Below are 138,737 nucleotides of genomic sequence, written 5' to 3' on the forward strand. Positions count from 1 at the left end.
TTAAAATGTTTCTTTAAAAAATGTGAGACTGTTGTGAGGTACTTTGGCCTGTAGCTATTTAGTAGCATCATATAATACAATGTTTTACAGATAATCACTCAGATCAGCCGCCCATGACCTCTTAACTTAAGCTGGGCATAAACTACTGCGATCTCTCACAGCATTGTATACCAGCCGATCCCCGCAAGCCCAGGTGGCAGGGTCGTATACAGTGCCAGATTAAGCCTTCGGGGGCCCTTTAGACAAGGGGGCCCCTTGCACTTGCTATTGCTGCCCACAAACTGCATGGGAGAATATTACACTCTCAAAACACAGAATAAAGGCAGCATAAACTTGGTCATGTATATATCTGTAGGACTGCATCTAATTAAAAACCCTCCCATGACTAGGCTGCTGCTGCTGTCCTCCATGGGCCTGAGAAGCATGACCTGCATGTGTGGGTTAGAGGCAACGGGGTAAGAAGCGGGGAGGATGTTAACCTTTCTTTTTAGGAGCCGTGACCCGTCAGAAGCGCCCTCACCTTCTTAGCGCCTCCCGCCACTGCGGGGGCTGCTGGACTATAGTTACACCACTGAATGTACTGTACATCATGTAGCTATTTATAGAGTTACACTGGTCTAAAATTATCCTACTGATCACCTGATCCTACTGATCCATGTCATAATAGCATGCTATTATTGTTGTGGGACAATTATCCCCCCCCCCCCCCCGCCTTATTTTTTTTGCAGCATTGAAACTAAAATGTTCAAACGCTAATTTGCATAAGGAGGCATGGTTACACCTAAAGTGATTATGTCACATACCTCAAAAATTACATGGACAGCTCGGACGTATGTTCCTCATATGTTACATTAATGCACCTCAACTCTAGCATACAAGATGTGCAGCAATCATCGGGCCTAATTCGGTAGCAAATTGCGAAAATCGCTAATAGGCGAGCCCTAAAACTGTGGTGGCATTGCGAAAAATGGGACAGTAATCTAATTGGCAGCAGGGGGAGGCACTGTGTTTTGGTACCGGCGACTTGGTGTTTTGGTGCAGACCGGACAACATCGGTGTGTCCGGGCCATTTGCAGGGTGGGTCACGGGACCCAAAATATGGTGGTCTGGCAACTGGCTGCCCTTAGTATTAGAGTGCTTTACTGTATAGAAAAGCATTTGCATATTAGCGATTGCAAGTTTTTGCAATGATATATAAGAAGTATAGGAGTAATATAGTCCCTAAAAGCTAATTACATTTCCTTAATAAGCAATGATGCTAATTTATGTTACTCCAAAAAACGGTGCTGGTTGTGCACATGACAAATCAGCCACAATAGTATATTTATAAAATGCAATCACAATTGTGCCCAATGCCAAGTCACCACCCGATATCACCCCCTTAATTGCTAGTACTCTACTTAGATATAGACAGTTGGTTGGCGGGGAATTTGCCTATGAGAACGCTAGGCATTCCCATGGTAAATTTCCCGATGACGCAGGTGCGGGGGGCGGGCAGCTAATGTCACCTGCCCGCCCGCTTCCCGTCTGAGGCACCATAGAGGTGTCTCAGATCTGCGAGCGCTGAAGAAATCATTTGATGGTCCACCGACCATCGAATGATTTCTCCCCTGCACCCAAGGCTGCGAATATAATGATTATGTAACAAATCATCCATTCGCATGGCTTTGGAAATCGGGGGGTTTGGGGGGAGGTGGTGCCTGGAGTCTGGGGGACTCGCATTTGCAGAATTGCGAGTCAACCAGAATAAGGACCTATATGGGGGAAATTTAATAGGACGAGAGATTCAGAAAGTGAGAGATTTGTTAAGAAATCAGTGTGATTTTGCAGTGTAAATGATTGTCACTTTAAAAAAAACTGGAGATTTCTTAAATCTCTCACTTTCTGAATCTCTCATCCTATTAAATTTCACCCTATACATCTTATTTATAAAAAAATAAAATGATTAAAGAACATAAACACTAACAAGTAGAGGCCATGTTAGACTGTTTAACAACATATGTCTGTATTAGAAATTGTGTCTGGTGCACCCCCAGATAAAGCTGCCCTTTAGATTAATAAGTGGTCGGACTCAAATGTCTGAGAAAATTCGAGTTCTTTATTTCTTTTTAGCTTTGTTCCTTTTCTCCTCTTTCAGTTTCTTCTTGGATACAGTTGGTTTCTTAGACTTGGAGTATAGATGGTAGCCAATCAGCCCCAAGAGTGTGGGCACTAATGCGATGGCGAGCATGGGAAGCACATCATTCGCTAGGGTCTGCCACGTCGTGGGTTTAGACAATGAGATTATTTCAGTCTCAAATTGTAGCACAGCGTCACCTACAGGTGGGGAGACAGAAAGCAGGATGTGCATGAAGAATCTAACGGAACACAATTTATTACATAAGAAGTATAGGAGTAATATAGTCCCTGGCTGCTAATTATGTTACCATAATAAGCAAGTGATGTTCATTGTTCATTTAGGTAGAACTTACTGTCATTATTTACTGTATAAACAATGAGTTCTGATGCCATTATCTTAGTGTTTATTGGGAATATGTATGCCTGATAAGGAACTCTGCATTCCCATATGCTATTAGTGATATTAGAAGCCACCTCAGAATTAAGGCCCTTATTCTAGTTCACTCTTTCTGACAAAATCCTTCTTAGATGGACAAAACCATGTGCACTGCAGGTGGGGCAGATGTTACTTGTGCAGAGATAATTAGATTTGGGTGGGGTTTTACTTCAAAGTGAGATCTATATTGCAGTGTAAAAATAAAGCAGTCAGTATTTTCCCTGCACAGAAACAAAATGACTCACCCAAATCTAATTCTCTCTGCACATGTTACATCTGCCCCCCTGCAGTGCACATGGTTTTGTCCATCTAAGAAGGATTTTGTCAGAAAGAGTGAACTAGAATAAAGGCCTAAGTGACCTGTAGAAAAGCCCTTAGCTTACAGCCTTAATATGTTTTTTCCTAATATTCCTGTATGTGTATAGCTCAGGGTTACAGTATCAATGGTAGACAAGCTCTAGGTCGATAGTCACTATGACTAGGTCGACACCTTCAAATGGTCAACATACACAAGGTTGACATTGACAAAAGGTCGACACAAGCTTATGGTCCACATATACATGGTCGACGTGAATAAGGTCAACTTGAGTTTTCAAATTTTTGGTGGTACATTCCCAAAACAAATATTGGTAAATATTTAACTAGTGGAAAATGTTTGGCTACGTATTATATATTTATATATTATTATGTAATTACAAACACGTGAATGGCGGCACTCGTCAAAATAAAACATTCAGGACACGGCCTTTGACAGGTCAGACCTGTGACCTGTCAAAGGCCGTGCCCTGAACGTTTTATTTTGTCGAGTGCCACCATTCACGTGTTTGTATCCTGGCTCCTTCCATGGGGCGTCCGGAGGGTACCGCATCATGTACCTCCTTGGGGAGTGCTACTCCCTGATTGTTCCTGTTATTATATAATTATATATACCAAAACACAGAAAGCAACGGCACTCAGATAAATTCCCAAACCTGATACTACCCCGCAATCATTTTATACTAGAGTAACAGGTCTACTAACAGTTCATATCAGGCACAGTTATCCCCTTGTACCCTGATATGCTAATTTAGCATGTAGTATAAGGGAAATCACTGACAGCGTATGCACGTATGGGACCCATACATAAAGCACCTTATTTTCGTACTCTTATCTTATCTCTGTATAGCACTGTATAGCACTTTCAAAATAATGTACATGCTCCCTGTGACCAGTGGGCTATTACGCTTTCAATTTATGCACTTATTCACAGAGCCCAGGTCAGGATGCACAACATAGATTATTTTTACAGTAGGCGCCCCTGCAGTCGGGTTTCCATGACTACATGGGAGGCCAGACAGCTTGCTGCGGCGAGGGTCTGGACCGGAAGTGGGAGTGACAGCATCCGAGCCACATGCTGCAGATGTGGAGGGATGGACACTTTCTCTCCTGTCAATATTTAAGGTGTCCGATTACTCACTTTATATGGTTTATGCACCTTGAAAAAGGGGTCTGTGAACCCCGAAACGTTGGTTTTGTCCATGCGATTTGCGGGGCCCCTCCCACGATTCGCGCACTCCCCCGCCCCCGCTAACCCCCCTACCGCAATTCGCGGCACCCCCCCACGATTCGCGGCAGCCCGCCCCGGCGTCCCCCCCTTCCGCGATTCGATGCAACCCCCCGCGCCTATCCCCCCTGCACCCCCCGCAACCCTCCCGCAATTCCCGGTACCCCCCCTGATCCCCCCCTCCCGTGATTTGCGGCAAACCCCCCGGCCCCGCGACCCCCCCTCCCGTGGACACCCCCCATGCAAAACACTGACACGGCTATGGTCGACAATGAAAAAGGTTGACATGAGTTTTTGAAAATGTATTTTTCATTTTAAGATTGTTTTCATATTCATTCTCATGTGTCGACATGGTCACCAATGAAGTGCCACACAGTATATCAGCTACTGCCACTTCAGAATAGCGTTAGTCCATTGTAGCCTATGGGCTACACACCGCACTGCTGGCCAGAATGGCAGCTGTGCAATGGGGTCAGCTCTTAACCAAGCATGCGCAGACCTCCGGCGCCCAACTGAGCCGATGGCGACAGGCTCCTTTCGGATATTGCAATGTGATCCTGGGTGGTAAGATCCCGCCCAGATTGCATTGAATATGCGATCCATAATAAATGGGCCCCATTGGGAGGTAACACAGCTTCTACACCTACGTAAATGAGACTATTTGTCTTTTAGCAGATAATGCAAAAATAAATGTATTGTTCAAATATCTGATGCAAAACAACATCCTCTATAAAATACCAAATAGAAGTAATTACAAGGTAATAAATTACCTGGTATAGAAGGTGGAAATCCTCTTTTTCCATATGCTAGATGAGGTGGGATAATCACTTTGCGTTTCTCTCTGATGATAAAATAATCACAGGATTACCAAGGTGGCACATAAAAGTAACAGCTTGAGATGCGCAGTGTGTGGGGATAGGTCCTGCTGTGATATTGATATAAAATGAGCTCAGCTATAACCTCAGCACTAAAGAGAAAGGTTTCCCGCTGTAATACGGAGATTAGGAAGACACAGCAGATTGCTGGGACTTCAGATACATGTCCCTAGGTGCAGACAGTGGGTGGCTGTACAGTTTGTCTCACCACATGAATGTCTGATCAGTTTTCTCATGCAATTGTTATCTACAGAGAATAATGGCATTTTAGTTATGTACCATTACCAGCAAGCAGGTTATTTCTACAAAATCCACTAAACATAAATAATCATAATCATTTTAACTTAGTGAGTATATGAACATCATTAAATATATATTCCATGAAAAAATTAAACATGATGTTAAACCATACTTGCCTACTTTTTTTCTTTCCTCTCAGGGAGAAGCCAGAGGAGACCAGATAGTATGTGTCAGGGGAGTGAGACTAGGCTGATGTTTACCAAGCCCTGCCCCCTTGGCAGGTAAAAGCAGCGATTCGCAGGCTCGGGGAGGGGCTAAAATGATTAAATGTTTGCATCATTTTAGCCCTGCCCCCTCACTGCGGACCTGCAAATACCAGTATTTGGTTCAGCGGGGAAGGGGGGTACAGGGGCTGCTGGACTCTGTGGGAGAATTTCCCACCTTCCTGAGGGGCCAGGAGAGGGACAATTTTCGGGAGCCTCCCGGCCATTCCGGGAGGGTAGGCAAGTATGTGTTAAACCTAAAATACATCTTACTTTACACAACTATGCAGAGATATTACCATCAGCATGGAGACAATTAGATTTGTCAGCCACAGTTAGAAATGCATTAGCAGCCATTTATAATGCATACTTACCTACTTTTAAAGGCTAAAGGGCAAAATTTTCATATTTAGCCCCACCCTCTCACCCCAAAAAGCTGCAAATCGCGGTAATATAACACTGTCGCTGGGGAGATGTGGGAGTCCGGCGGTATCCGGGAGGGTTGCCTTTCCGGGGGGCCGGGAGGGGGACCTGATTTTCGGGAGGCTCTCGGCCATTCATTGCGGGTAGGCAACCCTGATATAATGTTATAAAATGCACTTGAGAAATGTTACTTTAAAGCTGATTCTCCATTGACACTTCTGCACTCTTTTCACTGCTTCATGAATAGACCCCAAACTGAGTTGTACGCATCTAAGCAACCACACCACCCGTATTCACGTTTGATTTCAAAGCCATCATCATTATTAGTGCACAGTATTTGTACCAGCCAGGACATGCAAACATTAAAGGTCCAATGCATTTTGACAAGGAACCTTTCTCATGTCATTTATCTCTACCCCTGGCATTGGATGCACAGTTTTTGATATCTTTGTACTTTTGACAGTTAGCATGCTGACTACTGTAGTTTGGGGTCTGCCATACCAAATTTGATGAACATCCCTTTAATGTGTATGGTAACAATCCTAGCATTCAAGTTGTGCACAATCCTCAGACCGAGCAGTTGATTCAGCAGTGCAAGGTTTTTAGGCTGGGTACACTGCTGACAGATATGTTGGTGCACTGTTGCACCGACTGAGCAGGGAACCAAGGTAAGTGTAGACACATACATAGGTCCCTGTCATGCAGTTGGGCAGGCATTTGAATTTGCCTGCTCATTTCTGAAGATGGCTCCTGCATCAATTGTACGTCAACCACCCTTATACACAGCACAATGCTTGGATATATCTGCAGATATATTGGCTATGCTGCAGGGCTGACATATGTCTGAAGGATGTTTACAGACATATCACTGGTACACACCTGCCATTGGCTGCCAAGGTACCCATATGGTCCGTTTTATTGAATGGCCGATATATCGGACAGTGTGCACCTGGCATTAGTTTGAACCTGTCACTTAGCAATAATGTTACTTTCTTGGCATGCAAGCAATAGATCATCTACATACGCAGCTACAATTAATAGATTTTGCTTCCATTTCTACTTAATGCGCTTGAAAGGTTTTTGTTTGCACTTGAAGTCAGTTAGTAGAAATACACTGTCAGGCTTGATGCATCAGCAATGGCCACACGCACAATGATTTCTATAGTAGACATACATTTCTCTCACAGAATGCATGTTGTGCTCTGCGGCTTCATGCAAATATCTTCATCCTAGTAGCATCACGTGTAAGCATGTAGCAGTCAGCGCATCTTGTACATCCTGTTTCTTTAGGTTGTTCACAGAAATTCCACTCGCCATGATTTCTAGAAGTTTCTGCACATTGTTGTACCCTAAGTGACCAAGAAGCCAATATATCAATGATTTACAATGCGATCTGGGCAGAATATTACCTCCCAGGATCGCTTTTTACAATGCTATCCTAACGGAGGGATGTATCATCCCTGACGCACAGGGACAGGGCTCTGAAAGGAGCCTGTCCCTGTCATGTGCTGATCCGGGCGCTGGGGGGGTCTGTGCATGTGCGGTTACTGCTGACCCCCCGACCAACCACGCTGCCCCAGCAGCAATGTGGTGTGTAGCACATAGGCTACAATGGGCTACCGCCATCTCAGAATGGTAGTAGCCCAGGGATGTGAGGCTGCCTTATGTTGATACATTGGTAGAATGGTTTGCAGTAGGCTTACCCGTGTTCAACCCTGCTTGGATTGCCAGGTCATTAGACACTGAGGCCCCATCCAATGATATTTGAGCAGGGAAAAAGGGTTATGTTATATTAGATCTACAGGGGGAAATTTACTAAAGGAAATTTGTAAAAAATAGGTGTATTTGTATCCAGAAATACACTTATTTTTGACATTTACTATCCCGAAAATACAGCAATTCGTATTCATAGCACATCAATACGACTACGAATTGCCGTATTTTCGGGATAGAAAATGTCAAAAATGAGTGTATTTCTGGATACAAATACACCTATTTTTTTTTTACAAATTTCCTTTAGTAAATTTCCCTCACAATGTCTAGGTCTACAGTCATATGTTTGACCACTAATGGTCAACAGTCCAAAGGTCGACAGGGTCCAAAGGTCGTCAGTGAAAAGGTCGTCAGTGAAAAGGTTGTCAGTGAAAAGGTCGTCATGGTCCAAATGTAGACATGAGTTTTTCATGTTTTTTGGTGTCTATGTCAACATTAATTGACATGGCCACTGTCTTAAGCGTACCACGTCCCCTCGCATGGCTCACCATGCTTCGGGCTCGGTGCCTCGCTGTGCTCAGCACACTATTATATTCTCCCTCCACGCCGTAGTGGACCACCTATCGGCACATGTTGGCTCAAAATTGTTAAAAAAAATACATGTCAACCTTTTTCATATTTCCATGTTGTCCTTTCGACCATGTCGACCTTTTGACCTTTGGTCTCTGTCGACCTTTGGTCTCTGTCGACCAATAGTGGTTGACCTTATGACTGTCAACCTAGAGTCAATCTATCATGAGTCCGGATACCGTGTAAAAGACTTGTTTACAACTGTAAATCCCCTGAAGATGCGTGTGTTTGGTGATGGAGCATGCAAAGTGCGAAAACATGCCAGATCCATCCCAAAAACAAAACTGCATCTGCCCCTACATGGGAAAGATGTGATTAGAACTGAAGATGTTTGAAATAACATTTTTATTATAGAGAAAAATATTTTTCCATTGCACTACATACTTACAACAGAAAGTAATCAGCCTAGTTTTGCAGAAAATAGAAAAGCTTGAACCCAAATGCACAGCAAAATTATATACATATCTTTCAACATTCTTTAGACATATAGGGGGTATTTAATGTTGTTGTTCGGCCGCCTAGTCAATGCTGCCATTTCCGACAGCATTGAAGGTGGAGTTCGACAAAATAGATCAGACTTTAACACAAGTCGGATCTGTTTTGTGGGAAATGGCCGCGGATTGTCTAGTTCACGGCCGTTTGTCGACAATCTGCAGCCGTTTTCGCTGACATGCCCACTATTTGACTCTCGACAGGTGGAACACTGAATTCCGCCTGTCCGGTTGCAGTTGGAATCCCACATTGAATATCCCCCATAGAAGGACAGCTGAAAGGCATGCAAATATAACATCTCCAGTTCGGTCATGGAATGGGAATGTTACAACATATATATTTGTAGAAGCTCTTTTATATTATACGACAACTTGTACTGTATTTGTACTTGCATTGCATGACTGCTTCTGCACAAGTTGAAGTAGCTGGTTCATAACAACCATTTGAAAGCCTTCCTATTAATAACATTAAACAATGAATATTTTTAGTTCCCTGTTTAGTTCCTTGGGGTTATTAACCCCTTCATGACAGAGCCAGTTTGTGCCTTCATGACAGAGCCCTTTTTTTAAAATCTGACATGTCTCACTTAAGTGGGGATAACTTTTTTTTGCTTTTACTTATCCCAGTGATTTTGAGATTGTTTTCTCGTGACACATTGTACTTCAAGTTAGTGATAAATTTTGGTCGATACAGTCTGTGTTTTTTTGTGAAAAATACCAAAATATCGTGAAAAAATGGAAAATTTAGCAATATGCAAAATGTCACATTTTCTGCTTGTGAGACAAATAATCATACCACTCAAAATAGTTAATAACTAACAAAGACCATATGTCTACTTTATGTTGCAATCATTATTTCAACCTCCTTTTCATTTTTTTGGACACTAGGAGGCTTCAAATATGACTAGCAAATTCTCAAATTTTCAAGAAAATTTCAAACACTGATTTTTTTAGGGACCAGTTCAGTTCTGATGTGACTTTGAGGGACTTGTATGTGAGACACCCCCATAAATGATGCCATTTCAAAAACTGCACCCCTCACAGTATTCAAAACAGCATTTTGGAAGTTTGTTAACCCTTTAGGTGTTTCACAGGAATTAAAACAAAGTGTAGGTGAAATTTCAAAATTTCTTTTTTTTTGCAGAGTTTCAATTTTAATACATTTTTCTAACGAATACAGTAGATTTTACTAGAGAAATGTGACTAAAAATTGATTCCCCCAATTCTTTTGTTTTAAAAAATATCCTATATGTGGCCCTAGTGTGCACGTTGACCAAACCACAGGCTTCATAATAGAAGGAGCACCTACTTGATTTTGGAGCCTCCTTTTTATGAGATTTTTTTTTAGGCACCATGTAGGTTTCTAGGCACCATAAGTGCTAAAAGTTAGGAACCTCCCCCACAAGTCACCCCATTTTGCAATCTACACCCCTCAGGGAATTCATCTAGGGGTATAGTGTACATTTCAAACCCCCAGGGGTTTCACCAATTTTGGTACAACTGGGCAGTGAAAATGGAAAATTACATTTTTTTACACAAACATGCAGTTCTGGCTCAAAATTTTTCATTTTCACAAGGAATGAAGGAGACAAAGCACCCCAAAATCTGTGCCCCAATTTCTCCCGAGTACGGCAATGTCTCACATGTGACCAAAAAATACCAGTTGGGTGCATGGCAGGACTCAGAAGGGAAGGAGTGATTTTTGGATTTGGCAGCACAGATTTTGGTGGAATGAATGGTGGGTGCCATGTTGCATTAGCAAGACTCCCAAAGCACCAATACAGTGGAACCCCCCCACAAGTCACCCCATTTTGCAAAGTACACCCCTCAGGGAATTCATCTAGGGGTATAGTGTACATTTCAAACCCCCAGGGGTTTCACCAATTTTGGTACAACTGGGCTGTGAAAATGAAAAATTACATTTTTTTACACAAAAATGTACTTCTGGCTCAAAATTTTTCATTTTCACAAGGAATGAAGGAGACAAAGCAACCCAAAATCTGTGCCCCCATTTCTCCAGAGTACGGCAATGCCTCACATGTGACCAAAAAATACCAGTTGGGTGCATGGCAGGACTCAGAAGGGAAGGAGTGATTTTTGGATTTTGCAGCACAGATTTTGGTGGAATGAATGGTGGGTGCTATGTTGCACCAATACAGTGGAACCCCCCCCACAAGTCACCCCATTTTGCAAAGTACACCCCTCAGGGAATTCATCTAGGGGTATAGTGTACATTTCAAACCCCCAGGGGTTTCACCAATTTTGATACAACTGGGCAGTGAAAATGAAAAATTACATTTTTTTACAAAAAAATGCAGTTCTGGCTCAAAATTTTTCATTTTCACAAGGAATGAAGGAGACAAAGCACCCCAAAATCTGTGCCCCAATTTCTCCCGAGTACGGCAATGCCTCACATGTGACCAAAAAATACCAGTTGGGCGCATGGCAGGACTCAGAAGGGAAGGAGTGATTTTTGGATTTGGCAGCACAGATTTTGGTGGAATGAATGGTGGGTGCCATGTTGCATTAGCAAGACTCCCAAAGCACCAATACAGTGGAACCCCCCCACAAGTCACCCCATTTTGCAAAGTACACCCCTCAGGGAATTCATCTAGGGGTATAGTGTACATTTCAAACCCCCAGGGCTTTCACCAATTTTGATACAACTGGGCAGTGAATATTAAAAATTACATTTTTTTACACAAAAATGCAGTTCTGGCTCAAAATTTTTCATTTTCACAAGGAATGAAGGAGACAAAGCACCCCAAAATCTGTGCCCCAATTTCTCCCGAGTACGGCAATGCCTCACATGTGACCAAAAAATACCAGTTGGGCGCATGGCAGGACTCAGAAGGGAAGGAGTGATTTTTGGATTTGGCAGCACAGATTTTGGTGGAATGAATGGTGGGTGCCATGTTGCATTAGCAAGACTCCCAAAGCACCAATACAGTGGAACCCCCCCACAAGTCACCCCATTTTGCAAAGTACACCCCTCAGGGAATTCATCTAGGGGTATAGTGTACATTTCAAACCCCCAGGGGTTTCACCAATTTTGATACAACTGGGCAGTGAAAATGAAAAATTACATTTTTTTACACAAAAATGCAGTTCTGGCTCAAAATTTTTCATTTTCACAAGGAATGAAGGAGACAAAGCACCCCAAAATCTGTGCCCCAATTTCTCCCGAGTACGGCAATGCCTCACATGTGACCAAAAAATACCAGTTGGGTGCATGGCAGGACTCAGAAGGGAAGGAGTGATTTTTGGATTTTGCAGCACAGATTTTGGTGGAATGAATGGTGGGTGCCATGTTGCATTAGCAAGACTCCCAAAGCACCAATACAGTGGAACCCCCCCACAAGTCACCCCATTTTGCAAAGTACACCCCTCAGGGAATTCATCTAGGGGTATAGTGTACATTTCAAACCCCCAGGGGTTTCACCAATTTTGGTACAACTGGGCTGTGAAAATGAAAAATTACATTTTTTTACACAAAAATGTACTTCTGGCTCAAAATTTTTCATTTTCACAAGGAATGAAGGAGACAAAGCACCCCAAAATCTGTGCCCCCATTTCTCCAGAGTACGGCAATGCCTCACATGTGACCAAAAAATACCAGTTGGGTGCATGGCAGGACTTAGAAGGGAAGGAGTGATTTTTGGATTTTGGAGCACAGATTTTGGTGGAATGAATGGTGGGTGCTATGTTGCATTACCAATACAGTGGAACCCCCCCACAAGTGACCCCATTTTGCAAACTACACCCCTCAGGGAATTCATCTAGGGGTATAGTGTACATTTCAAACCCCCAGGGGTTTCACCAATTTTGGTACAACTGGGCTGTGAAAATGAAAAATTACATTTTTTTACACAAAAATGTACTTCTGGCTCAAAATTTTTCATTTTCACAAGGAATGAAGGAGACAAAGCACCCCAAAATCTGTGCCCCCATTTCTCCAGAGTACGGCAATGCCTCACATGTGACCAAAAAATACCAGTTGGGTGCATGGCAGGACTCAGAAGGGAAGGAGTGATTTTTGGATTTTGGAGCACAGATTTTGGTGGAATGAATGGTGGGTGCTATGTTGCATTACCAATACAGTGGAACCCCCCCACAAGTGACCCCATTTTGCAAACTACACCCCTCAGGGAATTCATCTAGGGGTATAGTGTACATTTCAAACCCCCAGGGGTTTCACCAATTTTGGTACAAATGGGCTGTGAAAATGAAAAATTACATTTTTTTACACAAAAATGTACTTCTGGCTCAAAATTTTTCATTTTCACAAGGAATGAAGGAGACAAAGCACCCCAAAATCTGTGCCCCCATTTCTCCAGAGTACGGCAATGCCTCACATGTGACCAAAAAATACCAGTTGGGTGCATGGCAGGACTCAGAAGGGAAGGAGTGATTTTTGGATTTTGCAGCTCAGATTCTGGTGGAATGAATGGTGGGTGCTATGTGGCATTAGCAAGACCCCCGAAGCACGGTGAAATGATGAACCTAATAATCCATAGATGTGTGGTATATTTTGAAACACTCCTTTATACATAGGCCGGGTTTGTCGGGGCAAGTTTCACAGTGGAAAATAGTTTCCTTTCTTATTCCCTTTTTATAGCAAACTTTGCACCTTTTTTGTGTCCTGCCCTTTCTTGCAGTGGAGGGAATTTCGTTGGGAAAATGCTGCCCTGGTACAATACGGGGGCCAGTACTAGAAGTACTGGGGCCCTCTGCCTGCTGGTTCCCAAATATTAGGCCCTTTATGACTTCCTCTTGAAAGTGCATAAATGTCCCCCTCTGGCCGGTAGAACGGAATAGCACGTAAGCGTTATACAGTGCCATCTGGATGATATACACGGCCAGCTTCTTGTACCAGATATTTGTTTTCCGCAGGGCACTGTACGGCTTCAGTACCTGATCTGAAAGATCCACTCCGCCCATGTACTTATTGTAATCTAGGATACAATTTGGTTTTGAGGTGTGGGTACTGGTACCTCGTACAGGGATGGAGGTGGTACTGTCTCCATGAATTGTTGTCAGTATAAGGACATCCCTCTTGTCCTTATATTTGACCAACAACATATTTTCGGTGCATATTCCCCTGCTTTCACCCCTTCTTAGTACTTGGGCAATGTGCGTTTTGGGGAGGCCTCTTTGGTTCTTGCGCACAGTACCGCAAGCTGCTGTACCTCTTGAACCAAGGGCCTTAAACAGGGGGATGCTGGTGTAAAAGTTATCCACATAGAGGTGATAACCCTTATCCAGGAAGGGGTGCATTAAATCCCAGACAATTTTTCTACTAACACCTACGAGGGAGGGGGGGCATTCTGGCGGTTCAATTCTTGAATCCTTCCCTTCATATACCCTAAACTTGTGGGTGTACCCTGTGGTGCTTTCACACAGCTTATACATTTTTATGCCATACCTTGCCCTCTTACTGGGAAGGTACTGGCGGAATTTAACCCTTCCTTTAAAATGTATAAGGGACTCGTCGATACTAATACATTTATCAGGGATGTATAGCTCTGCAAAATTGGCACTGAAATGATCAATGACCGGCCTGACTTTGAATAGCCTGTCAAAGGTGGGATCATCTCTGGGTGGGCACTGTGCATTATCGGTGTAATGTATAAATTTATGGATTGCCTCAAAACGAGTCCGAGTCATGGCCATACGGTAAAATGGGGTGCTGTACAGAACATCTGTACTCCAATATTGCCTAATTTGTGGCTTTTTTACTATGCCCATATGAAACACCAGACCCCAAAACGTCATCATCTCTACTGCATCTACAGGGGTCCACCTAGCAAATGATGACGTGGGGTTTTGAGCAATAAACTGCTGGGCATATAAATTACTTTGGTCCACCATTAAATTTATAAAATCATCAGAGAAAAATTATTTGAAAAAGTCAATTTCTCTGAGACCTGTGGAATCAAATTGGATTCCTGGCATGGCCAAAAACTCAGGAACCTGGGGCTCAAAATTGTCTGGTGGTGGGGTCCATACGAGATCAATTATTGGGGGGGGGGGTCTCAGCTGCTCTACGGGGGCGTCTTTGAGGGGGTCCCTCATCACCAGAGGAGGAAGAGGAGCTTAAGACGAATCCTTCAAATTCCCCGCTTGCCTCACTGGCTGTGTCAGAGTCAGAGGCAAGCATGGCATATGCCTCCTCCACTGAATACATTCTTCTGGATGACTGGGATGACATTTGGGATGACATTTGGGATGACATTTTTATTTTTGTGTTACTGGTAGTGAAATGTTTCAACACGTGTATAGTGTAGGGGGGGGTACAAACTTTATTTCAACCCGGGGGGTATGTAGTATGTAGTGTGTATGTAGTGCAGAAAAAAAAAATACTTTATACAAAAAAAAAATTGAAGGGGTTAAAAAAAATAAAAAATTGAAGGGGTTAAAAAAAAAAAAAAAAAAAAGGTCCTGCGCCAAAAATTGAGCACAGATGTTGGTCAGTAACGTCCGTCACTGAACAGCGCTCAAAGGCAACAGTAATTTGATAAAAAAATAAATAAAAAATAGATCAACCCTGTGCCGAAAAAGCTGATCAGTGATGTACGTCACTGATCAGCGCACAGTGGCCACAGGACACCCACAAAATCACAGTGTGTGTAAAAAAAAAATTAAAAAAAGACCCCACAGCACCCACAAAAAAAAAAAAGGTGATCAGTGATGCGACACTGATTACCAGTGAGGGGCAGCAGGTGCACAACCTTTGGTGCAACTGACAGTGCAACTGGCAGCAACTGACAGGTATATATAAAAAAAAAAAACCTCTGCACCCCCAAAAAGTTGCTGATCACCTCAGATATAGTGATCAGCACAAAAGGCGGGGGCAGCAGACACAAAATTTAGCACTCTCTATCACTCTCTGTCACTATCTCTCTCTATCTCTCTATCTCTCACTATCTATCACTCTATGACACTGCAGCAGCAGCACTGACAGTAATATATATGAAAAATAACCCCTGCACCCCCAAAAAGTTGCTGGGGGTGCACAAAAGGGGGGCAGCAGACACAAAATATAGCAGTCTCTATCACTCTCTGTCACTATCTCTCTCTATCTTTCTATCTCTCTATCTCTCACTATCTATCACTCTATGACACTGCAGCAGCAGCATTGACAGGTATATATATATATAAAAAAAAACCTGCGCCCCCAAAAAGTTGCTGATCAGTTAATTTATACTGATCAGCACAAAAGGGGGGGCAGCAGTCAGTTATATAAAAAATATATAGCACAATCTGTCACTATCTCTCTATCTCTCTCTATCTCTCTCTATCTCTCTATCTATAACTCTATTACACTGCAGCAGCACAAAATATAGCACTCTCTGTCACTAGGCCTCTTTATCTCTCTCTCTATCTCTCTCTCTCTAACTCGATGACACTGCAGCAGCACAACACAGCACAACACAGCACAGGATGTCACAAGATGAAGCAAGATCCCAAGCAGTGATCAGGTAAGTATTGAGCAAGGTTCTGGTCAGTATATGGGGGCAGCTGGGCACGGTGACCGCACTGCACGCTATTCCAGACCGGAATGGCGTCTGCAGTGCAGTCACCGTTAGTTTAAACCCCCCTCCATGGCTGTGATTGGTCCGTCGGTCCGACGAACCAATCACGGCATTTGGGGGCGGGCGGGGTGAGGTGGGGTGACACCAGTGTCACCCTTACACCCCGCGGTGATTGGTGCTGTACTTTACAGCACCAATCACCTCCGATCCCGTGTCACCGGCGAACGTTATTCGCCGGTGACACAGAAAACGCTGTGAATGGCTGTTCACACTGAACAGACAATCACAGCGATCGCCGACGGGGGGGCGGCATCGCAGCCCCCCCTGGGCATGCAGGGACATGTCTGCTGTCAGGGACAGCAGACATCGTCCCTCTGTCACTGCGTCTCTAGACGCAGTGACAGTTTGAAGTCATGACGTATATATACGTCATGTGTCGGGAAGTACTTCCCGGCCATGACGTATATATACGTCAAATGTCGTGAAGGGGTTAATAACAAAACACGCCACACTAGGAATTCCAGGACCATTTCCACGACTTCACTTAGTTAATATTTACAGTGAGTACTGTGACTATAAAGCCATCACAGTGACACACTGCATAAAAAAGAAAACTTCAAGGGCAAAAAAAAAATACACACATTTGGGTCCTTATGGCAACCCATCTGTATATTATTTTATGACTAGTTATTTATATAGCGCTACATATGCTACAGAGAAAAATCAGTCCCCAGTGGAGCTTACAATCTATACTTACACATGTGCTGTACACATTCACACTAGGGTTAATTTCGTATGGAGACAATTAAATAACCGGTATATTTTTGGATTGCAGGAGGATACCAGACTACCCACAGGAAACCCACGCAAGTGTTAAGAGTAAAAAAAAAAACTCTGCACAGTTGGAGCCTTAGTGGGAATCAAACCCATGACCTCATTGCTTGAGGCAGTAATGCTACCATTACACCATCCATGCTGCCCATGTTACACATACCATTTTTTTAAATTAGAGAAGAGAAATGAGGAAGGGCAAGTATGGTGCAGGTATAGTAAGGGTACGTTAACATAACTGCCCACAGGGGGAAGCTTGGTAATACAGCGCGACAGCGTGGAGTCCGGCGCCGCTGTCACCGCCGAGGATAGGTGAGTTCGCCGGGAGAGGGGGGCGCATGTACGCCCTGCTGCCTGTGCCCAGCCGCTGCATATACCATATAGCATGGTATGCGGGCGGGCGAGGGGGGGGGGGTCCCGTGAGGGGAGATCAGTGCCTCCCCAGGCAATGACCTCACCGCACGTCACTGGTCCAGGGGTGCTATTAAGTGTGCTGTATTAGTCCAGGGGTGATGCTAAGTGTGCCGTATCAGTCCAGGGGTGATGCTAAGTGTGCCGTATCAGTCTAGTGTTTGTGCCGCCCACTTGTGTCGCTTATCATAGTTATCTAGCTACTTCGGTGCAACCATTTGGCCTAAATACAATATTGTGAGGTATGAGGTGTTCAGAATAGAGTGGAAATAAATGAAAAATAATGTTATTGAGATTAATAAAAGCATAGGAGCAAAAAATAAATAAAAAAATTCTGTGATTTTAGCAGTTTTTTATGCTTTAAAAAAAAAAAAAATCAGAACCCAAAACCCAAAAATATATATATAAAATGAACCTTTTTTCCATGTGTCACCATGGTTATGCATGTTTGATGTTATGTATGATTGTTCCAAGTTTAATAATAAACCAGAAAAGTTTAACCCCTTACTCAATGTTATAGGTAGCCATACGCAGTGGTGTAACTAAAATGATGCCCCCCCACAGTTAAAACCCCCCTGCCTGTCTTGCCGCAGACAGTTTTCTGCTGTATGGGGGCGGACATTTTGTGATGGCCGTTTAGATTAGAAGCAGAAGCCGGGAGGAGACAGGGAAGGCTGCAGTATCGCACGCAGGGGGGTTTCTGAGTACCCAGAAACCCCCCCAGGAGTCTAAGGATGATAGACTGAAAGCTGAGGGTCCCCTCTTTCCATGGGTACAAGAATTTTAAAAACCGGCCCTTGGGAACCGGAGATATCTGACTTCATAGCAGTGGTCCCCATCCAAGCCTGTTAATTGCTCATCTTAGTGAGATATTTCAGGTTCTGTCTGACCTAGAGTTTTTCTGAGGATATATTCCAAAAGCTGGGACTCTCCTTCTTTGATGGACACTAGTAGCTTGTCTCTACTCTTCCCAGAACCAGAGATATCAGCCTTCCAGCAGCTGGTTACTGCTTCAGCTCCACACACCTGGTATATAGTTTTATATACTCATTGGCAGATTGCTCTGCCTCCTGAACTCTGACCCCTAGTCCCCAATAACATTTGGAAGGTGGGATTCTCTAGTTTTTAATTCCATTAAAATCTAAGAAATCTATTTCCGGGAACTGGAGATATCTGCAGTCAAGCAAGCTGTCCTCCCACCAGAAAATTATAAATAATAAGCCCACTCCACTATACACCCCTCCTCTGCATAGTAAACATCCCCTACCACCCTGGAAGTTATGTATCAGGGCCCCTTCATTTAGCCCAATGCCCCCTTCTCCCAGTCCATCTCCCACCATCTGTGCAGTAAAGGGGTAATTAGTGGAAATTACTGATCCAGGAGCTACATGCTGAGCGGTTGATATAATACCTCCTACCACCCGTGGGACATCAAAGATTCCCCCACCCCTACCGCTGGCGGATCGGTAGGGGCCCCAATACATTGCTATGCCCAGGGGTCTACACTGCTGTTGACACACAAATTTATATATATATATATATATATATATATATATATATATATATATAAAAATATAAATGTATATATATATATATATATATATAATTCCAAATCAACCGGCACTCGTAGTGATCTCCTTGGCAATAGGCCCCGGTGCCCGAGTAATAATAGCAATACAAGAGTCCAAAAGAACAGCATTCAGGAGGCAGTGGTTAACAAGAGATAAAGTCTGTATTAAAAAACTGTTTTTTTAATACAGACTTTATCTCTTGTTAACCACTGCCTCCTGAGTGCTGTTCTTTTGGACTCATATATATATATATATATATATATATATATATATATATATATATATATATATATATATATATTTTATTATCATTTATATACATTTGGTCTATCTATAATACTTTAACTGACTCGGCATATACTGGGTCACCTAAGTGTCCATCTCCATGCTTTGCTCCGCCCCTCTGGAAACCCCCTTCTGAAAATCCTGCGTTTGCCCCTGCGCGGGGCCGCAGACAAATCTTTTGTGGGTCTCTGACCACAGGTGAGCTCCTGGAAGTCGGCAGTGGCAGCGGCATTACATAGCTCCGCAGACCCCAGCGCCGACACCTATACTGTCATCGTGGGGTCTGCGGGGCTATTGTTACGCCACTGGCCATACATCTCTCATGATATAGCACCTTCAGGACTGCCAACTACCATTCACCCAGTGTAGGTGAAGATTTATGAATCCAGTGTTTAAGTAGGAGGTGTTTGGCCACCACCACCAAAACAGTGAGGAGTGGTTTCCAAGGAGTTAAATATTCACCTAAACCCCAACCTGAAAAATATGCAAATAGCAGAGGTGCGGCTTTCCTGGTGAACCCAAGGTGAAAGTTGGAATTAAGAGGAGTAAGGATTTTGTTCCAATATCTATTCAGCATACCACAATACCATAGATTATGAGATAGGGGATCAGTAGTTTGGCCACACTTAACACAATTCCCTGTGTCTGAGGGTACAAAAGGGGTGACTTAATTTAAATTCTGATAATTCTGGAGTCTCAAGCTGCCACTTCCTGGCAATGCTGTCCCAATTAGGGGGAGAATCATCGACCAAATGGCAATAAAGTTATTTAATTTTAAATTTGATGGATTTACAGAGGAAGAGTAGGGAAGTTAAGGTGTCAGGTGGTATTGGGCAATGAAGAAAGAGGACTATCCAAAGATTGGAAAGGGCTCCTACCTCTTTCAGGGAGGGGAGGCTGCCTTTGGCCGCAGGAACCCCCCTCCCTTCCCCGGTGCCTGTCCTATGATGACAGGCGCCGGGACTGGCGCATGCACAGTACAAACATATGTACTGCGCATATGGCCAACTTCTATGGGCTGGTTTGGCAGCAGCCCATAAAAGTAATCATGGTCCCGGCACCTGTACAATATAAGTTACAGGCACCAGGACCAGCGTGTGCGCAGTACCAGCATATGTACTGCGCATGCGCATTTGCCATTCTTAGACAAAAGAAGAAATGTTTGAGCGCTGGTTGGCTATTTAGCAATGCAGCAGCTCCCAATGAAGGGGGATTACCAAAACCCCTTCCAAATATGTGGAATAGAAAAAAGAAAAATAGGGGCTGCGCTTTGCAAAATAGTACAAAATTTAATAAAACATGTTTTAATAAATTTTGTACTATTTTGCAAAGCGCAGCCCCTATTTTTCTTTTTTCATTTGCCATTCTTGCCTGGCAGCCCGCAGCAAGGCGTCCCGGTCGGACTTCCAATAGGAAGTCACTGCCAGTCACAGTGAAGCCAGTGCAGTCTCACAGACTGCATCTGGCTTCACTATAGTGGTGGATTTTACCTGGGGGGGCTGCAGGCATAGGTAAAAACCACCACTGGATATAATGACGGGCCTGCAAATACATGTAAAACAGAGTGCGGAAGCGGAGAGTGGTAAATGTTAACCCCTTCACGACATTTGACATATATATACGTCATGGTCGGGAAGTACTTCCCGACACATGACGTATATATACGTCATGACTTCTAACTGTCACTGCGTCTAGAGACGCAGTGACAGTTAGGTGATGTCTGCTGTCCCTGACAGCAGACATCCCCCCTCGCCGCCCAGGGGGGGCAGGGGTGCCCCCCCCGGTCGGCGATCGCTGTGATTGGCTGTTCAAATCTGAACAGCCATTCACAGCGTTTCCTGTGTTACCGGCGGCTAAGCCGCTCGGTAACACAGGGATTCACTGGTGATCGGTGCTGTCAAGTACAGCACCGATCACCACCGATGTGCAGCCCCCCCTCGAACCCGCCGGGCACTCACCCGGCAGCAGCAGCGGCTCCCCCGGAGCGTCTGGAGCGCACGCAGCGCTGCCCTCCTCCCCCCTCCCCCCCGCAGCAGCAGCAGCAGCATCGAGCTGCATAAAAAGTAAAAAAATAAACATATGCACTGAAAAATATATTTATATATATATATATATATATACACACACATATATATATATATATATATGTGTGTGTATATATATATATATATATATATATATACACACATATATATATATATATATATATATGTGTGTGTGTGTGTGTGTGTATATACCGCACCGATTACCACCGATCGCCAGCCCCCCCCCCCCCCTCCCACCCGGCAGCCCCCCTCCCTCCCACCCGGCTGCCGCAGCGCCAGCACCCCTCCCACCCCCCCGCCAGCCGCAGCGCCAGCCCCCCTCCCAAAGCTGGTGACTAAAATGGGGTCACTTGTGGGGGGGTTCCACTGTATTGGTGCTTCGGGGGTCTTGCTAATGCGACATAGCACCCACCATTCATTCCACCACCAAAAATCACTCCTTCCCTTCTGAGTCCTGCCATGCACCCAACTGGTATTTTTTGGTCACACGTGAGGCATTGCCGTACTCGGGAGAAATTGGGGCACAGATTTTGGGGTGCTTTGTCTCCTTCATTCCTTGTGAAAATAAAAATTTTTGAGCCAGAACTGCATTTTTCTGTAAAAAATTACATTTTTTTACACAAAAATGCAGATCTGGCTCAAAATTTTTCATTTTCACAAGGAATGAAGGAGACAAAGCACCCCAAAATCTGTGCCCCAATTTCTCCCGAGTACGGCAATGCCTCACGTGTGACCAAAAAATACCAGTTGGGTGCATGGCAGGACTCAGAAGGGAAGGAGTGATTTTTGGATTTTGCAGCACAGATTCTGGTTGAATGACCCCCGAAACACCCATACAGTGGAACCCCCCCACAAGTGACCCCATTTTGCAAACTACACCCTTCAGGGAATTCATCAAGGGGTATAGTGTACATTTCAAACCCCCCGGGGTTTCACCAATTTTGATACAACTGAGCTGTGAAAATGAAAAATTAATTTTTTTCATTTTCACTGCCCAGTTGTACCACAGTTGGTGAAACCCCTGGGGGTTTGAAATGTACACTATACCCCTAGATGAATTCCCTGAAGGGTGTAGTTTGCAAAATGGGGTCACTTGTGGGGGGGTACCTAACTTTTAGCATCTTATGGTGCCTAGAAACCTACATGGTGCCTAAAAAATAATCTCATAAAAAGGAGGCTCCAAAATCAAGTAGGTGCTCCTTCTATTATGAAGCCTGTGGTTTGGTCACCGTGCACACTAGGGCCACATATAGGATATTTATGAAAACCAAAGAATTGGGGGAATCAATTTTTAGTCACATTTCTCTAGTAAAATCTACTGTGTTCCTTAGAAAAATGTATTAAAATTGCAAATCTGCAAAAAAAATGAAATTTGGAAATTTCACCTACACTTTCTTTTAATTCCTGTGAAACACCTAAAGGGTTAACAAACTTCCAAAATGCTGTTTTGAATACTGTGAGGGGTGCAGTTTTTGAAATGGCATCATTTATGGGGGTGTCTCACATACAAGTCACTCAAAGTCACATCATAACTGACCTGGTCCCTAAAAAAATCAGAGTTTGAAATTTTCTTGAAAATTTGAGAATTTGCTATTCATATTTGAAGCCTCCTAGTGTCCAAAAAAATGAAAATGAGGTTGAAATAATGATGGCAACATAAAGTAGACATATGGTCTATGTTAGTTATTCACTATTTTGAGTGGTAAGATTATTTGTCTCACAAGCAGAAAATTTAACATTTTGCAAATCGCAAAATTTTCCATTTTTTTACGACATTTTGGTATTTTTCACAAAAAAACACAGACTGTATCGACGAAAATTTACCACTAACTTGAAGTACAATGTGTCACGAGAAAACAATCTCAAAATCACTGGGATAAGTAAAAGCAAAAAAAAGTTATCCCCACTTAAGTGATACATGCCAGATTTGAAAAAAAGGGCTCTGTCAGGAAGGCAAAAACTGGCTCTGTCATGAAGGGGTTAATATATGGTCTCCAGGGTTGAATATATTTTTAATAGAAATGATACCCTTTTGATACCAATTTTAACATTTTGAGTTTACTAGGGAGGGAAAGATGGGTTTCCACATAAGGGTATATGTGAGGAGGAACACAGATTTCTTTGTAATGATTTATTAATAAACACCCATGGATTGTATGTATCCCCGAAAAGAATGTTGGAGATAAGAATCAGAATCAGCTTTATTGGCCAGGTATACTTACAAGGGTATAGAATTTGGGAGCGAGGGAAGTTGTGACTTGGGTGTGTAAAATAAAGTTGCTGGAGCATATGGGTGAAAAAGAGCATTTTCCAAGTTCCTATTTGAGGGGCAGATTTATTAAGCTTGGTGAAGTGATAAGGTGTCTGATTTTTATCATTGGCCAATCAGCTCCTAACTGTGAAGTTACAAGCTTGGTTTGAATAATGACAGGTAGGAGCTGATTGGCCAGACCCAGTCATAAAAATCAGACACTTTATCACATCACAGAGCTTAATAAATCTACCCCTGAGTAACATACAGCTAACTTAGCAAGAGCTCTAATATTAGGCATACTGAGACCTCCTTTAAACTTTGGCAACAAGGTGTGAACTTGGGCACTGGGTATTTTAAATGATTGCCTTATAAAAAAAAAAAAGTAGTATCAAGGGAACCCTGTGTGGGACAGACATGTTTTGTTTAGTTTCGGTTACAAAACAGCCATATGAATTTGTTTTTCGTCACCTGTGTGACCAGAACCTGCATTAAAACAGAAGTTATAGGGTTGAAGTACAAGACAGCTAAATAGAAACTGGTGTTACTGTTACTCACCCAACACACATTCCCAGAAGACTCTTCTCTAGACCTGTGAATATAGAGGAGATATCTCATTAGGACAACTGTAGTGTTTCTGTTACTGTACACAGTACAGATATCCATGTGTCTGTCAAAACAGGGATGTATTAAAAGGAAGAGAATATCGGAATACCACCTTTATAAGGCAGATGTTTTTCTATTATTAGCGTCCACACATGCTCATATCTCTTCTTCTGGAACAAATGATCAGTGACCAGACCTACGGCTATGTACATTTCCAAATTGCACAGAATCAGCTGTTTGGTCATAAGATATAACAACTGAAGGACCAAGGACAGCCACGCTCATTCTGTATGATGAAGTATTTATTGGACAAAACATTATTTGCAACAGTTGGTGGTGAGCTTGGAAATTTGGTCACATTTGTCCAAACGGAACAACCTAATGTCTATGTGTTTTAGATTCTATATCAAGGACACAGAATAATATAGCAAAAACAGAAACCACCGGCATGTACGTAGCTGCTTCTAAAACGTATACATATCCAAATAGGGGTATGCGTCATAGGGTCGACAGTCAATATGTCGACCACTATTGGTTGACATTCAAAAGGTCGACCCATGGAAAAGTTGACATGCATTAGCTCAACATGAAAAATTTAGCATGAAAAAGGACGACATGAAGGTTTCATGGTTTTGTTGGGTGTCTGTGTCGACATAAGTCTACATGGACACTGTATAAAAGTGTACTGAGTTCCCTCACGTGGCTCGCCACTATTATATACTCACTCTATGTCCACATGGATAGTTAAGAAAGAAAAACATGAAAAACGAATGTCGCCATTTTTCATGTTGACCTACTGCTTGTGTTGACCTTTTGACCATGTCGACCTAATACATGTTGAACTTTTTCATGTGTCGACCGTTTGACTGTCGGTCAATAGCCGTCGACCAATGGACTGCATCCCTCCAAATAGTAATCATTACAGTACAGTATGTGTGGCTTTCAGTTCTGTGGGGGATTTGTGTCAATTTGTACTTCTACTACACGCAGCTCCTAGAATTGCATGGCTAAGGGCCTAATTCAGACCTAATCGCTGGTCAAATTTGTTCTCAATATGGGAAAACCATGTGCACTGCAGGTGGGGCAGATGTAATTTGCAGCTAGATTTTCGTGAGTTATATTGTTTCTGTGCAGGGTAAATGCTGGCTGCTTTATTTTTACACTGCAATTTAGATTTCAGTTTCAACACAACCCACCCAAATCTAACTCTCTCTATACATGTTACATCTGCCCCACCTGCACTGCAACCTGGTTTTGCCCATTTGGAGAACAAATTTGCCCTGCGATCAGGAATTAGGCCCAAAATCTCAAGGTCAAAACGATCATAGATGCAGCATGCCACTTTTTTGGCATTGGGCAGTTAATAAGGCCCACAAATGATTAGTTACCTCTGATATATCAGGGTTGCTGACCTTCCTGGAATTACCGGGACTCGTGGGGGTGGAGCTATGTGGGACCCGATGGGGGTGGAGCTATGTGGATTCAGGGGTGGTGGGGGCAATGGGCCTCAGGCTGCTGATGCTGTGATAGAGCTCAGGGTGAGGGAGCTTGTCAGTGTGATAGAAGCAGGCCTCTGGGCGAGGGAGCACATCAGTATGATAGACACAGGGTGAGGGAGCGCTTCAGTGTGATAAACACAGGCCGCAGGGTGAGGGAGAGCTTCAGTGTGATAGACGCAGGCTACGGGGTCAGGGAGCGTGTCAGTGAAATAGAATGCAGACCTTGGGTTAGGGAGAGTGTGTCAGTGTGATAGATGCAGGCTGTGGGGTGTCGGAAAGCATCAGTGTGATAGAGCAGCCAGGCTTCAGGAGGAAGGGGGTGGGGTCATCAGGCAGGTTGCCAAGGAGGGTGGAGCAAGGGTGGGACTATTTCAATACATTAACATGTGGGCGTGGCCATTGCTAGTGCATCATCGTGGCCACCCCCCCCCCCACACACACACACACAGTGTAATGCCGGTATTACAGTCATTACACAGTGGGGGCAGGGCCACAATGGACCCCCCTCCAAGGGGGGACTGCAGGAGGCTGCCGCCATTCCGGGGGACTTATCAACCTTTCTGGGGGACCAGGAGGTGGACATGATTTTCGTGAGCCTCCCGGCCAATCGGAGGGATGTCAAGTATGGTGTGATAGTAGTGCATCCACCAGGGCGAATTGTACCTACCTATACCTGGTAAAAAAAAGTGCCTAAGGGGTTCTATCTGGTAAAATGTGAATAAGTGCTCTACCTGGTGCAATGTGTACAAGTGGCACTGTGTGGTGTAATGTGAATAACGGCTACTACTGTGTGATGTAATGTTAATTGGTACTATTATGTAACCACGGCCCTTCCCCATTAAGCCATGCTCCTTATTTTAGGAACCGCATATTGACTTTGTTTTAAGTTTGAGGTGGGCGCAAATTCCCTTTCTGGTACAGGGCACCAAAATATCTAATTACAGCGCTGAAAATGCCAGATGCATTTATCACTGTTGCTGGCTTTCTCCACATTAAGCATTACTAGCTGACAGCTACATATTAATGTGACTAGCCTCAGTAGTTGGGGGTACTTATGGGCAGTTATTGATAAATAAAGGATACTGGAGTGGCAGAAAGTGATGCTATGCTGGAGAATGCAGCAAATGATTAGCGATGTATCAGTACTGGACACTCCTGGAAAGCTCTCGTGTAGTGTTTTTCCCCTGCAGGTGGCAGCTGAAGGACACTTTTATCAATGCAAAATGCTTGAATTTTATACATCGTCAGAACTGAAGGAAACCCCACTGGTCTGTCTATAGTTTAAAAAAGTACCATGCTACTACATTTAGGAACTCACATCTATGCATACAATCTAAATCAGCCTGACCACAATTCTAAAGTTCCAGCAGCTACTAGGTGTCATTTATATGATGAGGTGTCAGTTATACAGTACAATGGAGGTTATCAATGAAACAGGGCAAGGGGATGAAATCACAAATTTAAAAGACAGTAAGGTATGTGGCAGGACTGGTTGGTATGCTATAAGAGCCTCCGGAGTGTGTATAGGAGTAAATCCACAGAAATATAGGAATAACATATAAACCCTCATAAGAATCAAAACTAATAGGGCCTATGTACACACATGCCGATATTAAGGAATTTTCTAAGAGACTTTGCTTAGTTTGGCAAAGTCGCTTAGAAAATGCCCCTACATCAGTGTCACTGTCACTGTCGCTAGAGAGATTGACGAGCAGTGTCCAGCAATATCGGCATGCCGATATTGACATGGTTTTGCCAATTTTCCAAACAAACTTGTACTGCGATCAGATCTGAATAAAGGCCAATGTGTGTAGGGCCCATATGAATCATGCTTAGCAAAGAGGTCCCCAGTGTTCCTGCCGGAAAGGTTCTAGGTCAAGAAAATGTGAAAAATGCCTTTTTACTGCACAAATACAGAGAGCTCTTTAACTGGATGTGACCCTTGTACCCTGTACACTCCTTTGGTAAGAGAGAAATGAAAAAATGATACTAATAATACAATTACCCAGTCATCTATGTTCATTTTAAAAGTGAAAAATGACACATTTGCAATCCATATCTTTTCTGTTATAGCCTCATATTAGAGAGCAGAGCTACAAAATATGATTTCACACTTGAGACCGGCAAGGACTCTATAATCAAAATACATGTTTTTTTTCTTCCAGAGCGCTGCTTCAAAATATCATTCCTGACACTTTAATAAAGGGCTTTCTAGTGCTGCAGCTCTGCCACAATGTTCAGAGGAAGGTAGAGAGCATCAAGTCTGAAATACAAAGTGTTTCATCTTCTCTTGCTGCAGACACTGTGGTAATGAATGAGAACTGTTCTCAGCATCTAGTACACTGTAACAGAGCCATTAACTGTCTTATCTAGATTTCATTTATCAATTCATAATAACTTTGAGTAGACAGAAGATTGAATACGGCAGCTGTACACACACACAGTGATATCAAGCGAATTAGCTGAATGTCACTGCTAGTGCGGCCCCATACCAGTGAGCACATTGTCTGACAATGAACCATTTGAAATTGTATATAGGACTCTGTATGCTTGACTAAAAGTAGTACAGCAGAGAGATACCTTAAATAGGGCCCAATTCAGATCTTTTTAATGTGTTTGAGTGCGAATGGATTTTTGCGGGCGCACATTGGTTTGCACCTGTGTAAATATGTCCAAATTCCATCATAACAAGCTCACCATCGATAGATTTTTACACTGGGCAGAAGTCATCACAGGTGCCGCGTAGCCCAGAACTTACTTGGCGCTGCGATGGAAAACAGCATATCCTGGCTGGAACTGACACCACAAAGACTCCCTTAACAGGAGTTCCACACCTAGCATTTTCCTAGGCACGCCTGCATTTTCTTTGTCACTCCCAGTGTGTTTTTGTGATGTGCCTGTGTTTTTGTTACCACTAAACGGCTGGTTCCCACCCCCATAAGCCTACTTCCTTTCAATCACTGTGTTAACGGCCAGCGATCAGAAAAAGTTTGGTACTTCCATACACCACCCGCCTGTGCCCACACCACCCTCCTGTGTCCACGCCACCCTCCTGCTTGCCGTACACACACAGCTGCGATTCAGTTTGCAGGGGAATTGCATATATATGTTAATGATTCAGATGCCTTGTGAGTGCATAGAGGCACCCACTCTGGCGTCTCACATCTACTGATTATGTAGACAAGCAGGGACATTGAGAACACAATGGTCGCACCATTTAACCTCAGACCAACTATATACCGTCTATGATACAGCGTCTGCCTAACACACCTCGGCCTCTCCAGCTGTGTACCAATTTGCAGTGACTGACTATGGCATGCCTAGAAAACGGTCCTGGCGCGGCTGAAATTTTTCTATTCCCTTCTTATTACTTCCCCCAAATGCAGACTACATGTAACTTTGTGAAAGATCCTGTGTGTAAACAGTCGCTAATCCATTGCCACGCATGCACATTACAGTTATACATGCGCAGTAGCATCGCAAAGGGCAGCTCTTATTGGGAGAGCCATCCTTTGCATTGCTTATCGCATATGTTAGTACATATGCGATGAGCATCGGCACAGTGGGTATATCCCGCCCTCTGCCATCTACAGTCCTTCTCGTTCATCAGTTCTCTCACAGGCCCTTATTCTGATCGGTGCGGCTGGATCCGAATATGCGGCCAGGACCGTGCGTGCGAAACCCCGCCTTCCATACGGATCGCCAACTCCGTCCGTACGCGGTAAGAAGCTGGCCGAACGGACCGCACGTGTATTTTTCACGGAATACGCCTCCTCCATCTAAGGGAACCTCCCCCATCATTCGATGGTCGCAGACCATCGAATGCAGGACCGAGTGTTCCACCAGCTCCCGCAACCTCAGACCACACGGACATTTTTCTGTGCAAAAGCAGGGATCTGGGCAGGCAGCTGACATCCGGCAATGTCATATGTCCGCCCCCTACACGTGCGTCACGGGCGCATTACCATACGTACGCCCAGCGGGGCGTATGCATATGGTAATGAGCCCAAATAGCCCTTCACGCCCCTCTCCACCCCCTGGTCGGAGTGTTCACATTTCATGCGGAATTTGGCCGTACGCCCCGCTCGCACATGCGCAGAGACGCCTCTGGACATGCGCAGACACAAAACATCGGCGGCACGAACGCACGCGGATATTACCGCACCAACCAGAATAAGGGCCACTGTTATTTTAACCCTTTGAGTGCCAACCTTGCTGTGTGAGATCCTCAAAATATCCGATAAAAATGCCACCGTTGCTCACTGTTCTTTTTTTGGGTGCAATATTTAACTAAACTTCAATATTTGTATTTATTTATACTATAAGAACAGTCTCTGTGTGCGACGCTGGCATTTTTATCAGATATTTTGAGGCTCTCTCTCACAGCAACGTTGCCATTAAAAGGGTTACATTTGAATGGTAGAAATACTTTCTGTAGCTCTAACTGGATTAAAAAAAAACTGATTTATCTCAGTGCTGTTAGCACTATACTTACAATTTAGCCTTTAATCGTGGGGTCTATGTACTAAGCCTTGGGGAGAGAGATAAAGTGGATGGAGATAATGTACCACCCATTTTTTTCAAACACAACATAGAAGATAAGCGCGCACTGCATTGATCTATGGATAATTGAATCGATTGAATAATCAATTTAAAAAACATGAAAAATCAGCACAAATACATATACATGAATAAAAAGCAATAATAAAAAAAGCATGAAAAACCATTAGACCACACCGATAATTATTTTTTTGATAAAATGAATCAATTGGCGCCCAATATACTTTTGGTATTAGGGAGAGATTAGGCTATAGATTGGATCTTTTACACAACGATAGTGAAGTTTTCATCTGGAGGATTTTCCCATTGTTTAAGCATGTTTGAGAAAAGATCTCGATTTGGGGAGTGAAGAGGTAAGATGCTGTGTTGAAGATAAAGCAGGATATACAGTGCAGGTGCTGGAGAGATCACCTGCATACTATCTATTATGTATGGAAAATACTTGATAACCGCACTGTGGCTACAGGTATTTGTAATAACTAGAGACAGGATTATATGCAACAAAAAAAGCTTGAAATATGCATGCAAATATGCATGAAAAATACTTAAAATATGCATGGAAAGTGTTAAAATATGCTACATTGAATAATAAAAAAAAGTAATTTTTAACATATTTATTTCAAAATCAGCATACATTTAGTTGCAAATAAACCTCAAAATAGGCCCATTAGGCCCACAGCATCTGCAGCTGTCTAGTGCTATATACAGGACTTTTTTTTCTTCCTGGCTGCTGCAGCATCCAAAGCTCTTCTTGCATCAACTACACGGACCCTCATCTCCAAGCGCAGATGGATCAAATGTCAGCATAGCTGTGAGGGCGGCGCAGTGGAAGGCTTCCTCCCTGCGCCACATACTCACTGTGACACGGCATTTCCTCTGCGCCGCGTGATGTCACAACCCTTCCGCCCACCTCCTCTGCTGCAGAAGTCTGCCTCTTGGTGTAAAGTCCCAGGCCAGGGGCAGGCAAAGGTTCAGGAGCTTCGTAATGGCATCTGCTCTGACTGACTTTTATCAAAATGGATTGGCAGCCTAGAGCAGTGTCAGACATAGCGTACATCCAAGGTTCCCCACTCTGCGCACATATTGCCCCAGGCTGCACACTCTATCACTACCTGGCCAGCAGCTACAGGGCAAAGCAGTGCTGTGACTCGCGGGTGGGAAGAGGGCAGGGCCTAAAATATGCACCATCAATAGATTTTAGATAAAATATGCAATAACCAGTGAGAATGGGCAAAATATGCAAATGCATATGCAAATATGCAAATGCATATAATCCTGTCTCTAGTAATAACATTTTTTGGGAGGTTTCTGACCCAGTATTAATGTAAATTGCTATGAGGGAAACACTGAAAATCACATCTTACCTGGAATCACTTGCTTTTTCCCAATGACTACCGCAAGTGGATCTCGTGATAAGGAGCTGTCAATCACGTGGCCATCGTCAAGTCTTCCCTAGAGACACAAAGTCATATATTTTGACCACATAAAATGTATGATTAAGGTTTAGTGCATAGAATCCTTTATGTTGCACTGCGCTACAGAATTTGTGAGCACCATATAGAGGAGACTAATCACAGGCTGAACATTTATGGAATTCATCATCATAATATCATATTTATAGAAAATGTCATCTAAACCATTCAATATAGTACATATCATCCCCATTTAGATGTTATTCCCTTATTTTAAAAGATGGCAAAACAAGTAAATCATTTCATATAAAACCTCCTCCCACACAAGTATCAGGACGGTGCACCGATTCCCAGAACCATACAGCATAGAAAATAATCTCTGCTACTCTGCGCTGGGAAGTACAATTTTGGGATTAGTTTCTTTCCACATAGGGGCTCATTTAGATTTGGAAATACACCATTTTTTAAAAACTGTATATACATATGTTATGGGCTCCCTCCCATATACACCATAGGTGTGCCCAGAAACCAGAATGCAAAAACATTCACCCCCTTTTGGGTCATGGACTATACACAATCCCATTGTGGCACCTCCTCTGCAGATGCCTACAGTGTGCACAATAAGAATGAATACACACATGTCCCTAGTTACATTTTTGTATATCGTTGACTTGCCTTTCTTTATGTCTGAAGCCAAGTTCTCAAAGGGTGTGTTCATGTAACTGACAAAATAAATGGAAGTAACTCATATATGCCTTTTAGCAGGAGTGTCTCTTGGTTCCGGGGTGCTAGCGCATGTAATGGTCATGATGATCGGCGGTGTTATTAATTTTATCCTGATTGGCTGATTGCATATTGCAGCTTAGTTCAAAGCATTTGATGAAGTATGGGTCACTTGGTCAACCAAATTAAGGTTGACTTACATTGTGTTGACCACTGAAGGTGGACAGGCCCTAGGTTGGCAAATGAAAAAGGTCGACATGCCTAATGTCGACAGGGTCAACACAAGCATTAGGTCGACATTGGGAAGGTCGACATGGGTTTTTGCCGGTTTTCACCCCAAATGTCAACATTGCCGACACGGACACCATATCAGTGCGCTGCACTCACCATGCTTCCGGCAGGGTGCCTCGCTAAGCTTGGCACACTATTCTATTCTCCATCCACGCCCTAGTGGATGGTAGGGTATGAAATACCGCCTGTCGGCACTTGACTGTTGACTGTCACGCTTCCTAATGTCGACCTTATGCTTGTGTCGTCATATTGACCCTGTCGACCTTTTACGCGTGTCGACCTGAGGCCTGTCGACCTTCAGTGCTTGACCCAATGACCCAATGTATGTCGACTTTAATAGTTTTGACCTAAAGACCGTATACCATTTGATGGATGTAAAGTGAGAGACTCCAATCTTGCAAGTTCGATGGAAATGCATCTCATGTGCATTACTGAATGTAATTCTCATATTACCCTCACCCTGTTGTAGCACCTAAATAAAATAAAAACAAAATAAGTGTACTAAACAGAGGCATTTATGTGACACGCCGCCGGTGGGGGGGTAGATGATTACCTTGAGTCGCTGGATCCTCTGGTTCCACACCGATTCTTCACCGTGTCGGCCGTCGAGAACACACCTCCCTAAGGACTCAAGCAAGGCGCCCAGTGGGTGCAACTTCTTACGTTTTATTTAGCGGCAAAATAAAGATAGACAATTGACACACATTCAAATGACAGTAAGGGGACTTAACCGTTCACTTCTGTAATAACAATCTATACCCGCCTAGCGGATTATCACCCGAGCCGGGTCATTAAACTTCAAGTATAAATACAACATGAATTTCCAGTATCACTGGAGAGTGGGAAGACTACTCCCACCGACCGCCAACTGGGTCCTTTGGGCAACGGTACTCCCACTCGGCTACGCAGCAACATAGGCGGCACTAGCCACCTATTACAATATAGCTACTGAACACCAAATATACTAAACATACCCAATGCAGATGAGAGGCGACATATACTATAACTTAAGGCTGAATCCTATCAACACAGTCACTGAGTGAGTTTATTTCCTGGTGTACACTCTAGCATATGTCCCTGAGTGGGCAGTTGAACACTAACTGTAAATCCGGAAAAGGACTGATGCTTGATAATAACAACTTTGGCCACAGGATGGCAGTGTCCTCCATTTTAGGTAGGTGAAGTACTAGCAGCGTCTTTTACAGCACATACAGATTAACTCCCCAACAATGTGCTGTTGGGATTAAAGGGTACCCCACTCGCTTGGTGGGACTAATACGGGGCACCCCAATGGTGTAGGTGGCGGATGGGTGCCGCCCTCACTTTGCTTTAAGTGTCCCCTCTGTGTCCGGTGGTCCTGGTTGGGTACTGGCTTAGGTGAGATAGCAGGGCTGGATGGGGTGCCATACTCCGGGGGTTCTGGGGCGATGGGTGCTCTGGGGGAGCAAAGGGGTGCCCTCTAGGGTATTCTGCGGTGGTGGCAGGGAGTGGACGTTGGGACACTCTGAGGAAGCCAAGGGGTGCCCTCTAGGGTATGCTGCGTTGGTGGCAGGGAGTGGACGTTGGGCAGCCAGCACGTGGGATACCTGTAGTCAGGAGCAAGGTGCAGGCTCCTGCCCGTAGCGATCGGGTCCCCTGGCGTCTGTGTTGACTGGTGCCGGTCCTCTTCTTGCAGGAGGGCTGCTAGTGTGGGCGCTGCTACTGCAGCGTTGCCACACTCAGCCGCGCGCTCCTGCTCTGCTGGGCTCTCCTCCGTGACTGACGTCGCTCCTCTCTCACCTCGCGGCGTCTTCTTAGTGCTGCTCCGGCGCTGGCTGTCTCCCGGCCGGTCTTCTGTCTCCTTGCTGTGCTCCCGCCGTACCTCTTCTTGCCGCACTCCTCTCCGCTCCAAGTCGGGGCGCCACGCTGCCTCTCTCTCTCTCTCCTCCCGATCCGCGCCGCTCACCACGCTTCCGGGACCTCTGACCCCCCGCTGACAACTGCTCTCCCTGCTCCTATTGGTCCCCCTTTTGGCTGTCAGTCAGCCCGGGGGCTCCTTTCCGCGCCCTCTGCTGCCTCCAATCTTTAACCCCTTGGGCACCGAGGCTGGGGTGCCACATATCCACCCACTTAAATGATGCTCGTCCTCGGGCATCGAACTAGGTAACAGAAATGTTCAGAGAAAAGAAAGTCTTCTGGGTCTGAATTTGGGCCCAAATGTCTACTGTCCTCAGAGAGGGGCCACATATATAAGTCATATTTACAGTTCTTAACGCAATATATACAGTACACAACCGTTAGCAAGACATTATGAGCGGCAGACCTACTCTCTGTACCGCAGGGGTAGCACGCCTTGCGTGCTCCAAACTGAACACCTCGCTCCAGTCCCAGGGGGGTGCGATCCCAACGGCCTCAGGAGCAGGTTCAGTGATCCTCGGACTGGTCTGCGGCGGTATATTCGGAAGGAGTGGCAAGGACCAACCGACATTCGGCCTCAGTTCCCACGGGTCCTGGGGCCACCTTGTGACGGGATCTTCCTTTTCGGGGTTCTCTTCCCTATTCGGTCTGGAATCTACTGGAGTTTGGCTCAGATACGGCTTGCTCTGACTTTGATGGATCCGCTGGGAGTGGGTGCCAACGCGCGGGGTGATGTCGTAGGCTGCTGCTGTATCCCGTGGTTTTTCTGCTACCACGTAGGGGTCCGCTTCCCCCTTCGCATCGAGCTTACGCTTGCGACGATTGTTTCTTTTGAACACCGGTGTACCAACAGGTATGCGGTCAGCGTGGGCATTCTGGTTAGGATGAATCTTCTGGCGGTCTCTACTTTGCGCCAACTTTTGGTCGCCCAAGGCTCTTGTGTTAGTCAATCTGGGCTGATGTTCTTGCACCCAGGGTGCACATGGTTCCCCGCGGGACGGTACTGGATTGGTGAAAGTGGGTGTCTCTATCTGCTCTCTGTTATCCTCCACCTCTCCCTCTGGGTGTAGAGGCAAGCGGGAGGGGGCGTCGGCGTTACTGTGGCAGCGCCCACTTCGGCACCGGTGGTAGCGCCTGCGGGCACGACGCCTGTGTGAATCAAACCGGCTTCCTTTTACTGGTACCCCACCTGGGCCCGTCACGTCTATCGCTTGGGCACCCTTTTCTCCTTCTACCACCTCAAATTCCACCGTCTCGCCATCTTCGACACCGTGTAGAAACTTCTGCGGGTGGTTTCTCTTTATGGCCGTCCGGTGGACAAAAACATCATCTTTTGTGTAATTTCGGTTAATGAAGCCATATCCCCTTCGGCCGTTAAACCACTTGACAGTTCCTCGTACCCGTGTGGCCAGTGCTTTCTTCACCACCTGACTCCTCTGGACGCAGATGATGTGCTGCAGGGTTACCTCCTCCGTCTGATCTTGGTCAACCAGTTCCTGCTTTAGGGCCGAAATCAGTTCTTCAGGGCAATTTCTTAGGATGTTCATACCCAGGATGATGGGGGAAACCTTTCCTTCTCCACAGGTGATCACCAAATACCCCTGTTTGGATAAGTGCGCTCGTCCGATCTTCAGGTCAGCCTCCCAGTACCCGTTGCAGGTGACCTCTCGGCCGTTGGCAGCGACCACTTTCACCTGCGTGGGGGGCGGTCTAAATGGTACTTCTTTTCCCCAGTATTTTTGTAGGGTGGGTAGTTGTATCATGGATACTTGCAACCCGGTGTCTATCATGGCCACTGTCTCTATCCCATTGATCAGCACTTTGATCCTCGGGCATTGTCCTACGTACTGGGCCCACCATTCCTCCGTGTCTGGGTCTACTCCCGGTGTTCCGGGTCGCTGGCGTATCTCCCCCTGCATCTCTGCCATGCTGACGGTGAGGTTCTCAATCTGCTTTTGTAGAACCTTGAACTGGTCGTCCGGTACGTTCTGTGCGGCCCGTATGGCTGTGTCTCTGTTGTTCTTTGCCCCATCTGGGCTGGTAGGGAAGGCTCTCCGTGAGTACGGCTGTTCGTGCAACCCTAGTAATTCAGGGTACTCCTTTCCTGCTTCATCCTGTGTCCCGACCACCCCAATGGCGGCGTCTTTGAAGTCGGCGAAGGTCGCACCCGACATCTGCCTTCGCAACAGCCTCAGTGGTGCCCGTATGCTCTCTCGCCCGGCTCCTTCGATCAGCTGAACTATCAGTGTCTCATCCACATTCCTCATCTCTTCTGGGTCGAGGGCTTGTATCGCCTTACTCATTTCTAGTAGGCTGAGAGCATAGTCCCTCAGCGTCTCGCCCGCTCGTTGTTTTCTTCCGTAAAACTTCAATTTGAGTTCTGGGAGGCTTCGCGTCTCGAAGGTGGAGGATAGCTTCTTTAGTATCTGTGCTACCGTCGTCTTGTGTTCGGGTGCCCATGACCTCACTTCACGGAGGGCAGATCCGGTCAGTTGTCCTATTAGGATCTGAATCTTCTGTTGTTCCTGCAGGGTATACAGTAGGCATATTGACTCCATTCCCCTCTTGAACTCCGCAAATGTGGTTCCCGGTGCCTTCTTTTTGTCTCCGCTGTAGCTGGGCAACCATGATGCCCCGAAGTAGTAAGGGAGCGTGATTTGGGTGGTTGGTGCAGCAGTGGCTTGTCCTTGTTGTTCATCCCCGGGTGCTGGTATCTCTCTGCCTTGCGCTGGCGCAGCTGGTTGCGCCGGTGCTTGTACCGCCGGTTGTGCAGCTTGTTGCTCCATCTTCCCTGCTTGGTTGTCCTCTCAGCCGACTCGTATCCTGTTCGGTTTGACGCCAAGTGTGACACGCCGCCGGTGGGGGGGTAGATGATTACCTTGAGTCGCTGGATCCTCTGGTTCCACACCGATTCTTCACCGTGTCGGCCGTCGAGAACACACCTCCCTAAGGACTCAAGCAAGGCGCCCAGTGGGTGCAACTTCTTACGTTTTATTTAGCGGCAAAATAAAGATAGACAATTGACACACATTCAAATGACAGTAAGGGGACTTAACCGTTCACTTCTGTAATAACAATCTATACCCGCCTAGCGGATTATCACCCGAGCCGGGTCATTAAACTTCAAGTATAAATACAACATGACTTTCCAGTATCACTGGAGAGTGGGAAGACTACTCCCACCGACCGCCAACTGGGTCCTTTGGGCAACGGTACTCCCACTCGGCTACGCAGCAACATAGGCGGCACTAGCCACCTATTACAATATAGCTACTGAACACCAAATATACTAAACATACCCAATGCAGATGAGAGGCGACATATACTATAACTTAAGGCTGAATCCTATCAACACAGTCACTGAGTGAGTTTATTTCCTGGTGTACACTCTAGCATATGTCCCTGAGTGGGCAGTTGAACACTAACTGTAAATCCGGAAAAGGACTGATGCTTGATAATAACAACTTTGGCCACAGGATGGCAGTGTCCTCCATTTTAGGTAGGTGAAGTACTAGCAGCGTCTTTTACAGCACATACAGATTAACTCCCCAACAATGTGCTGTTGGGATTAAAGGGTACCCCACTCGCTTGGTGGGACTAATACGGGGCACCCCAATGGTGTAGGTGGCGGATGGGTGCCGCCCTCACTTTGCTTTAAGTGTCCCCTCTGTGTCCGGTGGTCCTGGTTGGGTACTGGCTTAGGTGAGATAGCAGGGCTGGATGGGGTGCCATACTCCGGGGGTTCTGGGGCGATGGGTGCTCTGGGGGAGCAAAGGGGTGCCCTCTAGGGTATTCTGCGGTGGTGGCAGGGAGTGGACGTTGGGACACTCTGAGGAAGCCAAGGGGTGCCCTTTAGGGTATGCTGCGTTGGTGGCAGGGAGTGGACGTTGGGCAGTTAGCACGTGGGATACCTGTAGTCAGGAGCAAGGTGCAGGCTCCTGCCCGTAGCGATCGGGTCCCCTGGCGTCTGTGTCGACTGGCGCCGGTCCTCTTCTTGCAGGAGGGCTGCTAGTGTGGGCGCTGCTACTGCAGCGTTGCCACACTCAGCCGCGCGCTCCTGCTCTGCTGGGCTCTCCTCCGTGACTGACGTCGCTCCTCTCTCACCTCGCGGCGTCTTCTTAGTGCTGCTCCGGCGCTGGCTGTCTCCCGGCCGGTCTTCTGTCTCCTTGCTGTGCTCCCGCCGTACCTCTTCTTGCCGCACTCCTCTCCGCTCCAAGTCGGGGCGCCACGCTGCCTCTCTCTCTCTCCTCCCGATCCGCGCCGCTCACCACGCTTCCGGGACCTCTGACCCCCCGCTGACACCTGCTCTCCCTGCTCCTATTGGTCCCCCTTTTGGCTGTCAGTCAGCCCGGGGGCTCCTTTCCGCGCCCTCTGCTGCCTCCAATCTTTAACCCCTTGGGCACCGAGGCTGGGGTGCCACATTTATTCTAAGAATGTTGCAGCTCAGCTTAAATACAGGACTCTACATTCTTATTTTAAAAAGCTACAATTTCCCGGAGTGTCCCTGTACTGCATTATACAGTAATTACCCAATGTGGAACAATCTCTGTAAAGAAATAAAATGGCTCCACACTTCTAAAGAATATGGTATTCTCTGTTATCTGCAGCGATTACATTATTTACCACATGTAATGAGTACTGGGGAAAATTGGCTTTGCATGTTCAAAAAAGAAAAAGAGCAACCTCATAAAACAGGTTTTTAAAATAACCAGTATTGTATGAAATGTAGCTAAATGGACTTTTATTTTTGGAGATGAAGGGCTGCAAAATACTTTTAAACTAGTATTATTATCAATGTATTCTCCCACAAAATGTGGCAATGAAAGAGATTGGCACATCTTTAGTAAAATAATGAAAAGAAAACACAGGATAATTTACTAACTGAATTACAAGGCTAATTAAGGCCCCGAGTGAGCCCATCAGCGGGGCCGGTGCTAGGGTGTTTGGCGCCCCCACTGCAAAATATAAATTTGAGCCCTTCCACACTTTACATTGGGACAGTGCACACCGAAAGAAAGACTTGTGATCTCACAAGGAAGGGGCATGGCCACACAATAGTACTCCCATTCCATATTACATTATACAACACCAGTGCCGTAACTGGCAATTTTGGTGCCCTGTGCCAAAAAGGGAATTGCTGACTGCCCCATCACCAGTTCAAACACACGTGGCAAAAAAGTATGAGCGTGGCTTCATGGGGAAGGGGGGTGTCCACATAAAAATACCTTTGTAATTCTCATAGCACATTATACCACACACAGTAATGCCCATTATGCAAGACATCATGATGCCCCTTACACAATATGCAGCACACTGTAATGCCCATTACACATTATGCTGGACACGTTATGCCCATAACACATTATACCACACAGTAATGGCCATTATACCACACATCATAATGCCCCTTACACAATATGCCACAGCAGTTGAGATTGTCGGTCCTCTGCGCCACTATCGCCCGCAGTGATAGACAGTGCATGCACTGTATAACTTGCTTAGACTGCAGTGTTTTGCCTATAGGCATAAGCAAACGCTACCCAACATTTATTGGTCAATACATATAAATTTATACTGACCAGGGCCATGCCAGTAGTGTATTTTACTGTACAGTAATTCTCACAGAAAAAAGCATTCAAGTTTTCAGGGGATGCAAAAAACCCTACCACTGTCTCTGTCTCTGCCTAATGGGGGGGGGAGGGGGGGGGGATTTGGTGGCATAGAGAAATTAGTTCCCCCACCTGCATGATGACTTTAAGCACTTCCCATAACGCATTTGCACTGCGGGTGCACCATCTGGCAGAATCACCCACACAAGCACTCCCTGCTGCCCACTGCTACACTCAACAGTTGTTTTTTTTTTTAAATGTGGTGCAGACCGCCAGGCTATTCAGAGCTCACAGACCGGCAGCTGCAGTTAGCGATTGGTCGCCAGATCTCAAGCTCCGATTGATGTCCCCCCTCCCGTGGGCATCTTGCGGATTTTTCCCGGGCCGGATTTTTTGGCCAATCCGCCCCTGCTTGAGGCATTGTGTAAGTGGCACTACTGATGGCACTGTGTGTATAAGCAGGAGAACTGAAGCACATTATGTGTAGCATAATGTGCAATTGGCATTACAGTGTTATTGGTACTATTATGTGGCCACGCCCCCCCTTTTAAATTAGATAGTCACCAATTCCCTTTCTGACACAGGGCACAAAAATGTCTACTTAAATCACTGCTAATGACCACTAGATTCTGAGAAATACAGAACTTCAGTTTAACTCAATTAACAATTACGTAAGAGAATTAGAAACAGACCATTATTTCCAGGTTGACAAGATTATTATTGGCACCACAATGTGCACATGACTGTACCGCATTATTTCTGAGGAAGAAATGCCTCCTGCAATCGGCATAGCCATGAATAAATGTACGGCAGAGATGATTTATTGCAGCCATCTAACAACATAGATAAAAGCAGAGTAACTTTCACATGTACCTATGTGTTCCCTCCAACCTGGTATTGTCACTTCAAGCCAGTCATCGAAATTGAAGGCTGTCAAGAATTGTCCCGAGGTTTGTTGATGTCAATTTGCGGTGTGTCAATATTAGGTATTCTCATGAGGCCACTAGACACACAAGTTTCACAGTGGATAACAGCCACTCACACCGTCTAGTTTCTCAACTGGAAACATCAAACTAGATGTTAGTCTTCCACATTTAGAAGCTTATATGTACATCAAGTAATATAGTATGAGATTTATCAAAGCTTGGAGAGTGATAGTATCAACCAATCAGATTTTGTCATTTTACGGACTGTGTTGGAAAAATGACAGTAGCCGTTGGTTTGTACCTTAACTCTGTCTACTTTATCTCTCTCGAAGGCTTAATACGGTACTTATGTAGTATCTGGGCTGCCGATTTCTAAATCGGGTCGGATCGGGAGATCGCATCGCATCGCATGCGACCATGCGATTCGATGCGATGCGATGCGATGCGATGAACCGATTTTTCCATAGGAATCAATGTTAAAATGGACTGAGTCCATTTTAACATGGAATTCAATGGGAAAAATGGGTCCTTTTCATACCCCTACTATCCAAGTGGGCATGGAGTTGGATATAAACCTGTGGCGAGCGTAGCGAGCCACCGAGCCCGAAGCGTGGCGAGCGAAGCGAGCCCCGCGAGGGGACGAATACCGTCCCCTCGCGGGGCTCGCTTCGCTCGCCACGCTTCGGGCTCGGTGGCTCGCTACGCTCGCCACAGGTTTATATCCAACTCCATGCCCACTTGGATAGTAGGGGTATGAAAAGGACCCATTTTTCCATAGGAATCATTTTAACATTGATTCCTATGGAAAAATCGGGTCATCGCATCCGATATCGCATCCGATATCGGATGCGATGCGATGCGATATCGCATCGCATCGCATCTGATTGTATGCCTTAACTTAAGGCATACAATCAAAAAATCGGCAGCCCAGATACTACATAAGTACCCTTAATACAAAGACTTCTTAACTTGATCTCTCTCCAAGTGTTGATAGATTCCCCCATAGATAGATTCCCCCATAGATGTTATTTATAACGCAAAAACAAAGTGTACCTCGCTGCATCTGGGAGCTTTCTTGCCTCCTTATGTTAATGGAAGCCTCTCTAGCCTGATCATTATCTTTCTATCTTCATGTGGATGGCCAACTGATTTTCTGTCCTCACCCTAGTATTGTGACTAGCACCCACTTCATGCTGGGTTACAAAGATCCATGTAGAACCAGTGTTTCATCTCTGCATGCATGCTGCATACGTGCAAGGAAGAGGTCATAAATGTGCATGACACCACACAAGACATTCACCCATTTGCCACCCAGAAACGCCCCCCTTATTTAAAGAAACCAGCACAGGCTCTTGGTCTGGTCCTGGTTCCAAAAATATCGGGGACAAAAAAAAGAGTAGGGGTCACCGTATTATGCAGGGCTGGGCAACACCGGCCCTAATGTTGATCTCCACATCCCAGCATGCCTTGCATCAGTTTCAGCATGGCCACATAGCAAAACTAATGCAAAGCATCCTGGGATGTGTAGTTCATCAACATCTGGAGGGCTGGTGTTGCCCAGCCCTGGGTATGGAACCAGCACCGGTCTCCAACAGCCAGTAGGGTGATGCCAGGGCAGACCTTTTATATAAGCTCCCTCAGCCAAAACATAACCCCCTGGCTGGTCAGCACTGGGTGGGGTTTCTGGGGGACTGGTGAACTCCAATAAAGGGGTCCCCCCAGGCTTTCCCATCCAGGGCTGAAGCCCAAGGCTATCCCCGGCACCCCTGGGTGCAGGGTTAATAGTTTTGTGTAAAAATAGAAAAAGAAAAAGAAGATTGGGTTGTGCTGTAAAACTACAAGTACAAGTACATGAATGGACTTGGAGAACCACAAGTCCCAGCATGCGGAGCATTATTCCTACAGGTCCTGTAATAATTGCACACCTGGCACCCTCTATATTTAAGCCAGTAGAGACAGTTTTCGTGGCAAGTGGGGAACAAGTGACTTACTGTGGCAGGGTATGTCGTGTTTCGGCACCCTCCTGAATGTGGCGCCTTACTTAGCCATGTACCTGGAGTAATGGTGGGAGAATAAAATAGTGCTCCGATCGTAGGAAGGCACGGTGCCTGAAGCATTGCGAGCCATGCTAGGGGACGCAGTGCTAAGTTTCGGTGTCCATGGTGACACAAAATGTGCCAACAGGCAGTATTTCATGCCCCACCATCCACTAGAGCGTGGTGGGAGAATAAAGTAGTAGTCCCGAAGCATGGGGCGTTCAGCAATACGCGGTGCTACGTTTTAGTGTTTATGTTGACTTTGTTGACATTCCGGAATAAAAAATTCGACTTTTGCAATGTCGACCTTATCCATGTCGACCTAGTCGACCTAAAGTCAGGTCAACCTTAACTCATAATGCTGGTGACCTAATGATCCATACCCGTGGAGCTAACCACAGACTGAGATAATAGATAGAGTCCCAGGATGTAGGGCATTAAAGGGACCGCTGGGACCCTTTCAGAATCATATTAAAAAATATGTTTTCATAATGAGCAAAACCATGTGCACTGCAGGTGGGTAGATGTAACACGTGCAGAGAGAGTTAGATTTGTGTGAGTTATTTTGTTTATGTGCAGGGAAAATACTGGCTGCTTTATTCTAAAGCGGTGTACACACGGGGTCGATAGGGGCTGAAATCACTGGGAATATGGTCGCTGGCGACCATATTCCCAGTGATGGGAGTGTGCCCCGGCGATAAATCGGCTTGCTCCTGCGACCAGCTGATTACCTCTGCGGCTCCCCCGGCAGAGGTTCCTTCTCATCAGCGACCATCTCTAATCGCTGATGAAAAGTAGAAACTAAAGGTGTGTACACACGGAGGCGATATTGGCTGAAATCGCTGGAAATATGGTCGCTGAGCGACCATATTGCCAGTGATTTGGAGTGCTGCTGGCGATAAATCGCCAGCTGCGCGCTCCCGTGTGCACTCCCTAATGGTCGCTGGTCACAGGAGCTTCCCCCAGTGCTGAGCAGGAGGTCAGCGGAGTTCAGCGGCAGAAGGATTCCCTTCTGCTGCTGCTCCCTTCGCGTCCCTCCCTTCCTTCTCCGTGCTGCTGCTGCTCCCTCCTCCGTTCGGGTCTCCATCTCTCCCCCCCCCCTCGCCGCGTGATAGCAGCAACCAGATACTGCTGCTCCCCCCGCCCCGTGACAGTAGCAGTGTCTCCTTTTCATCGCTGATGAAAAGGAGACACTGAGCAATATGATTGCTGGCAATATATCGCTAGCAATCATATTGCACCGTGTGTACCCAGCATAAGCAATATATTGCTGAGCAATATATCTCCCCTGTGTGTACGCACCTTTACACTGCAATTAGGTTTCAGTTTCAACACACCCCACCCAAATGTAACTCCCTTTGCACCTGTTACATCTGCCCCACCTGCAGTGCACATGGCTTTTTTTTTTTTAAAGCACAACTGGGGACATCTATAACTGGCACTACTGCTGAGGACATTATATGTAACTGGAACTAAATATGTGCAAGATATGATTGCTTGCCATTTAAATTCAGTGCCTGAGATAGTACAGAAACTTTGTTTCATGTTTTGAAACCTTGTTTTATGCACAAATAAAATATATTTGTGTGTATTTCATGTGTTTGTAAAATACAAGATACATCATTCAAATATTAAAATATTCAAAAATACAGAATAATCTGTTATCCAAAATTCTTCTGGTCCTGAGCATTTTGGATAAGGGATACTCAACCTGTAGTAACTACATCTGAATTACACCACCTGTGATGTAGAGCTGAAAGCAAAACGGGTTCAATTTACTTTAAAAAAAAAAAAAAAAAAAAACAGTGCACTAAAAAGGTGTATATTTACACAACTAGGTGATTCATCGCGCCCTACGGGCGCTCTTCACACCGTCGTAAGGGGCTGCGCCCCCTTAATTTGTGAACGTTTGTATATGAGAAATATGGTTAGAATTGTATGAAAGATGCCCTGTATTGCAACTTAGGTGTCCGCGAATCGCGGGAGGGGGGGTCGCGGAGGGTGCCGCGAATTGCAGGAGGGGGGGTCGCGGGGGGTGCCGCGAATTGCAGGAGGGGGGGTTGTGGGGGGGTGGATGCTGCGAATCGCGGGAGGGGAGGGATTGCAGAGAATCGCGGGAGGGGGGTCGCGGGGTGGGTTGCCGCAAATCGCGGGAGGGGGGTAACGGGGGCGGGGGTTGCGGCGAATCATGGTAGGGGGGGTCGCGGGGGGTGTGCCGTGAATCACGGGAGGGGGGGGTCACGGGGTGGGGTGCCGAGAATCGCGGGGGTGTGTGTGTGTGCCGTGAATCGCGGGAGTGGGGGTTGCGTGGGGGGGGTTGCGGGGGGTGTGACGCGAATCGCCACAAGAAAAAAATCAACACAGAAAGGTCAACACATGTAAATGTTGACATAAGTGTGGCACTTCATTGGTGTCCATGTCGACACATGAGAATGAATATGAAAATATTAAAAAAATGACAAAAAAACTTCAAAAACTCATGTCAACCTTTTTCATTGTCGACCATAGCCATGTCAGTGTTTTCCATGTGCAATTTAATTCTGGAGCTGCCGCGAATCGCGGGGGGGGGGTGCCGCGAATTGCGGGAGGGGGGGTCGCGGGGGTGCCGCGAATCGCAGGAGGGGGGGTTACGGGGCGGGGGTTGCGGCGAATCATGGGAGGGGGGTCGCGGGGGTGTGCCGTGAATCACGGGAGGGGGGGTCACGGGGTGGGGTGCCGAGAATCGCGGGGGAGGTGTGTGTGTGTGTGCCGTGAATCGCGGGAGTGGGGGTTGTGGGGGGTGGGGGGGGGGGTTGCGGGGGGGTGTGACACGAATCGCCACAAGAAAAAATCAACACAGAAAGGTCAACACATGTAAATGTTGACATAAGTGTGGCACTTCATTGGTGTCCATGTCGACACATGAGAATGAATATGAAAATATTCAAAAAATGAAAAAAAAAAAATTCAAAAACTCATGTCAACCTTTTTCATTGTCGACCATAGCCATGTCAGTGTTTTCCATGTGCCATTTAATCCTGGGGCTGCCGCGAATCGCGGGGGGTGCCGCGATTTGCGGGAGGGGGGGGGTTGCGGGGGGTGGGTGCCGCGAATCGCAGGAGAGCGGGGTTCATGGGGGTTCCGGTGGGGGGTTGCCGCGAATTGCGGGAGGGGGGGGTCGCGGGGGGGTGCCGGGGTGCCGCGAATCGCCGGAGGGGGGGTTGCGGGGGGTGTGACGCGAATCGCCACAAGAAAAAAATCAACACAGAAAGGTCAACACATGTAAATGTTGACATAAGTGTGGCACTTCATTGGTGTCCATGTCGACACATGAGAATGAATATGAAAATATTAAAAAAATGACAAAAAAACTTCAAAAACTCATGTCAACCTTTTTCATTGTCGACCATAGCCATGTCAGTGTTTTCCATGTGCAATTTAATTCTGGAGCTGCCGCGAATCACGGGGGGGGTGCCGCGAATTGTGGGAGGGGGGGTCGCGGGGGTGGGTGCCGCGAATCGCGGGAGGGCGGGGTTCACAGGGGTTCCGGTGGGGGGTTGCCGCGAATTGCGGGAGGTTGGGGGTCACGGGGGGTGCCGCGAATCGCGGGAGGGGGGGTTGCGGGGGGGTGTGACACGAATCGCCACAAGAAAAAATCAACACAGAAAGGTCAACACATGTAAATGTTGACATAAGTGTGCCACTTCATTGGTGTCCATGTCGACACATGACAATGAATATGAAAAAATTAAAAAAATTAAAAATAAATCTTCAAAAACTCATGTCAACCTTTTTCATTGTCGACCATAGCCATGTCAGTGTTTTGCATGTGCCATTTAATCCTGGGGCTGCTGCGAATTTAGGGGGGGGGGGGTGCCGCGAATCGCGGGAGGGGGGTCGCAGGGGGGGTGCCGCCAATCGTGCAAGGGGGGGTCGCGGGGGGGTTCTTTTTGCCGCAAATCGCGGGAGGGAGGTCGCGGTGGGGGTGTTTTTTTGCGAATCGGGGGGGGGGGGTCACGGGGGAGGGTTTGCCGCGATTCGCGGGAGGGGGGGGGGTCGCGGGGTGGTGGTTATGCCGCGAATTGCGGGAGGGGTCGTGGGGGGGTTCTTTTTGCAGCGAATCGCGGGAGGGGGGTCGCGGGTGTGTTTTTGCTGCGAATCGCGGTAGGGGGGGGAGCGGGTGTTTTTGCCGCGAATCGCGGGAGGGGGGGGGCGGGGGTGAGGTTTTGCCGCAAATCGCGGGAGGGGGGCGCTCACCTGGTGGCTGTGGAGTAGCAGTGCTGGGCAACATGGGAAGGCAGTGGGTGTCTGGCACTGTCTGTGGGCTCACTGGGCTGGTTCTCTGTCACATACCTCCCAACATGACCCTCTCCAGGAGGGACACAATGCTCTGTTTCTAGACTTCCCCTTTATGTATGATTGCCATCACCTGTTTTAAACAGGTTAATTTCTCAGAAAGGTGTTCAGCACAGATGAAGGCAATCACACTCTGGCCCTTATTCTGGTTGGTGCGGTCAGAGCCGCACACGGGGCTCCGACCGCACAAACCAAGGGCCGCCCACCGGACGGATCGCCACGGCCGTCCATACACGGACGGCTGGCGATCCGCTCAAAAATGGTGGAGGCTACGCCTCCACCATGGTGGGAGCTGCCCCCTGCCTTCGATGGTCGACGACCATCGAAGGCAGGCCCGCACGCCGCGGCAGCTCCCGCAAGCTCAGACCACACGGACAATCGTCCGTGTGGGAGCTTGTAAGGGGGCTGAAAGCTGACATCCGGCGACGTCAGCTTTCCGCCCCCATGTCATGGTAATGAGGGCGTCATGCCCTCATTACCATGCATACGCCCCGCGTTTGCATGGGAACGCCCATGAAACGCGGGGCGTACACATAGGGAAATGAGGGGCTGAAGCCCCTCACGCCCCTATACGCCCCCTTTGCGGCGGACGAAATCCGTCTGCGGCGAAGGGGGCTGCACATGCGCAGAATGACCTCTGCGCATGTGCAGACAAAAAACATCGGCGGTACGGCCGCACGCGGGCCGTACCGTGCCGATCAAAATAAGGGCCATTAAGAGGAAAGTCCAGGAACAGAGCGTTATAGACACAGACACCCACTTTGAGTGACAGATGTAGCCAAATATATAGGAGATGGGCATAATTCAGCATGGATTGCTAACTAGAGAAAAAGCAGTTGCCTGCGATCAGTCGTCACCCGGAAAGAAAAAAGAAATGCTAATTGCAAAAACCGAAACATTGTCGGCTTCCACTAATTTGCTAAAGAACCAGGCTGGAAGTAGTCATTAGAGACTCACCTGGAAAAAAAAAAACACCCAGAAAATGCCATGTTTCAGCAATTCAACACTGGCTTCCTGTCACTCAAGGGCACAGCGCTGACACAATAGATGCTGCGGCTGTACCTACTACTGGAAGCCGCGGTGGAGGGGTGGATCTCTTCAGATTCCATTCAGATGGCATGGAATCTGCAAAAATGCTCACCGCCTTCTAGGAGATCCTACTAGACCTCTAGCGAATGTCAGGGGAAGGCAGCGCGGCCAGCCCTACTTGGAATTGCAGATATCTGGGAATACTGGTATGCTCTGAGCAGTAACTCACTGGCAACGAGCATGTAACCCCTGGCAATGAGCATTTGTAACCCTTAGCAATGAGCATGGGTAACCCCTGGCAATGAGCCCAAAGCTACAGGCAACGGGCAAATAACCCCTTGCAATGAGCATGTAGTAAGAAAAACTATAATTACAGTAATGTATATGTGTGACAGCTACTTCCGTATTAGGCTAGGGCGCTGTTCCACTTAACCAGTGCCTGTGTGCAGTTGTTCAATAATGGACCAGATTGTATATTTTCTAAATAGCGATCCATGCAGAATTCAGCCCAAAGTGCAGAGTGGTAAACACATGTGAACTAGATGCATCCGGATCTACCTAGACCATACACAGTATGCACCTAGTTTACAATAAGATACAGTATCTTCACTGTGGAAGGGGGATTGGGGGACCACTCGACCATGTGAATACTAAATAGATGCCTATGCGGATGAACACCCTCTAAACAGTGTGGTAAGTGAGCCTACGGGCACCGTACTTGCAAAACACCCAGTGTGCCGAAAATGGGGACACATCTGTCTCAAGAAGCCCTTTTCTGGTGTGCACAATAAAGACAAGAGGTATCCATTCATTAGGTCGACTGTCAAATAAAATCCACCACTATTGGTCGACAGGCAGAAGGTTGACATGGTCAAAAGGTCGACATGAAAAACATTGCCATGGAAATTGGTCGACATAAGTTTTTCATGTGTTTTTTTTTAAACCAATTTGTTCATACTTTACCATCCCAGTGGGCATAGAGTGAGTATATAATAGTGTGCTCGAGCACAGCGAAACATGGTGAGCGTAGCGAGTCGTGCGAGGGGACGCGTTCCACTGATACGGTGTCCATGTGGATCTATGTCGACAGACACCCCCCAAAATACCAGCAAAAACTCATGTTTGCATGTCAACCTTTTCCATTTCAAAATTTTGCTTGTGACCTTTTGATTATGTCGACCTAATGCATGTCCATCTTTTTCATGTGTCGACCTTCTGTCTGTTGATTAAAAGTGGTCGACATTTTGACTGTTGTGCTGCCCATACATGGAGCAATAAATTTGCATCGCATGTAGTTCCAAATGCATGCGATGGGCTTAAGCACCGTGTGTTTTGAACTAGAACCCTGATTCCGGTTGGCTTGGTAAGCTGAGATCTTCCTGGGCGCCCGCACAGCCTACGTCCTGCTTGGCTCCCGGAAGCACCGCCCACCCACCATGCTCCAGGTCGCACATGTAAGAAAATATGCAGGGCGGCAGGGGCATATTTTTATTTTATTATTCGGGAAGCGAATACCAGGAAATTCCTGGGATTGGGCATTTTTCAATCCCGATTCCCGGGATTTTATAAATGCCCTGGGATTGGCATCCCTAGTTGTGAATGATGGTGAGAGTGCACATATACACTATGCAATGTGGGCGATTTATCGCTACGATTCTCCTCATAATGACAAATTGGTAAAGAAAAAAAAAGTAGTTTAGTGTGTACCCAAATTTAGAGATTTTTATTTATTTATTTGTGTTATTAAAGCCCAAACAAAGGTTTCTTGTGCTTGTGAACTGGTTATATGTAACTAGTAAGCCCGCTCAAAGCAAATGCTTCGAAAGCCTGTCTGCTACCTTGTAATTGCATGTGTTTGTGCATGTGTGAGAAAGATGTAGTTTCCTGCGAACAGATGGCAGTGTTTCTGAGACACACAATCAAACACTAGACACTGGAAACTAGGACGAACTTACACCACTGAATGGCATGTTTTTTTTTTATGAAACCCATTTTACATCTGTATTTTGCATGTAGTCGAGTTCAAGCTCAGTAAAATCACATATTAGTTTAGGTTTTACCTTGAATACTTACTAGAGGACTTTTGACAGAGAACATTGCACAGAGGACCCAAAGCTGAGACTATAAGGTGGAATCACTTTTCGGTACTTGTTTCCTAGCACGGCGCCCACGATATTAAGTTGTATGACATCTCATCGCATGCGGGCATATGGCATGCGATTTTAAATTGTAGAGGCCCCTATATGATTTTTAATTGTAAAAGCACCCTAATGGGTCCTAACAATGTTAAATGCACCTCCACTATCAACGGCAACCCGAAGCGTGGTGAGCGCAGCGAGCCCGCAAGGGGCGGCGGTACGCGTCCTCCAACCTTTTCATACCCCCACTGTCCACGTCGGCGTGGAGATGATATTATATAGTGTGGCGAGCGCAGCGAGCCACCGTTCCCAAAGCGTGGCAAGCGCAGCGAGCCCCGCGAGGGGACGTGGAATACATGTAAAGTAATACGCGGCCGCTCGCCACACTATATAAAATCAACTCTACGCCGACGTGGATAGTGGGGGTATGAAAAGGTCAGAGGACGCGTACCGCCGCCCCTCGCCACGCTTCGGGTTGGCGTTGATAGTGGGGGTGGCGTTGGGGGTGCTTTTAACATAGTAAGCACCCATTACGGTGCTTATACCATTAATTATCTTATAGGGGGCACATTTAACATTGAAAACACCCATTAGGGTGCTTATACAATTTTAATTTGTATACCATTGTATATGGCATACAATGGCATACAATGCGATGGTATACAATTTAAAATTGTATAACATTGGCTACCATCGCATCGCATACCATCGCATGCCTTATGCTCTGTGATGCGATGGGCGCCGTGCTAGGAAACAAGTACCCACTTTTCTAAAGGAATACATTTTTGAATAGTTTACAGTCATTAACCCTTTCAGTGCCAACAGCTCTGAGAGCAATATGCAAAATATCCACTTTTGTTACATAATTTCAAATTAAAAATGTGTAAAAAAAGATGATATTTCCAATATAAGGTAAACATTACAGGTCATTATGATGAATAAAATAGTTTGCTTGTCAATTTTCACACCTATTTTGACAAATTCACTCGGCACTCAAAGGATTAATATGGGCAGAACACATATATGTGACATATGCTAAAAGCAAAGACATTTGAGGTATAATGCAAATCATCTGCTCCGACTACATTTCTGATGGTAGACCCAAAGGTATTTACATTTTGTAACGCCATGACATTGGCATTTTTATTCCCTCATGTCACATATACTGTAGAAGCAAGGAAAACAAACCTGCACCCAAACGTTTTTTTTCCCTTTTATGTTTAATTAAACAATGGTTTCTTTTGGTTTTATTAAACAATGTATTGTACATGAACTAAGAAATGACATTAAAAAAGTACCAGATTTATAGAACGTCCCTGGTCACTGCAGAATTCTCACGTGTGACTTGTGCACTGAGCTGTACAATGACAGGAGGGAATGCTTCTGTATTATGGTACTGCTGTATGGTAGCAATGGGGATCTCCTGTGCAGAAGGGTTAACCAGAAGACCCAGCAGCAGCAGCAGACAGGTCTCCACCCCCCCACCCCACTGTCCCGCCTCCTCCCCCGGCTGGAGTGCTGACGTGTTATTGTTGTTACAGATGTTGTACCATAGGCCCAGATGTGGCCTCGAGGAAAGTGACCCAAAACTCACCGTGTAGTGAAGTTGGATAGAATCACCCCACGCCACTGTGTCCGCGCACGACTCCGGCTTCTCCTGTGTGAGAGAAACATGAGGGGGAGTGACCCGGTGCAGAGTGTGAGGTGCAGTCATAGTACACGGGTTTAGGATGGCTACAAGACCAGAGGAGTGTTTCTGGGCTCACACATATAAGAATAGACGTGCAGTTATTGCCAGGCTGAAAGGGATCACAATGACAACACTGGTGGGAGTTACCGTGACAAATACACGCTAGCAATGGGGGGTGAGACAAGCACAGCAGCAGGGAAGACATACAGATGATGACAGGGAATACACACTGACAGCAGCCCAGCAGGGGATGCATGCACCAACAGCACAGGTGGAGAGAGCTGCACACAGCCTGCCTGGAGGAGTCTCAGTAACAGGGCATGCAATATACATGAGAGCTGCAGTCAGCCTGGAATCAAGGTTAATTAAGCAACAGATGAAACATAATAGATAGATCCTTTACTGAGCTATGTGAATGCAGGTGTGTAATGGACAGCAGGTGACAGAGGACGTGAGACTGGTATGTAGTGCATATACAGTAAGTGGAAGCGACAGGAGATGCAGATAAGGAGACATTAGTAATGGGAAAGGTGTATTAGTGATGGAAGCTAAAGCTGACAGGTATCAGAAAGGGGATGCTTCCAGCTGTTTCCTGTGTCCAATGTGACATGCAGTAACTACACAGAAGGCATGCTAGTACAGTAGCAGTAGTAATAAATGTGATGGCAACTTAGTGGTGACAGCTATGGGTAGGCGGTAATCCCATTGTACTGTTACCTGGGTGCTAGATGATGCAGTAGGTACATATGGACAGTTACCTGTGTACTAGATGCAGTAGGTACAATGGTACTGTGATCCAAGCGGATGCCAGTGTGCTGTTACCTGTATGCTATATGCACTGCAGTAGGTACAAAGGGGGACTGCTCCCAGCTGTTAACAGGCTGCTGTTACCTGTGTGCTAGATGCAGTAGGTACAGGGGGAATGTTACCTGTGTGCTAGATGCAGTAGGTACAGGGGGAATGTTACCTGTGTGCTAGATGCAGTAGGTTCACAGTTACCGTGATCCAAGCTGTTGCCAGTGTGCTGTTACCTGTATGCTATATGCAGTAGGTACAGAGGGGGACTGCTCCCAGCTGTTGACAGGCTGCTGTTACCTGTGTTCTATATGCAATAGGTACACAGCAGGGTCTGTTACCTGTGTGTTAGATACAGTAGGTTCAGAGGGGCTATGATCCAAGCGGTTACCAGTGTGCTGTTACCTGTGTGCTAGATGCAGTAGGTACAGGGGGACTGTTACCTGTGTGCTAGATGCAGTAGGTACACAGTGGTACTGTGATCCAAGTGGTTACCTGTGTGTTGCTACCTGTGTGCTAGATGCAGTAGGTACAGAGGGGGACTGCTCCCAGCTGTTGACAGGCTGCTGTTACCTGTGTTCTATATGCAATAGGTACACAGCAGGGTCTGTTACCTGTGTGTTAGATACAGTAGGTTCAGAGGGGCTATGATCCAAGCGGTTACCAGTGTGCTGTTACCTGTGTGCTAGATGCAGTAGGTACAGGGGGACTGTTACCTGTGTGCTAGATGCAGTAGGTACACAGTGGTACTGTGATCCAAGTGGTTACCTGTGTGTTGCTACCTGTGTGCTAGATGCAGTAGGTACAGAGGGGGACTGCTCCCAGCTGTTGACAGGCTGCTGTTACCTGTGTGCTGTTACCTGTGTGCTGTTACCTGTGTGCTGCTGTTACCTGTGTGCTGCTACCTGTGTGCTAGATGTAGTAGGTACAGAGGGGGACTGCTCCCAGCTGTTACCAGTGTGCTGTGTACCAGATGCTACAGGTACAGGTAGGGGATGAAAGCAATAATAGTGATGAGGACAGGTTAGGGCTTCATGGGTTAGTGCATGTGCAAGGTCGTATACACGTGGACTTGTACAACTTCTTGTGTGTATGTGAGCGGCTGCACTTACCAGAGTCTCGATCACTAGATCGGTGATATTATCACTCTCCGATTCCTCTGTCTGGGCCCCGGTCAGTGCGGACGAGCAGAGCAGAAGCAGGACGAGAGCTCTGACCATGGTGTGAGCAGAGTGCGGGGGAGATGTGACAGCTGCCGGGAGAGAGATGTAGCAGCAGCGGCAGTTACAGTAGCCAGCTGGATGGGAGCGTGGCAGAGAAAGAGAGAGGAGAGGAGGAACCGGCCGCTGCAGCGCCGCCTCTAATACCAGCCCCCAGACCCACTTATCGCTGCCCCCATCATCCCGACCTATAATCCTGCACACAGCGCTACTGCTCCCTGCCTCCCATACAGAGCTCCACCTGCATGTGCGGCCGCCGGGTCACACCTTCCAACCTGTGAGTAGTAACCACTACGGTACTAAGCAATACTACTGTTTGCTGAAACACACGCTCGGCTCATCTGTATTATTAATGTCATGTACACTACAATTATTAAGAATTATTTCAATTATGGTGGACGTGATGTCGCGCCAATGGGGCACATACTGTACATCAAAAGAGCAATACTGCATTTTGCTATCATCAATGGCAGTAAGGGGCTCAGTAATCGCCCATTCCGCCAACCAGTAAAGGGGTCGATCCTATTAGCTGCGATTAATTCGCCAATGGGAATCATTACAGAAAGAATTCACAGAAAAGTGGGTACTTGTGTACTTTCACGGCGCCAGCATGAGTCCCCTTGCGGGCTCGGTGGCTCGCTACGCACGCCACGCTATCTAAAATCAACTCCATGCCAACGTGGATAGTGGGGGTACGAACTATACACTTTGGCATGGAGTTTTCAGCCCCGCAGCTGGGCACAGATGCACAGTGCCATGATGGCGCCGTGAAACTACATAAGTACCGAAAAGTGCCCATAGGGTAGCAAGCAATTTTCGGGACTATGTAAAAACCGGACCCGGACTACACTCCGGACCGCCGGACAGGACATCAAAATCTGCAGTCCGGAGCTTGTAGGGTCCGGTCCGGGGGTGTCTTGTCCGGGGGGTCCCTGTTATAGCTATCACCAGGGCCATGGGAGAGGGGAGATTACAGCCTCCCCGTGTGGTCCGGACCGTCCGGTTTTTGCTACATGCCCGGACCATACAGGGAGGCTTTATTCTACCCCTCCTCCTCTACCTGGTGACAGGTGTCACAGGCAGCCCCACGGACAGGACACCCCCGGACAGGACACCCCCCCACCGGAGGCTACAAGCCCCAAAATGTAGAGATTGTTGTCCGGTCCGGCGGTCCGGGGGTTTTGTCCTGGTCCGGTTTTCACCCATACCTGCAATTTTCAGTGAATTCTCGCTGAAACCGGCCTGCGAAGGGTGCGACATCAGGTGCCGTTGCTGCCATTCAACACCTTGGCATATAGCATATTTGCCCTGTGGGCACAAGCTTCAAAAAGCAATAAAGTTGAGAGTGATAAACAGCCAGCCAATCAGCTCCTAACTGCCATGTTACAGGCTGGGTTTGAAAAATGACAGGTGGGAGCTGATTGGCTGATTGCTTGTCACGCTCCAAATTATCACTTTTTTTTATTCAATCAATTTTTATTGAAGAGCTTGATACATCTGGCCAAGGGAGTGATGTCATAATGTCTCATCCAGTCCATTTCTAAGGTGTAGAGGACTACCTGAAAAATTGTGAGTGTCCCGCAACTTGTGGGAGAATACGCAAGTACTGTATGCTTTACTAGTGTATTCCGTGATCCCAGTATGAGAACGATGGTGACCTTACAGACAGAGAGAAAGCCAAGAGTGTAGCCAGTGTTGTAAGTAGTGGATTGGGGAGGGATGCAAGATAAATATATTGGTGCCCCCCCCCCCCACACACCACCAACACTGCGCTGACGGCGATAGAAGCCCATAGGCTTCTATAGGGTATCGCCTGCCCGGCGAAGACGGGGTGGACGGGTAATGGTACATAGGAAAATGCGGTAAAACCCCCGTTTTACCGCATTTTCCCTTTAGTACATCCCGCCCTTAATGTTTGTCCGGACATTATGGGAGTGCGTTATCCCCTCCTGCCGGGGATTCGCTTCCTCCCATAACGAATTCTGCGTAGGCGTATGGCGGTGTCTTTTATGCATGCGCAGGATACCTTGTCTGCGATGTGTACCCGATGCATGCGCAGTTTTCCATGTTCGGTGCCGCTTGCTGGTCTCCGGCGTCTTCAAATTAAAATTGCGCATGCACTGGGTAATGTCCGCAGGGGATGCTGTACATCCGGCGCATGCGCAGTTTTCATTTGAAGAAGCCGAACACAGCAGGACTCCTGCAGCTCCAGATAATTCTGGTGCTATCTACATGAGACGTTAAGAGGAGCGCGCGGCCACCAGGGAGCATAATAAATAAGGTATGAGGCAGGCACCCACTTGCCACTACCGTATGTGCGCTATGCAGCCTGCCCCGAATCTCCGCGCGCTAAACACCCGAATCACGGGTGTCATAGATAAGGAAAAGCGCTATCCCCTGCCATAACGCACGGGGATAGCGCATATTCCCCTGATCGACGTTTAATAAATCTACCCCTTAATTCCGAGTGGCAAAAAGAAAAGCTGAGAGATCTAGTCAGCAAGGACAGCAGGGGGCGCTTTGAGCTGCAACTGTTAATGACGCCAGCAATACCAAAGGCTGTTTATGAACTGACCGAGGTTCAAGTTCTCAAGCTGGATTTGATCTCATCTGCAAAGCTTGTAGGAGCAGTGTCTCAGTTCAAGTCTCTGTCTGGGCTTCACATCAGTGAAAATGGACCCTGACACATACCATTATTTCCAGGAGCGGTTGAAAGTCCTTCATATTAGACTCACAGACTTATGCCCCTTTCAGACCGCACTTAAAAACTGGTATTTTGACGATTTTTAACCGTTTTAAAACGGTAATCTGTCTGAAAGGTGCAGGACCACGTTTTACAAAAGCTGATTTTGTAAAACAGTTAAAATGGAGGGTCCTACCCATTTCAGACCCGGTATTTTGGCATCAAAATCGGGTCTGAAACGGTATTTAGGACCCAGCCAATGAGCTGGGTCCTAAATGCAGCGCAGTGATTATTTAATGAGCGCTCATTAAATATTCACAGCACTGGAGTCGCCCCCCCGCGCGCGAGGGTCGACTCCCCACACCCACCCACCCCCCGCAATGTGTTAAGAAACCCAGTGTTGCAAGTAAGGGGGTACGGCATGGTACGGAGTACCTGTAAGAAATATGTTGCAGGTACGCAGTACCACTCACCCACTGTCAATTCTATTTTTATTTTAAGTCTAAATATAATGCACCCGCAGCCCGCCCACCCAGCGTTATGATTGGTGCTGTATGCAGCTACCAGCTACTGCTGATATAGTCACACTGACAGGCATCAGTGGCGCCGACAGCATGAAGAGCAGGCTCCACAATTGTAAGCACAAGCTGCCCGGCTCTCCCCCAAGCAAGAGCCAACCCACCCCCTGTCATTCCCTGTTTCTCATTCCCTGTCTCCTGATGCCACGCCACTATTGTCATTTAGTCACTCCTCTAGCTTTGTGTGACCACGCCCCCTCATGACACATAGCCACACCCATTTTTGGTGGAAGCTATCAGTACCACCAAGAAAAAAATTCTACTTGCACCACTGAAGAAACCCCCCTCCCTGTGCAGCCGGTACCTCCGTAATTGTGGATCCCGGCAGTGCAGTATGGTCGGAAGCACTCATGAAAAAAAGTGTCTTTCAGAAAATGGCTGCCCCATAGGAAAACTTGTTTTAAAAAACTGTCTTTCGTATGGGGGCAGCCATTTTCCGAAAGTCACTTTTCTTATAAGAAAAATGGCTGCCCCCATATGAAAGACAGTTTTTTAAAACAGGTTTTCCTATGGGGCAGCCATTTTCTGAAAGACACTTTTTTTCATAAGTGCACCCGTCCATACTGCAGTGCCGGGATCTGCAATTACTGAGGTACCGGCTGCACAGGAGGGGGCAGGGGGGCACTGTAGTTAGTTGGGACAGTACAGGGCACATCACTGCAGCAGCAGAGCACTGCAGTCAGTTGTGACAGTACACTGCCAGTGTCTAAAAACCGCACTTAAACGGTAATATACCGTTTAAGAGATGCGGTGTGAAATGGGTTTTACCTGGCAGACCTGTTTTTGGAAACGTTTTCAAATACAGTGTCAAAGCCAGTTTTGCGGTCTGAAAGCAGCATTAGAGGAGCTTCCATCTTGGATAAGGAACCTAATTGATCCTAATTGAACTGCATCTTTACGGCAACCTCAATTGTTCCCACAACAAATCTATACGCTTACAGTCCCTGCGTGGCCTATCTGTCCTCAGATCTCTTTATCTGACAAGCAAATTGTTCCATATACCATCAGCAGTGCTTGATGTGGCTGCACAGCTGACCACTCTGAGCATACAGAATGGAGACACTGAGCTTAGGGGTAGATTTATTATAGCGGCGCTAAACACGCCGCTATAACAGTTCCTGCTTCGCCTCAGTAGCGAGGCGAAGCAGGAGGAGATCCCCAGCGCAGCTCAGAGCCAGCAGCAGGGACAGCGCTGTCCCTGCTGTGGGTATAGGGGCATTGCCGCCTGCAGCTGTCGAAGTTGATAGCTGCAGGTGGCAGAACGGTCAGCGATGCTGACCGTTCAGACATTAGGCAGGAGGCAGGCGCGCACTATGAAATATCGAAGCTACGCTATGCCTCCTGCCCCACAGTGCCGCACGCTAGACACCTGCTCGCCGGGTGTCATAGATCAGGGGAAGCGCTATCCCGTGCTTTAGCGCATGGGGAATAGCGCATATTCCCCTTTTCACCACTTAATAAATCTACCCCTGAGAGTGTCTGGATGAGAAAGGAGATGAGACAGAGGGAGAGATAGAGAGAGAGAGAGAGAGAGAGAGAGAGAGAGAGAGAGAGAGAGAGAGTGTTGGAGAGAAAGGGAGAGACAGGCAGATAGAGGGAGTGTCAGAGTGTTAGACAGGGAGAGAGAAAGGGAGACAGACATAGGGAAAGACAGAGTGCCATATTTAATGCTGCTCACCGCGGCCGGCAAGGGGGTTAAACAGCGAGGATCACAGAAAACCAGCGATCCTCGCTGTTTAACCCCATGCCGGCCGCTCGCCCTATTCAACGTTCCGGAAGAATCCTCACTGTCACAGGACAACGAGGATTTCTCCAAACAGAGAAACCTACGACTAATGCAGTGAACCCCCTGCATTTAGCTGTGGGTTTCACTGCTTCTGCAGCTGCATACGCCGATTCCACCTTGCTAAAAAAAACGGAGCGAGGGGGAATCGGCAAATGAGGGGGGGGGGGGGTGGTCAGTTGACTGCTGACAGGGCAAGTGGTGACAGCGAGCAGGAAGCCCTGCTCGCTGTCACCGCTCGCCCACGGCATTAAATATACCCCCGAGAGGGGATGTCAGGGAGAGAGAGAATGGGGTAGAGAGACTTTTTGAGAGGGATTAAAGAGACAGGGGGAAGCAGGAGAAAAGAGGTGGGAAGGAGAGCTATAGAAGAAAAAAAGAAAGACTAGAGGCTGAGAGATAAAGAGAAAAATGATGCAGAGGGAGTGAGAGAATGTTGAGAAAGCATGTGAAAGAGAGATAAAGAGGAGAGAGAAGGGTGGGAGAGAGAGCAAGGGAGTTATAGGGTGAAAAAAAGAGAGGGGGTTGGGGAAGGGAGCAGGGGATAGAGAAAAAGAAGAGAGGCATATGGAGAGAGAGATGAGACAGACAGGGAGAGGGAGGTAGAAAGAGGTCTAGGGAGAGAGATGAGACAGGGAGGGAAGGGAAAGTGAGACAGCCATAGAAAGAGAGAGATGAGGCAGGGAGGAAGAATAAGTGATTGAGGGGCAGATTTATTAACCTTGGAGAAGAGATAAACTGGAGATAAAGTGGAGAAAAGGAAAAAGGAGATAAAGCACCAGCCAATCAGCTCCCAACTGTCTTTTTCAAACACAGCTGATTGGCTGGTGCTTTATCTCCTTTTTCCTTTTCTCCACTTTATCTCCAGTTTATCTCTTCTCCAAGGTTAATAAATCTGCCCCTGAGAGAGGCACAGCGAGAGAGATGAGATAGGGAGTGAGTGAAGTAGGCATAGGGAAGGAGAGATGAGACGGGGAGGAGGTGGGAGAGTGATAGAGGCAGAGGGAGAGATGAGACAGGGAGGGAGAGTGTGAGAGGCATATGGAGAGAAAGAGAGATGAGACAAGGAGGGGGCGGGAGAGAGCAGAAGAGAGAGTTGAGACAGGGACGTGGATGTAGAGTGAGCGAGAGAGGGGGAGGGATAATGAGAGAGTCATAGGGAGAGAGTGATGTACACTGATAACACTTTTAACCACCTGAATTAATCTGGGTTTTTGAGCAAAAGTGCACAAAAACCCGGGATTACAGGCAGTGGAAACGCTCCTAGTTGAAATATGCCGGGTCCAGATTCAATCCGTTTTTAAATCTGGGAAGCGAGTGGTGTTGAACACGGATTCAACCTGGCTCACGGTTATAAATGGGTAACCAGGTTCTATGCGACCCGGGACCCAGAGGTGTAACGTGGAGCCATGGTGCCCAGAACAAGCTTATTTCATGGCACCCCCCTCTGTGCCCTCCCCCATGGCAGTTTAGTGCCACTTCCACGTAATGCCCCCTGTAGTGCTGCTTACCGACATAATTCCCCTGTATTGACACTCGCTCTTAATGCCCCCAGTAGAGCCTCACCCATAATGCCCCCAGTAGTGCCTTGCCCATAATGCCCCCAGTAATGCTGCTTACACACATTATGCCCCCTGTAGTGACACTCGCTCAAGGAGCCTCCTGTAGTGCCTTGCTCATAATGTCCCCAGTAGTGCCTCGGTCATAATGCCCCCAGTAGTGCCTCACACATAATGCCCCCAGTAGTGCCTCACACCTTATATGTCAAGTAATAATTGCCTCACGCTGGCTCAGCACCCGCCTCTGCTGCTGTCACCCACCCGGCATTATGCCGAGTATGGACAACAGTGGAGAAGGTTCACAAGCCAGGTCACACCCGGGTTAGAGCTGTGTACCAGGGCCGCCGCTAGTAATGTTGGAGCCCGGGACTGACCTTCAGCCCGGGCCCCCAGCAGCACCCCCCCTCGCGCATGCCGGCACCCCCCCCCGCACACGCTGGCACCCTCCCCCTCGCGTGCCGGCACCCAGCCAATTACTATTACTTACCTGCGGTGGTGGCGGCAGAGCAGCATCTTCTCCCTCCGGGCGCCGGGACTCGAACGGAGCACTCACTGCACAGTGCAGCCTGCAGAGCGCCGAGCCCCTCTGTATCCTAGGCTCGGCGCTCTGCAGGCTGCACTGTGTATTGTGCGTGCCTGTCCGCCGGCACCGGGTGGCATTGTGCAGGTGCGGGGTGCCGTGCCACTGTGGGCAGCTGCCCGGGCCCCTTCAGAGACCGGGGCCCAGGACAGCTATACCCCTGGCACCCCCCTGTCTGCTGCCCTGCTGTGTACTATATGCTTGGTGCAACCCTTTTTTTTGGTATAAAAGTGGTACAGGTTGAGTATCCCGTATCCGAATATCCGTTATCCGAATTATTCCGAAATACGGACATTCCAGAAAGTGAAAATTTTTTTTGGGGCTAAAAACACACTGGGGACATATGTAACAGCATCACTGGGGACATGATATGTAACTGGCACTATATATGTGCAAGACAATGATTGCTTGGCATTCAAATTCAGTGCTGAGATAGTACACACATTTTGTTTCACGTTTTGAAACCTTGTTTTTTGAACAATTAAAATATATTTGTGTGAATTTTATGTGGTAATAAAATATATTTGTGTGTATATTATGTGTATATTATGTGTTTATACAGCATAAATGCAAGATACTTCAAAATACATCATTGAAATATTAAAATATTCCGAAATACGGAATAATCCGTTATCCAAATTCTCCTGGTCCCGAGCATTTTGGATAAGGGATACTCAACCTTTATAACACATACACTGATACTAATACTGACAAATACACTGACACAGGTAGGAAACTACTGTATAGAGTCTATCTGCAGACTCCATGCCAGCTTTGCTCCTGTTGACAGCACAGTAGACTCTGCCAGAATCTATTGCTCATGCAAATTATTTGCATGGGCTGAAACGGCATGTGGTTATATGACCTATGGTGTCACGCCACCGCATCCCCTTCTTTGGGGCCATGTCCAGCCCGGGCCCCATCAAATGCACCAAGTCTTCAAGAATGTGGTGGGAGTGGCGGGCCAGCATGCAAGATTTGTCCTAAGGCATGGTGTCGGGGGCAGCACTGCACCCACTATATTGAGCAATCCTGTGCTGCAGCTCTGCTGGAATGGGCCTCAAGATGGCCCAGGGTGGAGGCAATAAAACATGTTTAATCAAAGTCCCACCATACTTTCGCTTTAGAATACTTTATTTAATTGATATATATATATATATATATATATATATATCGAAACACAACAAAATCCCCAAAATTGCGCTTAAATATACACACAATCAGTGGTCGCTATTGGACACTTAGGTTCCCCACCAGTAGGAACCCAACAATTTCTACTAGCCACAATAGTGTCTTCAGCGCCCTATGTGCAATAAGTAATGTCCATTCAACAAATAAAATTATATAAAAATAATGAAAGATGCTTGTAGCTTCAGTTTTTCTGGAAAAATCCTGTTTATTTGATCACTACCCCTGTGATAGTGATCAAATAAACAGGATTTTTCCAGAAAAACTGAAGCTACAAGCATCTTTCATTATTTTTATATAATTTTATTTGTTGAATGGACATTACTTATTGCACATAGGGCGCTGAAGACACTATTGTGGCTAATATATATATATATATATATACACATACGGGACGGCGGCACTCACATTCAACAAGTAAACTGAGTCCACTCAGTGCTTGAATATTAACGTTTTCGGTTTACTTAAACGTTAATATTCAAGCACTGAGTGGACTCAGTTTACTTGTTGAATGTGAGTGCCGCCGTCCCGTATGTGTATATTTGGACAACCAGTCCTAGGAAGGCACCGCACAAGTTGGATTACAAATATCAATTGGAGTGCCGAGACTAAGACACTAGTATATATATATATATATATATATATATATATATATATATATATATAATTAAAAGTGTACTGTGGCCTAATTGTATGTTTTAATTTGTGAAACGGTAAGGAATATGCTGGTGTAACATACATAAAGGTTTATGGGGGAAACGTAATAGGATGAGAGATTCAGAAAGTGAGAAATCTCCAGTTTTTTTAAAGCAGTTTTTTACACTGCAAAATCAAAATAAAAAAATGTAAATGATTGCCGCTTTAAAAAAACCTGGAGATTTTTACCAAATCTCTCACTTTCTGAATCTCTCATCCTATTAAATTTTACCCATGGTCTTATTAGTCGGAGAATTCACATCCTTATGCAAAATGAAAAGACTGTTAAATAAACAGGGAGTGACTCCCTAAATACAAACAATCCACTTAAGCGCAATACATTTGTTTCCGTATTAGTCAAGGAATAACCTTGATCCACCCAACTCCTTCATTACAGTGCAGATGTATACACCACTACAGAAATTTCTATCCTGGTCCATACACTTAATGTCCCTGTATAATTACAGCTGCATTTGCACAGGTAACTATTTGACAAAATAAAAGAGCATTTACAGTTGTGCATATTAGTAAATGATCTTTATTGCTGTCACACATTTACAACTGAAATGAATGGGTGTAACTGAATTGTATTAGATAATAAGCACTAAAACCAAGTATGTAATTATTATCCCTTAAGTGTCCAAACAACACTTTTACTGGTTCTCGTGGTGCAGTGAAGCCCCAATGGACCATTCAATTATATTTTCTATTTCACTAGCAAATGTAATTCCTTTAAAAGACAAACAAAAAAAGATATTTGTCTTAATACATTTCATTGTATGTGGTGACTGTAAGTGCTAGTCTGTGCTAGCAAATTGCCAACTGACAGCTCTGTAAAGGACTTAGGGGACCATTTATCATTGGATCACATCGCAATATGCGTTCCCTTCAGTTAAATGTATCAGAAACAACTTTATTGGCCAGGTATATTCAGGGCCGCCGAGAAGGGGGGGGGGGGGGGAGCCAGTAGCGCACGCAGGGGGGGTTTCTGAGTACCCAGAAACCCCCCCAGGAGTTCAAGGGCCCTAGGCTGAAAGCTGAGGGTCCCCTCTTTCCATGGGTACAAGAATTTTTAAAATCGGCCCTTGGGAACCGGAGATATCTGACTTCAAAGCAGTGGGCCCCATCCAAACCTGTTAATTGCAATTCCGTCAGATATTTCAGGTTCTGTCTGATGTAGAGGTTTTCTGAGGGTATATTCCAAAAGCTGGGACTCTCCCCCTTTGATGGACACTAGTAGATTGTCTCTACTGTTCCCAGAACCAGAGATATCAGCCTTCCAGCAGCTGGTTACTGCTCCAGCTTCACACACCTGGTATGTAGTTTTATATACTTGTTGGCAGATTGCTCTGCCTCCTGAACTCTGATCCCATAGTCCCCAATACCGTTTGGTAGGTGGGATTCTCTAGTTTTGAATTCCATTAAAATCTAAGAAATCTATTTTTGGGAACTGGAGATATCTGCAGTCAAGCAAGCTGTCCTCCCACCAGAAAATTATGAATAATAAGCCCACTCCACTATACACCCCCTCCTCTGCTTATTAAACATCCTCTACCACCCTGGAAGTTATGTATCAGTGCCCCTTCATTCAGCCCAATGCCCCCTTCTCCCACCCCATCTCCTACCATCTGTGCAGTAAAGGGGTAATTGGTGGAAATTACTGATCCAGGCCCTACATGCTGAGCGGTTGATACCCCTACCACCCGTGGGACATCAAAGCTTCCCCCACCCCTACCGCTGAAGGATCGGTAGGGGCCCCAATACATTGCTATGCCCAGGGGTCTACACTGCTGTTGATGCCCCTGTATGTATATATATATTATTATTATTATTATTATTATTATTATTATTATTGATATACATTTGGTCTATCTATAATACTTTAACTGACCCGACATAAACTGGGTCACCAAAGTGTCCATCTCCGTGCTTTGCCCCGCCCCTCTGGAAACCCCCTTCTGAAAATCCTGCGTTTGCCCCTGGGAGCGGGTATTAATTACCCGGGCCCAGGCGCTGGAGGAGCCTGACGGGCTTCCCCCTCCGTCCCTCCCGTGCAGCAGCAGCAGCACACACCTACAGCATGTGGTGTGCTGACAGCAGGCTCAGCATGTGCGTCTCACTGACAGCATGAGAGCTCATGCTGAGCCTGCTTTCAGCACAGCACATGCTGAAGGTGTGTGCTGCTGCTGCTGAGGGGGGGGGGGGGGGGAATACCAACAACCCCCCCTTGACTTTAGACTTTTTTTTTCACCTCCCCTAAACATTTTGGGACATGGCCTAATCGCGGGGTGGCCATGCCTCCCGTGATCAGGCCACATCCCAAAATTTTACCGGGGCCCGTCATACCTCTCGGCTGCCCTGGGTATACTCGTGTATACTAGGATATTTTTGCAGTAACATTGCATTGCATCGCCAAGCAAGACTATGTAGGGGAAAATACATAACACATAACAAGCATTACACGTGCAGGATCAAAGTGGACTCATCTATCTATGAGTGTGTATAGAGCACGACATATTAGATATATTAAATGTTCTTTTACACATTAGACTTTGTTCAGTTGACGGCAGCTATTGTGAAGAAGCTTTTAGCGGTTGTGGTTGACTTCGCATGGATGGACCTGTAGCGTCTTCCAGATGGAAGCTCTTTAAACAGGATGTGGCCAGGTGCAACTTATCTGCCACAAATAATTTCCCGCAGATTCAGGGACAGGGGCCCTGAAAGGAGCCCGTCCCTGCACTCTGCTTTGTAGTGTGCCAGGGGTCTGCACATGCGTGGTTAACGCTGATCCCCAGCCGACCCTGCTGACCGCACTGCCCCGCCGAAGCCATAATGGGTTACCACCAGGGTTAGGGGGAATGGGGTGGAAATGAGTTCCACCACCTCAAATGGTGAGGTGGAACATTTTAACCTCCATATTGGCCCTGCACAGTAATTCTCACAGAAAAGCATTGTAGTTTGCAGAGGGATGCCAAAAACCCTACCACTGGCCCTGTCACTGCCTGAAGGGAGAGGATGCGGGGTAATTAGGTGGCATAGAGAAATGAGTTCCACCACCTCTGCATGACCACTTTAAGCCCTGGTTACCACCATCTCATAATAGCCATCAGCCTGCCACCCACAGTCCAGTAGTGGCGGGGACAGCCCAGGTCTGGGTCCCCTGAAGAGGGGACCCCTTTATTGGGGGGATCCCCACTACCCCAGGGACCCAGGCTGACCACCACGATGCTCATGCTTTGGCCAGGGACCCTTTTGTAAAAAGTTGTGGCATGACAGCCCGGTGCTGGTTCCCAAAATACGGGTTCCCCTGCTACTTTTCCCCCCCGTATTTTGGAAACCAGGACTAGGTCAAGAGCCTGGTGCTGGTCATAGAAATACGGGGGGACCTCATTTGGGGCCTTATTCTGGTTGGTGCGGCCGGGCCGTATGCTTACGTCCCGGGGTTTTTAATGATCTGCGCATGCGTACATTCGCTAATGCGCAGGCGCGAACACTCCACAACGCTTACGGACGGGTCTCTACGTGCGAAAAAACCTGTACGCGAGTGTACGGGCATTGGGGGCGGCATAGGGGCGTGATGAGGGGAGTGGCCGAAATAATGAGGGAAAATGGGCGTAAATATGGGCGTACACGGGGGTGTGCACCAAAAATGAGCGGTGCTACTACCGCACGATCGACTAAAGCACCGTTCATTTCGGACACAAAACAGGTGGCCGCCAACCGCCATTTCAAACCACCCCTACAGATACCGCATGCCAGCGTGCGCCTGGGTTAGCTAATTTACGCTGATTACTACCAAACACATACACCTGAATGTAATAACCAATGCTGCAGTCTATTAAGTCCAAACCATGATTTCACTACCTGCAAGCCACACACAGCACTCAAACACATTGGAAGCTTATCTTTCTATACTTCTCTACATTTAAAGGTTTGTTTAATTTAAGGTAAGAATCTTTGTAAGACCTGCTTATATAAGCTAAGGTAGGTATTTGTTAAACAGTTAGACACATTCACTACGTGCTTTCATAGACTTTACACAGTAGCACACTCAATCTACACAAGTCGACATGTGTCAACGTGTTCACTCTAATACAAACATAGGTTGTATTGTATTTATGATACAATAACATAAACCACATCTAACACCTACAAAGGATGTTTCAGCAATGTTTTAAGCCCATGGCCACTATTTTGCACATTAATTAATTCAATCAATTAATTAATTTTCATAATTATAGTTGAAAGGCAAGATTTGCAGGTCCATATATGTGAAGGGTATGTCAGCGTACACGGACGTACGCTCACTCTCACGAGCGGTGACATAAGCTGACTTTTCTATTGAAAACAATAGGGACCCGTCCGTGCAAGCTGGCGTACGCTCAGATAGCCGCAAGAAGTCGGTGGGAAGACGGCCGAGAGACGTCCGTAAACGGTGGTGTACGCTCAATTGTACGCCAGTTGTCGGAGTGTAAGGGCTGGCCCGTCCGTGTACGTTGGCGTACGCTCAATTGTACGCCACTCCCCTTTGCCGATGTTTCTAGCCGTACGAATGCGGCTGAGTTGTGGGTGGACTTAACCCCAACGGCCGCGTACGGATAGCGTACGTTAATAGTGAACGTACGCACGTTTGGCCGCTACGATCAGAATAACCTCCTTGATTTCCCCCTGTATTTCTGCAACCAGGCTGGTTATAGCTGGACGGGGGGACCCCACGCCGTGTTTTTTTAATTATTTGTATACTTTTATACTCAGAGAAGCCTAAATGGACCCATGCAGGCTTCAGCCAAATATACGCCTGGATAATGAGCATTTTCCAGTCGTATTTTCTACTGAATTACCGGACAATTTCAGATTGAACGCTATGGCTATATATGGCCAAGTTCTATCAATGGTGTATTCATTCGTGCACCAGATTTTGTCTGAGCTTGCCGTAAAAAAAATACGTCAAATCAACCAAATTTGGCTGATAGGAAATTAGCTGATGCTAATTACCAGCCGTATTTGACATTGAATAGGTACAAACTTGTGCAATTGTACCCCATCAATCTTAGTAAATTTCTCCCAATGCGTCAGTATCAGTGCTGCTATGACAAATCATCACTGAATACATACAAAGTAGCCAACAAAATATTATCAAACCTTATTATTCAAACCAATTCACCTGGATATTTCCACTACTGGAAGCAGGCTAAAATCCTAGTAAATGTAAAGTAGTAACATTGATTTATGTTAATACAGTGTTATTATCTTCCTTCAGCAGAATTGCACACACATTATTAATGACATATTCTTTACCCTGATATATCTGATCTATAAAAATCACATTAAAATGTTTAAAAAACGTCATTAAAAAAAACATTTTTAAATTGGACTGCTCATTTTTCCTGAATAAATCTCATGGTTAATTTAGCTTCCAATTGCAGCCTACGTTTAAGAAAATCGCCGCCTCTTAATGGGCTACAAACTTGTTATAGTGCTAACTAATGGACTTGAGAGAGTTGATGAATATAGTAGCTAAAATGTCTAGACACATATTGTACTGTATTTAATGTCACCTTGGGCAAAACTGTTTGTCATAGAAACCTGCAAACACAGCGGCAGCACTTACCACACTGTACAGGAAAGGGGCAGAGCTTAGCACATATTAGCATACACATCTCTCCTATATTTTTAGACAGGTGAAGAGGGGCAGCACAAAATTAGGGGGCGTGGCTTAGTGGCCTTCAAATCATGTCATTCCTGCAAGGCCACGCTCCATTTTCGCCACTGTGGGAGCCTGCCAGCAGCTCCGTAAGCTGCGCACAGCGTCTATTCTCCGGATGACAGGGGGGACTCGCCGGCCACGGGTGGGACGCAGGAATGTCCCCAAATACTGCAACATTCCCGTTGAAAGCGGGACATTTGGGAGGTATGCATACATGTTATGGTTTATATATGATTTATGGTATTATGGGCCTGATTCAGGTTGGCTCACTAGGCAGCATACATTTGCTGCCTAGTGGGCCCATAAACACCCCCCACCACCCGACCGAACGCACATCCCACCACTGAATCCCTTCGGTACCATGAGAGGAGATGTGTAGGTGAACACATACCCTCGCATGCGGGGGTTATAAAAGCCACTCTAACGTCATGTGATGTCAGCTGCCCACTCCAAGCAGGCCTGCTTCATAATACATTGGCCGATCCCCTGCTACCACCCCCTGCCATCCCTCTCCACAGTGAACGGCCCGGCAAACTCGTCGAAGCTATTAGCTGTCGGGGTTTGCAGATGCACAGAAATGCCTGAAATGCTGTCAGAGCAGTGGGGCCCTGGACAGTTGTACCCATAGCAACCCCCTGTCGGCTGCCCTGCTTGCATCAGTGGCCCTGAGTGGTGGAGCGGAAGTCCTGGCGGCAGTGGCCTTGAGTGGGAGAGCAGAAGACCTGTCAGCAATGGCCCTGAGTGGGGGAGGAGAAGACCCAGCAACAGCGGTCATGAGCGAGGGAGAAGACCTGGTGGCAGTGGTCCTGAGCGAGGGAGAAGACCTGGTGGCAGCAGTCCTGAGCGAGGGAGAAGACCTGGTGGCAGCGGCCCTGAGTGGGGAAGGAGAAGACCCAGCAGCAGTGGCCCTGAGCTTGGGAGCATGGACCAAGGCTCCTCCCCCATGAGGTGCTGTTGCGGAGACCCGAGATTACACATGGTGGGTGGTGGTGGGGTGGTAGAACAGATGGAGGAAATTAGGATTTACAAGATGTCTATCACAGACTGCCCCCCCCCCCCCAGCAACCACCCTCTTTTTTCTCTCTCACTCTCCCACTTCCTATTTTTCTCTCCCCCACCCCAGTGTCTCTCCTTTATTTTTCTCCCCCTCAGTCTTCCTCACACTCTTTCCTTTCTTTTTCTCCATCTGTTCTCCCCCTCCATCTCCCTCTCATCTTTTTCTCCCTCCCATGCTCGCCCCACTCCCTCCTTTTCTCCCGTGTGCTCACTCCCTCTCCTTCCCTCTCTTTTTCTCCATACGTGCACCCCCTCCATCTCCATCCTCTCTTTTTTCCCTCATGTCTTCCTACACCCCTTACCTCTCACTTCTGCGCCCCCTCACTTTCCTCTCTTTGGCCCTTATTCTAATTCGGACGGTACGGCCCGCGTGCGGCCGTACCGCCGATGTTTTTACTCTGCACATGCGCAGAGGTGAATCTGCGCATGTGCAGCCCCCTTCGCCGCAGACGTATTTCGTCCGCCGCAAAGGGGGCGTATAGGGGCGTGAGAGGCATCATGCCCTCATTTCCCTATGTGTACGCCCCGCGTTTCATGGGCGTTCCCATGCAAACGCGGGGCGTATGCATGGAAATGAGGCCATGACGCAACTCATGGGGGGGGAAAGCTGACGTCGCCGGATGTCAGCTTTCAGCCCCCATACAAGCTACCACACGGACGATTGTCCGTGTGGTCTCAGCTTGCGGGAGCTGCCGCGGCGTGCGGACCTGCCTTCGATGGTCGACGACCATCGAATGCAGGGGGCAGCTCCCACCATGGTGGAGGCGTACGCCTCCACCATTTTTATGCGGATCGCCAGCCGTCCGTGTACGGACGGCCGTGGCGATCCGTAGGGTGGGCGGGGATTGGTTTGTGCGGCCGGAGCCCCGTGTGCGGCTCTGGCCGCACCAACCAGAATAAGGGCCTTTATCTTGATCCTGTACTCCCCCTCCATCTACCTCTCTCTCTATGCTCTGTGCTATCTCCTCTCTTTCTCCTTCCTGTGCTCTCCACTCCCTCTCTCCATTAAGCTCCCCTGCCATCTCTCCTCTTTTTCTTTTTCCTGTGCTCTGCCCACTTCCTCGCTCTCTCCCCTCTCTTTTTCCTACTCCCATGTTCCACCCACCCCTTCCCTCTCACCCTTGCTCTTTATCCCTGTCCCTCTTTCTAGCAACCCTTTCTCACTTCCCCTCTATCACTCTAGTCTCTCTAAATCGCTCTCTGTCCCATATCTCCTTTTCTTCTCTGTCTCTCTGTTAACCATCTTTCCGCACTTCCCTCTCTCCATTTCTACCCTCTATCTCTACCTGGCACTGTTTTACGATATCCTCTCTCATTTCCTGGCTCTCCACCTTTTTCTCCCCTTTTTGACATCATCTCTCTACCTGACATCCCCTTTCTTTCTCACTGACACTCTCACTCTATCTTGTTCCCCTCTTTATTTCTCTCCCTAACGATCTATCTCATACATGCCTACACTTCTTCCTACTTCCCCTCTCTGCCCCACCCAATCTCTATTCTTTTTTTTCTCCTGTGCTCCTCCCCCTTTCTCGCTCCTCTCTCTATCACTCATTCCCTCTTTTTTCACAAACACTCTCTCTCTCTCCTTACCACCACTCTCTCCCTCTTTCTTTCTCTCTTTCCCTGACACCCCCCTTGTTGCTCATTCAGGGGCATTATAGTGACGATGGCGGGGGGGGGGGGGGGGGCTTTCAAGATTTTGCTATGGGGCCCACAAAATTCTAGTTACGCCCCTGGCATTAGGCTTCATTCTACTTCTAAATACTCCAACATTTTCATGTAAAACTAAGCAATGGGAGTGGGGGTGGGCTTGGAAAAATAGTGAAACCTTGAACTGCTGAGTCCCGGGTGCCGCAGTAACATACACAATAACATGTATCTATCTATAAGGGCAAGATGCAGCAACATTAAAAAAGTGTCCAGCCTCCAAAAATGCAGTTTTTGGAGGTTTAATTGTGTCCTGCATATGTACCAACCCTGAGTGAAATGTATTCTGTAGCTTGGATGAGGTGGGCAATGCCTTCTTCAGATCGGCATGGCCTTTGGCATATTTGCCTACTTTTTCTTGCTCCTCAGGAAGAAGCCTGTAGAGGAGACATCACCGTGCACTGCGTGCAGGACAAAAAGTCATTTTACCCTCCCCCGAGGTGCTGGGAGGGTAGGTAAGTATGCCCCATCTCTCAGCTCTTGATGGTCCTAGTTACATAAACACGCCCATAAACAATTGCACATATATATAGAGCATGTAATTATCTTTTATAAAGGAAAAGGCAGAAATTAAGAGCCTCTTAATTCAGGGCTTGACAAAACCCGGGCAGAGTGGTGGCTTGCCATAGTGGCAGGAGCCGGGCAGATCAGTGGACAACTCACCCAGCTACCGCTGTACCAGATGTAATGAGCATTATGACATGTGGTATAATAGGCAATAGGAATCACAGCGTGTGGCATAGCATGTAATGGGCATTATGGCATGTGGTATAATATGTAATGGGTAATTATGGTGTTACATGTGTAATAGGCATTACGGAACTACAGGGTTGACAACAGTGTTGACTTGGGAGTCGCAGATGGTATGGCCCTTTAAGGGCAGTAGCAAACTCTGCTGAGGAATGCTGTAGTGCTCTATCCTCTTCTCTTGGGAGCTGGAGATGGCAGACAGCAAGAAAGGTAACCTGGCAGGTGAGGAGAGCCAGGAAGCTTTAATATCAGCAGCAGATTGCACAGGGTTTTTGCACAGGGTATCCACAGAGACTCTGAACAGGATCCTGGAGCCTTGGACCGCTGAGGACTGGAATCAGTTGTTCAAGGCAGGGAAAAGGGGCCAGAGGCCTCAGCTATATCCCTCCTGCTGGCCTGTGATTGGCTGCAAGCCGCAGCAGCAATTAAGTCCAGGAAGTACCTGTGCACACCTTTGGTCACATGGGTCAGTGCACAGGTCAGAGTAGCAAGGTCACAGTTAAATCATTGGACACCAGTGTCATGTAATTGCAGGTGTCATGGCGGCACCCATGTGGCATGGGCCTGGCCCGGTACAAGCGTGGAATTCTGGCAAGAGTTCAGAGTAATGCCACTCAGATCCTGCCATGGAGAGTACCCGGGGACGGCACAAGACAGGGGCCTGCGCCGCAAGACACACCAGCGAGCGGGTAAGGAACGCAGATGCGTGCGCTGATGCGAATGTGCACCGCGGTTTCTGACAAAGACTTTGCTGAAAATCTTTCATATAAAAGGTTATTTACATAATGGTTTGGGTTTGAATTCCATGGGTGGGAGTAGGGGCCATTTTATTCAGTGCATTTCTGTTCTTGGGGCTTGATTCAGAACTGATCACTGGTCTGCGTATATTCAGAGCCCACCAATCAGGTAAACGCCGCTCTGCCCGGGCAAAAGACCGCCCATGTGCACGGCTATGATATCATTTGCAGCCGTGCATGTAGGGAGAAATCCATTCACCTGCGCCAGCAATGTATATGTTACTACTATAATAAAATATACATTAGTGGCCAGGGGCAGCAGTATATTATACATTAGGGGGCTGAAAACGGGAGCGCGCACCCGGCGATTTATCGCTGGTGCACACTCCAATCGCTGGCAATATTGCCAGCGATTTTTGCCTGTGTGTACACAGCTTAAGGGAGATAACGAGAGACACCAGATGAGACGGGAGACAGCGAGAGACCTTAAGGGAAAGGGAGACAGTGGGAGAGACCGCAGGGAACAGGGACATAACAAGATACACCACATGAAACAGCGAGAAAGAGCACAGGGGACAAAGAGACTGCTATGGAGGGCACAGGGAACAGAGAGAGTGAGAATGCAGGGAACAGGGAGAGAGCAACAGAGACTGCAAGAAACATGGACAGAGCATTACCACAGGACACACGGACAGAGTGAGACCGCAGGGGACAGGGAGAGAGACTGCAGAGGATGCAGAGAGAGAGATCGCAGGGGATTGCAGAGAGAGATAGAGAGAGACCACAGGGTATGCAGAGAGGGTGTGAGAGAACGCAAGGGATGCCGAGAGAGCGAGAGAAAAAACGGAATTCAGAGAATGAGAGACTGCAAGGGACGTGGAGAGAGCAAGACCACAGGGGGCACGAAGAGAGCGAAAGAGACCACAGGGGACGTGGAGAGAGAGCGAAGGATGCGGAGAGAGCAAAAGAGACTGCAGGGGACTTGGAGAGTGTAAAAGAGACTGCAGTGGATGCGGAGAGAGGGAAAAAGACTGCATGGGATGCAGAGAGAGAGAAAGAGACTGCAGGGGACATGGAGAGTGTGAAAAAGACTGCAATGGATGCAGAGGGAGGGAAAGAGATCGTAGGGGATGCAGAGAGTGTGAAAGACACTTCAGGGGATATGGAGAGAGCAAGGGAGACTGCAGCAGATGTGGAGAGAGCGAGAGAGACTGGAGGGGACAGGGAGAGAGACAGCAAAGAACTAGGAGATAGTGAGACTACAGAAGAGAGGGATATAATGAAAGATACTGATGATAGGTGGTGCCTCTCCCATGTTATGCTCCGCAGCAGGCAGGCAGAGAGAGTGCCAGGCCCAGCCTTCTCCTGTACAGGAAAAAACATTTTGTATCCCAATTGCACACTGAATGAGAAAATAACTACATATTAATCAGATAATACAGAGATCTTGGTTGCATATATCTGCAGATATAGGGCTAAGCCCCCAGGCCGTGCGTCAAGGCCTCTCTGTCACTGGGGGTCCCTAATACTGGGTATGGGTCTGGGGTGTGGGCCCCCAACATGCCGACACAGGCTGAGGACTCCAGGGCAGCACACAAATGAAAATTAGTAAGGGTTAATAAGAAGCACATAAGTGCTATGTAGGGAAGTGAAGGTGGAATTAAAATACAAAATTTATACAATGTGATAGGAAAAATAAGAGTTAATAAAGTGTTAGGGTGTGCTAACCTGGAGCAGACCAGCCCTACCAACACAGGGGGCACCACATTCCCAAACCCATCCCATAAGCAATAACATATATGTCTGGGCTTAATAGCCCAGTGTAAGGCCACATGATAATGGCGTATAACGTCTGAGAGCCAGCTTACCTGGAGATACCCCTGGCTTCTCCAATGGCACTCAGGTGTCAGCAATCCCTCCTAATGCTGACCCATCTATGCCTCTGAACTGCACAACACTTTTGTTGGTAAGCTGCTCAATCAGAGGTGTGTCATTCAGGTGCCAAAAGGGAGGGGTAATTCTGTCTAGGAAAAAACATTTTGTATCCCAATTGCACACTGAATGAGAAAATAACTACATATTAATCAGATAATACAGAGATCTTGGTTGCATATATCTGCAGATATAGGGCTAAGCCCCCAGGCCGTGCGTCAAGGCCTCTCTGTCACTGGGGGTCCCTAATACTGGGTATGGGTCTGGGGTGTGGGCCCCCAACATGCCGACACAGGCTGAGTACTCCAGGGCAGCACACAAATGAAAATTAGTAAGGGTTAGGTTAATAAGAAGCACATAAGTGCTATGTAGGGAAGTGAAGGTGGAATTAAAATACAAAATATATACAATGTGATAGGAAAAATAAGAGTTAATAAAGTGTTAGGGTGTGCTAACCTGGAGCAGACCAGCCCTACCAACACAGGGGGCACCACATTCCCAAACCCATCCCATAAGCAATAACATATATGTCTGGGCTTAATAGCCCAGTGTAAGGCCACATGATAATGGCGTATAACGTCTGAGAGCCAGCTTACCTGGAGATACCCCTGGCTTCTCCAATGGCACTCAGGTGTCAGCAATCCCTCCTAATGCTGACCCAACTATGCCTCTGAACTGCACAACACTTTTGTTGGTAAGCTGCTCAATCAGAGGTGTGTCATTCAGGTGCCAAAAGGGAGGGGTAATTCTGTCTAGGAAAAAACATTTTGTATCCCAATTGCACACTGAATGAGAAAATAACTACATATTAATGTACATAATTAATTAATATGTAGTTATTTTCTCATTCAGTGTGCAATTGGGATACAAAATGTTTTTTCCTAGACAGAATTACCCCTCCCTTTTGGCACCTGAATGACACACCTCTGATTGAGCAGCTTACCAACAAAAGTGTTCTCCTGTACAGGGCCAGTAGTATCAGCAGGGAGGAAAGAGAACTGAAGTTTCAGGAGGAAGAGAGCTGCACAGCACGGAGAGACGGAGAGCTGACCTAGTGCTGGGGGGTCCTGAGGGGGGATCCTGTCTGTGAAAGGGCCTTTATAGGGTAGGTAGACTTCTCATAATCTGGCCCTGCAGTAAATGCTGTCCCCCCCCCCCCCTATGGGGTCCCCATTTGGATCTACCAGCTGCCAGCAGCATGGCAGCAGCCCCTCTCATACAGGACAGGACAGGAGCGTGCACTGCAGCCTAGCAGTCTGACATGACAGCCGGGTGACAGGCAAAGGAGCCGTCCCGGCTGTCAGCTATGTGTACACACCACTAGCAGGTGGTGCCCCCCTGTCTAGCCCGCCACTGCAACAGATGCCGGCGCCCACTACAGACCCCGCTGCGCTCACTCCTCCAAGCAGCCGTGGGGTCTGCCACATGGTGGCTACGCAACTGTTACCCTGCTTCCCCCCCATATGTCACAGCCAGGGTGGGTGCTAGGGTGTTCGGTGCCCCCCTGCAAGCTTTAAATGTATGGTCTATCCCACACACCCATGAAAAGAATAAAGTGAGCCACATAATACCACCTCTAATTCAAATGATTCCCCACCGTGCAAAACAACATAGCACCTATTAAAAACGAAACAGTGCACGTGTAGAAATGTAGGGCATGGCTGTGTGGGACAGGGAATTATGCAAACCGTAATGCCAATTACACATTATGCCACACACGTAATACCCATTACACAATATGCCAAACAAAGTAATGCCCATTACAAATTTATGCCACATAAATGCAGCTTACCTACATACAGTACTCATTGATAGGGTTTTCTTGCTCTTTGCCAGGGGTAACATGCCAGGTGCCAGGGGATGTTTCTGTGTGCACTGCACTGTGCACTAAATGATGAGACAGCCGGGCAGAGCGGTGGAAAAACGGATGTCTCAGAGCAGGTCCATCCGTCCGTGGTGGGGCTATTTCAAATGATGTGCCGGCTCACACTCGCGAGCCAATCGGTGCTCGCGGCCCAGCATCTCCTGATTGGCTGTCGGGCCGTGAGCTCCGATTGGCTCATGAGTCGCGAGCTGGCACATCATTTGAAATAGCAGATGGACGGATGGACTTGCTCTGAGACATCTGGGTTTCCCACCGCTCTGCCTGGCTGTCTCCTTTAGCGATGCAGGCAGGGACAAACAGTGGGGCAAGGTGAGCTGACGGAGGCGACACCGCTCTACCTCCAAAATGGAACTGACGGAACGCAGTTCCGCCCTGTTCCGGCTCACTTAAACCCTGCTGGGCAGTGGTGCCCAAAATATGTACATTGCTGGCCTGTGCCAGCAATGTATATATTACTGACTAATAAATACAGTATATATACATTGGTGGCCCGTGGTGCCTGTAATATATACATTGCTGGCATGTGCCAGCAATGTATATATTACTGGCTTATAAATATCATTGGTGGCTAGTGGTGCCAGTGATATATACATTGCTGGCATGTGCCAGCAATGTATATATTACTGGCTTAAAAAATAAAACATTGGTGGCCCGCGTAAGCATGGCTGAAAGTCTCTGATCTTTCAGCCCGGCTGCCATACACACCTAGTGATGATAGCTCAAATATGAGCCATCATCGCTAGATGTGCTGCTAAAACCAGCAGACGCTCCACTTTGCTAGCAATCATCGCTAGTCGGGCATCGCTTTCCTATACACACTTGGGCCTTTAGGCAGCTGATAGATTAAACCTCAGCTTAGTAAAGTAGAAGCAGTCCTCACTTGGGGGCCCATTTATGAAGGATCACATTTACAATACCTACAGCGGCAGTGCAGTATGTAGCCCCTAGGCTACAAAGGGCTACCGCCACTTCAGAATGGTGGTAGTCCAGGGACGCGAAGTGCTGCTGCCCGATGTTAATACATCGGGCAGGTTCGCATCCCCATTGAATACCCATAGGGGATGCGACTGGTGGCGGTGCAGGAGGGATCGCAGCAGGGATCAGAGGTTCCTGCTGCAGTCTCTTCTACATACATTTGGGTGATAATTGATATTTGCGGCTAACCCCCTGTAAACAGGTGTTTTCGGGGATTTAGCCACAAATATTGAATGATAAGTGTGCTGAATATCTTAAATAACAGTCCCCAGACAAGAAAACGCGGTCTAGACCAGTGAAAGCTGCTTGGCAAGATTTGAGATGAGCTTTTGTGTACAGAACCTGTCTTGCAAGCTCCTGACTTGAATTTTTTTTTTTTTGCAGACGGATGCCTCTGGGACAGGATTGGGGGCAGTCCTTTCCCAGGAGAGGAGAAGCCCATCCTCTACGTTAGCTGTAAATTACTGCCCAGAGAGTGCAAATACTGTACAGTGGAGCAGGTGTGCTTGAGAATTCAGTGGGCAGTGTCCTTAAAATGTTATTTATTGGAACGAGAATTTTTGTTGGTCACGGACCATGCACCCTTCCAAACGATGCACATGAACAAAGAGGTGAATGGTCGTGTGACCCATTGGTTTTTACAGCCATTTCAGGGGGCAACATCATCCGGGGAAACAGCACCTCAATTTGGATGCCCTTTCCAGAAGGTTTGCAGGTCCCGATCCTCCAAGCAACCCTATGGTGAAGCTAGGGGAGGAGAAAGAGGATGAGGTGACTGACCTCTGTAAAGTGGTGGAGGGCTGACACAAGGGGCGGGATTCTCTAATAACCCTGGCTGCACATCGCTGGAATCCGCATTGTTAATAATCGCATATGCAGTAACATATTAACGCAAAGGCGATGGCCGGCGATGTGCAGCGGGTCCCCCCTCCCTCCGTGAACCCTCACCCGGCTGTGAGGGCTTCGTTTCCTCTCCCTGCACCTGGAAGCGGTGCAGGGAGGAGGATCACTGGTCCGGGCAGCACAGCAGGAGGCTGCCTGGACACAGGTGAGGGGGGTGCATCACGGATCGGCGGGGGGCGCGCAGGGCGGTGGGGAACACCATCTAGAACCATAGGCTTCCATGGGGTTATGCCATCTAGAACTGGTGTAATCCCCGCAGCGAAGCCCCGGCGGTGGCACTTTGCTGCATATGAAAATGCAGTAAAACCCCCGAAAACTGGGTTTTTACAGCATTTTTAGTTTGGTGCATCTTGCCCAAGTAGAAGTGGATGTTAGAACATCCCGCCTTTCATCTTTAACCATACTTGGCTACCTCCCAGAAAAGTATCGTCAGCCTCCCGAAGCCCCCGTTTGTGTAATGCCTGTATGGTACGATGATGCAATAGTAATGACCACCCCCACCTGTGCACTTTTTTGTATAGCCCCACCCCTGGTCCCTCCTCTTTCATGGTCCAGTCGTCGGCCCAGCTCCCTACCTCCTGGAGTTGGCTGCCCTCTCCCGGGATCTCACAGACCTCAAAGTCAGCAACCCTGTCTTTAATGGTGTATGTGATTCATTGTCACAATATGTGTTCAGGTTTAAACCCTTTAATCTGTATACTGCCCAGTATTTTGTGTAAATTGTGTAAATTTTTAAATTATTAAATTATTCATTTTCTTTTTATGTTTATATTTTATCTTAGGGGTTTAGCATTCCCCCAAACAGCTGCAGGGGATATGATGATTTAAAGGTACTTGGTAGCAAATAGCTTAGTGGGCGATTCTGCGTAAGAAAATCACATTGCATCGCAATGCATGCCGTTTTTGCGTGCATGCGATCGCATTGCACCGCAAAATCACATGCGATCGTATAGGGTGCAATGCCATTTACTTTACTCTACAGTTGTATGAGATGCAATGAGATTGAGGCACCCCCGCAGTATCCACGCCACCCCGAAGCATGGCGAGCGCAGCGAGCCCCGCATCCTACCGACCTTTTCATACCTCCACTATCCACGTCGGCGTGGAGTTGATTTTATATAGTGTGGCGAGCGCAACGAGCCACCGAGGTTGAAGCGTGGCGAGCGCCGAGAGCCCCACAAGGGGACGCGGATTACGTTACATGTATTCCGTGTCTGCTCGCCACGCTTCAGGCTCGGTGGCTCACTGCGTTCGCCACACTATATAAAATCAACTCCACACCGACGTGGATAGTGGGGGTAAGAAAAGGTCGGGAGGACGCGTTCCGCCGCCCCTTGCGGGGCTCGTCACGCTTCGGAGTGGCGTGGATACTGGGGGGGTGCCTCAATCTCATTGCATCTCGTACAACTGTGTAGTAAAGTAAATGGCATCACACCCTATACAATCACAAGCGATCGGACCGCCCGGGGGGGAGGGGAAATAGCAGTGAATAAATTAAATAGGAAAATCGCATTACATGCGATGCGATGCGATTTCACTACGGTACCGTTCGTAGTGAAACTGGGCGCCCTGCTAGGAAACAATTACCGATTTAAACATAGCAACGTGTATAAAATTATGGGTGTCTGATTAGGTGCCTGATTGTTTTTTATTACTCCTGCTAGTGAATGATTTTACAGGTATCTCCCAAATAGCAATGGCCGTTGCCTCCTCATACTTCCTTTGATCAAAGGGAAGCTTTTAGTACTGTGCTATCAGCTTGTAATTTCGATCTAATAGTCTGTTAATTAAGGAGTTTGTGAGCTATTCAATCCTTATAAGTCTCAAGTTCAAACTAGGTTGTGACAGCTGCATTTGTTTGCTTATATTATTTGCTACCATTATTTGCTTTCTTGCAGAACACCGGAAGGCTGGTGAAAGCAACTGAAATGTTCCCTGGCAAAGACAGAGAAGGTTATTATATGATCATCATATTGTTCTATACGTACTGTCAGACAGGTTCAGATTGACTGTTTGTATCTTATAATGTACAGTCACACTGGATTCTACAGATATTAACGTGAAGCCTGATTGAGACCTGAATACAATGCGCAATTGAGTAGTATCTATTGTAATGTGTATGCTTCGCAGTCACTCACACTGCGCACATGTGATGTTTTATTAGCAATGACATCATGAAGATTTATTTGGAAAGCAATCTTTAAGAATAACAACACATTTTACCAAAAATTCATGTAGACCATGTGACCGCTGACCACGCCCCGTTACTCTAACACCGGCGACTTATTTCCATTACTGTTGATCTAGACGCAGTTGACTATCTTTAGGCTTTTAACTAGACGGGCTCAATTAATGGTGGTAGGCAATAACATGGTCAATCTAGACAGCATTGGTCTGTTATACCATAACCATTCCGCAGGTGCTTTCTAGGAAACAGGCACCAATGTCCCTCTGCGGCTGGGTTGAAGATACTTAATCAGATTTATTGCAGCCTCAATGTCTGGAGAATGAGGAGCTTTGGAATGGACAAAAATAATATGATGAAGACATTGCTCAAATTATATAAATCTCTGAAAATATTCTTAAAGCATTTCTCCAGCATGTCTTCAGCCTGGCGAAACCAATTGGGTCCAGATGGCAGCAGAGAGAGAAGAGGCCCCATAGATTTATGTAATTTGATTACTTAATGTATATAGATTACACAGAAAGTGCTTTTACACTGGACAGCATGAGTGGAAATGCATTCAAACATTAAAATACTCTCAAGTACTGAGTACTGGAAGATGGTTCCACTACCAAAATACCCAGTGTTATCATAACTTGCTATGCAGGGCCCCTATCCACATCCGGAAATACAGTAAAAATATAATAACCCCTCCTGCAGTCCCACGCAGAAGCTGCAGGGGATGCTGGGAGTTCAAGGGGGCGGAGCCACCACAGGTGATGGACAGAGAGCAGGCAAATATTGAGTGTCCCTGCCATTTCGCATTATAGTACCAATTATGCCAACCTGCTTCCCTGCTGCAGGGTCAACCAGAATAAATTGATAGCATGTTGCATACTCCAATGTTTTGTCACCCCCCTGCATTGGCAAGTTTGTATGCACTTACCGATGCAGGGTCCTATTGCCCGCCTTAGGGTACCGACCAAACTGTCAGAAGCCTTCATACAGTTTGTGGAAACTACCAGAAGTCCACATCCCAGCAACGATCTCATGTCCTGATCAGGAGAGACTGTAGGCCTTATTCGAGTTCACTCTTTCTGACAAAATCCTTCTTAGATGGACAAAACCATGTGCACTGCAGGGGGGCAGATGTAACATGTACAGATAGAAATAGATTTGGTGATTTTTTGGTGATTCTTTGCAGGGTAAATACTGGCTGCTTTATTTTAACACTGCAATATAGATCTCACTTTGAAGTAAAACCCCACCCAAATCTAATTAGATCTGCACAAGTTACATCTGCCCCCCTGCAGTGCACATAGTTTTGTCCATCTAAGAAGGATTTTGTCTGAAAGAGTGAACTCGAATAAGGCCCTGTGTCTCACAGGCATAAATATAAAGGGATGAGGATTATGACAGTTGGGAACAGGTGTGAGGTACCTTGGAGCCTGTGCTTTTGATGGAGAAGTTCAGCTGCTGTAGTAATATGGAAAGCAAGTGGAGATAATTAGAGAGGGTGAAGAGCAGGGAGAGAGGAGTCAGGGTATTTGTACACATACAGGCACCCCTGGACTGATACAGCACACATGTGGGCACCCCTGGACAAATACAGCATACATGTGGGCACACCTGGATGGATACAGTTCTCTAGAAAAAGAAACAGGGGCGCTCCATAGTGCGTTATCAAAAGTATAACAAGTTTTATTATTTCAAGGATTTCTTCAGCATAAAACAACCTCATAGGTACCGGAGCTGTGATCGCTCCTTCAGCAACGTCAGCAACGTCCACGCTAGGCCTCACCCATTACACGTTTCGTCATCCAAGACTTCGTCAGAGGGCTGGCTATTTATATATATATATATATATGTATATATATACTGGGTTGTGGTGTGGCGGCACTCGGAATAACCAGACAAAGACAACGATGTCACCAACGTTTCTGAGCTGTTGCAGCTCTTTTATCAAGGTGCAGAAGGTCTTCTGCACCTTGATAAAAGAGCTGCAACAGCTCAGAAACGTTGGTGACATCGTTGTCTTTGTCTGGTTATTCCGAGTGCCGCCACACCACAACCCAGTATACGTATCCAGGCAGTTCGGTCTGTCTGCACTCTGCAGGGCACCGGGTTACTCACCTTGTATATCAAGTCGACATTGGAGTGCCGCGTCTACACAACCCTATATATATATATATATATATATATATATATATATACATATATATATATATATATATATATATATATATATATATATATATATAAAATACGCAGAGAAGGGGTGTATAGTGGAGTGGGCTTATTGTTCATAAATTTTCTGGTGGGAGGACAGCTTGCTTGACTGCAGATATCTCCAGTTCCCGGAAATAGATTTATTAGATTTTAATGGAATTAAAAACTAGAGAATCCCCCCTACCAAATGGTATTGGGGACTAGGGGATCAGAGTTCAGGAGGCAGAGCAATCTGCCAATCAGCATCAGCTGCGGGGTCCCTGCAACGGATGGGAACTACTAGTTCCCATCCACCGCTGGGACCCCGCCACTTATTTCACATACACCACAGGGACCCCGCCGCTGATATCACACACACAGCAGGGACTCGCTTTATGTTATAAAAATCAACAAACAAGAAAGAAATCCATAATGCAGAGAATGGGGCTGTTATTGTGCAATATGTCAATATTGAACTGTAGAAACATTTCCAGGGACAAACCTATAATACTTTGCGCTATGTATGTGAGACTATGACTGGCAGTAGTTACACCATATCTATATATCACATATATAACACCACAGGGCTTGCCATATGGCTCCAGCAGCTGCAGCGCTTGGTGTAAGGGGTGCACAGCAGCATCCCATGTATACCCCACACATGTCCCAGGTCAGTCGCTGGAGCAGCCGGGGACGGAGAGATACAACGGGGTACGCGCTGTCACTGGCCCCCAGCTCGCACCCTGCCAGCCGCAGTAAGCAATGTGACGCCCAATACGGCTGCACAGCAGCGTCCCGGTGCCCCCTCGTCCGTATACAGCAGTGGTAACCTGACCAGCTGCCCTGTGCCGTGCACCTGCTCCGGGCGCACCTTCCCCCCGCTCTCCGCCGTAATATTGTTTACCTTGCCCGTCAATGAGATTCATCTCCCAGCTTTTCTTTGAATCCGCTCGATTCCGATTCCTCAGCGAACCCTATAATTCTCCCCCTCCTACCTGGGCAAGGCAGGGAAGTGATCTGGCTGGGCAGCAGGGTCCAGTCGGCAATGGGTGTATGTGATAACTAGTTTTCATGTGCCGCAGGGACCCCGCCGCTGATATCACATGCACCGCAAGGACCCACTGCCGACCAGACCCTGCTGCCCAGCCGGATCACTTCCCTGCCTTGCCCAGGTAGGAGGGGGGGGGGAATTATAGCATGTCCCAGTGGTGAGGGAGGAAGGGGGGGAATGGGCGAGAGGATACCTCAGGGGGAGGGGAGAGAGGATACCTCAGGTGTGTGTGTATGGGGGGGGGGGGGGGTTGTTTGAAAATGCCTCCGTCCCAGTGCATATCAAATGAGCACAGTGCTTATATAATAAGCGGGTCCCCGAGCCGCTCATTAAATATGCACTGCACTGGGTCCCGCTCATTTGATATGCACGGCGTGGGACCAATAGTGCTCACTGCTGTCTGGGTACCTCAGACCCATTCAGACAGCAAAAAAACAGGTCTGAAATGGGTAGGACCCTGCTTTTTTACGGTTTCCAAATACCAGGTTTTTGGAAACAGTAAATTGACTCTGCACCTTTCAGACCGCACATATTACCGGTTTAAAATGGTTAAAAACAGGCTTAAAAGTGCGGTCTGAAAGGGGCATTAGTGCCTTTGTTCCCTGAGGAGAAATTTGTTGGAATACCCAGCTAACAGTCTGAACGACGTAGCATATAAGACAACAGTCTGAACAAGAGAGCTAGAATCATAACTAGCTTTGATGAACTGTAGAGATCTTTGGAACTCAGACGCTTTAGAAAATCAATGCTAATACCTTAAGGAATTCACGCAGCTAATAGGTGCAATTGCGCAAGGTGTACCTGCAAATATATTATAAGGGGACTTTGCCACCAATAACTGGTATTATAACTAGTGGTATGTGTGTCCTCATTTGAGCATAACATACACTACTAATTATTCGGCAAACATGTACAATATTATATGAGGTCACAATGCCGGATAAGACTACCCATACATAGTCATGATCGTTCTGGTGTGTACCCTACATTAGTTTTACAAATGCTAAAATATCAATGTAGGTGAAAGCACTTTTACTGTATCTTATGTGTATTGTACACTGTCTGTTGGTCTTATTTTGCTAGGGAGAGATGAAAAAAGCCATTGGATAGGGTAATTTGTTGTTCTTTCAAATCAAATATTAAATGCATCTTTCCCATTTCAAATCATTAATAGAATAAAAGCCTTTACTTGTTCTATGCCAGGATACGAGCAAACAGAGTTGTTTCTAATCAGTTTCCCTTGTTCCAAGGCTTCCTGCATTCACCTTTATTATTTGTGCCGTAAGGTAAAACAATGGGATAAAGAACACACAGTCCTGTAAGTTACAATTATTAAGTGATGACTTTGATTGATACTCACAAATCTTTAGGTCCCTCCAGCAAGCACTGAGTGTAATAGAAATAATTGGGGATTTTTTTATTTTATGTGAATATTACATATAGAGGAAAGACTGATGTTGGTCTGTGTCTTGTTGTGTGTTATGGCGCCTACACACTTAGAAATTTAGGGGCATTTTCTAAGCTAATCACTAGATCACTTTGAAAATGCCCCTACATCACCTCACGTGTCACGTGCCCCACCAGGGAAGAATGTACTCTTGGCCACTGCTACACCACACTTAATTCTGCCTTCTGGTAAATCCCCCATGCTGCACTCAGACTATCTGACCCTGCCTCTTCCACCAACTCCCTACCTATATGCAAAAGCGGAGAATGGCTAAGCCTGTCATCAAGACAGTTAAGAAATGGACTAACAAGACTGAAACTTCAGGCCTGCTTCGACTGCACAGACTGGAGGATCTTCGAAGCATCACATCCCACATAAGCTTCTGTGAGGACACGTTTATAACCACCAAAACCTACTGGATCTTCAAAAACAAGATTGTTCTTTAACAACAATGTTCAATGCCTAGCTCAGACAACTTAGCCGAGTCAAAAAAGAAGCCTACAGCATCAGTGACAGAGCACAATACAACCGAGCCACTAACAAAAGAAATCAGGCAAAAAAAGTGGTTCTTGGACAACCTGACAAATGGCCTGTCCACCAATGACCCGTATCTGTGTGAAAAGGAATACAATCTATAATCAACTACAAGAAAACACCCACCCACCACCATGTACCAAGACCTAGCTAATGAGATTAACCACTTCTATTGCAGGTTTGAAAAAGTAGTCCCCTCCGAACCAAACTATACCCTCTATCATTGGTGGATTCAGGGGGGAAGGCACTGGGCACATGCCACCCTTGCTTTCCATCGAGCCCAGCCCCGTATCTCTAGCCCCCCGGAAACCTGAGATATCGCCTGGCAAAGCTGTAACGTTTTTCCCCATAGGATAATATGGGACCCATTAATTCTGACCCCCACCCGGTTCCGACGGCTGCCGGTTCCCCCCCTGGCATTACAGAAGTGTATGGTCTCTATGAGATATTGCGTGTAAACCGATTTTTTTATTTTTGAAATGTAATTTCATGGCTGTTCATGTTCTTTGAGGGCAGATTACTCTGGAACCAAACGTTCCAGTTTCACGGGACCAAAATCGTTCAAAGCCCACTCAAAAGTTCTTTAATGTGATACTTTTCTCATGTAAATGGTTCAGTTTGTTCTGAAGATATAGCCGATTAAATTAGATAACTGGTTAGGGGGAGGGGTGGTTTTCTCTCCCTCTCACACTAGAAAATGCAGGGACTAGGTTGTTGTAAAAGGGGCCAACCTGGGAATGCATTTTCTGGTGTGAAAGGGGTATTATTTCAAATAGCCGGGACCTGCAGTGCTCTGAATCCCCTATTTACCACAAGCATGTATTCCCCCTTGGCAATGAGCATGTAATCCCACATGGCAATGAGCATGGAACCTCTGGCAATGAGCATGGAACCCTTGGCAATGAGCATGTAGATAAGCAGCACTTATGTAGCATAATTTTTAATAGGCATTATGGTGTTTGGCATAATACATAATGGACATAATGGTATACAACTTAACGTGTAATGGATATTATGGTGTAAATGTTTAATGCGTGCTTTTGGTGGACAATGTCCCTGTTTATGAAGCGTATTGTGAATTTTGGCTTAATCTGTGTGGCATTATGTGAATTCTGGCTCAATCCGTGTTGCATTATGTGAATTTTGTCTCAATCCGTGTGGCATTATGTGAATTTTGTCTCAATCCATGTGGCATTATGTGAATTTTGGCTCAATCCGTGTGGCATTATGTGAATTTTGGCTCAATCCGTGTGGCATTATGTGAATTTTGACACTATTCATGTGGCATTAAGTGAATTTTGGCTCAATCCATTTGGCATTATGTGAATTTTGGCTCAATTAGTGTGTTATTATGTGAATTTTGGCTCAATCCGTGTGGCATTATGTGAATTTTTACACAATCCATGTGGCATTATTTGAATTTAGGCTCAATCCATTTGACATTATGTGAATTTTGGCTCATTCCATTTGGCATCATGTGTAAGGGGCAAGTATAATGGGGTGTAGTATTTTGTTGCATAATGTGTAGAAGTTGTATATGGTGTTGTACACTACGTTCAAGGACATGACCCCTGTTGAGTGGCCACACCCCTTTTTCCAGAGGAGCGCCTTCGGCGCGCGCACAACTACATCCTTCACTTTTTTGGCCATCGTGGGCCTGCATATTTTAAATGCCAGGGCCTATTTTTAATCCCATTCCCACCCTCTCTCTGCCGCTCTCTTAGCATGAACACTGGCACCACTAACACCGCCCCTCCCCCACCTAAACCCTCTTTTATCATGGTGCCCCCCCTGTCATTTTATCCTGGATCCGCCCCTGCCCTCTATGCTGCCCCAAATGTTGATTGCCAACTCCAGTCACCTCAGGTCACCCAATAAGAGGTGGAGGAGATGTCCAAGAAGGCCATACCAAGGAAAGCACCAGGTCCTGACAGGGTGTCACCATCTGTTTTGAGAGTATGCATGGGTCAGCTTACTCCCATATTCACCAGGATCTTAAAATAAATCACTGGATCTATGCAAGGTTCCCTCCTGCCTCAAAAGCTCCACTATAGTTTTGGTCACTGAGAAATTAACTTTCACAAATCTAAACGACTACCGGCCGATAGCTCTGACGTCTGTGATCATGAAAACATTTGAGCGCCTGGTACTGAACCAAAACTGTGACTGGCCCCCAGCTAGACCCCCTCCAGTTTGCCTACCGGTCGAATTGATGTTTCCAAGGATTCAGTCAACCTGGGCCTGCACTACATTCTGTAGCACCTGGATATACCTGTTACCTATGTCCTGTTTTTGGACTTCAGCTTGGCCTTCAACACAATAATCCCCAACATCCTCCCCCCCTAACCTAGGAGTCCCTGAAGCTACCTGTTCATGGATTGTGGACTTACTGACTGATAGAAAACAGGTTGTGAAAGCAGGGATATTTACCTCCAAAATGTGGTTCATCAGCACAGTTGGCCCCCAGGACTGTGTACTCTCTACTCTTCTCCCTGTACATCAATAACTGCACCTCAGAGGTGCAATCAGTAAAAATAATAAAATTCACAGATGACACTACGATCATTTGCCTCATCAACAACAGGGCTGAATCGGCCTACATACAAGCAGTGTATTGGCCCGGTGGTGCAGCAGCAGTCATCTAGAGCTCAACCCCAGAGGCGTAGGGAGGGCGGAGCCACCGGAGCTCCTGCTCCGGGCGCCGATTGGTCGACTGGTGCCACTGGCCCGCCCCCCCATCTCCGCAAATGATCCCTGCCCCAGTGGCGTCGCTTCCAGATCCCCGCTGTCTAGGCTGACAGCCGCGGCCGCCTGGGCAGTGTAGCAGAAGAGGACAGCTGAGCGACGGCTCAGCTGTCCAATAGTGTTTGAAAAAGCAGCCTGCAGCTCAGTCACTGGGTGAGCGTGCAGGCTGCATTGAAGAAGGAGGCGGGATCCCAGAACGTAAGAGAAGCCTGCCCAGTGCCCTGCAGTGCAGTGAGTGAGAATTGAGGGACGAGGTCACGGCGTGCTGCTCAGCTGAGAGAACTTTCAGCTTTCTGCGTGTACAGCCCCACAGCCTGTCTGCCAGCAAGCAACTCAAAAGTAAGGCAGGCTGTATTATGTTTTTAGTATTTTACTTGATTACTGGATATATCTATATAGATATATCTATGGATTGTGTCCCACACACACCTACCCTGTCATCTGTTGCTCCTGTCCCCACTAACACTCACCTTGTCACCTGTTGGTCCTGTCCCCACACACACTTACCCTGTCATCTGTTGCTCCTGTCCCCACTAACACTCACCTTGTCACCTGTTGGTCCTGTCCCCACACACACTTACCCTGTCATCTGTTGCTCCTGTCCCCACTCACACTCACCTTGTCACCTGTTGGTCCTGTCCCCACACACACTCGCCCTGTCACCTGTTGGACCTGTCCCCACATACACTCGCCCTGTCCTCTGTTGGTCCTGTCCCCACACACACTTACCCTGTCATCTGTTGGTCCTGCCCCCACACACACACACTTACCCTATCACCTGTTGGACCTGCCCCCCCCTCCCCTGTCTTATATAGCGCAGCAGATTCCGTTACAGTTTCTTATATAGCGCAGCAGATTCCCTTACAGCGTCTTATATAGCGCAGCAGATTCCGTTACAGCGTCTTATATAGCGCAGCAGATTCCGTTACAGTGTCTTATATAGCGCAGCAGATTCCGTTACAGTGTCTTATATAGCGCAGCAGATTCCGTTACAGTTTTCTTATATAGCGCAGCAGATTCCGTTACAGTGTCTTATATAGCGCAGCAGATTCCGTTACAGTGTCTTATATAGCGCAGCAGATTCCGTTACAACGTCTTATATAGCGCAGCAGATTCCGTTACAGCGTCTTATATAGCGCAGCAGATTCCGTTACAGTGTCTTATATAGCGCAGCAGATTCCGTTACAGTGTCTTATATAGCGCAGCAGATTCCGTTACAGAGTCTTATATAGCTCAGCAGATTCTGTTACAGTTTCTTATATAGCACAGCAGATTCCGTTACAGTGTCTTATATAGCTCAGCAGATTCCGTTACAGTGTCTTATATAGCTCAGCAGATTCTGTTACAGTTTCTTATATAGCTCAGCAGATTCCGTTACAGTGTCTTATATAGCTCAGCAGATTCCGTTACAGTGTCTTATATAGTGCAGTAGATTCCGTTAGTGTCTTATATAGCGCAGCAGATTCCATTACAGTGTCTTATATAGCTCAGCAGATTCCGTTACAATGTCTTATATATTTCAAATGTAACATGCCAACACAAGTTAGCCACGCCCCCAATTCATTACCAGGCGGGCGCGAAATATGCCCTTGCTCCGGGCTCCATGGCACCTAGCTACACCGCTGCTCAACCCACTCAAAACCATTGAGATGGTAGTGGACTTTAGTAAAGAAGTCTAATGGTGTTCCTTCACTAACTATTGCTGACAGTGTGGTATCGCTAGTGGACACGTTGAAGTTCCTAGGGACCACAATCTCCCGGGACCTTAAATAGGGGCCCAATGCTGATACTATTGTTGGAAAAGCGCAGGAGATGCTGTTCTTCCTTAGGCAACTGAGGAAGTTCAACATCCCATAAAAGCTTCTGCTCCTCTTCTACTCTGCAATTGTGGCGTCTGTACTGTGCTCCTCAATACTGGTCTGGTACGGCTCTGCCAGCGAAAGAGACAAATGAAGACTCCAAAAGGTAGTCAGAACTGCAGAGAAGATCATCGGGGCGGACCTTCCCTTTGTCTAGGACCTGTATTGTCAAGAGCAAAAAAACAGGCAACGAAGATAGTCAAGGACCAACTACATCCTGGCCATGGCTTGTTTAACCTGCTGCCATCAGGTAATTGCTACGGGGTCATTCCTACCAGGTCCACCAGAAGCCTAAAAAGTTTCTTCCCTCAAGCGGTTCACCAGCTGACACATGAACTCCTGAACATCTCACTGTCTAGTCGCGCTATAACCCTCTGCATATAATTTAACACTGTGTCCCCGTGGGGACTGTACATGTTCTCCAACCTGTTTTTATTGTTTATATTGTATACTGTTTACCTGTTTACTTGTTACCCTCCTGGCTGTTGCAGAGCAAACCTAAAACAAATTCGTAGTATACACCAGTATTCATGGCCAATAAAGCTGATTCGGATTCTGAAAACACTGGCCCTGACAGATCGCTCAGTGGCATATCGCTATGCATCACTGTATGCTGAGCTTATGGACAATCTAGCATTGCTCATAACATTCTTCAGCATGTCTCTCCGTGTGTAGGCCCCTTCATATAAAATATACCTCCCTGTTGACAAGATAAGGTGTAAATTGCTACAACTGGATATGCCTAGTTTTTTTGGGGTAATAACCAGGGCTATTTTTCAGTAGGTTCCAGCAGGAACTGAGGCCCTTATTCTAGTTCACTCTTTCTGACAAAATATTTCTTAGATGGACAAAACCATGTGCACTGCAGGTGAGGCAGGTGTTACTTGTGCAGAGATAATTAGATTTGGGTGGGGTTTTACACCTGCCTCACCTGCAGTGCACATGGTTTTGTCCATCTAAGAAATATTTTGTCAGAAAGAGTGAACTAGAATAAGGGCCTCAGTTACTGCTGGAGCCTACTGAAAAATAGCCCTGGTAATAACAAAATATTTAGTAAAAACTACTATATTACTGAAAATGTTATTGCTTGAAACCATATCTGTACATGTATCCCAACATTTCAGGTATATTTCAAAATGTAATAAAGAGGTGTGCTCCAAATACAGAAGGATTAGATTTGCCTTGCAGGAGGATGGGTAGTGATCAGTGTTGGACTGGGGCATTTAGGGCCCACCAGGGAAATATAGCCGCAGGGGCCCACTGAAGGGGTGTGGTCAGCCACTGGTAGGTGTGGTCATCAATGTGAGCAGTGGCGTCACTAGGGTTGGTGTCACCCGGTGTAGGAATTCGCAGTGTCACACACACAGGGCCTTATTCTAGTTCACTCTTTATGACAAAATCCTTCTTATATGGACAAAACCATGTGCACTGCAGGTGGGGCAGATGTAACTTGTGCAGAGAGAATTAGATTTGGGCTGGGTTTTACTTCAAAGTGAGATCTATATTGCAGTGTAAAAATAAAGCAGTCAAAATTTACCCTGCACAGAAACAATATAACTCAAACAAATCTAAATTTCTCTGCACATGTTACATCTGCCCCACCTGCAGTGCACATGGTTTTGTCCGTCTAAGAAGGATTTTGTCAGAAAGAGTGAACACACACACCCTCCCTAACCATCCAGAAAACGTAATGCTTCTGCGCGCCGGAGGCGTGCCGAAAATTTAGGGATGTGGTCTATCATAAGAGGGCGTGGCATGTACCATGATTGTATTACGTACCTGCAGATTGCACATTTTAGCAAACTTTGTAATACCCATTACACATAAAGCCACATGCCAGAATGCCAATTACACATTATGCTGCACACCGTGATGCCAGTTACACATTACGCCCAACACCGCAATGCTAATTACTCAATACACCTTCACACTGTGATGCTAATTACACATTATGTCGCACACCTTGATGCCCATTACACCCCACACTGATGGCAATTACCCAATGCTCCCCACACCGTAAGGCCCATTACGCCCCATACCATGATGCTCATAACACTGCACAATGATGTCCCCAGTGCCAGATATTCCCCCACAGTGCCAGATACACATATGCCCCCACAGTGCCAGAGACACATATGCCCCCCACAGTGCCAGATACACATATGCCCCCACAATGCCAGATATGCCCCCACAGTGCCAGATACACATATGCCCCCACAGTGCCAGATATCCCCCCACAGTGCCAGATACACATATGCCCCCACAGTGCCAGACACATATGCCCCCACAGTGCCAGAGACACATATGCCCCCACAGTGCCAGATATGCCCCCATAGTGCCAGAGACACATATACCCCCACAATGCCAGATAATCCCCCACAGTGCCAGAGACACATATGCCCCACAGTTCCAGATATTCCGATCAGCAACTCACCATTGTTGCTGTCTCCCCATCTGCTGCTGCTGTGCGGGGGGACGTGGGGTGGAGCGCAGTACATGTCCTCCAGCTCTGTCCACTCAGGCTGAGGGCAAACAGCAGCAGGTGTGAATACACAGGTTGCAGTCCCTGGAAGCCCGCAATCATTATTAGGTTGAGAGGAGCTGGCCGGGCCCGGGGCCCTGTGTGCAGGAAGTGGGGGGAAGAGAGATTGATGTTCACTGGTCCTGGACGGTGCGGGCGTACAGCACTGATGGCGCCATTAACATGAGGGGAGCCGCTCTTCAATCTGTCTCCAGCGCTGCGCTCTCAGTGTGACAGGCATAGCGCAGCATGTATTAGCAGGCGCAGCTGACAGCAGCAGGGTCAGCAGAGCAAGGAGCGCTCAGCCGGCAGCTTTCAATCTCGGCAGCAGGGACCCGGGAGTACAGCGCCGCTCTTACACAAGTTACGCCCTGTGCTGAGCGCTCTCCTTCCCTCCCCTCTGAAGCGGCGGCAGCGGCGGACAGTGAGGGACTGGGTAGCCACGCCCACATGCCAAAGAGGGCGTGGCTACAAATCGGCAGGGCCCACCGGGGATTTCCCCGGCTCACCGCCGGGCCAGTCCGACACTGGTAGTGATGATTTACATGCAGTGCTAATTCCTTGCATAAGTTGGATACAGTAACTTGGCTTTAGCGGAATGTAATGGAGATGAATACTCTGGCTAGCTAATATCATTTTCAGACCACAAATGCAGGGTCGCACCGGGGCTTTGAAACGGTTCCCTGCATTTTGGTCTGTTCATATATTGCCGGTTGGCTGACGTCATCCAGGAGCATGGCAGTGCGTCATCATGGGTGGGGGAGGAGGCAGCACTTAGAGGTGGTGCTGCTCCAAGCACTGCCTCCTCCATTGGTGTGAATGGGAAACAGGTCGCTTGTCCTGATTGTCCCTTTTACACCGCAAAGCAACACAGCAACGTACCGGTAAGAACCCTTCTTTTTTACTGGTATTTACAATGTCAAACCGGCAAGAAACTGGCATGAACCCAGTAATTAGGTGCGATGCAAAAGGGGTGTAAGCAATTGAAGCCCCAATATAGCTAAACAGAGCATGGTGACTATTCCAGTGTTAAATATATTGGATGAAGTTGTGAATAAGATAAATGATCTACAACTTTCTCTCAACCTAATCCGTAGGATGATTGGATGACTTTTTGTCCCTTGGTCTTTGGCAATTGGAATTCCTACTTTCAATTAGATAACTTTTATATCAAATGTGACACACGTCGTACAGGCAGTCCATAGGGTCCTCTCGTGATTAAGAAATACAATACATTATGGTTGGCCTAGCAGAATGAAACAGGAAAATGAGTACTTGTTTCCTAGCACAGCCACAATCGCGGGCATCGCGGGTCATTTCTAATGGTATGCGATGCGACTGACGCGATGCCCGCGATTTGCCATTGAAATGCATTAAAAAGGTCAAAATCGCGTCGGTCGCATCGCATGCGGCCAAAAAAAGCATGCGATGCGACCGACGCGATGACCGCGATTTTACATAGGGAACAATGTAAAATGCCTCAATTGACCCAATTAAACATAGGGAACAATGTTAAATGGCCCACAGACCCCAAAAATCCCCCCTGAAGTGTGAAATGGCCCCCCAAAAAATTGTTAATGCCACACCACGATCAACGTCAACCCGAAGCGTGGCGAGCGCAGCGAGCCCGCGAGGGGTGGCGGTACGCGTCCTCCGACCTTTTCATACGCCTACTATCCACGTCGGCGTGGAGACCTGGACACCGCTCCTGTACACTGGACACAGCCGTCACACTGGACACTGCCCCTGGACACTGGACACAGCCCGTCACCCTGGACAAAGCCCCTGGACAATGGACACAGCCTCTGGACACCGCCCCTGGACACAGCTCCTGTACACTGGACACAGCCGTCACACTGGACACTGCCACTGGACACAGCCCGTCACCCTGGACACAGCCCCTGGACAATGGACACAGCCTCTGGACACCGCCCCTGGACACAGCTCCTGTACACTGGACACAGCCGTCACACTGGACACTGCCCCTGGACACTGAACACAGCCCATCACCCTGGACATAGCCCCTGGACACAGCCCCTGGACAATGGATACAGCCTCTGGACACCGCCCCACGACACAGCTCCACTGGGGGCGGGGTGTATGCAAATGAGGGCGCGGCTTATGCTAATTAGCCACAACCTCATTTTCATACAAGAATAGACGATGTGCGCATGCGCACAGCATCTATTCTATTAGATTGGGGGGTCTCCCAACTGCCACCCCCCACAGCGGGACAATGCCTGCCGTGGGTGGGACAGCGGGACAGGAACCGAAAATCGTGACTGTCCCGCTGTAATCGTGACAGTTGGGAGGTATGTACACTGGACACAAGCCCTGTACACTGGACACAAACCCTGTGCACTGGACACAGCCCCTGTCACACTGTACACATGCCCTGTCACACTGGACAAAAGCCCTGTCACACTGAACACAGCCCCTGTACAGCCCCTTGTACACTGGCCACTGCAGCCCCTGTACACTGGACTTGTGTACAGCAGCCCCTGCAGACCTTAATTGAGTGAGCAGCAGCAAACAAAATAATATATTATTATTATAGCACAGCACACAGCACAGAGCACAACCACCCTCTTCCCTCTCCTATGCTGGAGTAAAGATGGCGGGGCGCACATGTGTCTTATATAGAATCCAGATCCCGCGAGAATCCGACGACGATGATGATTTGCCTCGTTTTCGGTCCGGAATTAGGCGGGAACTCCCGAGTCCGCTCGGATCCCGCCTCGGATCGCAATGTTCGGGTGGGTTCGGATCTCAGAGAACCGGACCCGCTCATCTCTAATAGGGACTAATCTCAAAGGAATGGAAACTTTTCACACCATCCATGATAAATATTTCCATCATACACCTGTAAAACCATAAATGTAGGTGCATCACAATTTTACAGGGGCAGTTCACAAAGCTTGCCAAAATATGTGCATTTACTCAAAATTAACTTTAAGTAACAAAAACAGAGAAGAACTGAAGCATATTCACATTAATAATTGTATCCACCAGGTGGTAGCAACACACCAAGAAAACTTGGTGCCACTGGAAATTCATTTAATGAGAATGCTTTTAGGGCTAGAGGCACTAAGTGTGAGTGATAAACAACCAGCCAATCAGCTCCTACCTGCCATGTCACAGACTGTGTTTGAAAAATGCCAGACAGGAGCTGATTGGTTGTTTATCAGTCTCCAATTTATCACTTTTGAAGCTTACTGCATCTGGCCCTATGTCTTGTATAAGTGTGATATAATAGATTTATAATGTCTTGGTAGACCATCAATCACACACACCCCTCCCCTCATACGGCAAAGCCAGGGCCAGTGCTAGGGTGTTTGCGCCCCACTGCAAACTAAACTATAATGATTTTCCGTTAGAATTACTGTGCAGTGCCCAGGGCGGAGGTTGAACTAATTACACCTTACATTTACAGGTAGTGAAAAATTGTCATGTCGACATTTTAATTTTGTTGACCTTTTGTACCTGTTGACGTTTTTATTTGTCAACCTGAAACTTGTCAGCCTAATGCATGTCGACCAAATGGTGTCAATCTATCATCCGTATACAGTCTTGTATTTGATGTGCTCATATTGTCCAGATCCACTTCCAAGCAATATGATGGAAACCTGTTACAATAATGAGGTGCAAGAGTGGCTTTGTCCATAAAAACAATACTTACTAAATAGCGATGTTTCAAAGCTGGTTTTGGGATTTAAAATGGCAATTAGAATGCTAATCCAGGAGTGTTTTTGTATTATTATTCCCCAGCCAGAACTGCAGACCAGTGGCAGATGTGAAGATCTATTGCTTAGTGAATATACTGTACCCCCTGGTTTCATTATTTAACTTGTGCAAGACTGATGAACAGGGCCGGCGCCACCACTAGGCAGCTTTAGGCATTTGCCTATGGGCGCCGGCCACTGGAGGGCGGTACCGACTTGAAAAGGAGCAGGAATGCAGCCCCCCTGTCCATTACTCCTCCCAGCCAACCCTGGGGCACTGCCTTCAAGGAAAAGTAAGGACTCACTCACACTACCCGCCCCTCCCCCACACCCCCAGCCACGCGTAGAACACTTTCCCCCCATACATCAGTACAGCGCTGGTTGCAGGTAGCGCCCGCCCCAGCCACGAGAAACACACTTACCCCCCCGTCGAAGAGTACAGCATCGGCCGCAGGTAGTGCCTGCACCAAGCCCCACCCCACCAAGTGCACACTCCTACCCCCATGTCAGCAGCTTTCACTGTTAGAAACCCCCCCCCCCCCCCCACACACACACAGCATCCATTAAGCTTTACTACAGCGAGGTGGGGCGGCACAGCACCCCCCCCCCCCCCCCGCAAAACTGCCTGGGGCGACGAGTTGCCTTGCACCTGCCCTGTGCACCGGCCTTGCTGATGAAATCAAATAGCAGAATATTTTTAGCTATGAATACAAAAATCAGAAGTACTTGTGCATTAATAAATGTGTCCACCAGATGGCAGCAACATACTAATTTTCTGAGGCTGGCTAGAATAATGAATTTTTAAACTTTTTTCTAATTTGAACCTTTAAGCTTATGTCTTGTGTACGGGACATTACTGATTGTAAAGGTGCCCACACACTAGAACAATTTTTTTGCCGACTGATCGGTCAATTTTTACTGCAAAATCGGCCGCAAATAGGCCGAACTCAATCGGATGCGCACTCTTTTGCAGATCTTTTGCTAAATCTTATGCTGATTACACACCAGAACGATCATGATCGTGAGTAGATCGTGAGACGACCATAAGATGGTTGCACGATCTGCTGAAGCACACAATCTGCTCATGTGAGAGTTTCAGAAAGTGAGAGATTTTGGGAAAGTTTTCCCATGTTTTTTAAAGCAGCAATCAATTACATGGCACAATCAACCTAGTTTTGCTGTGTAATTGATTGCTGCTTTAAAAAAAAGGGGAAAACTCCCAAAATCTCTCACTTTCTGAAACTCTCACCCTATTAGATTTGGCCCCTGATTCCGATCTGTACCCAGTTGAAGGGGTCTTTTTCAAATCTTGACTGCAGCAGGTAAGATCTGTAAATTGACCAAACGACCAGCGGGGATGCGCATCTTATAAAAATCGGATCCAAAACATGCCCAATTTACATACAATCGGTAGAGATTGTATCGAAATTGGGGGATTTGCGGCCAAATCGTTCTGGTGTGTACCCAACATGCTGCATGAAAGATCAGAAGATTTAGCAAAATATCCATAGGAACGCACATGGGATCATAATATAAATCTTTGGTGGAGGTGTGAGCTTGCCTGTAATCTTTTGTCCAGGACAGACAAAAGAATTCAAGGCTAATTTACGAGCTCATGTTAAGATTGCAGATCTTTCTAGTGTGTGGGCACCTTAATTCAGACCTGCTCGGTTGGCTGCTATATTTGCTTCCTGAACAGCAGGTAAACGCTGCCCAATGAATGTACACCCCCTGCCGACCAAATCCCTGCAACACGTTGCGAGCGGCCGCACAGTGGAGAAATTATTCGATGGTTACTCACGATCAAATAGTTTCTCCTCTCTCTAAAAGTAAGCCTGGATTTACTTTGATCTTTCCCTTTCTTGTACGAAATCTGTGCGGGCTCTGACATCATGTGACATCATCCACCTACCCCAAGCAGGCAGGGGCAGGCCTGCATTCACTGGTGTCTGCCCAGCTTTCCATGGGCGTGTCCGACGTTTTTGTAGGTATGCCATAAATGCTGGGCGGACTCCATCGACTGCCCCCGGGCCTGTCAATCATTTTCTCTATGGGAGTTTGCACATGCGCATGAGCGACTATGCGCAAGCGCACACCCTCACCATCAGAGACATAATTCGCTGCTCAACGCACAGGCCTGAATCAGCCCCATAATACAAAAAGAATGTGTGTGATGACACTAACTCTTAATATTAGTATTTAGTATATGGAATTTAATCTGGGCGATAAAATATATATATATATATATATATATATATATATACACACACAAAGGACTGGTGCTAGCTAACAAGGAAAATCTTTAGCACTGATTTATTAGGGGCAAACAACAAAATGCACCAGTGTATTCTATTCACAATAATACAGAATATAAAGAACAAAGTTCGGTACTTGTGTCGTTTCACGGCGCCAGCCACAAAAAATAAAATAAAGTAACTTAACTCCATGCCAACATGGATAGTTCATACCGCCACTATCCATGTTGGCATGGAGTTGATTTTAGATAGCTTGGCGAGCGTAGCGAGCCACCGAGCCCGCAGCCTGGGAGAGTGAAGCGTGCCCCGCAGAGTGCTCCGCAGTGAACTACACAAGTACCCAAAGTTCTTGAATTGCTGTCTGGGTGTGAAGTTGTAAAACTCTCCTGTAGAAATGTATGGTACTTGTGTAATATCACGGCGCCCAGTTACGCTACGTTTTCAGCGTAGGCCGGGGGAGCCCTCCTACCCCCCCACACAGACTCCGGCGCAGGCAGGGAGGCTTCCATCTCCCTGCCTGCCGCCGTCCCCCGGCTCCCTGCGGCATGAAAATATATACCAAGTCTGGTGTATTTAAGTGTGTTTAAGTACTTAGTACTGAGAAAGGATACCGCTTTACGGACACAGTACCTAAACTGAAAAATTCACTTATTGTCCATCGGTTTTGGATTAATCTGGCAAATGCCTCCATTTCAAACCCCCACTATCCATGCCAGCACGAAGCGTGGCGAGCGCATGCATTACGCGTCCTCCCGACCTGTTCACACCCCCACTATCCATGTAGGCGTGGAGTTGATTATTTAAAGTGTGGCGAGCCACCAAGCCCGAAGCACAGCGAGCCCCGCGAGGGAACACGGAACACATGTAAAGTAATCCGCGTCCGCTCGCCACGCTTCGGGCTCGGTGGCTTGCTGCGCTCGCCACACTTTATAAAATCAGCTCCGCACCGACGTGGATAGTGGGAGTATAAAAAGGTCGGGAGGACACATAACGTGTCCCCTCACGGGGCTCGCTACACTTGCCACGCTTCAGGCTGGCGTGGATAGTGGGTGTGTTTCAGGAACACATTCACACTTGTTATGTCAGCCAGGTTTAAATGGTCAATGGTGCCGACACAATGTAATAAGCGCAGATTGACTACGCTGACTGACTACGCTAACTGCGTAATGCTGACTGACTACGCTAACTACGTAAGCTCCAGCTGGCCGCAAACGAGCGGGAACACTACACTATGTTGACTACGCTGCCTGCGCTGGGCGCGCAAACACTACGCTGATTCTGACAGCGCCGCTACGCCAACTGCATAACCGCCGCCGTGCTAATACACAAGTACCAAATGCATTATGATATTACACTAGAGCAGTGGTCGGAGATCCGGGATAAATGACCCCAAATGGAATAAAAATTTAATTCCTGGGGGCAATGGACGGTCAGGATGCCGAAACACATACGAGCATATGAATGCCTGGCTGTGTCTCGGCAGCGTGACCGTCCATTACCCCAGGAAGCTCCTGGCCCTGCGGCTCTGGTGCATTCCCAGTCACTAGGAGATGCTGGCAGCAGCGTCTTCGGCGCCATTTCATAATTAGTGGCAGTGCATATTTGGTTCCGGCTCCTGCTCCCGCTCTACCTCCCGCACCGCCTGCAATCCTGATCCCTCCTGTTAAATGTATGTATAATAAAATGTGTGTGTATATACTGTATATACAGTTGTGCTCATAAGTTTAAATACCGTAGCAGAATTCATGATTTTCTGATCATTTGTCAGAGAATATGAATGAAAAGTCACAAACTTTTCTTTCACTCATGGTTAGTGGTTGGGTGAAGCCATTTATTGTCAAACAACTGTGTTTACTCTTTTGAAATCATAATGGCAACAGAAACTACCCAAATGACCCTGATCAAAAGTTTACATACCCCAGTTCTTAATACCGTGTATTGCCCCCTTTAAGATCAATGGCAGCTTGAAGCATTTTGTGGTAGTTGTGGATGAGGCTCTTTATTTTCTCAGATGGTAAAGCTGCCCATTCTTCTTTTCAAAAAGCCTCCAGTTCCTGTAAATTCTTGGGCTGTCTTGCATGAACTGCACGTTTGAGATCTACCCAGAGTGGCTCAATGATATTGAGGTCAGGAGACTGAGATGGCCACTCCAGAACCTTCACTTTATTCTGCTGTAGCCAATCCTTGTGTTTTTGATCATTGTAATGTTGGAATGTCCAAGTACGTCCCATGTGCAGCTTCCAGGCTGATGAGTGCAAATTTTCCTCCAGTATTTTCTGATAACCTGCTGCATTCATCTTGCCATCAATTTTGACCAAGTTTCCAGTGCCTTTGTAGCTCACACATCCGCTAAACATCATCATAGGCCTTGTTAACCTCTCCTAATATAACATTTATGGTTGTGGCCAAAAAGTTCAATTTTGGTCTCATCACTCCAAATGACCAGAAGTTTTGAGGCTTGTTACTGTGCTGTTTGGAGTATTGTAAGCAGGATGCTTTGTGGCATTTACATAGTAAAAGCTTTCTTCTGGTGACTCGACCATGAAGCCCATTTTTCTTCAAATGCCTCCATCCATATTGAGTCCTGTATTTCAGCTGAAGTTATTTGTGGATTTTCTTTGCATCCCGAACAATTTTCCTGCCAGTTGTGGCTAAAATTTTTGTTGGTCTACCTGAACGTAATTTGGTTTCCACAGAATCCCTCATTTTCTACTTCTTAATTAGAGTTTGAAAACTGCTGATTGGCATTCTCAATTGCTTGGATATCTTTTTATATCCCTTTCCTGTTTTATTCAGTTCAATTGCCTTTTCTCACAGATCCTTTGACAATTATTTTGCTTTCCCCATGACTCAGGATACAGACTTGTCAGTGCAGCACTAGATGAAAGATGCAAGGGTCTTTCAGGAGACCAGAAAATCACTGACCTTTTACACACACACTGATTGCAAGCAAACAGATCACAGGTGAGTATGGTTACCTTTAGGTCAATCGACTCCCGACAACAATAGAATGAATGTGTGTGCGTGTACATGTTGTAGGGAATATAGATTGTACGCTCAACTGGGGCAGGGACTGATGTGAATGTTCAAATATTCTCTGTAAAGTGCTGCGGAATATGTATGCGCTATATAAGAAACTTAATAAAAATAATAATAATAAGTGTAATGTACTGTATGGCTAAATATAAAATATATTTTATTTCATGACAGTAAAATGTCAGATGTTGCATGATAATACTTTAGATGTAAAGACAGGGAAATGTCCATTCCAATCCATTAAGGACACTGTTAGACACTATAAAATAAAAATCCACAGAATAAACCTCTTTGCATTGTCCGTAGTGATCATTTTTGCACAGTGGTGTACATATGTACGAGCCACAAGGTAAAAATTGGAAGCAGTTGGGCAGATAGGGCCATGTGTGTCATTTTGCATACAAATATTAGTTACCAGTGATACAGGTGGGCACATAGTAGTTTTCTTTCTGTGGAAGGGCCTGGTTTTTCATCTTGTGCATAGATTGTGATACTCAGGCCAGTATTCAATGCTGCTGATCGCGATGTGCAGCGAATCCTGTTTAGGATTCACAGGGTTCTGGAGGGTTGGAGCATTCGCTGCCAGCCCTCCCTCGCGCCCTATTCAGTGCAGCAGGGGCTTGCTGCTCCTGGTGGCGATTTATAACCCCTGCCGGGGGACGGCGACAGGAAGGGAGATGGAAGCCCCCCTGCCTGAGCCGGAATGTGTGTGTGTGTGTGTGTGTGTGTGTGGATGGTGGGGGGGGGGGGGGGGGGGGTGGCACTATTCCTATCAGAATCACTTGTAAACCACCTTTAAATACTCTAAATATTCTGACTATTAAATTGTCCTCGCATATATATATATATATATATTCATGTGCTGCAAGCACATGAATAAAAATAGCATGCCCCTTCACAAAATAAAATTACTGATTTTTTTACACACAAAAAAAACCCCTTTTTTTAAAAAGAACACATAATACATGACCCGTAGGGTTATTTCACACACTCTGGCTCCTGCCATAAGGCGAAAACTCGTACGTCCAGGAAGCCGTGCAGCACACAGCAGTTTACAATGGAGGGGATGGCCACAGCCCGGCAGCCGTCCCTTCCAGTGGTGGTATCCGGCTGCAACCGGACGGCAAGACTGTGGCCGTCCCGTGTGAATGGACATAATAGTGTCCATTAACAACTACTGTGTGCGGCACGGCTTTTGGCCATACGTGTTTTTGCCGCCCGGCAGGAGCCGGAGTGTGTGAAATAGCCCTTAGCTGCCCGCATCTTCTGATCCGGTGAGCAGTCCTTGGGCTTCCAGAGTCCCACTAGCCTGAATGTCCCACAAATATTCTCTGAAAAATATGCCTTTTAAAAAACAAAAAGTATGAATGTGACTGTTTATGGATCAGCTATGGAATATATTAATCTGCAAAAAGGCTACTATTGAATAATAATCTGTTTTCAAGAATTTCTTCAGAATTTACACAAGGAAATGTTATGTGCATTATTCCCAAGCACAACTTACATGCACAAAAATGTATAACCATGCAATACGCCATACTTGCCTACTTTTGAAAATGAGTTTCAGGGAGATTATAGTTGGTAATAGAATTTTGCACAGTGCCCCATTGAGGGGGCATGTCATGCTCCACCCAAAGGACGTGTCTAGTTCCATATATGGAGAGATTGTGAAAAGAGATTGTGAACATTGCACCTAGAAGCTACTGCTACATCTGAGAGGAATCCTTTAGAATTACTTATATCCAAATGTAGATGAGCCTTAAAGCAGTTAGTAAGAGATAATATACTTGCTAAAGTGCTGGGAAATGGTGCTGATGATTCAATGTAAATGTATCTTATTCTTTTTCCCCCCAAAATGTAACAGTGTAATGTGGACTAGGTGAAATGAGGGAGATTGCTAGACTAATGAGGGAGAGAGGGAGATTGCTGCTATTTCAGGGAGTCTCCTGCAGAATGCAGGAGGGTAGGCAACTTTGCAATACGCAATGTTATTAATAAGTGCCCAACATGTCATTTGCTATTAATATATCAATTTCAAAGCCAATCAATGTTGTTCCATTTGTTGTGGAAGTATGTTAGTTCAATATTAAATATCTTTAGCTTAAATGTAAGAATTGTACAATAACATTGTATTTCTCTTCTTTACAAAATAATATATTTTTAGATTTCCTCATTCCTCCTGGTTACTAAAACACCCAACCAGTGAGTTTCCTCAGAAAAATAAAGATCTGTAGGCCTCACATCTAGCCAGGCCACAAAACTGCTACCCTGCCTCAGGCCCACCACATTCTGTTTGGCAGCAGAAAAAGGTATGTTACAATCTTGGGAATCTCATATTTGTGAAAACAAAAGAAATGGCTAAATGCACACATACAGGGGCGGATTGGCCTGCCGGGAAACCGGGCTATTTCCCGGTGGGCCGGCCCATAATAGACCTAAAGCGGCCGCTCACCCCCCTGGCTGGGCTGCGGACCGCACAGCCGCGGCCGCAGCAGTTTTCCCTAAACAAATATGGCTGCGTTAAGTTAAAGTAAATGTAAGCAGCCAGCAGTAAAAATGGCCGCGGGAGGGCTTGTGCGCATGTGCGGCCACACGCAGCTGCTCCCGCGGTTCTGTCACTGTGCGAGTGAACTGTTAAATGCTGGCTGCTGTACATCCCCGCTGCTGTCAGGCTCTGTTGCTGCCCCGCCTGTCACACTGACTGACTGCAGTGAGCCAGCAGCGCCGGCAGCACACAGAGCTGATCTGGCTCCCAACCCCCTTGATGTCATCAATAATGATGACAAAGTATCCTGGAAAGGGGGCGGAGCTTCACGAAGTGGAGGGGCGGAGCTTCACGAGTGGAAGGGGGCGGAGCTACACGGGCACACAGTTAATGAAAGAATTTGAAAGAAGTACGTCCACAGACAGCTTTTAAGGTAAATACAGTTGAGGTGGTGATGTTACACAGCACTACTACTGGTGCGGGCATTATGCAGCACTACTACTGTCGGTAACTGATGAGGGCATTATGCAGTCACTGCATAATGCCCTCACCAGTTGCCGACAGTAGTGACACTGCATAATGCCCAAACCAGTTGCCGACAGTAGTGACACTGCATAATGCCCACACTGCATTGCAGTGTCACTACTGTCGGCAACTAATGTGGGCATTATGCAGTGTCACTACTGTCGGCAACTGGTGTGGGCATTATGCAGTGTCACTACTGTCGGCAACTGGTGTGGGCATTATGCAGTGTCACTACTGTCGGCAACTGGTGTGGGCATTATGCAGTGTCACTACTGTTGGCAACTGGTGTGGGCATTATGCAGCGCTACTACTGTTGGCAAATGGTGCAGGCATTACGCAGCGATACTACTGTCAGCAACTGGTGCGGGGGTTACGCAGCGATACTACTGTCGGCAAATGGTTAGTGTGTTACGCGGTGCTTCTTATGTCAGGCAGGGCCGTTTCCTGGTGGGCTGGCACATTTTATTGCATAAGAGGCCGCTCCCCCCCCCCCCTCCCCTCACTAGGCCGCGGCATCTTCGTGCTGGGCCGCGGCACTGTGCCCTGATTGAAGATGGCCGTGGCCAGCCTCGACTTCTCCCAAAGTTAAAATGGCCGCGGGAGGACTGGTGCGCATGCGTGCACACACAGCTGCTCCCGCGGTCCGGATGGAGAATGGCTGCGCTGCCCACATGAACCTCCCCAGCAGCAGCAGCAGCGCGCAGGTCTGTTTTGCGCGCTGGGCTGGGGATCCGGGATCTGATGGGCGGCGGCAGTGGTAGAAGCAGGCAGGTCTGAGCAGCAGGTCTGAGGGCGCCCGGCGGCCACAGGAGGCAAGCAGATAAATGGCACTGGCACTGCCAGAAATAAGAATTTTTGGCCTCAGGGAAGTGTATATGTATGTATGTATATATATTTATATCTCTTATATATTTAGCCAGATCTGTCACTCAACCCCTGTGGAGAACGTTCCTGTGTAGAACAGTTTCACTTTCATGTGTATGACGTTCCACCCCCTTGACATCACCTCCCCCCGCCCAGCCAGGGCTACAATACACGCCCACCATCCACCATTACTCCTGCACATCCCTACCCTCTGCCAGGACCCCCGCGACCCCCCTCCCGCGATTCGCGGGACCCCCCGCGACCCCCCCTCCCGCGATTCGCAGGACCCCCCGCGACCCCCCCTCCCGCGAATCGCGGGACCCCCGCGCCCCCCCCCTCCCGCGAATCGCGGGACCCCCGTGACCCCCCTCCCGCGATTCGCGGGACCCCCGCGCCACCCCCTCCCGCGATTCGCGGGCCCCCCGCGACCCCCCCTCCCGCGAATCGCGGGACCCCCGCGGACCCCCCCTTCCGCGAATCGCGGGACCCCCGTGACCCCCCTCCCGCGATTCGCGGGACCCCCGCGCCACCCCCTCCCGTGATTCACGGACCCCCGCACCACCCCCCCTTGACTCACGGCACCCCACGCGCCCCTCCCGCAATTCACGGACCTCCGCAACCCCCCCTCCCGCAATTCACTAACCCCGACAACCCCCCTCCCGCAATTTGCGGACCCCCCTTCCCACGATTCAAGCCCCTCCGCGCCCCTGCCCACGATTTGCGGACCCCCGCCCCCTCCCGCTAACCGCGGATCCCCACACACCACCCCCCTCCCGCAATTTGCAGACCCCCCAGACCCCCTTCCGGCAATTCCACCCCCCAGCGGACCACCGCGGCCCCCGCTCCCGCATTTCACGTACCCCCGTGACAATGGGGGATCCTGTACCACCACAAGCAGGTACCGCCCCTAGGTGGGAAATCCGGCCCTGGCTGCCGCACTGCAGGTTTCCCCACTGCCCTCTGCACCAGCGCCACAACTTTTATCAATGTCTTGCCCACATACCACTATTATACAGCCTCCTGCTCTCATGCAACCTAACTCCCACCCAGTAGGAGGAGACACTGACTCAGGGCCACCGTCCGGTACTCCTGTGCTGCCACGCTGGACCCTCACCCACTGCCAGAAGCTGCAATACAGGGCATCTTTCATACAATTCTAACCATATTTCTCACAATACAAATGTTCACAAATTAAGGGGGCGCAGCCCCTTACGCCGGTGTGAAGAGCGCCCGTAGGGCGCCATGAATCACCTAGTATATTTTATATATATATACACATACATACATCGGAGGAACGCCGGCACTCAGCTCCATATCCAAAGTAATGGCCCTGTGCCCTCAGTAACTCCCCAACAGCATGGAGGGGGCTAATAGACAAACCGGCAACACCGCGGCACTCGGGACTTAATACGTTGAATAAATACAACAGCAGCCAATTAATTGGTTGACGTTTCAGCCTCCAACGAGGCTTTTATCAAAACAGCTTACATGATTTATATCCCAAAAAGGGGGAACATCCCCCCAAAAAGTGCTGTAAATGTGCAGGCAAGAAAACAAAGTGTCCAGTGCTTATGCAAGATCCTATGTATTAAACATATGCGGATTACTGTCCCGAGGAGCCTCGTGTCTCTTGGTTCAAGAGAACAGTCTATCAAGTTCCAATGTTTAGATTTCACAGGTATACTGACCACACTGTGCTATAACTTGACAGGCAGAAACACAGTGCCTGTTGCTTTAAGGTAGCTTAATGTGCACAAAAAAGTGCTTGATGAATGCAGGCAGGTAAATAAAGTGCTAAGTGCTCTGTGCAAAAAAACGTGCCGTGATGTTGCTGTATAAGAAGTAAGTTTTTCAAAAACTCATCAGGAAGGTGACATGCTAGAAAGACTGATCCACTTGCACAAACGAATTCTGTGGGTGGTCCAGGCAAGTAATGTACAGCGGAGGAACGCCGGCGCTCAGATCCATATCCAAAGTAATGGCCCTGTGCCCTCAGTAACTCCCCAACAGCATGGAGGGGGTTAATAGACAAACCGGCAACACCGCGGCACTCGGGACTTGATGAATAAATACAAAAATACAACAGCAGCCATTGTAAGCTGTTTTGATAAAAGCCTCGTTGGAGGCTGAAACGTCAACCAATTTATTGGCTGGTGTTGTGTGTGATTTTATATATATATATCCATCTGGAGAATTGCAAGCCACCAAAGAGAGGGTGTTGGCGATTAACCGTAGTGACTTACTACAGCCTAAACAGGAAAGACCTGATATCGAAAAGCGGTTACCATGGGTGACCACATACACCCAACATAGTCCTGAAACGGTAAAAATAGTGCGCCAACATTGGCCATTAATCCAGGCTGATTCTCAATTGGGTCTTAAGGAAACATCGCTGCTACCCAGTTTTAAACGGTCCAAAAACATTAGAGATATTCTGGTAAAATCTGATGCTTCACCAAAAAGTGTAAAAAAGTCATCCAATAGAATGGGCTGCATACGGTGCACCTGCACCACATGCAGCTTTATGATTCCAGGAGCCTCATTTAATCATCCCCATACTGGGAAACCGATACTTATTCGACACCTGTTGACATGTAACACCACACACACTGTGTATCAAATTATTTGCCCGTGTGGGCTCTCTTATATCGGTAAAACCGAGAGACCCTTTAAAGAAAGGATGTCAGCACATCGGTCATCGATACGTATTGCGTTAAATAAAGGGTCGAGTGACCAGCCGGTCCCCCGTCACTTTATTGACGCAAAACATAATTTGTCTTCTTTAAGATATAGAATTATAGATCATATCCCGGCCTCACTTCGAGGTGGAAATAGGGGATTGTCATTATTGAAGTGTGAGGCACGCTGGATAGCTAGATTGGGTACGGTAGCCCCACGGGGACTTAACGAATATTCAGGCATTAATGTTCTTTTATAAATAATTAATCAAGACATTTGGACTTCTAAAAAATTCCCTTTTTTTGTAAGAAATTCTTATACCTTATACTTGATGGCGGCTGGTCATATTGATAAATAGTATCTCCCTATTCTTGTTTCTTATTTGGTTGCACTTCCCCTTTTTTTGTATGTATATATTTATATATGCATTTGTTATCATTTTTTTATTATATTTTTTTTATTATATTTTTATATATTCTGATTCTTCTTTTTTCTTTATACTCACATTGGTCTGCTGAGCATGCAGACAATATTAAAATCACCATGTGCTCACCGCACACCTTCAGAAGATATATGTTTATATTGATTACACATATTTATATGTTTTTTTTCCTTCATATTTTAATAATTGTTAGGTAGGGTATGGTAGATAGTTATATTTGTCTTAGATATTTTTAAATAATGTATATTTGGTAATTCTTTTTCATTTATTGTATTTTATATTTACAAAAAATTTTTGCATAGGATTTTTTTTCACAAATTGCTTGTATGACACTTTCAGGTGTGACCCCAGCCAATCAGCCGCATTGAGGCGGAGGAGGGGGTGGAATCTCACCTGTACGTTGCTGCGCTGGTGGGTGGTCCCACTGACGCAGGATACACCTGTTTGCTATAAATATGGTTTTAGTCACTTATGTGTTAAGCCTGAAGAAAATACCCACGTATTGAAACGTTGCTTGAATAAAGTCTTGTTTTGCACCGATTGTATGGTCTGGAGTGCCGCGTCATTTCGAAGTCTATATTTACCCCTGGACGAAGGCACCTGCAAAGTTGATTATTCTCGGAGGTGTGCCCGGCATACAAACAAAGTCTATATTTGGAGAAGACCGCTGACCCCGCTCGACTCCTGCTGTTGGCACCCCCATCTGTATACTGAATCAGGTGTTTCACGTTCCTGTCGTCTTACACAGCTGCTAGAAAGAAGCCGTCTGTTTCCAGCACAGCACAGCACTGCACTTGCACCGCACTGGTGAGATACTGCAATATGTCACAACCTGCTGCCACGGGTTTTTCCCGAATCACCTATCCAACAGGTGAAACCTTCAGCTACACTGATACTGAGGCGGAGACTATACGTCTAGAAAGCCAGCTATGTGAGCTGGAAGAAGCTATGCCCCTGGAAGACGCTTTCCGTGATCTGGTGAGACTAAAAAAACGTGAGACTGATTATTTTTACCATGCTTTATCGCTAAGTGAATACCACCGTGCAAAGATGATACCGCGTGGTTTGCGGGTAAAAAACGCACCTACTATTGGCAAGTATGATGCCGACTTTTGCAGAAAATGGGTGGCCATCGCGAATAAGTGTGCATTGGATTGGATGTTGTTAATCATTGACCATTCATCAAAAGAGGTCAAGGACTGTAAAGAAAAAATTGTGGCTTTTGAAGCTGTCCATAAAGCCAATCTGCTCAATGATCCGTCTACATTATGGTACGACAAACTCAGTGCCCAGATACAAATATACAAACGTGACCTGATAAAGTTTAAGAAGGAGAAAAAGTTCAAAGTGGAGAAAGATTATGAACTCCAAACAGTATATCATTGGACTAGCCCTCACCGTGACCGGGCTCAACAAAAACCCTTCTTCCGACGAGGACGCAATAAAATGGAACACCAACAGAGCTCCACGGAGTTCAACTCATCCAGCAGTGAGAGTGTTACACATAACCCTAAGACCGCCAGAAACCGCAAAGTCCCGATCCCTTTAGCGGTGAGAACACGGGCCCAACTCGGAGGCTCAGACGCTTCACCAGGAGGGGAGGACAGAACCGGCGGCAGAAGTGGCAACAAAGCACCGAAGGGCAGGCGAACCTAGTTGTGAATTTGTCATCACACACATTATCGCCTATTGAAACACAAGTTCTCTCCAAGGGACTTTCCTTTATTCCTTCTACCTGTCACAATGAACTTGAATGGACACTTGAGCAACATCGCTTGTCACGCCAGTTACGCTTAAAGGAATATTTCAACAAACCTCGTAATAAACCTGACGAGACTGTGAGTACTGACCAGTTACATACTAATGACATTCCCAAACAATTACGTAAAATTATGCCCAGATCGAACTTTGACCCCCAATCCCAGAATGTGTCTATACAGTCCTTTTCTACTGTGACTAATTTTGAAGTATGTCAAATGGTTGATGAACATGTTCCTGTGCACGTTAACTTGAGTAAAAATGAACGCAATGCACTTAAGTCTCTGTCTAATGATAGATCACTAGTGTTCCGTCCTGCAGATAAGGGCGGGGCACTGGTGATCATGGATATTGATAAATACCATGTACAGGTGATGCAACATCTGGATGATGTATCTACTTATCGTTGCTTGAGAGGTGATCCGTCTAATATGTTTAGAATCGAATTACAGAATATTCTACAAAGTGCGGTGGATTCAGGAGCCATTTCGGAGGTTTTAAAAAAAGCCTTACTTCCTGAATACCCATTGATACCTCAATTTTATTGCATTCCCAAAATCCATAAGGCGATAGTGGATCCACCTGGCAGGCCGATTGTGGCGGCCAGGAATTCACTGATGCAGCCTACATCGATTTTTATCGATAGTATACTGCAACCATGCATTCGAGGACACCCCCGATACCTTCTTGATACCACCGCACTTCTTAGAAATTTACAGGATTTACCAAGTGATATGTCTGATGTATCGATGTTCTCGATAGATGTCACCGCATTGTATACATCTATTCCCCATGATATGGGATTATCGGCACTGAGACGGTTTCTAACCAATAACATGCTTTACCAGGGCCCTAACATCGGACTGATAATTGACTTGATGTCGATGATACTTACAAAAAATTTCTTTATTTATGGTGAGCGATTCTTCCTGCAACTGATGGGCGTGGCTATGGGGGCGGCGGTAGCCCCCTCATATGCCAACATTTATATGTTTGAGCTAGAACAGTCTCTATTTTTTGATATTCCCTCAGTTTCTGGAAGAATCGTTCAGTATAATCGATATATCGATGATATATTAATCTTCTGGCGAGGAGCACCAGAAGACATGGTATCATTAATTGAGTCCCATAATCTAGGAGACAGCCCTGTAAAATTCACTTTTTCTTTTAGTAAAGAAGTGATTCATTTTTTAGACGTTTGCATTACCATTAAAGAAGGGAAAATTTCCACTAGCCTTTATTCTAAGCCTACAGACAGAAACAATCTGCTGGCATACGATAGTTGTCATCCCAGACCTACCATTAGGAGCCTCCCTTACTCTCAGCTTTTTAGAGTTAGGAGGATAGTATCTGACCCTGTAATGACCAATATTCAAATGGAAGAGATGATTGGACGGTTTGTAGAACGGGGGTATCCATCTGGAGAATTGCAAGCCACCAAAGAGAGGGTGTTGGCGATTAACCGTAGTGACTTACTACAGCCTAAACAGGAAAGACCTGATATCGAAAAGCGGTTACCATGGGTGACCACATACACCCAACATAGTCCTGAAACGGTAAAAATAGTGCGCCAACATTGGCCATTAATCCAGGCTGATTCTCAATTGGGTCTTAAGGAAACATCGCTGCTACCCAGTTTTAAACGGTCCAAAAACATTAGAGATATTCTGGTAAAATCTGATGCTTCACCAAAAAGTGTAAAAAAGTCATCTAATAGAATGGGCTGCATACGGTGCACCTGCACCACATGCAGCTTTATGATTCCAGGAGCCTCATTTAATCATCCCCATACTGGGAAACCGATACTTATTCGACACCTGTTGACATGTAACACCACACACACTGTGTATCAAATTATTTGCCCGTGTGGGCTCTCTTATATCGGTAAAACCGAGAGACCCTTTAAAGAAAGGATGTCAGCACATCGGTCATCGATACGTATTGCGTTAAATAAAGGGTCGAGTGACCAGCCGGTCCCCCGTCACTTTATTGACGCAAAACATCATTTGTCTTCTTTAAGATATAGAATGATAGATCATATCCCGGCCTCACTTCGAGGTGGAAATAGGGGATTGTCATTATTGAAGTGTGAGGCACGCTGGATAGCTAGATTGGGTACGGTAGCCCCACGGGGACTTAACGAATATTCAGGCATTAATGTTCTTTTATAAATAATTAATCAAGACATTTGGACTTCTAAAAAATTCCCTTTTTTTGTAAGAAATTCTTATAGCTTATACTTGATGGCGGCTGGTCATATTGATAAATAGTATCTCCCTATTCTTGTTTCTTATTTGGTTGCACTTCCCCTTTTTTTGTATGTATATATTTATATATGCATTTGTTATCATTTTTTTATTATATTTTTTTTATTATATTTTTATATATTCTGATTCTTCTTTTTTCTTTATACTCACATTGGTCTGCTGAGCATGCAGACAATATTAAAATCACCATGTGCTCACCGCACACCTTCAGAAGATATATGTTTATATTGATTACACATATTTATATGTTTTTTTTCCTTCATATTTTAATAATTGTTAGGTAGGGTATGGTAGATAGTTATATTTGTCTTAGATATTTTTAAATAATGTATATTTGGTAATTCTTTTTCATTTATTGTATTTTATATTTACAAAAAATTTTTGCATAGGATTTTTTTTCACAAATTGCTTGTATGACACTTTCAGGTGTGACCCCAGCCAATCAGCCGCATTGAGGCGGAGGAGGGGGTGGAATCTCACCTGTACGTTGCTGCGCTGGTGGGTGGTCCCACTGACGCAGGATACACCTGTTTGCTATAAATATGGTTTTAGTCACTTGTGTGTTAAGCCTGAAGAAAATACCCACGTATTGAAACGTTGCTTGAATAAAGTCTTGTTTTGCACCGATTGTATGGTCTGGAGTGCCGCGTCATTTCGAAGTCTACATATATAACGGTCTACTATGGCTGTTGGTACCACACATTGTGATCAACTCGAGACAGACATTATGGGCATCGATGTGTGATCACGGAACACCGCAACAGTGCGGCACTCACTGCATAAGGCCATATCTTTGCCTCTCCCCTGGTTATCACTTCATGTGACTTTCAAATTTTGCTTTTCAGTTTTCAAACATTGCATCAATATTTCATTAATAGGATATATAGGTGACCATGACTTTGTCCCTTTCAATGATATTATTCCATGTGACCCCCGTACTGCCGGGATAGACACCGCCGTGTGTCGCTATTTATTTATATATTGTTTTGTATGCCATGACCTTTTCTTGTGATTACCGTATTAATGTGCCAGACGCCGCTGTGTGTCTTATATGAATCGTTACCTTTGGCCAATGTTGGTATATATGTGACTTATTTGCACGCCAGGAGCTTTTATCTCTCTCTACGCTATCACTCTCTGTGAACATTGTATTTATGTATTAGACGCCTATTCTGCAGCCTGAGCGGCCGGGGACATAGCCAGCAGCTCAGAGAGCCTCTAGCCATGCCCCCACAGTGTAAAAAATGGGGTGTGGCCTCATTGGAATAGGCCACACCCCATATTGCTAGACCACGCCCCCTAAAAAAATTGGGCGCGTCTGCGGCGCGCAACAGCCCATTACCCCCCCCCCCCCCCCCGGGGCTGCCTCAAGATATTTCCCGGGCTGGTTTTAACCCCAATCCGCCCCTGCACACATGTATGTATGTATGTAGCTCAAAGCTTGTTGTCCCTATGTATGTATGTATGTATGTATGTATGTATGGGTGCCGGATGGGGTACCGACAGTTGGGATCTCGACAGTCATTTACCCAACGTCGGGATCCCAACTGTTAAAACACAGACAGATGGGTTCCCGTCGGCCACCGGCTATTCTCCCTCGTGGGGGTCCACGACCCCCATAGAGGGAGAATAGAATAGGTGGCGAGCGCAGCTCGCCACCACGCCCGCAGTGTGGCGAGCGCAGCGAGCCCGCAAGGGGATTTGTTGCGTTTGCCATGCTGTCTGAGTCTGGCCAGTCGGGCTCATGACTGTCGGGATCCCGACTGTCGGAACCCTATACCACACCCGTATGTATGCATGCACCATATAATGTATGTATAAAATGTGTGTGTGTGTGTATATATATATATAAAAATATATTTACTAAGTTGAAGTTTCTATATCACATGGGATGTTGCTATGGGCAACCAATCAGATACTATCTACTTTCTTCTAGAAGGTTCTTAATAAAGGTTTGGTCTACAGCATGATGGTCGACAGTCATCAGGTCGACACCATTAGGTCGACATGGGGAAAGGTCGACATGGGTCCAGGTCGACATGGGAAAAGGTTGACATGGTTAAAGGTCGAAAGGTCGTTAGTTCGACAGGTCGTTAGTTCGACAATGTCTAGGTCGACAGGCAAAAGGTCGATATGGGTTTTTTCACAGTTTTTTTTACCTGAATGTCAACACAGACGACATGGACACAGTTTAAAGTGCACCGCATCCCCTCGCATCACTCGCTGTGCTTGTAATGCATCTATTTTATTCTCCCGCCATGCCCTAGTGCAGGGGTGTCCAACCTTTCACCTTCCACCTGGGCCACATCAGAAGATGAAAATTTGGTTTGGGCCGCACATAAAATAAAATAACAGTAACGATACCTGATCATCCCAAAAAAACATAGAAAACATAGTTAACAGATTAAACTTACTTGGAAATGAAGTTAGTGAGATGTTTGACATTGTTTCTCACATTCTGACACAGAGAATAAGCCAAAATTCACAACGTGACACAGGGAATGAGTAAAAATTCTCATTTTGACACAGAGAATAAGCTGAAATCCACATTCTGACACAGGGTGCCAGATAACACATATGCCCCCACAGTGCCATATAACACATGCCCCCACAGTGCCATATAACACATATACCCCCACAGTGCCATATAACACACGTGCCCCCGCAGTGCCATATAACACACATGCCCCCGCAGTGCCATATAACACACATGCCCCCACAGTGCCATATAACACACATGCCCCCACAGTGCCATATAACACATATGCCCCCACAGTGCCATATAACACACATGCCCCCGCAGTGCCATATAACACACATGCCCCCACAGTGCCATATAACACATGCCCCCACAGTGCCATATAACACATATACCCCCACAGTGCCATATAACACACGTGCCCCCGCAGTGCCATATAACACACATGCCCCCGCAGTGCCATATAACACACATGCCTCCACAGTGCCATATAACACACATGCCCCCACAGTGCCATATAACACATATGCCCCCACAGTGCCATATAACACATATGCCCCCGCAGTGCCATATAACACACATGCCCCCACAGTGCCATATAACACACATGCCCCCACAGTGCCATATAACACACATGCCCCCACAGTGCCATATAACACACATGCCCCCACAGTGCCATATAACACACATGCCCCCACAGTGCCATATAACACACATGCCCCCACAGTGCCATATAACACACATGCCCTCACAGTGCCATATAACACATATGCCCCCACAGTGCCATATAACACACATGCCCCCACAGTGCCATATAACACATATGCCCCCACAGTGCCATATAACACATATGCCCCCACAGTGCCATATAACACATATGCCCCCGCAGTGCCATATAACACACATGCCCCCACAGTGCCATATAGCACATATGCCCCCACAGTGCCATATAACACACATGCCCCCACAGTGCCATATAGCACATATGCCCCCGCAGTGCCATATAGCACATATGCCCCCACAGTGCCAGATAACACACATGCCCCCACAGTGCCATATAACACATATGCCCCCACAGTGCCATATAACACACATGCCCCCACAGTGCCATATAACACACATGCCCCCACAGTGCCATATAACACACATGCCCCCACAGTGCCATATAGCACATATGCCCCCACAGTGCCATATAGCACATATGCCCCCACAGTGCCAGATAACACACATGCCCCCACAGTGCCATATAACACATATGCCCCCACAGTGCCATATAACACATATGCCCCCACAGTGCCATATAACACATATGCCCCCACAGTGCCATATAACACACATGCCCCCACAGTGCCATATAACATACGTGCCCCCACAGTGCCATATAACACACATGCCCCCGCAGTGCCATATAACACACATGCCCCCGCACACATATGCCCCCACAGTGCCATATAACACATATGCCCCCACAGTGCCATATAACACATATGCCCCCGCAGTGCCATATAACACACATGCCCCCACAGTGCCATATAACACACATGCCCCCACAGTGCCATATAACACACATGCCCCCACAGTGCCATATAACACATATGCCCCCGCAGTGCCATATAACACACATGCCCCCACAGTGCCATATAACACACATGCCCCCACAGTGCCATATAACACACATGCCCCCACAGTGCCATATAACACACATGCCCCCACAGTGCAAGCACGGAGACGCTGCTGCGGGCGGAGTTGCCCTATAATTTATACTTAGAATTTCTTAAAATGCACTGGGCCGCATTACTACCCGACCTGGGCCGCATGCGGCCCGCGGGCCGCGGGTTGGACAAGCCTGCCCTAGTGGATGGTAGAATAAATTCTGATTGGTTGCCCATAGCAACATCCCATGTGAAAGAGAACTCCCATCTTAGTCAATTTCCCCTTAGATAACATACAAACTGTAAACAGATAGTGCCTTGGTGCAAATCAAACCTTTGCTTTTAGAGCATACAGGGGCACACTGGGAATGTGGAAACACCTCAGATGGCATGATATGCTCCTGTGTTTTGTATTATTATTAATTTATTAAATAAATATTTATTCCATGATCTGTGAAACAGCTGCCTTCCCTATTGCGGGTCAACTACCGGCCTCCATGTACAGAGAGATGTTTTATAACATCTACCACAATGGGTATCTCTGCCCACACAGACAATACATTATGGCCATATTCGACACCGATACCTGCCCAAAATGTGGCAGCGCAAATGCCACATTTAAGCACTGCATGTGGGATTGTCCACTCATAGAACGCTTTTGGAAACAAGTGCAAGGGTTTTCCTCCTCTTAAACCTCTTACCATTAACCAGTGTTGTAGCTAGGTGCCACTGTGCCCGGAGCAAGGGCATGTATCACGCCCCCCCCCCCCTGATTTGTTGTTGGCGGGCCCTACACGTCAAAAAGGGGGAATGGCCTAACATTATACCACACACCGTAATGCCCATTGCGCATTTTAGCGAACTTTGTAATACCCATTACACATAAAGCCACATGCCGTAATGCCAATTACACATAAGGTCGCACATGATGCCCATTACATGCTATATAACACACCGTGTTGCCCATTACATACTATACAACACACACCGTGATGCCCATTACATACTATTTAACACACCGTAATGCCCATTGCATACTATATAACACACCGTAATGCCCATTACATGCTATATAACACACCGTGATGCCCATTACATACTATATAACACACCGTGATGCCCATTACATACTATACAACACACCGTGATGCCCATTACATACTATATAACACACCGTAATGCCCATTACATGCTATATAACACACCGTGATGCCCATTACATTCTATATAACACACCGTGATGCCCATTACATACTATATTACACACTGTGATGCCTATTACATACTATATAACACACCGTAATGCCCATTACATGCTATATAACACACCGTAATGCCCATTACATACTATATAACACACTGTGATGCCCATTACATACTATATAACACACCGTGATGCCCATTACATACTATATAACACACAGCAATGCCCATTACATACTATATAACACACCGTGATGCCCATTATCAAGGGCATAACTACCATAGGTGCAAGGGGTGCAGCTGCTATGGGGCCTAGCGCTGAAGGGGGCCCATCTTTGCTGTGTAATTAATATGTTCTTTTGCTATGGGGCCTACCTCTCTAGGTACGCCTCTGCCCATTACATACTATATAACACACCGTAATGCCCATTACATACTATATAACACACAGCAATGCCCATTACATACTATATAACACATTGTGATACCCATTACATACTATATAACAAACCGTAATGCCCATTACACATTTGACACATAAGTGCCACTCCATAATGCACCTTACACTATATGCCACACACCGTAGTACCCCTTAGACAAAATGACACACTGTAATGACACATCTCACATATGTGTATGTGTGTGCGTAATTTGTGCTTACCTGCCATGATTCTTGTTTCTGTTGGTCATTACCACTTTTAATGGCAGCCACCAGCCATGGATGGGGGAGGCACAGGCCCACATGAGCAGGTCGCAGATGTACAGATGGGGAAAGGAAGAGGGGTTCCTTGAGGGACAAATGGAGATTGTGGCAGAGGTAAAGATGGCATGGAGAGCAGGGACACAGAGGAGTAGGAAGTATCAGAGGCACAGATGGGCAGGAAAGAGGCATGGATATGGAAAGTACACTCACTGTGAGCTGTATCATGCTGCAGTGCTCACTCTGCTTTAGTTTGCGCTGGCCTGTCAGCTGTTTGACAGGAGCAAGCAGCAGAGCGGGGAAAGTGCCTGTCCATGGCAACGCTGTGTACAATGCAGGTAAGCGCCGGCGGTGCTTGCCTGAATGTCAGACCGCAAAGAGCCGATGTGAGGTTGGGAGGGGTTAAAGGTCGGGAGAGTTTCCACTGTTGGTGCCGCTGATTGACAGCTTGGGACAGCGCGTCTCGTATCCCTGCACAGCGGTTTTTGTTTGGCCTGGTGCTCCCTGCAGGCTGCATAGTTACGCCACTGAGCGGGCGTGCAGGGGGAGTGGGCGAGCAGGCCGGGGGAGCCGGCGGCAAAGTGCATGGCTTTCGGCGCCCGGAGCCTGTGCTCCACCGGCTCCACCCTAGCTACGCCTCTGCCATTAACAGAAGAATGGGCTATCTTGGGGATTTCCCCCTAACACAACAATATTAGGAGATAGCAAGAAGCTAATGCTTATTGTTTCTGCAGTTGCCCACAAATGCATTTTACACCAGTGGATCCATGCAAAGCCCCCTATCCCATTGTTTAGGGCTAAACTCTTCCATGTGTTCCACATGGAATGGGTAGAATCATCTTTCCATAAGGAAGAACACATAGAAATTTATTTTTCAGATATAGGAAGGTTTTATTGATTCGTTGGTACTTGTTTCCTATCTGGGCGCCCAGGTTTTCTACGTACGGCACCGTAATGAAATTGGATCTCATCGCATCGTACACATACACGATATTGAACGATGCGATGCGATCAGATTCGATTTCCCATAGGAAACAATGTGAAATGGCTCAATTTAGCCAAATTATCATAGGAACAATAGTAAATGGGCCAAAAACACCCCTGAACATTGAAATGTCCCCCCAAAAGTAGTTGACGCCACCCCGCCATCAATGTGAACCCGAAGCGTGGCGAGCGCAGCGAGCCCGCGAGGGGCGGCGGTACGCGTCCTCCGACCTTTTCATGCCCTACTATCCACTAGGGCGTGGAGTGAGAATAGAATAGTGTGGCGAGCGCAGCGAGCCACCGAGCCCGAAGCGTGGCGAGCGCAGCGAGCCCCGCGAGGGGAGGCGGATACCTTCACAGTTATACGCGTCCCCTCGCGGGCTTCCCAGGTGTCCATGGCGACGCGGACACCTGGGAAGCCCGCGAAGGGACGCGTTTACCTGTGAAGGTATCCGCGTCCCCTCGCGGGGCTCGCTGCGCTCGCCACGCTTCGGGCTCGGTGGCTCGCTGCGCTCGCCACACTATTCTATTCTCACTCCACGCCCTAGTGGATAGTAGGGCATGAAAAGGTCGGAGGACGCGTACCGCTGCCCCTCGCGGGCTCGCTGCGCTCGCCACGCTTCGGGTTCACGTTGATGGCGGGGTGGCGTCAACTACTTTTGGGGGGACATTTCAATGTTCAGGGGTGTTTTTGGCCCATTTACTATTGTTCCTATGATAATTTGGCTAAATTGAGCCATTTAACATTGTTTCCTATGGGAAATCGAATCGGATCGCATCGCATCGTTCAATATCGTGTATGTGTACGATGAGATGTGATCAGATTTCTCTACGGAGAATAGCATGGTGCGCAATTAACTTAGCGGGCGCCCAGATAGGAAACAAGTACCGATTCGTTATCAAATGACCTCAAAACACAAATTCATAATTGCTTCTGCTCTACTCAATGGTACGAGACTTGCAACGTCCCAGTCAACCTTCCCACACATGATACCACTGTCAGAAGGAGAATGATCTTCCAGTCATGGTCATCCAATCCCAAAACTTCCATGTACCCACTGACTTGTTGATGTCCATATCTTTCTTTCTATGAGACGAAGTTGTACAACTGATGTAAGTTATGATGTCCAATCGTGATTGATATCTGTATTTTCATTATGCTCAATCATTAATAAACAAATTGGAAAAAAACATTCGCTGAATGTACACAAGTTGACTGTCAGGAATCCGGCGTTTGTGGGTGGTAACAGGACATTTTCTGGGAGACGTCAGCTTCGTTCCCGATTAGCCTGTTTCTATCGCACTGGCCGAGTATGTCCTGGGTTCTGCAGAGACTGTACACACTGGAAAAACCATTCGATGGTGAGTGAGTTGTGAATGGATTTGCAGCTAATTGCAGGGCTGAGATACAGTATTTTCTCTGGTAGGGAGCTGATTACCTGATCACAGGGCTCTGCCAATTAGCAGTCCAGAGATCAGGGGTCTAATGTAATAGGATGAGAGATTCAGAACGTGAGAGATTTGGTAAGAAATCTCCAGTTTTTTTAAAGCGGCAATCATTTACACTGCAAAATGAAACTGGTTTTACCAAATCTCTCACTTGCTGAATCTCTCATCCTATTAAATTTCCCCCCAGATCTGAATAACAACCATAGATTGGATTAATGACTTGCTGCTTATTTACTAGGGTGACATACAGTAGGCATAAAAATCACCTACAGTAAGAGTAATGTAGAAAAATAAAAGTACATTTTGGAGACTATGGGTTTCGGAATAATTTGGATAACGGATATTTGGATAAGGGATACTTAACCTGTATTGGATGACCACTTCTGTGACCGTTTTCAAGTGAACATTATTGTCATTTAAAATCCATGGTTACATCTAACAAAACAGTGAATATGGGCCCAGGAACAAAATGCAGGGTTACAAGTTATTTAAATGTAAGTGTACAGTGTACAAAAAGAACTGCTCAAAATGCACATATTAAGTCTTACAAATGCTAAATATGTCCACATGACTCAACTTTTCTTTATGCCACTGGGCTGAATCATTACATATTTCTTAGAAATCCACAAGCTTGGCTTTAAAGTAAAGGTTTCACAAATAATTATTTTAAATCGGGACATCATTGGCAAAAACCCAAAGACATCAATTTCCACGGTGAAATTATTGAATTATATTATCTGTAGGCTCATATCCACTCAGATCTAGATTTTTTTCATTGTGATGACTAAATCTTTATTTCATTTACACATTTTTAGGAATACGATTAATCATAAGATCATAAGCAGTTGATGTTAATCTTACTATTATTTTTAATTATTGTAGTGTGTCCATTGTTTAAATCTGCTGCAAGACAAAGTCTAGGGACAAAAATAGCTGGACATTCATTCAGATGCTCCTGCTGAGCTTGATTTAACTGCATTTTCTTAGTATAAATTATGCACATTTATACTGCGCATGCCAACAAAAACATATATACCGGGTGATACGGTGGGCCGGTGCTAGCCAAAAGTACATTCCATCAGTTGTAATTGCATGTGTGTGTGTGTGTGTGTGGTGTGTGTGTGTGTGGGGGGGGGACACGGAGGGTAGAGTGATATGGACTGTACAGTCATAGGTGTGCACAGCACATTTTATTAGGGGGTGCACTGTCAGAGCGGTGTGCCTAGCACCACCTATTGGGCATGTCTAACACCACCATTGGGTCTGTCTAACACTGCCAATCAGGCGTGTACTCACTACAATATAAAACGTCTCTCAGCCACACCATTATATCCTGCCTGTTTCAGTTTTAATCTTCTAATTACTCTGTGTAACAGTACATGCAAATACAGTCAATATCATATCTGGGTGACACAGGTATGTAGTGATATGATAATGGTGTAATACAATTAATAATGCAAAACACACATAATTGATTGATGGGCGCTTGTTTTAATGGAATACAGGTCTAAAAAGCAAAAGTCTTTGGTAAAAGGTATTGCTGGTATTACTAGCAGCAATAAGTGTGGGGGTGGGGGCACAGCATTAGGGGGTGCCTGTGCACCCTTAACACTCAATGTGCGCACGCCTATGTGTACAGTATGTGAGTGAGGGGGAGTAGCTTGCGTGGCATATGTGTACAGGTGAAAAAATTAGTATATTGTGCAAAAGTTAATTTATTTCAGTAATTCAACTATATATTATATAGACTCATTACATGCAAAGTGAGTTATTTCAAGCCTTTATTTGTTATAATTTTGATGATTACGGCTTACAGCTTATGAAAACGCCAAATCCAAAATCTCAGATAATTAATCCAAAACACTTACGAAGGGTCACTGAGCCTTTAAATGGTCTCTTAGTCTGGTTCAGTAGAATTCCCAATCATGGGGAAGACTGCTGACCTGACAGTTGTGCAGAAAACCATTATTGACACCCTCACACAAGAAGTGGAAGGGAAAAGTGTGGAAAAAAAGGTGCACAAGCAGCAGGGATGACCACAGCCTGGAGAGGATTGTCAGGAAAGGTTGGCGTACTCCTCTTGTCAAGCCACTCCTGAACAACAAACAACATAAGAAGCGTCTTACCTGGGCTAAAGAAGAAAATAACTGGTCTGTTGCTCAGTGGTCCAAAATCCTCTTTTCTGATGACAGCAAATTTTGCATCTCATTTGGAAACCAGAGTCTGAAGGAAGAATGGAGAGGCACACAATCCAATATGCTTGAAGCCCAATGTGAAGTTTCCACAGTCTGTGTTGATTTGGTAAGCCATGTCATCTGCTGGTGTTGGTCCACTGTGCTTTATTAAGTCCAGAGTCAACGCAGCCATCTGCCAGGACATTTAGAGCACTTCATGCAGACCAGCTTTATGGAGATGCTGACATCAATTTCCAGCAGGACTTGGCACCTGCCCACACTGCCAAAAGAACCAATGACCATGGTATTACTGTGCTCGATTGGCCAGCAAACTCACCTGACCTGAACCCCATAGATAATCTACTGGGCATAGCCCAGAGAAAGATAAGGCATGAGACTGAACTATGCAGAGGAGCTGAAGGCCGCAAATGAAGCCTCCTGGTCTTCCATAACACCCCAGCAGTGCCACAGGCTGACAGCATCCATGCCATGCCGTATTGAGGCAGTAATTCAAGCTAAATGGGCCCAAACCAATATGCATGTTTATACTTTTCAGAGGACCAACAGTTCTGTATTTAAATTCTTTTTTTAATTGATTTCATGTAATATTCTAATTTTCAGAGATTTTGGATCTGGGGTTTTCATAACCTGTAAGCCGTAATTTGCGTTATTTGCACTGGTTGTAAACAAGGGACCTTAATCTGGTAGACTCACAAGGCTGTGAAATTCGCAGCGCTGCGAGTCCCCCAGACGCTGCCCGCACAGCCACCATCCCTTCCTTGCACGCTGTGAACCCCTGCACGACTGTAAATGGATGATTACATAAATCATTTGAGGTTCGGCAATGGTTGAGAAATCATTCGATGGTTGGCAACTGCCCCCAGCTCTCTTCCACTCACCTAGAAACAGCCTTTCACTGCTGAAGTCCAGCTACTAAAGTCCAAGGTTGCAGAAGGACTTTATCACCAGCTGCTTGCCCGCAACTCGCATTCACTCTTGATGTCAAAGTGCTTTGTTCTCTTCTGCATGTACATCTAAAGACCCTCCATACATAAGGATGACTTCTCCCCTTTAAGAAATTGCGCACAATCCCCTCCTGAGCCCCCTGGGAAAGTCCCAGGCGGCAGCATCGCATGCAATATATTGTATGCGGTCGATTGCATGCAATATATTTCATGCGATCTGATCCCAGTCAACCCTGCAAGCAATCCAAGCAGGCTCACATGACATGCGCATGGGACCACGCATCGCATCGGGCCTGATGTCATTCACCTGCAATTTGGGCTCTTTTCCTGTGATTGATCTCCACAATTGCAGAAAAAGAGCCTTAAGTCGCCCTATGTATGTTTGCATATAGCAGTTGCTGTTGAGGTACCGGGGAAACACATGGTATCAGAAATATCTAAATAGGGTGTTCCTGGGCCATGCCCCTACCCACAAGTCCACTAGGTATAGTATCTTTTATAGTATATTAATCATCAGAATGTACTCTATAGAATATAGTGCCTCTAGAATATAGTAGCTTACTTGCCTACACTCTTGAGACCGCTGGGGGGGGGGGGTCTTGAAACACCCACATCCCACCAGACCCCCCTCCCCCTTGATCACCCACTTACAGAATACAAGTGGGTGAACCAAGGGGGACCCAATGATGTCATTTTCTCTGAATCACATCACTGAAGCTCCACCCCCAGCTATACAATGAATGTTTTTATGGTGCTGTAAAGTGGGGTGGATGTCTCGCTTGTGTGGTCATGCTCCCGATCGGCCCATCTTCCAGGTGGCTATGTCCCTATACACAGATCAGGCTTCCCCCTATTGCAGGGAAAGACAAGTCTGTAAGTATGCCCAGTAGCACACAGCGGGCCAATAGTCTTAACAAGTGATAAAGTGGAGGGTGATAATGAGTGATAAAATACTAGCCAATCCGCTCCTGTCCTTTCTCTAACACAGCCTATAACACGGCAGTTAGAAGCTGATTGGCTGATACTTTATCACTTTTTATCACCTGTTAAGGCTGAATACATTTGGCCCAGAATTGCAGAACTTGTTTGAGGCAGTGGTCTATCCACTCATCATAGGGAATGGTGAAACCCTGTGAGGTCACAGTCTGAGAAGGAGAGGAGACAGAGCACAGTTCAGAAAGATTGTCGGGTTAAACATATCTCTATAGGAAAAATAAAATGGACAGTACACCCGCCACCTATCCCAATGAACTTGTTGAATTAGAATCAATTGAACGTTTTTAAACACTCAATTTTCCTTTTGGCCATTTGTTTTCATAGATATGATTTTTTAAATTAAATTAAATTAAATTAAATTATTATGCAGATGGAATATTATTGTTAGAGATCTTTTATTTTGCAGCACTTTCTGAATAGTCCTATATGCATAGGGTCCTGCAATAACCTGAGTGAGAGTAATGATCTATGTAAGTGCTTGTCCATTGAGAAGAGTCACAATAGGCAGCATTGGATGTGCCTGTTCTGCAGAGCAGTATCCAGCTGTCAGCCGTAATATTTTTTTACCCTAACTCTTTCTCTGTGGGTATTCAGTCCCTCTGTCATCCTGGCTCCTCTCTGGCTAGTTCCCGCCGTGGGATGAGGTGTCATTTCTGTGGTGAGACAATCAGGGGGTCATCCAGAAGCCAAACCACCAACCGCAGGAGTGTCCACCCCAGAGTGAGTCAGAGCCAAAGGTTAACCCTGTGTGGCCTGTAACCTCAGTGAGTTATCACTCTCCTCCCTGCACCTCACACATGCTGTACAGCTGCTGCACGTGGGAAGGCAGGAACCACAGCACTCAGTAATGATTCCTGCATCATGTATGCAAGCCCCTGTCAGACAGCTCTCCGTGCTCTACCATACTTTGCAATAGCCGCACACTCTCAGCAAGATCTCGCAGATCCATGGGGCCAAATGTAATAGGGTGAGAGTTTCAGAAAGTGAGAGATTTTGGGAGAGTTTTCCCATGTTTTTTAAAGCAACAATCAATTACATGGTAAAATCAACCTGGTTTTGCAGTGTAATTGATTGCTGCTTTAAAAAACATGGGAAAACTCTCCCAAAATCTCTCACTTTCTGAAACTCTCACCCTATTACATTTGGCCCAGGGTCTCTCTGCCTCTCTAAATATTACATGAAGTGCAAATGAATGTCACAGTACTAGATAGTGACGCTCCCTGCTCCCTGTACATCTCAAGGGTAAGAAAAATTAGCCACATGTCCCAGTTATTGGTGAATGGCCTGATAGTTATATATAGTGTGCATTTAGCTTAAATTAGATCACTGTCTCGTAACCAGAAATACAGTTTTGCTTAATGTTCCCTTATACTAATTGTTCCTGATTTTCAATGAGCTTGCAGGTCATAGTTATTGTAAATGGCAATCACTGTGCATACACACCCAATAATATGCAACCTGGAAAGGCGTGCAAGTCTGCAGCAGTTTCAATCTCCGACTCTGATCAGATGCCCCAGCAGTGGTGCAAGTAGAATTTTTTTCATGGTGGTACTGATAGCCTCCTCCAAAAATGGGCGTGGCCATGTGTCATGAGGGGGCATGGTCACACAAAGCTAGAGGAGTGACTAAAGGACAATAGTGGCGTGGCATCAGGAGAGAGGGAATGAGAAACAGGGAATGATTGGGGGTGGGTTGGCTCTTGCTTTGGGGGAGAGCCAGGCAGCTTGTGCAAGCGTGCTCTTCATGCTGTCGGTGACGCTGATGCCCGTCAGTGTAACAGGCTAAATCAGCAGTAGCCGGTAGCTGCATACAGCACCAATCATAAGGCTGGGTGGGCGGGCTGCAGATGCATTATATTTAGACTTAAAATAAAAATAGAATTGACAGTGGATCAGGGGGTAAGTGGTACTGCGTACCTGCAACCTATTTCTTACAGGTACTCTGTACCACGCCGTACCCCCTTACTTGCGACACTGTGCGCCAGGTACCGTGTGCTGGATCAGATCAGATGTCAGATACCTGCAATTTGGCCACTTTACTCCCGATTTCTTAGCCCTATCTGTCGGAATTGGGTGAAAAGTAGCCAAATCAGACACGTGTATGGCCAGCTTTAGACTGATGCATTATAGTACACCAGCAGCCACTGTGACACAGAAGAGGGAGGAGGTAGTGGTCCTATTTCCTTATCTCAGCCTTGGCTCTTCTATCAGCTGTTTCAGAAACAATGGAAGCCCTCTATGTAAAGTATCAGCTATATCAAATGGCAAGCGCTCAGCATCACGGCCATCAGGATGGTGGCATTCAGTATAACGATGCCGGTAGACAGGTCCTGGAATACCAACATCAATTAGGATGATGGCGATGAAGTCTTGACTACACTAGTGGGATACTGAACGTTAAGTATGCAGGCATCGCAAGCGGGGAGGGGGCTGTTTAGGTTTAAGCACTAGTGTGGGGACCTAGGGTTTGTCTATGGGGGGGAGTGATAAGGGGTGGGCACTTAGAAGGGGGCTTAGGATAGACTGTGGGGTGTTGGGTTTAGGCTGAAGGGTTTGGGGGTTATGGTAAGGCACTAGGAGGGAGGGTTAGGGTAGGCTTCAGGGGGTGGGGTTGGGAGGGCTAGGGGGGGGGGGGGGCAGGGGGAAGGTAAGCATACTTACCTGACCCCTGTTCATCATCTGTATGTATCACTCTCAAATACGCCATGGACATTAAGGGAACAGCTTGGGTGACCACAGACGAGGTGTCGGAGGCAAGATAGAAAATGCTGTGTCCAAAAAAAAAGAAGAAAAAATAGAAGTCTTCGGAAAGGTAAAGGTGGTGCCGCTGGCCAGGATAAGTCAGCGGCAGAAGATTGAGTATGAGGACCCAGAAAGTACTGCAGTGGAGATAACAAAGCTCCCCACACTGCAACCACTACCTGCATCCTAGCACTTTCTCAGCCCAAGCTGATTAGCACTAGGCCCATGGGTACACCCAGGCAATAGGACTGTGTTACAATAGATGGGCATCTTGGCCTGGGGCACAGTAGGCAGGCATTAGGGAAATGGGACAGCTTGTTTGGGAGCTTAGATCATTTGGAAACCAAGATGGATTAACTGGTAACTTCCCACAACAACCTTATTACTGCCCATAACACAACCCAAGGTGAAAGGCATGTTGTCCAGTGTGTACACTATATCATTAACAAAGAGTGTCTGTACATGTAGCTCAGTCTGAGGATATCATCATCAACAGAATACTGCTGGATGTGGCCACTGACAATATGCTTTGTCCGGTAGTTCCAGGGAGTTAAGGGGAAATCCTTATATCTTGTCATCCAGTGTGTAGCCAGCTTAGGTATATTTCAAGTTAGGTATTTACAGCTCCAATATATCTTTTTTGGCTCGCTCAGTTTCTCCCATTTTTTTACCCACTTGCTTCAGGGGTTTAATTGAGCCGAAACAGGGTGGAACTGCGTTCCATCAGTTCCATATTAGAGGCGGAATGGTTCCTCCCACTCTGCGGGACCTGTGTCATTGTGGGACACCTGCACTGACCTGCCGAAACCTGCCTTGCCTGGTCTGCTCTCCTCCTTCTCTCCCTGGGACTAGATGAGCATTTCAGATTGTGCCTCACCTCCTCCACGGCTCCTGCGCTCATCTCTGGCGGCACCTCTGTCTGCTCCGATGGTCGGAGCCCAAGGCTCCCTCTCTCCGATATCTTGCTGTGTGACCTCGAGGGGGCCTGTGTGCTCCTATCTGTGGCCTCTGGGCTCCCTGGCGGTTCCTGTAGTGTGGTGAGCCCCCTCTCCTACTCCTTGAGGATACCTGTGGCTGGACATACATAAAGGAGGGCCTATGGTGCCTTGATGCTGGTCCTGTGCGTGATCAGTTCTGGTTCTATTTAAAATGACTTGCAGGGCCGTGAAATAGGACGGATGGTCCTGCTCTAAGAGAGACAGTCAGGTTTCCCACCTGCTCAGCCCAGCCCAGCCCAGCTGTCTCCTTTATCACACATTAAGTGCAGTGCATACACTACTCCATGGCAGTGTACATGTAATGTTACCCCTGGCACTGTGCATGTAAGCCTTGGTGCCATGCATTTAACCCCTGACACTGTTCATGAAACCACTGGCACTGTGCATGAAACCCCTGGCATCGAGCAAGAAAACCCTAGCAATGAGCAAGAAAACCCTAGCAATCCTCACCGGATCCCTGGAGTGGAATAGTCCCTGAATTATACTAAAATAGTTCCTGCTTGTTTATTGGTCACTACAATGGTACCTGTATTGTATATTGGGCACTAGAATAGACCCAGCTTAGTCATATTGGGCTGGTATGTGATGTATTAATTAGGTGGCTGAGATGGACTCCATTAGATTGGGACCCGCGAGAGTCTCTCATGCATGCGCGTCCCAGTCACTCGGCGGCTGGGCGGCGGGACCCTGCCTGTCTCTCGGCTATGGGGACCAGGGAGGCGGCAGACGGCAGTGGGGAGATCCATCTGAATGGGGCGCGCGAGTGTCTCCTGTGCGTGCGCCCTCTTCCAACAGATAGTGGGGCCTTGCGGCTGGCGGTACTGACGATTCTATCACCAGCCCCTGCAAGCATGAGGCTGGCTCCATCTGTAATTGAACCACATTTTTTCAATTGTATGTGCTTGCAGAAAAGCTTGGCATTTGCTTAAATCTGCCCCCCAGGCTGCAAGTTCCCATCCAGCCCCTGGTTTTATGCCTCCCTTTCAAGAACCTGAGTGTTATCACTAAACTGAATGAGCATCTGCCAGTGTATATATGAGTTGCGTTATTGCCTATGGTGCCTGGTGAGGACTCTATGTAGTGATATATATATATATATATATATATATATATAAATGCAGGTGCTTAATGAAAAGCGGAGGTACTCACCAATTGCAGAAAAGTCAGTCACTTTTATTCAGTGGTCATATCATAAGTCGACGTTTCGACCCATATAGGGCCTTTGTCAAGACAGAGCAAATAAGATCCATGGGTACACCAAGAGAGAGGCAGTAATACTGACACACATGGCAAAGCATCCATATATACACACATCCTCCCTTCATTAGTGCTGCAGCACATCAGCTGTGCAAAAAACGTGCTGATAGGTCAATGATAGTAAACCCTTAATTAAGCTATTGGGCAATAAGCAAAGCAGTGCAAGATAGACATTATAGTTTAGCAAAATAGCAATAACGCTGGTACTTACTAGGGACGTTGTAGCAGTAACGCTGCTATAAGGGAAAAGCTGATAAATAGCCACATCAATGCGCCTCCGAAACCGGAAGTGCGCGTGCGTGTCACCTCACATAGCGGTGAAACGCATACAGGTCAACGTAACTGGTGAGGTCCTGAAGTGGTATAAACGTCAGAAAGACGCGCCAATGCGCGTCACAAGCAGGCGCCTGTTACCAGGAAGACAACTGGTAACCAGGGTGCGCCTCCGATACCGGAAGTGCGCGTGCGTTCCAAAGATAGGAAGTGGAACGCACAAAGACTGTGTGCTCAAGCGCCCATACTAACCAATTAAAGGGGGCTATAGGAAAATACCGATTGTAAATTTAGGCAAAGTAGCCTGCAGCATTCAGAGGGGAGGAGTCTGTAGGATGCATTTTAGGATAAAAACATATATAATGATGACATATATATCAAAGAAACAAAAAACACCAATAACACACAAAGAACATATAATAGATTAAGACGAAAGACACTACAATGGTACCTGTATTGTATATTGGGCACTAGAATAGACCCAGCTTAGTCATATTGGGTTGGTATGGGATGTATTAATTAGGTGGCTGAGATGGACTCCATTAGATTGGGACCCGTGAGAGTCTCACATGCATGCGCGTCCCAGTCACTCGGCGGGTGGGCGGCGGGACCCTGCCTGTCTCTCGGCTATGGGGACCAGGGAGGCGGCAGATGGCAGTGGGGAGATCCTTCTGAATGGGGTGCGCGAGTGTCTCCTGTGCGTGCGCCCTCTTCCAACAGATAGTGGGGCCTTTTGCGGCTGGCGGGAACTGACGATTCTATCACCAGCCCCTGCAAGCATGAGGCTGGCTCCATCTGTAATTGAACCACATTTTTTCAATTGTATGTGCTTGCAGAAAAGCTTGGCATTTGCTTAAATCTGCCCCCCAGGCTGCAAGTTCCCATCCAGCCCCTGGTTTTATACCTCCCTTTCAAGAACCTGAGTATTATCACTAAACTGAATGAGCATCTGCCAGTGTATATATGAGTTGTGTTATTGCCTATGGTGCCTGGTAAGGACTCTGGGTACTTATGTAATATCTGGGCTCCCGTTTTTCTTATGAGACCGTGTCCCCTTGCGGGGCTCGCTGCGCTCGCCACGCTTCGGGCACGGTGGCTCGCTGCGCTCGCCACACTATATAAAATAAACTCCATGCGTATTTGGATAGTAGGGGTATGAAAAAATGGGGTTCATTTAACATGGGAGCCCAGATAATACATAAGTACCGGACTCTGTGTAGTGATATATATATATATATATATTTACATGGGTCTTCCATATGGTTTTCTTCGCCTGACCAACGCTCTCAACCTCCCATAGGGTTTCTCTCTTCCCACACACAAAGGAGCGGCTTCCTCTCTCTGCCCCCCACATGGGGCTCTTGCACTCTGCCCACCCCCAACCAACACACATGCACATCTACCCACAGAGGTATCTATATTTCTTTCTCAATCACAGGGGATTAGATTAGCATTGTAAATGTGTTGATGTTCACTCAGTAGTGAGAGTAGAGAACTAAATGGTCGGGAGCAGTGTAGCATAAAGCCAAATTGGATTGTAAAACTTCTTTGTACTGCAGTTGGAAGGGATGTATGATTGTAGAAGTAACACCCCAGTGCCTCCCACTTTGCTTCTGCTTCCTTCTCAACTATGCGGCGCAGTAGCTGTGTTTCAATCAGTACCACTTCATCAGGGGTAGTGGCAGCTAATTCAATTAGCCACAAAACAATTTAATGGGAAACAAAACACGAAAAGTGCCTATTCAGTTGTCAGAGAAACAGATTTATGGTCAATTTAAATTCACCTCTGAACAGGTGATAAACTTGGCTTAAACCCCTATTTTTATTTACAATTGCTGTGATTTGGATAAGCCCCTGGAACATCCCCTGAATCACTAATTTGCCACTTAAACGTTTTTAATTATTTTTAATTGGAGACCAGTAAATAACAGTTGAACTGGTGGTGGCTGTAAATAGGTCTACACCAGAGTCATAACAGTCAAAAGGTTGACAGGGTCAAAAGGTCGACATACAAATGGTTAACAGAAAATGCTGACACTTCAACATGACAGTTTTGTTCTTAATCCCTCTCATGAAACTGCTTTTGTTGTGTATGTATTGCAGAGTTTGCAACCCAGTTCAAACTTTATTAGATGGCCCACTTGGGCCCTTATTCTGGTTGGTGCGGTCAGAGCCGCACACGGGGCTCCGACCGCACAAACCAAGGGCCGCCCACCAGACGGATCGCCACGGCCGTCCATACACGGACGGCTGGCGATCCGCTCAAAAATGGTGGAGGCTACGCCTCCACCATGGTGGGAGCTGCCCCCTGCCTTCGATGGTCGACGACCATCGAAGGCAGGCCCGCACGCCGCGGCAGCTCCCGCAAGCTAAGACCACACGGACAATCGTCCGTGTGGTAGCTTGTATGGGGGCTGAAAGCTGACATCCGGCGACGTCAGCTTTCCGCCCCCATGTCATGGTAATGAGGGCGTCATGCCCTCATTACCATGCATACACCCCGCGTTTGCATGGGAACGCCCATGAAACGCGGGGCGTACACATAGGGAAATGAGGGCATGATGCCTCTCACGCCCCTATTCGCCCCCTTTGCGGCGGACGAAATCCGTCTGCGGCGAAGGGGGCTGCACATGCGCAGAATGACCTCTGCGCATGTGCAGACCACAAACATCGGCGGTACGGCCGCACGCGGGCCGTACCGTGCCGATAAGAATAAGGGCCTTGGTCTGGCCACTGGGTGGTCCTACCTTGCGATAGAGGCTCCTCCCCACTTCAAGTTCTAATATACAGCATCCGCAATACAATCCACTTAAAATACTTTAGCAGGGGTGCATTGGCCATAGACTCCTGGTAGGCCGACGCACCTGTGAGGCCACCTGTAAGCTAAGATGTGGCCCTGCCCAGAGAAGTGGCCCCGTCCAGCACCTGTCTCCCACACAAACAACCTTTGCCGGTTCACGGAGCATCCAATGTTACAAATACTCACCTAAGGTGGGCGCCCATCTATACCAATTGTGATATCTGTTAAAGGCACAGAAGCAGGTGCTAACAATTTCTGGTGTATTTCTGGGCTCCACAGGGGGAGTTGGGAGGATTTTTGTGATTTTCAGGGGATTATGGTAATGAGTTGTTTGTCTGTGGGATAGAAGGGTTGGGGTCTGTGTTCGGTCTCAGTGAGGGAGGTCGAATATTATTTGGAGGTATGTGGTTTGTTACAGCAGCTTAAAGGTCTGAGGGCCACCAGACTGCCAAGCATATTGAAACCCACAACTTTTCCCCACGTGTAGTGATGTATTAAACCCTCCTACATTTGATTTGGTGCCGCCCATGTGAGGTCACTTCTAGAAATTTTTCCAGGACACTTTTAGTTCCCAATCTACCTCTGTGCTTTAGTCTTCAATAACCAAAATGTCCAGTGCGCATAAATATTTTCTTAAACACAACAGACTTATTGTTAATAAACCCCTTGAATGACACTCCATATAGTCACTTTTAGCCACCCTGTAGCTTAGAAAGTGCAGTACTGGTTCTGTTATGTTTGTGTACAGTATGTATTTATTTTGGTATGTTTAACCTATTCCTGACCACTTATTTCTATAATGTTTGATACAGCCTATATACTATAGACCAGTGATTTTCAAACTTTTTACCTTGCGGCACGCTAAATAAGATTTTAAAATTGCCAAGGCACGCTAAGAGATCCCCATAAGGCAAAACACATTGGCCCCCCACAGGAAAAAAAAACAAACCTTTTGGTCCCCATATAAAAAAAACAATCACACTGGTCCCCACATGGAAAAAAAATAAAATACATTGGCCCTTTACATGAAAAGAAGAGACCAGTAAATAACAGTTGAACTGATGGTAGCTGTAAACTGGTTTGGGCATCTCTAGATCTGGGGGCACACTTGAGAAAAATAATGTTAAATAAGGATTAAACATGTATCATACAGTAGTGTAGACTGTAGTAGTAGTAGTAGTAGTAGTAAATTCCCAAGAAGCATTCACCTATTTGTAAACAATAAAATAATGAGATGAATTGCCATATAAACAAGATTTATTATTCTCTTGACAATTAGTTAGTGAATTAATTGTAGCAAATATTAATTTCTATATAAACTATAATCAAATGCCAACACAAATGTAAAATACAAATCTCTTGATTCCTGCTTTCAAAATCAGAGTCTGTTTTTTTTTTTCTCTGTAGTGTATAAATAAATGTAAAATCAAATTAGGCTAAAATGAGCTCACCATGCTCACATCTCGCCTAAAGTGTCCCAGGTCCCACAGCCCATGTGCATCTATGGTGGGACCTGGAACACTTTAGGTGAGATGTGCTATGATGATGGAACAGAAGTAGGCCTGGAACAGAGGGTAAGTATAATTAGGCGTGGATGGACTAAGTAGGTGCTGGGACTGAGTAAGGGAGGCTAGTAATCTATATAAAAGTGACAACATGAGAATCTTTGGGGTGTAGTTATGAGGCAAATCATGCAATTCTAGTAGAAATCTCATAGAATTGCATCAAATTGGCCCCTCCCCACAGAGATGCCAATCACGCCATTAGGGCTACTAATGTGGGCAAAAACTTAACCGGTCCCTTAGGGGAGTTTCTGGGTTCTCAGATGCTGCTGTTAATCTACATGTGATGCTATTATGTGAACAAGCTTACTCTATTCTGCCTGTATACATTGTTGTGTGCATGTACAAAGGGCTGCCACTAGGAATTTCAGGGGCTGAGACTAATTTCCGGTCCGGGCCCCTCCCCTCATCTCCCCTCCCTTCACTTACCGCCTGACTCCTGAGTCCTGCTCCGAGTCCCTCATTCCCAGCAGGCAGGTCCCAAAGCACAGGCTTCTTCAATGCAGGATGCAGGCTGCCAAGTAAAATGCAGCACCAGCTGGTGAGCCAATCAAAGCTCGTGTACCGTCAGCTGCTCTGATTGGCTAACGGTACATGAGCTCTGATTGGCTCAAAAGCCGGTGCAGCATTTTAATTGTCCGCCGGTGTCCTGCATTGAAGAAGAATGTGCTTCGGGACCTGCACTGAGTGCAGGGCAGGAGCAAAGCAGAGGCAGTTGGGGGGGGGGGGGGTGTTGCGGTGGGCAAAATGAGTTACCTGGGCCCTTCCAGAGGCCAGGGCCCGGGACAGCTGCACCCAGAGCACCCCCTTCTCGGCGGCCCTGCATGTACAGTTTGCATAGCTTACACAAAAAATGTTCTGACCACATTAAGATAAGCTATATCATGAATATCAATATAGTAAATAACAGAAAGCCCTTGTGTGTTTTTTGTCTAGACATGTCAACTTTGTAGATGTATTTGTTGATGCTAAAATATATTAATTTATAATAAACTAGTAACCAGCCTATCAACATGCTGGTAACTGCTGGGAGACGGAGCTCTGTTACACTGATATGTGTGTGTGTGCTGGTAGGTGTAGGGGTGTGTGCGTGTGTTTACGCGGCTGATTAGAGCTCGACCAGGTGCCATATAGGGGCCTCCGGTGCACCGTGAGGAGCAGTGTTAGGCTTTTGTTATATAGGATTCAGTTATATGGTAGCAAAACTTTTACCTTAACATTAGCTATATTTGTATTATTAGTATGTACCAATTTATACTTTATATACTTTCATAATTATGGAGGATGATTTCCAATCCCACGGGTGAAAGTACAAGTGTAGCTTCTTATGAGGAAATTGTGAAGTGTCCTTGTAATTTCAGGGGAGGTGACAGACCTAAGTGCCCCATTCACCCCCCTCGGGCAAGGCCTGCAATTCTCAGCATTGTGCATGTGAAAGTTGCATTGTCTATGGGGCTGGAGCCTCAGATAATTAGCTCAATTAGTCACAATAGGAGTGTAATAAATACCGGCTTAGTGACTTCCATCCCGTTCTGACATCCAAGATTAATGCAGGATGGACGGGCGCACCTGAAAAGCGTGATGGACAATTCATTAGTTTGCCTGAGCGACACACAGTCGCGCCGTGACGCTCCACATTAACCCCCCAAGAGGCAGCATTGTCTGCTGTAGCCACTAGCCAGAAGCCCCTCACCAGCGGGGCTGAGATATTTGGCTGCTTTAGCAGTGTCAGGGATTAGAGGGCGGTGTATTGGGGGGTGGGTGTTGCCCAGGAGTTCCTACCATGATGGGTAAGAATGTGTCCAGAGGTGATTAAGGAAAACCAAGATAGTAATAGGGTGTGGAGGATACAGAAGAAAACATGGGTGTCTGTTAACCCTGCAAAATCAGAAGGAATTGATTAAATCAGTGGTTTGGGAAGTAAGAAAAGGAACAGTAATAAATCTCCCATGAACTGTGATAAGCTCCATTGCTCTGGAGGATTAACCCAAAACTATTCAGAGCCATTACATTAGGAGATGACCCCCTGGGATTCCCTCCCATTCCATTTGTGCCCACACATTCCCATCCGTTTTAGGATTTAAACTCCTCCGAAGAGACTTAATTCTCAATGTAGTTACTTGCTGCACACACTTGCCGTGTTGTCGTTGTGTCCCATCATGTACACTATCTCTATAAGAACCAATGTTGTGCATAGCTGAGTTGTGAACTGGCATCGTCCTGCTGGCTGTCAGACACCGCTGCCTATTGTTTTATATCTTTAGTCTGTAAGGAAGGCACAACTAAACTCAAATATATATATATATAAAATATATTCTTATATGTGCCAACAGCAACAGACACAATTAACACAATGGGGCTAAATGCAATCGCCTCTGAGTTCTGGGACTTGTTGCGGGACTTTTGTACAATCTGCCTGATTCTCCATTAAAGCAGCAATCAGTTACAGGGCAAAACCAACTTAGTCTTGCCTTGTAAATAATTGCTTCTTAAAAAAAAAAAAAAGCCAGACTCGCCCAAAGGTCCCGCACCTCCGGAACTCATAGGCTGTTACATTTAGGGGGCATTCTAATTAATTTCGGTCCCCCCCCCTGTCTTCGTTCCGGCATGCGCAAGTAAAAGTCAGTTTCTACTGACTTTTATTTGCGAGCCCAGGAGAAATCATTTGATGGTCGGTGACCATCGAATGATTTCTCCAGCAGCGGGCACATGTGAGGGGATGTGTCTTCGGTATACCCATTGCTATCGCCTCACTAGATTTGTACTGCTTGCAATATACATCTAGTGATCACCTATG

The 138,737-nt window shown here is 46.6% G+C and overlaps 2 protein-coding genes and 1 long non-coding RNA gene across 4 annotated transcripts; 1 reads left to right on the forward strand and 2 right to left on the reverse strand.

Annotated features, from left to right (window-relative positions):
- Nucleotides 1-2,078: 2,078 nt before the first annotated feature.
- Nucleotides 2,079-54,549, reverse strand: FKBP11 (FKBP prolyl isomerase 11). Of its 2 annotated transcripts, none has more exons than XM_083169072.1 (6): nt 54,319-54,549; nt 52,316-52,378; nt 31,691-31,778; nt 24,220-24,253; nt 4,868-4,938; nt 2,079-2,316 (listed from the first exon to the last, which is right to left on the reverse strand). In XM_083169072.1, the coding sequence occupies exons 1-6, from the start codon at nt 54,424-54,426 to the stop codon at nt 2,099-2,101; spliced, it is 582 nt and encodes a 193-aa protein (XP_083025198.1). In that variant the 5' UTR covers nt 54,427-54,549; the 3' UTR covers nt 2,079-2,098. The 2 variants fall into 2 exon arrangements, with proteins under 2 accessions (XP_083025198.1, XP_083025199.1); XM_083169073.1 differs by lacking the exon at nt 54,319-54,549 and adding an exon at nt 41,131-41,316 and having other exon boundaries at nt 52,316-52,358.
- On the reverse strand, nt 31,785-41,096 carry LOC146057617 (uncharacterized). The gene is made up of 2 exons (XM_083169071.1): nt 33,306-41,096; nt 31,785-33,224 (listed from the first exon to the last, which is right to left on the reverse strand). Exon 1 carries the CDS (start codon nt 37,432-37,434, stop codon nt 35,029-35,031), a length of 2,406 nt encoding a protein of 801 aa, XP_083025197.1. The 5' UTR covers nt 37,435-41,096; the 3' UTR covers nt 31,785-33,224; nt 33,306-35,028.
- On the forward strand, nt 54,322-81,230 carry LOC146057619 (uncharacterized). The gene is made up of 4 exons (XR_014469755.1): nt 54,322-54,703; nt 73,248-73,402; nt 78,627-78,742; nt 81,044-81,230. It is a non-coding gene; the product is annotated as an uncharacterized LOC146057619 (long non-coding RNA).
- Nucleotides 81,231-138,737: the final 57,507 nt, after the last annotated feature.

Source organism: Crinia signifera, chromosome 2 (genome assembly GCF_055691185.1).
Source record: "Crinia signifera chromosome 2, ASM5569118v1, whole genome shotgun sequence".
NCBI lineage: Eukaryota > Metazoa > Chordata > Amphibia > Anura > Myobatrachidae > Crinia > Crinia signifera.

What these genes read in the sequence shown, in the direction of transcription:
- LOC146057617 (XM_083169071.1), bottom strand. Translation starts at nt 37,434, where the DNA reads ATGGAGCAACAAGCTGCACAACCGGCGGTACAAGCACCGGCGCAACCA.
- FKBP11 (XM_083169072.1), bottom strand. Translation starts at nt 54,426, where the DNA reads ATGGTCAGAGCTCTCGTCCTGCTTCTGCTCTGCTCGTCCGCACTGACC. An exon ending in ATCTAGTGATCGAGACTCTG is followed by an intron (nt 52,379 to 54,318) that starts GTAAGTGCAGCC and finishes TCTCTCACACAG; the next exon opens with GAGAAGCCGGAGTCGTGCGC. An exon ending in ATTTCCACCTTCTATACCAG is followed by an intron (nt 2,317 to 4,867) that starts GTAATTTATTAC and finishes CCCCACCTGTAG; the next exon opens with GTGACGCTGTGCTACAATTT.